Below are 144,179 nucleotides of genomic sequence, written 5' to 3'. Positions count from 1 at the left end.
CTGTGGGGGAAACCGGAGCACCCCAAGGAAACCCACGCAAATGCAGGGAGAACATGCAAACTCCACACAGAAACGTCTACTGACCCAGCCGAGGCTCGAACCAGCGACCTTTTGCTGTGAGGTGACAGCACTACCTACTGCTCCACTGCGTCGCCGGCCTTAACTACTATATACTTGAATTTTAAATAAATACAATGTACTTACTATGTTTATAGTGTATTGAAGAACACTTCTGGTGCTCTTGAGGCGGGACATGGGTAGACAGTTTTGGTGTCATTATAGGTGCATGTAAGGGATGGTCAAAAGTGTAATTAAAAAATTACAGAAATTAATTACAATATATAATTACATGCATCTATTTAATCAATCATAAGAACAATGTAAAAACATATATTTACACAATACGTACATTGTAACAAATGATTAATTTCAGTGCAAATGCACTTAATATATTTTATTTTTTGAATTAAAAATTAACAAAGTGTTTTAAATCGTTCTCTAATTCTAATCTCCATGTAGCACCTAGTTAGAGATTAATATGCAGGTTAAAGTAAGACATGCAAATATTTTGAAGGGGATGAAACTTTGATACTCAACAGCAGCAAACGTGAAATTACAGTCAGGGTTATTTTCAGCTTATAGCAAAAATGCTACACAAAGTGAGCCCTGTAAATGTTTCTAAAGCAAGTAAAATATGGAAGTCCCCTGTTATTAGAGTGTGGGAGGATGGAGCTGAAACAAATGAGAGTTTGTCGGAAACTGGGGAGGCATTTTTTTAGCTTGTAACCCAGTAATCATTTTGGGAAGGGTGGGAACCGCTCTAAATCTCTGCCTGTGAGGAAACATTCCCACTCACAGGGAGCATCTGAGGCCTAACAAGCTGGATTACAGACTGACTTGCAGCAAGATCTGGGCTGCGATCTGAATTACAGAGGATTTAAAGCCTCCTGCAACACAGTAATCTCAACACACAGTGAGTAAATGCCACTGAGCATCGAGGAACAAAATGATCTTCTTCATAATCAGACCAACAGCCAATCGTTAGACCTGTCACGATATCTGTTTTTGTTGTGCGATTTATTGCACCAAAATATAATGCAGTAAAAGATATTCTTATTTTAAGACCATTTTATGTCACTCATTAAAAAATGCCAGAATGAAATATAATATCATCACAATACAAGTCCACTCTTCCAAAGAACACTTAATATTTTATTCTTAAGAATAATTATAGTCATTTTAACAATTTAATAATTAGCCATTGGGATCAGAATGTGAAAACGCATATCCTAAATAAACAATAATAAACGTTAACAAAAAAGTGCAAGGTAAAAAGTAACAGAGGATGCGATATCTGCTACCAGATCTATTTTCAGTTGTCAGACACCGACATTAAAATATACTATAATTTATAGTAAATACTATAGTGTTTTATAAACATACTGATACTAACAGTTCAAACAGAGATAAAGATGTAGCACAATCAGCTGAAATGTTTCTAGAATTGGGTTTTCTGTATGGGCGATATATATTGCATCACCAAAAATGATTGAGGTCATGTCTATGTGTTGTGTGATAAGTCGATATATTGATTGTTGTGGCAGGCTTAGCAATCGTCAGACCTTCTATAGGTTAACAACAACTAAACTAAACTATCTGAACTGTACTGTAGTGACTATAAAGGCTCATTTGATAAAATAATTGATTTTAAAATGTATTACAGTTAAAAAATCTGGCGACAGCAAGATTTTTTAATACGTTTTTTAAAGAAGTCTCTTCGATTTATTTGTTTCATTGAAAATACAGCTAATTTAAAACATATGCTATGTGTGTTAAATGTGTGCATTAATGTTTGTGTTATATTCTTTTTTCTATTGTGTATGTTATTAGTTTAATATTTGTTGAATCATTCGAAAATACTTTTAGGTTTACTTTTAATAAATATGGCATAAAATGTGTCATAAAATGTAGTCTTAACCCTTTCCGGTGTAAAAATAAAAATTGCATGCAAAATCAAATAAGTGTTGATTAATTTTTATTTTTTTAGGTTAATTTTTTTTGGCTAAATTTTGTTCCAATATCAACACATTTGATGATAAACTATTGACAAAAGACCAACCAAGAGAGTTACAATGAGAAAAATATCTCACACATGCATACACACACGTATTTATCTTGATAGACCTGAAGCTAGAACCATAAATTATGGAAATATAAACATTATAAGTAATAATTGTTCGTAGTAAGGCTGTGCGATTAATCAAAATCTAATTGCAATCGCGATTTGAAACATTGCGATTAGCTAATCGCAAGAGGCTGCGATATGAAATATATATTATTAACCTTCCCCCACCCACAGCAAATGCGTGACTGCTGTCTGTGTGTGACAGTCTTACTAGCCAATTGAGTGAGCACACTTTCATTCTGCCCAATCAGAATTGTGCAACTGAACTATGCAGAACGCCCACAATGAAACAGGAAAGTGTGAACGAGTGGGATGATGGCATCTGCTGCTTTAATAAGCATTAATAGACAAATTCATATAGAAGAAAGTCACAAACACTGAACAAAAGCAGGTCATATGTAAGAGCTGTCGCAGAAATGTTGCCACGGCACGAGGAAATACAACAACCAGCACCTAAAAAAGCACCACAGGCGGCTATACGAGGAGAGTCTTGCTAAAAAGTCAACATAAAGTATTGCCAGTGACACTCAATCTAGCAGCAAGCTAAGTACAATTTCAGAGTTGTTTGCTAATACAAAATGAAATCTTTTCAGTTCCACTCACCTCCTTTTAGCAGTAAGAAGCTACAATACAGATTACTGAGCTGAAGCTTGACTACAAAGTTAAATCAAATCAAAATCACAATATCTGCTATAAAAAAATAATAAATGGCAATTAGATATTTTCTCCAAATCGCACAGCCCTAGTGTGTAGTTTAGCATAAAATGTTAAAAAGTTTTCCAGACTTGTATTATTTTTTATCATACACAAACAAATAAAAAAGTATAATAATTTGCCTGCTAGATTATATAACTGCTGCTGCCATGATGAAAATAACTACTAAAATGCAACTTGATTTATTCAGTGGCATTTACGAAATAATGTGTCCACACACCACAAACATGAATGTGTGTCAGCTCCTAAAGCACATCACTTCACTTCAATATTGTATGTGGAACTTTCCCTTCCCCCAAAGGCCAAATCCATACACACACAAACACACACACACACATATGCCAAAGCTACAATAGTAGAAAGCAGAGGAGATGGCCTAATGGTCTTTTTTGCCTCTGAAATAATGTGCTTAAGTACTCAGCTAAATGTTTCAGGCAGTGCTACGAGGTTTATAATGCTAGATTCATCCTGAACATTGCTGCCATTCTCTAAGCTGCACGCTTTCAAATAAAGCCTACGTTTAACCGTTCTCAAGGAGATATATTTAGGGTAAATCTTGCTAATTTCACATATGGCTTTTGGGGAGAAAATAAAGCCTTATCTGTCATATGAGAGGAAGATAATGTTGAAAGAATGTTCACAATAAAGCTGGAGAAGGCTGGGCCGAGAGCTGATGCATGTCTTGTGTTTTACTGCTGGAGGTACTGCAGAAACACTCTACACATCTCTTCATGGGAGCCACTGGCCCGAAAGCGAACATCTACCCCGCAGCATCTCTTTCTTTAATAACGGCATAAATTAAACATGCGCCCTCACAGAACATCTTCACCGAGTTTCCACATGAACCACAGCCCTCCATAATAATTCATTAGTGAGCATCGTTTGTGGTGCAAATGCTTCAAATGCATCGCACTGGGTTGCAGAGGATTAAAAAAATTAAATAAATTAAAATAAAATAGAACAAAATAGGTGGTTCATTACACTGTGGCAACATCTGATAAATCAGAGACTAAGCCAAAGGAAAATGAACGAATGAATGAAATAAAATAAAATAGGTGGTTCATTCTGCTGTAGTGACATCTGATAATTCAGAGACTAAGCCAAAGGAAAATGAACAAACGAACAAACAAACGAATGAATGAATGAATGAATGAATGAATGAATGAATGAATGAATAAAATAAAATTAATTAAAATAAAATAAGTGGTTCATTACACTGTGGCAACATCTGATGAATTAGAGACTAAGCCAAAGGAAAATGAACGAATGAATGAATGAATGAAATAAAATAAAATAGGTGGTTCATTCTGCTGTAGTGACATCTGATAATTCAGAGACTAAGCCAAAGGAAAATGAACAAACGAACAAACAAACGAATGAATGAATGAATGAATGAATGAATGAATGAATGAATGAATAAAATAAAATTAATTAAAATAAAATAAGTGGTTCATTACACTGTGGCAACATCTGATGAATTAGAGACTAAGCCAAAGGAAAATGAACGAATGAATGAATGAAATAAAATAAAATAGGTGGTTCATTCTGCTGTGGTGACCTCTGATAAATTTAGAGACTAAGCCAAAGGAAAATGAACAAATGAATGAATGAATGAATGAATGAATGAATGAATGAAATCAAATTAAATTAAATAGGTGGTTCATTCCACTGTGGTGACCTCTGATAAATAAGAGACTAAGCCAAAGGAAAATGAACGAACAAACGAATGAATGAATGAATGAATGAATGAATGAAATAAAATTTAATTAAATAAAACAGGTGGTTCATTCCACTGTGGCGACCTCTGATAAATCAGAGACTAAGCCAAAGAAAAATGAATAAATGAATGAATAAATGAATGAATGAATGAAATTAAATTAAATAGGTGGTTCATTTCGCTGTGGCGACCTCTGATAAATCAGAAACTAAGCCAAAGGAAAAATGAATGAATGAATAAAATAAAATAAAATGAAAGGAGCATTTTTGATGAGTTAAATGTATATTGAACTGTAAAATAAAATAAAATAAAATGATAACCATTTCAGATTAGTTGCATATTAATTAGTACAAATGAAATAAAATAAAAAGACCATTTGGGATGAATTAAGTGCACATTGAAAAATAAATTTAAATAAAAAAAAAATAAATAACAAGCATTTTTGTTGAATTATGTGCATATTAAACAATAAAATAAAATAAAAGACGAGCATTTTTGTTGAATTATGTGCATATTGAACAATAAAATAAAATAAATGACGAGCATTTTTGTTGAATTATGTGCATATTGAACAGTAAAAAAAAATAAATGACGAGCATTTTTGTTGAATTATGTGCATATTGAACAGTAAAAAAAAAGATGAGCATTTTAAATTAATTAAATGCATATTGATTAGTACAATAAAATTAAATAAAATTAAAATACCATTTTAGAATAATTAAGTGCAGAGTGAACAATTAAATTAAAAAAATAAATAAACTGACAAGAGCATTTAAATTAATTAAAGTGCTTATTGAACAGGTAAAAAGTATTAACTTTTAAAAGAGAGGATAAAACACATCTCATATATGCATCTCTTCACATCAAACCAGCACTTTGGTATTTATCTCATTCAATTGTCACAGACTAAATTCATTTAGTCTAAGCCAGTAAAACAATAAAGGAATATGAACAGAAGTGGTAACAAATTTATGAACAAGTTTAGTGCATTGTGACATCATTGAAAAGCATAAACAAAACTATAAAGGTAACAAAAAAGGACAGACTATATTAAATATCGATTCACTTGAAACAAGGATATACATGAATTGTGGCATCCACAAAATTATTATTTATTTAATATATTAAATATTAATCAGGTTTAATGTTTGGTCTCAGAGGGGTACTTTGAAGAAACTGGCTTTTAAGAAAATATATTTAATTTATTTAATATTAATCGATTTTAATGTTTGGTCTCAAAGGGGTGCTTTAAAGAAAATTGGCTTTCAAGAAAGATAGACTGCCTATACAGTAGGAGAAGTGAATAACACATCTTTTATCAATTTATCTTATAATAAACAATGGTATGGGTAATAAGGGTCACAATGGTATCAACAATGATTGGAGAAACAATGTTTTTAAAGCTTCGAATCAACTGAACAAAGTGCTTCAGTAAAATGACTCTCTCAAAACTCCACTTAGTAAACTGTCTGTAAAACAGTGTAAAGGTTACAAACACTCCATAAAGCATACAAAAAAAGGGCTAATGTTTTACTGAAAATATGACATCTAAATATGAAGTGTCTGTATAATGTGAGATTTTAATAATGGGCTGGCCTTGTTAATTAGGTCGATAAGATACTACTACTCTTTCTTACAAATTTATCTGATTCTGGATCCAGTAAAAAACAGAGTTTTGTTCAAATGTTTACCACTGGGGGCGCTATCAGCCAAGTCACACAGTTTTCGATTAACTACATTTAAATGAAGCCTCCAGTTATAGGCATAAGGTGCGTTCGACTTCATTCAGTGCTGCGCAGATCGATCGAAATCTGTCTTTAAGAGGTGCATGCTGGTTAGAAATTTTGTCCAGATTGATGCTGCGCCGACGCCACGTGACTGTCACATGTGGCATCAACGTACCGTGACAGCGCTCCGAGATCAGACGACTGATTCAGCCTGTGCAGCATCTGAAGAGCGACTGCAGGACCTGCGATGAACCGATATTACGCAACTGGCTAGATTCATCGCATGACAACAACCACGTGTGTTTCGGGTTTATTATTGGACAAATTTCGATTTCAAAACCAACAATTAACTCTTCATACCCTCTCTATCTTGTACACATCATGCCTATTAAAAGACAAATATTCTACTGCAGTATCATCAGTAAATCATTTGTTCATAAAGACTAGATTGTTTTGCATTGGTTTATTCGATCTTTTTATACAGAATATTTACTGTATTCAGCTCCATAAATGATATAATTATATATTTTAGTGAATAACCTAAATATTAACTCAAATTAGTCTTATAGACTTGCAGAAATAAAAAAATTATCATCATTGATCATTGACTTGGAGTCAGACTCGAGGGCTAAAAAACCTGATCGAGACATCTCTACAATAAACATTATTTATCAACATTAGATCTAACATTTAACTTACATAACTGAAGAGAAAAAACTAAATAGAACTACAGTAATGCCAACAAAACAACATAAATAGGGAAGTGTCATGCAGGGAATTCTGGGAAAGTCAATTTATGCTTATTCAAAGTATATACTAAGAAAACTTATAGCTAACCTTTTTTTACCATTGAAATCACGGCCAATTTTTTCCGTGTGTCCACAGGCGGGGATACAGAAATGCGGAAGTAAAATCTGTTGCTTTGACAAAAGTCCGCCAGATGATATAATTTATATCAAATAAATAGTTCTCGGTCCAGGAAACACGAAGTAAGAGTAAACGTTGTTCATTTACTCATAGTTTTTCATTTGTTCATAGTACTACCAAGTGTAACACTACAAAGCAGGTTGAAAATTTGTGAAGGTAAACCTTAAGGACTTATCTGTGTATGATATACCATTTTTATATTATGAGTTCTCTTCTTGGACGTCCTGAAGCCAAAACCAGTTAAGATGGATTGGTTGTGTGAAAGAGCTTTATATTGTATACACAAACACTTTCGTTCAGTTCGTTCCAGATCTAAACATAAACAAATGGAAACTGCTGACATTTCCTCAAGCCAAAAGAAACATCTTCAGACATGATCTGCAATCAGTGCAAACGTTTTCGGACCTCACATTGATGTGAACATGAAATCCCACTGACCTGATTTTGCATCCACTGGTGTGAAGACCAGAGTCACTGTGGCTCTGAGGTAAGCAGAACTGGACAGTATGAACATCCATCTCTCAAACGCATCCACAAAACAGATCCTTACTCTACGTCTGACCAAACCGGCTTTAATTCATCTCAAACACACAGAACTGGTGTAGTACGGTACAACAGATGCGCGCTTACAACCAAACAAGCTTTAAATCATCTAGGGGAGCCGGTCCAAGATTAAATAAGCATTTACAAACGTCATAATCCCATCATATCCTCAAAAAACCTAAAAAACAGGCAAATGACAATCTGTGAGGTTGTATGATCTCAGCTGATGGGACAAAGTGAGGAGAAAATAGAAGCGATGAAGAGAAACATGGACAGCGAGTGGTCAACAGTAGGGTCCACTAACTAAATAACACCCAGGTCAGGTTTTTCTGCTGTAAGGGGACGGCCTGACAGTGGATGTGTGTTGTTTTGTCTAACCCTGAGGGGGATTACCTCATGACGCCCAACCCCCCACCCAGCTGTGACAGAGCAATCGAAAACGACACAGTGCTTCATAACACTACCACTGCTGCTGGTACACACAATTAATGCAGTATTTCTAGCAAAGAAAGCACTCAGTTAAAACCTAGAGGTGCACTTTTTTTTTGATAACCAAAAATAAAATTTAATCCATTTATTTTTTGCAGAACTCGCATTGGACGGGTGAAATTGCTAACTGAAATGGATGACATTGAATTGGTTTTTATATAAGGGGCATGTCTAAAATACTATCTATTTTGTTTTAGATTAGAATTACAACTTCAACTTTCCTATAAAGCAGCTCTCCTCTTGTTCCTGTTTTCACTTATGTCTGATCTTGATGGACTGAACAGAAGAAATAAGATGTTTTTACTTCAAAGGCAGATTCTCAAAGCAATGAGTAGAATATTACACAATAACCACAGTCCATTGGTAGTTCAAATTATGTTTCAAGCTAGCACAAAACAAGGCTCTTAGGAAATTAAATTAATATTTTTTTGCCAAGCCGCTAGTTTGAACAACATAAATGAACCACAAATGACCTTTGCTTTGGCCTGATTTTGTTTGAAATCACGTCACATGGTTTGTTGTTCGATTTTAAGTATATTGATAGACTATACCATACTGCCACACTGTTTTTCCAGGTAGTCTCTTGTATTTCAGACCCATCTCCTGCTACACTCAGAAATAAAGGTACGCGAGCTGTCACTGGGGTGTACCTTTTCAAAAGGTACACATTTGTACTTAAAGGGTCCATATTGGTACCTCAAAAGTATATATTAGTACCAAAAAATTTTAAGAGGAACACTTTTTTAACTTTTTAGGTACTAATATGTAACCTTGAGGTATTAATATGGACCTTTTAGGTACAAATTTGTACTTTTTGAAAATGTACCGCCCTAGTGACAGCTCGCGTACCTTTATTTCTGAGAGTGTACCCTCCCATTTTGTTATTTCTTCCGGAAAACTCCTGTAATTTCAAGCATCCACCCCGGTCCTCAGCATTTTTGTGAAATCCCCGGGTCGCCAACATTAGTATAGGATCCGATCGCAGCGGATGCTCGAAACACGCTTCATAGTACAGTTACTAACACCATACCCACAGTACCCAGTTCTTAACAGTGTTATTCAGACACCTCACCCCCAAACCTAACCCCCCCCGGTCTCCTGGACTTTCAGAGACAAATGTTGGCAGGTTTGAACTATACACTCAAATCACGATTAAATATTTATCATACAGTTAATGCAGCATGACAAAGTACGCTCATGTTGTGAATTTAGATACCAGTATTTGTTGATTTTCTTACTAACAGGCTGTACTAACAGGCTGTACCAACAGGCTGTGCCAACAGGCTCACCAAAACCTTACAAATATCTTTGATAGTGTGGTTGCCAATGAATAAGTATGAAAAAAATGTACAAAAGCACGCACATCACTTTAACTGGGTGCTCAGCCAAACAGCAAAAAGTGCTAAATATATATTCAAAAAGGCAACTTCACATACAAAACGTCAACTTTTACACATCCCCATACAGTTGAAAATTCCAAAATTTGAGGCACTATTTCGTGCAAGACTGCTAACGTAATCTATGTGTTGCGGTGCCCGTGTGGTTTATGTTATGTCGGTAACACGAGTAGGCCTTTAAAAAAACTGCATTTCTGAACATCGATGACCTATTCGACATCATAATCCTACAAGTCCTGTTGCGCAGCATTTCTCAGTTATGAGACATTCTGTCTCCACTCTACAATACACAGGGATTGAAGTTGTGAAGTGTCAGGACGGGAGATCATAATAAATTGCTGTTACAACGTGAAGCCTTTTGGATTTTCACTCTAGATACATTGTCTACAAGAGGTTTAAATGAGGAGTTTGATATTCGTCCCTTTCTTTAATAATACTTTAATGTATAATAAGGTGTTTGGGTAAAGGTTTTTTGGCTATATTTTGTTGTATTTATTTGTTATATTCTGTTTTCTTTATTTTGTGATGTAATATTATTTTTTTGTTTTTTCTTGTTGTGAGATAATAGGAGATCATGTGATCCGGAAGTGTACAAAAAGAAGCACCTTACTAGGATGAACACTGTCTGATGAAGAGCCGTGTGCTCGAAATGTTAAGTGCTTTGTGTCAGACTTTTTAAAATTTAATAAATTGGCATTTTTGGAGCTTTGGTGTTGCTGCCTTTTTAAATATATGATTTGCCAATGAATAAATGCAATAATATTTTTGCTTTGTTACCTCTGACAGAAAAAATGACAAATTCTGTAATTTTTGAGAGTCTTTGATGTGGCACGAAAGATCACTGTTGTCACCACTAGTAGTAATTGCATAAAATAAAAATGCATGATCATCAACACAAGAGATGAAAAACTTACTGAAACGTAATCTTGTTTCATGATATCACTTATTCAGCGTTTCAACTGCAGAAAGATGTCAATAAAACAGCTCATAAATACCATAACATTTCATGTACCTCAGAAAAACATATGCTTTATATTAGAATCACTCCATTATTCTTTCAAATCTTCAAACTTGGTTAAAATAAATCTGTAGGGCAAACAAGTAGCTACAGCCACTATTCAAATAATTATATTTGATTAATTGTAGGAGGAATAGACTTATTTCCATAAACAAGCTATTTTAATTGTTTAAATGTTTACGTAACCGTGCTGATATAAAAATCACATTAAAAAAAACTGCATGCTTTGACAGATTGGATTTTGAAAACCTGAATCAGATGACGGACTTCGTGCCAGAATTGACCTAAAGTGAAGAGATAATTTTTTAAATTTGAGATGAATTTTGTCAGACGCATGATGGCTCCACATTTATTAGAAAATGTCACACAAAGGACAGTCAGCCAGGCTGCCACTGACACACATTCAAAGACAAACAAGACGACATGCTAAAAAACTTGGGTCAGCATTTCATCACACAAGCTTGGCTTTCAAAGAACTGACAAAACGGGAGGATTCAGCACTGGAAAGCAGTTCCACTTTAAATGATGACACAAGAGATTTCGCAGTTTAAGGTGATCTTAAAGCTTGACTACTTAATGCTGGTCAGCATCAGTTCTAGTATTTAGGATGTGGAGGATTTATTTATCTGAGATAAAATTGTCATAATGTATTACCTCTGCCTGAACAATATATTGCTTAAGCATCGATACCGCAATGTGTATATCTGCAATCGAAACATCATAGAATTAGTTTATTTATTAAAGATTTTAAGATAAAAACATTATTTTTTAGTATTATTTACACAATGCACTGTAAAAAATTATTTGACAAAAAGTCATGACTGCTAATGTTTTTAAGTAACTTGAACTTACTTTAATAAGTAACCAGGTTTCAACTACATTTTACAAGTTATGCAAGGTTTAAACTTGATATTTTTAGAAATGCTCATTTGATTCAACTAAAAAATTGAAGCAGCAAGAATTTTTTTACAGTGTGATGGATGACCATGCTATTTTACATTTGATTGTTCAATTTCTGTACTTGAAACTGCAGAAAACCATAAAGTTTGTTAACTGTTTATTTAATTTTGCTTAATAATTATAATGTATGCATATGCACTTTATAGAAAAAGACACTAAATTCTTACCAAATAGAGCTGTTCAAATCATCTGGTGAAATTATATACAAATCAGACTATATATCGCAGCAAAACCAAATATTGCAATGTCAAATTTTTCCAGAATTGTGCAGTATTAACCCACAAAAATATAGACAATAAATAGTTGGTCATTATGGAGGGAGACAATCATCAGAACTATTAGTTATTTTAAGCAACTTATTGCAGTTTGAAACAATAAATTATATAATAAATAAAATTAGGGATGCACCAACTTTTTGGCTACCAAAACTCATTTTCAGTTTACGGCCATAACAAAACTCACAACAGCTGCCTAAAATAGAAGTCAAATAAATTCTGTGCTAAAATACTGTACTGTGCAGCATTGCCCAGCAGTGTTCAGCATGCTGGTTTCACTCTCCCTTCAGCCGTCATCACTTTGTTACTCTGCTTTCACACAGGATATGGAAAGCGATGTGCTATGAAACCCATTCATTTCAATAGCTGCACAAGAGCGGTATGTTCAAAGGATCGCACATGCTCACTGAAAAAACAAAGTAGGCTCAAATAACATGTCAACCAGACATTTTTATTTACTTATTCTTGCTTTTACTTGTTCTTGCTGCTTCAGTGCACTTAGCGCTACAAAGTTGTCATGCCAACACTGGTAAAATCAACTCGTTCACTTTCATTTCAATTTTACTGACAATAAAATGTGGTTATATTATTGGCTTGTGTCTTTTAAAATTTGTAATGTATTACTCAAGTTCATTCATTCATTTTCCTTTAGCTTAGTACCTTTTTTATCAGAGGTCGCCACAGCGGAATGAACTGCTAACAATTCCAGCATGTTTTTTTACGCAGCGGATGCCCTTTCAGCTCCAAACCAGTGCTGGGAAAATTATTCAAGTTATTGAGTTCAATTGAAAAAGTCTTACAAAATTACTTCATATTGTTTACTAAAATACTATTATTAGAAAGCATTTACGGTTTTTGTAAGTGCATCAAAAAAATTCCTGTTTTGGGCCACAGTTTTCATTTCGGCGCTTTCCTAAATATATAAAGTATAAAGAAATACATCTGGACAATAACAGACAAAGTAAAGGCAATTCATAAATAGACTTGAAGACAGCCTCTGCTCAAGAAAGAACTCCAAGACTGATACAAAAATGGCTTTTTGCAGTGTCCAACTTGTAAGTTACATACAGTACCAAGTTCCCTTTGCGACCACATCCTCTCCATCATCCCTACTCGACTAAATCAAACATTAAACAGTCTTAAAATGGGCTAAAAAATATCAGGCTTTTATCACAACTGAAAAAGCAGCTTCTATGAGTGACAAAACACTTCACTCCTCAGATAAGCCTTGATATTTCTCTATAGACAGCAGTTTCCTTGGTTATGAGGAAAAGCCAAATGTCCCGCACCCTTCCCCCACCCTCTGGTCATGATAAACCAGGTGCGGGACACTCTGACTAATCCTTATCCTTACAGGAAAATACTGAGAATTACCAGTGTGATAGCAATCAGAAACCAAAATAGGCCTGTATTAAGTTACACTCTTTTTTAAAGAGGCAAATATAGAAAGAAATCAGCCCGAGACAATGAAAGAGAAAGGAGCTGTTTGGTCAGCCTAGTTTCAACAAATCTGTTTAGCCTGGTTACTATATGCGTATGGACTCTAATAACATTAGTTTACCTAAAATACCCACTCACCACTATCAGTGCCATCCAACATGCTGTCTCTGAAGCAAAATAAAGAGCTTTAGGGAAACTGCTGAACACATGTTTGCTTCAGATTCCGTTCAAATTCAAAAGATCCCACTTTTGGGCTCAACCACACAGTTGTCCCTACATGGCACGCAGCTCCAGCTGGTGTCAACTGCCTGGACGTATTCCCAGTTGTGGGACATCATATTTTCATCTCACCAAACTCATAGTATTACTGTATGTCTCCATTAATCTAGGAAATCTTAAAGAGATCTCGTCTACATGCGCATCCACAACATCCATATGTATTACTGTTAAAATGGTGCACCATAAAACAGAATTTCAACCTGAACATAGTCTGCAAAACACAGCTGCAGTACAAAAACTAACAACGCTATAAAACAAGACTCCAAATCCCAACCCAGTGTCCTGGTTTCTTATTTAAACCCATGCCTTTTTTTCTTCTTCTTCTTCTAAAATGCTAAATGACTCAACAGTAAAACATGGAGTGGGTTTGGGACTCCTGCTCTGTAGCAATTGAACCCAAGAATGTTTTTGTAGATTAATAAACTCATTCCACTGAGGGAACAGCTGCTGGGGAAGAAAATCTCAAAGTTAACATAGTTAAAGACCCAGATTGTTTGAATCCATGAAGTAAACACAAGCTTTTTTTACCCCTAAAGCGAACTTGAAGTAACTCAGAATCAGTTAGTAATAATAAAATCCATACAGGACAGATTCTTACCCATAGTCATCAAAGGAATACATATCGCCAAGTTGAAGCTCCGAAGACATCAATGTGAAAGAAAAGTCCTTATACCCAGATGAAACGCAAATATAACGGAAGAGGACGGGGGATAAGACTGACAAAAGTCTGCGCCTATTTTATGCCTCATCCTCTCAGCTAGGTAAAACACAGAGCTTGCTCATTTCTGAGACACGATAATGCTAGAACAGGGAGTGTATGACAGAAAAAGGACGTGAAGGAGAAGAAAACGAGAGGATGAGAGCAGGAGAGAGAGAGAGAGAGAGAGAGAGAGCGAAGCATGTGACAGATATGGACCAGTCACCTTATTCTGCTCACATCCATTCTTATCCACTCAAAGGATTGGAAGGCGGTCTGTGCCTTAAAGGAGTCTCTCTCCACCACAGAAATACAGCCACATGATCTCTACGACACGCACACGCGCTCATTCATGCAGCCGGCTAAAAGAAGCAAAACGGCTGCTGGTATTCCTTTCAAGAAAATGTTTGTTTTGATGAGATTAAAGGGTTAGTTCACCTAAAAATGGAAATTCTGTTATTAATTACTCACTCTCATGTCGTTCCAAGCCCCCCGAGACCTTTGTTCATCTTTGGAATACAAATTAAGATATTTTAGATGAAATTCGAGAGCTCTCACTTCCTTTATAGACAACAATGGTCTATAAAAATAACAAAAAAAATACTCAAAATGGTCCATATGCCTTCAGTAAATCAATCCTAATATTATCAAGCTATGAGAGTACTTTTGTGCACACGTTAAACAAAAATAATGACTATTCAACTGTTTATTTTTTTCTCCTTAGTGTCAGTATAGGGCGCACATTAGCGAGAGCGATGTGCTTTAATCCCACATACTGACAATAAGGGTGCTTTCACACATGTAGATCAATTGTTTTGTTCTGAAACAGGGATTAAAATTGTTACAATGTTTATTTTTGCTCTCTGTGCGGTTTGCTTTAACACAGCAAAGTTTCTAAACAGACCAAAACAGTTCGAACAAGTCACGTGCGAGTAAACACTCCTCACATTGGTCAGAGATTTAGGGTTTATTTTTCAGAGTGCCGCGGGCTCCACTCAGCTGTCATAAATAGTTATTTTAATTTATGATGATAAGTAATAAGACATTATAAGCGAAAAGGTGCACCCACACCCATCATCACGAAATATAAATCCGAGAGGTAAGACTTTCTCATACAGAGTCTTATTTCAGTTGTCAAGTTTGGTAAAAATCTATTGAATCAATCGATATTTAAAAAAAAAAAAAAGCTGACTAGAATTATCCTTATGAAATGACAGATGAAGATTTCGGACCGATTGTTCAGGTGCGGATCTGAGCGTGATTGCTAGATTCACATATGCCAAACAAACAGCGCTAACTGAGCAAACGAGACAAGTTCCGAAACAAATGTCTAGGTGTGAAAGCACCTTAAATTGCTCATATTTAAGTAAACATACTATTTTTGGTTACATTTTGTTTGCTTATGCTTTTAAGATTTTGACTCTGTTAAAGAAAAAACAAACTACAAACTGAAAAAATAGATGCATTACAGCATGTAATCTTGTTGAAACTAATTTTATAAAATTGGTATTGAAAAAAGTATCCAGTATCGAATTTAAAGTACTGGTGTGAAAATAATTTGAACGATACCCACCCTAGTCAAATGTATTTGATTACAAATCATAGACACCATTAAGTTATTTTGAGGTATTTAATAGTCAATAATAAGTCTCTGGAACTATCATTAGTGCAAAAAAAAAAGAAAAGATGTTGCGTCACAGCAAGGGTGTAGTGGACATTTTAAAAGTGGGGGGGACGACTGTATGAGATTATACGTTCATATAATTATTAATCACCCGTTTCTAAATGGTCTGTCTCTAAAAGTGAGGGGCACGGATCCCCCCCGTCTCCCCCGGTTGCTACGCCCCTGCGTCACACCAAACCATAGCGTTCATTTTAAGAAACTGCAGCCAAACGAATGTTAAAGTACGTTTTTGTGGTTTCACAAAAATGTAGGCTGAAGCACGTATTTCCAAAGAGCCTGTGTTGGTTAAAAACTTCTAGTAGGTGCAGTGAATCATTTATTTTTCCAGATAAGCAATAATTTAAAGGCTGATAATGACACTTTCAAGAACCACATTAACACTGTGGCTCAATAAGACACAAAGTGCCACGCTTGTAGTAAAAAATGTGTTTGTGCTGGCAGATGAGCCTATGGGTTCATGGAAAAATGAAAGAATGAATCAAGGCAGCTGGATTTGATACATCTTCAGATCAATTGCGCAAGAGGAAACACTACCAGGAACTACATTTGCTTCAGCTCATAAATATCAAAAAACATCCTCACAAACAACAGCAAACAAATTGAACATAGCTGAAACTAAGAGAACATGAATGTTATTTATAACATTCACATTTACCCGAAAACAGGATATTCTAAATACTGTTAGCAGAAATCAACACAATCCGTACGTCTCTGAGTCTGTACGATTCACCAGACCAACAGATCTTATACCCCGAGTGTATTAAGAGCTCATTTTATACACTCACTGCTTCCTGCAGACATGGGAGTGAATGCTTTACCCTTACCATGATTACGACTAGTACTAAAAATAGCCTACATTGTGAAGTAAAGACTTTTTGCTGAGGGAGTCAAGGGTTGAATAAATCATTCCACTCAACCAGTTCCTCAGTTTCCTGTTGGCAAGAACACAAGCCGGTCCAGCACAATTTAAGACTTCCTTCTAGTGCAGACAGAGGCAGAACAAAGCAAAGGGAAAGCGGACTTAAAGGCATAGTTCATAAAAAAAGTTATTGTTAATTTACTCACCCTCAGGTTATCCAAGATGTAGATTACTTTATTCTTCAGTAGAACATTAAAGAAGATTCCTAAAGATACACTGAGGTCTTATAAAGAAAATTATAAGTCTGTAGCCCATGTAATAGGTGATGTCACATGTTTATGAAGGCAATTTTGTTTAGAGTGTTTTTCTTTTGTTGGACTGTTACAATTATTGAATCACAAATCGTTAATGTTGTACTGAGAAAGACAATCAGCTGGACACGGCCAGGGACTGAAACAGCACATTTTCATTTTGGGGTGTACTATCCCTTTAAGAGAGGATGGCAATAAATGCACTCATATGAAGATAATGACAAACCCATGTAGATCTTCTTGATGTTGCATGCAATTGCCTCTCTATGCAATTACATGGAACTCAAAGTGTATATGAGCCTATTTTTAATGCACAAGTTAGTGAATTGCCTTAATAAGGGACTAAAATGAATTACAGAAATCATATTTGTAATATCATCTGACAATTCATGCGATATTTCTGATTATTTTACTTGAATAAACCATGTTGCTACGTTTACTATTTGTCTAAACATGTAACTGTTTTGATTTCATCAGCCAACCAATTCAATCAATGACCATTCATTCATACCATTCATCAAAACTAAACATCTGTTCCAAAAATACTTTTCATTTACTTTATTTTAGGATTACAAATATACAATAACGTGCACTGTTCAGTGTTACTGTGATTTAATTTTGTAATATTTTTTTTAAAATCACAAAGCATGAATCTGGAAATCTGAACACACCCAGTGAAAATCCACTGCATGGGTGAAATGAGACACGCGCATTAACCGCTCCGGTTGCTTTATGAATTCAATAAAACACTTCACGCTAATTCCCACGGACAGTTCCATTCAAACTTTGTCATGGCCATTGGAGTCTATGCTCAGCATCTCAGTGCACTGAATAACCGTCACACACTTCAAACACTGTCCCTATCTGCTGATGTCAGCAGTACAGAAACCAGGTGAAGAATCTGCACACTCATAACAGCTCGTGCTTTCAGTGGCTGTGTGCCAAAACCTGTAAGTTGACTACCTAGAAAGCATTTCTAAGAATCAATTTCTGGGTGTGTCCAAACGATCGCTGGTGAGTGTTGTTTGTCAGCGAATCAATGCTTTGAACGATTCTTCAACTCACTGAATCTTACTATACTTATAATATCCGCATTAGGATATGAAGGTTATGATCACTTGTAATTTGAATGTGCGAGATTATTTTTATATTTATGCTGCTTTATATTACAAACTGTATAGCCTATTATTTTAATGTATTGTCATAATTCTAAATACATGGTTTATCGAGCAAATAATTAAATATGCGGCTAATGAATCTGAGGTTGTGTACATTCTATATTCTTAATTTTTACAATACACATTTTACACATACAATGACAAACATTGATAATGAAGTTTAAATAATCGTTCGAATTCTAAAAGAAAAGGTAAGTCTACCCACAACAATAACACAAAGTAACAATACAACTGGAATCACTTTAAGATCAATTATTTTAATAGTTGATAAATAATTATATTGACAGCCAATCAGAATCCTTTATTAAAAATGTATAATTTAAAGCAGCAGACTAAAGGCTGATTTAAACTTCTGCGACAAGCGCACGCGTATTGTCCAGCACAGCCTTTGTGCAGTCGTATAGCCCTCTCCATGGCTGATGTCAACGCTAACCTCTCAAAACATTAACTACACGTCGCAATGACGCGTATCGCAAGCTCTGTGATTGGTAGGCTTCAAGCGGTGATGAGCGTGGGCAGTGCTTAGAGCCACGAGCTCGATGGAATGAGTGTTTAACAAGTGTCGAGTCTCATGAAGGAGCTCCAGATGGAAACTTTTGTTTTGTGTTTACCTTATGATTAAAGTTGTTGCATGTCCGCTGGTTCTGAATAAGCAAGTTTTAGCTAATTGTAGCATTCAGAAAAAAACAAAACATCCGCAAAGAAACTCGACACAGAGGAACTTAACAACCAGCTAGCACTTCAGAAGTGTTATTGAAGAGCAACACAAACAGCACGCAGAAGTATAAATGCACAGCTATGCGCAAGGCAGGTGTTGTGGGTCACGCCGATTACTCGACGCAGAAGTATAAATCAGTCTAATAAACAATTTTTCGTTTCTTTGGATGCTAATAATTAAGTTACTGATATTCACTAACATCTTTTTTGGTCTTAATTTATAGATTTGCAACAACGTAAACTGTACTAATAGTTATTTTAGCATTTGTTTAAGTCACAGATTCATAGTTTGCATATAAAAAGCTTCAACATAAAATTCGCTAGTCGCCACCTACTGACATAATGACGAGTGAACAAATCTTTTAGTGAACTGACTCAAAAGATTCTACTCATTGATGAATCAAATCACTGAGAGCTCACCCCAAATGCTGTCAGTGTCTAGGGAGCTCGCAAGGTATGAAACACACCCAGTGTCTGTGAGTGTCAAGTGCCAAGTAACATAATATATAAACATACAAAATAAAACATTTATATGGATTTATACATTTTAGCGTATACATACACATGTACATGCCGTGTCAACAGAATGGGTAGCTTACCTCATTTTCTGATGATATCCGAAATATGTAATAAATAATTGAAAGATGAGAAAAAAAGAGACTCATCAAAGCCTCATAGGCGAGCCGCTCTATGTAAAGCTATCGGCGCATAAATATGTATGATATTGAGCATAAATACAACACGTGTACTATTGCATATAACAATGGTCAGCCTGAATGTTCAATGCTCATCCAGCGATGCACAGCCGGTCTTCAAATCAGAAGCAATGCAGATGTCGGGAAAGATCTACAGCATATCGCCCAGTGTCACCACAGCTGGATAAAACATATCCCATGTTCAGCTCATGGTCGCGCCTACAACATCGATCTGAATTGCGGACTGCAAACGCACACTGGAGTTGCCATTTTCCTCCTCGGCGTTATGACAATGAGAAAGCAGCTTATAGGGATAATGTAAAAACAGACAGGCAGAACAGCGACCACTTGTGGCTAAAGTGCCGCACTGCAGCTTCCACCGGGCCCTGCCTTTCTCCTCGTCGGGTTACTGTTATTCCTCCTCTTCCTGTTATTCGGGCTCATTTGGTGATGTGGTATAAGCTGGTGTAAACAAATTACCTACGTTCGGTGATAAATGATGTTTATGAATACGTGTGCTGCTCGTCAGGGCATCACTGTGAGAAGCGAGAAGGGTTTATGACAAACAGATGTAGAATGTGTTTTGCCAAATGTCTTCAACGCACTCTGTTATGCTTGGATGGTTGTTTTGTGATTTTTCTGACTGTTGGATAGATTTGTTTTTTTCACAGAACATTTTTATTTTCCTCTGACATTTAATTATATCAGTGACGAGGTTGGAAATTTAAAAGTGGACCATAGTGAAATAGTGTGAACCGTTGGCCTGTTAAACTAAAGCACATTTTACAATACATAGTACGCAAATACAGTACGCAAATACAGGATCAGATTTAGACTGAAATTGAAATGGTCAAAATAAATCTAAAAGACATGTACACTACTTAAAAGTCTTGTCGCCTATCGAAGTTTTAGGAACAACAAAATAACTTGACTTCTAGTTGATCATTTGGTATCAGAAGTGGCTTATATGAAAGGCAAAGGCCTCCAGATTATGCTTTTTTAACAAAATAAAAGATGATCATGCCCTGAATTTTGATTATTTAATTAGGACAGTACGCTCTGACTTTGCTTAGACAAAAGTCTTGTCACTTAACAGAAATAATGTCCAGTATTGAATATAAAGTAATGGTGCAGTGAAAAAAAAAATATTGTGTATGACTCCCATGAGCTTGGAGGACTGCATCCACACATCTCTGCATGTAACATTAATAAAGTCATCTGCAATTGCAAAGAAAGCGTTCTTGCAGAGTTCATCAAGATTCTTTGGATTTATCTTCAATGCCTCCTCCATCTTACCCCAGACATGCTCAATAATGTTCAGATCTGGTGACTGAGCTGGCCAATCCTGGAGCACCTTGACCTTCTTTGCTTTCAGGAACTTTGATGTGGACAGTGTAGTATGAGAAGGAGCACTTTCCTGCTGAAGAATTTGCCCTCTTCTGTGGTTTGTAATGTAATGGGCAGCACAAATGTCTTGATAACTTAGGCTGTTGATGTTATTATCCACTCTGCAGATCTCTTGCATGCCCCATACTGAATGTAACCCCAAACCATGATTTTTCCTTCATGTGGGTACAGGCGGGTTCCAATAGCTCTTCTGCTGTATTTGTGATGATTGGGATGCTGTTCAACACATGATTCATCTGAAAAACAAACTTCTGCCAATTTTCCAATTGATCAACTAGAAGGCAAATTATTATTTGTTGCTCCTACAACTGGGATCGATGACAAGACTTTTGTCAGGTAGTGTATGGCTTAGTTGAAAATAAAACTAGTTACAATACCAAACAATAAGTAAAATTTGAAGCAATCATTTTACAGTGTAGGCTACAGTGCACAAATCAGACGCACATGTGGGTTTTGGGCTGTGTTTTGGTTTGCAGATTCACCATTAGTCAACCATAGTAGATCACATACATTTATTTAGTGCAGATGTTCTAGATTTAAACAAACTCAAAACAACACAGCATGATGCAAAGATCTTGCAATAATCAATATATGGTACATTGCTAAAGCTACCCAGGTTCAGATCAAGCAATTATTTGAAAACGTTTGGTAGTTTAACTAATATAAAGGTGAGTATAGTATAAGGATGATGAGAAAATACCATTCAGGGACTATTTCACAGCCAGAGCATGCTTGAATTGGATTGGTCATCCAGATTGACTATGGCAAGCAATTTTAACGTTGATCTACAAAATATGTTATTTATTTTTATCTTACTACTACTTGTTTTTGAAATACTATTATTCTATGGTCAATTGAAATTCTGATTGTCTGGGAGGTGTGCAGTAAAATCATTTAATGCAGACAATTCCAATCAGTTTTCCATAGTAACTCAAGTGATAATTGCCAGAGCCATTGATCTTGAGAACACAGGGGAGTCAATGGAGATTAACCAATCTGCAAATATGCTCACAAATATTTGTGAAGAGGTAACTAGCACATGTCATGAAGTAGATCAAAGCGTGAATTAGGAGATCTAACATGTCACAACTGATGGCAATTCTGTCAAATATTGGGCTGTAAAGAGCAAACTTAGTTTAAATTGTCTATACTGTAACTTGGCAAATAACCATGGAATAAACAGGATAATCAACAACTAGCCGTGTGATAAAGAATTTTAAATGCCCTTCATTGAGGCACTCCATTTTGCGTCAAGTGGTTTCTTTGCTTTTATAACTCACGATAATGTACTTCATATGTACCTGAGTTACATATGTACCTAACAAGAACCGCTTGTTAAGCGTGACGTCACATGAAGTGGCTTCCGGGTCCAAGTGCTGTATCAACTGTATGGGGAGACTGTATGGTAATAATAAACGTTTACATAGTGATGTAAGACTTCCGAAAATCACGATCACAATATATACCCATGCCAAATATCCGATAGCCAGAAAGTTATAAATTTTTTATAAATTGTTCAAATATTGTTGTCTGTGATGCAGCAAGTGCAGAGACTGCTGTGTACACCATGATTTTATTTTTTAAAAATCACTTTAATGTGTTATATTACTAAAAAGTGGTCATAAATTAATATTTTCCTAATTCGAATGAGTAGCAACTTGGACCCAGAAACAGTATTCCACACGTCACAACTGAACAAACGGATAAGTATAGTATCTTATAACAAGTACTATTATCTATTTAATGTTTTCTAGGGGTGTAATGGTACATTTATTTGACCCGAACCGTCATGGTACAAGGGTCAAGGTTCTGTTTACACACTCCTACCAACTGCAACAACCGAGGAGTTATTTACATAAATGCATCTTTCACTACAAAAAAAAAATTTCTTACTTAAATGGCACCTATGGTAAAAAAATCTACTTTTCAAGCTGTTTGGACAGACGTGTGTAGGTATGTTGTATAGACCGTCATATTTGGGTGATATAAGCACACCCAGTGCTTTTTTTTCAATTTAACAACATAAAAAAACGGTGGACCAATTGGAGCGGTTTTCAGATCAACCGCAACTTTACGTGGGAGTGCGGTCCCCCCGCCCACCAATATTGATTGACAGGCGCGTCATCATATCCTCAGTTTGTTGATTCACGTCCGCCATTTTCAGCGTGAGTCTAAGCGATATCACTAAAGGAACACCTTTGCTCTATTTTTAGATGCAAGGCTCATTGGGCTCAACACAAGATCAATATTCTCCAGATTATCGCTCTAATCGGAATTATTGGTTGTATCTTTAGGTAAGTTTGCAAACATGTGGACTTCTCATTGAGTCTACCTTATACTTCAGCCATTTGCATTTCTCGCGATCACAGAAGCTTCCTGTGATCTTAACTAGGGTCTGCTACACCTGACGCTGTGCCATGCATTTTAGAATTCTAAACATAGGTTTCTATCAGGGTACACACAACAGCGCGACGATTCGGGACACTTGAGGTTTCTGCCGCGCCACAGAGAGTGTCTGGTGTGCCGTGTCGTGGCTTCGAGCGACACATCCCGTGCCTCAGTCAAAGTTAATTCCAGTGTGCGTGGTTATTAGTCTCGGTGTACAAGCTCGGTACTTGTTGGCTCGGTACGGTTTCAGTTGGCTGTAAAACTATACAAAGACACAAATGATTTTGTACTCTCTGCTTGGTCTGTGTCCGAGTCGTATATGTACGACTGATTGCTGATCCTCTCACTCCTGCTCCTTCTCGCAGTCTGCCTGTCAGACTCTGTTGCAAACGCAGAGCGGGTGAGCTCATGGCTCCGCCCCCTTGTTACGTTGGGCAGGAAGCCGAAAGTAATTTTCATGTGAAGCAACACACCCATAAATCAGCGAACTGTAGACACGCCCCAACATGACACTTTTTAACACATTATAATAAAAAAATCTGAATTGTGTTTTGAACTGAACCTAAACTGGCACACTCAGAAGAACCATAATATTAATATTAAATCATAAAAAAGTGGTAAACTAAGTGCCCTTTAAATCTTTTTGTCTTGTTTCTAGCCCAAATATCTAAAAATTCTTAAATCAAGAAGTTTCTAGACAAGCAAAACATATTGTCTTGTTTTAAAAAAATAATATACCAAAATTAAGTGAGTTTTTCCTTAAAACAAGCTAAATAATCTGCCAACGGGGTGAGCAAAATAATCTTATGTCAAAAGGAAAAGCAAGATTATCATTGCCAGATTAGTTGCCAGTGTAGATGTTCAGTCTGTGAGTCCCTTCTCTACACACACATAACATTCAACAGTTGTTGTCCGCTGGACCTGCTGTTATGGATTGACACAGTGCTAACATTTTTACTAAGAGAGATTTCAGTTTTGAAGCTTACTGAATCTTAAAATTAATACACACTTATTGTTTTCCTGTTGTTATTTTTCATTATAGCGTTTATTTTACACTTTTGCATCACAAGATGCTCTTCAGTTCTGTAGCTGATTGTGACTAAACACTTCAGCCAGTTCAAAATAACAGAAAATGCCAGCACTGGGGATTTGTTATTATTCCTGCTGTACTGTACCCGTATCAATTGTGACCCCAAAATTTTAGTGTACCGTTATATTTACCCCTAATATTTACTAATGGGAAGATAAAGTCTACTTGTATCTGTACACTGGTTTATAGTATTATACAGTGCATCTGGAAAGTGTTCATAGCGCTTCACTTTTTCCATTTTTTATGTTACAGCCTTATTTTATTCATTTATTTCCTCAAATTTCTACACTCAATATCCCATCATTACAATGTGAAAAAAAAAAAGAAATTGTGGCAAATTTATTAAAAATAAAAAAACCTGAAAAAGTACATAAACATTCACAGCCTTTGCTTAATATTTTGTTAATGCACCTTTGGCAGCAATTACAGCCTCAAGTCTTTTTTAATATGATGCCACAAGCTTGGCAGTCTGGAAGATGAACCTTCGCCCCAGTCTGAGGTCAAGAGCACTCTGAAGCAGGTTTTCATTCAGGATGTCTCTGTACATTGCTGCATTCATCTTTCCCTCTATCATGACTAGTCTTCCAGTTCCTGCTGCTGAAAAACATCCCCACAGCATGATGCTCCCACCATCATGCTTCACTTTAGGGATGGTATTAGCCTGGTGATGAGCGCTGCCTGCTTTTCTCCAAACTTAACACCTGGCATTCATTCCAAAGAGTTCAATTTGTCTCACCAGACCAGAGAATTTTGTTTCTTATGGTTTGAGAGTCCTTCAGATGCCTTTTGGCAAATTCCAGGTGGGCTGCTATGTTACCTTTACTAAGGAGTGGCTTCCATCTGGCCACTCTACCAAACAGGCTTGATTAGTGGATTCCTGGACAGATGGTTGTCCTTCTGTAAGGTTCTCCTCTCTCCACAGAAGAACGCTGGGGCTGACAAAGTGACCATCAGGTTATTGATCACCTCCCTGATTAAGGCACTTCTCCCCCGATCACTCAGCTTAGAAGGCTGGCCAGCTCTAGGAAGAGTCCTGGTGGTTCCAAACATATGTGCTCCTTGGAACTTTCAGAGCAGCAGAACTTTTTCTGTAACTTTCCCCAGCCTTGTGCCTGGAAACAATACTGTTTCTGAGGTCTACAGACAATTCCTTTGTCTTGATGCTTGGTTTGTGCTTTGACATGCACTGTCAACCCTGGGACATTATATAGACAGGTGTGTGCCTTTTCAAATCAACTGATATCAACATATAAACATGCCCAATCAACTGAATTTACCACAGGTGAATTCTAACTAAGCTGCTGAAATATCTCAAGAATGATCAGTGGAAACACCTGAGCTCAATTTAGAGCTTCACAGCAAATACTTATGTACATGTGATTTTTCAGTTTTTTTATTTTTAATCAATTTGCAAACATTTAAAAAAAAAATTTTCACATTGTCATTATGGGGTATTGTGTGTAGAATTTTGATGAAAATAAATGAATTTAATCAATTTTGGAATAAGGCTGTAGCATAAAAAATGTGGAAAAAGTGAAGCGCTATGAATACTTTCCAGATGCACTGTACCTGTATATCGTAAATTGTATCTAAGTGTGCTAACCAGTATTCTTTATACATTAAATGTCTAAATAATTTGCCAAAGATTGACAGAATCAGTGCTACTATTGACCTTTTGTAGCTTCACCACTGATTCATCTACTGTGGTTTTGTAATAGGCCTCAAATTCTGCTGGTGCTTCCATTATCTTTCACACTTTCGATCCAACAATCCAGTCAAAAACAAGCCCATATTTCACAGAAGAACTAAACAAAGTTTTCTTTATTTTGCCACATATCTGACAGCGAATATGGAATAATAAAATTAGGTTAGACAGTGACAAACTCGTGCATGCTTAATTTTATTAATACTACAGTCATTTGGCGGTAACTGTCCGATCCTGTTTCTCAAGCAGAGGTTATGAAAATGGAGCTCAACCCTAATGTAAATGTGCACTACATTATGATGTTCAAGTTAAGCTAGCTGATGCAAACAACAGAGTGAGGATTAAACTAAACCAGTGATCAATGGTTGTAGTGATTTAGCAGGTAAAAGGCCTTAATCATTTTGACTCTCTTCAGTCACTTTTCATTCTTGATGGCTAATTAAGTATTTTTTTTCTATTAATATAAATAGAGAAAACAATAAAATGTATTAAACAATTAAATGAAAATTCTGTCATCATTTACTCTCCCTTTCCTTCATTCTTCTAAACACAAAAGAAGAACTTCCGAAGAAAGCTGAAAACCGGTAAACATTGACTTACAGGTTTGTAATGATTGCAGGTTTTTACCTTTTATCAAAATATCTTGTTTTGTGTCCAACAGAAGAAAGAAACTTATAAAGGCTTATAACAACTTGAGGGTGAGTAAATAGTGAGTATATTTCATTTTTGGGTGAACTACCCCTTTAAAACACGGGAAGGTAAGCTGCAGTACCGTCATTTACCAGCCGGTGGCAGCAAAAGCTAAAACAATAATCAGATATGGGAGACAGATTTCAGTATAAAACAATGGTTAACGTGCAATTGATTAAAACACAGGTCTTTTCATACTGTTATTACGATGTTACAGTGTTAGGATTGGTCAGTGCTTTGATCATATACTGAACTTGGATAAATCGTTCCTAATATGTTCCTCCATGTGCTTTGGCATCACATTTGTCCATTAGAGCGGTTATTTTAGTTGGTTATTTAAAGCAAAAGAGATGGGTTTCCATCCTAATCCATCGCTTTAACAGCCTAGGGAGTGGGCGAGACAGTCAAAACAGAGTCACTTCAAAAATATCGGTGTCCTGAGATAACAATTAAAGGCGAATAAAACTGAGACTCCACTTTAGTCTGTAGTCAATGGCGCTGCTTTTGCTTTACCAAGCCACTTGTTCCCAGAAAATCAAGAAAGCTCAATGTGGCGGTGGTAATTTTACACCACACGCCATTGCATTATACTCATGTCCTTTCCTCCGGTGGAGACTAAGTGGCTGTCGTCAAACAGGAAGTTAACATTGGTGACGTGGCTGCTGTGTCCACCGTAGATGTGACTAGGAGCCTGCAGAGGTACATAGAGAGAAATAGGACCATATTTTATCATTATTTGGCACCCGGATGAATCATATCTATTTGGTGTCTAAGATCTAGAAGTGTTTCGTACCCTGGACTGAGAGCAGGGGTATGAAAAGAGGTGAACTTTGCCAAAGTCGTCTCCAGTCACCAGCAGTCTCTTTGCATATGAACTGCACACAGCATTGATGTCGGTACCGTCTGAGCCGTCTGGCCACAGTCCTGAGGAATAAAACAAACACTTTATATATTTATGACTGTACATTTACATCTTTATATACAGTAAAAGGCTATTTGTGTAGTTACAGACATGCTGATATATATTTAAAGTTAAATGTTAAATTAAATTAGTTTATTATTATTATTAGGGGCCAAGCAGCAAAGGTTTGAAAATCTGTTGTTTTGAACTCTCCATAAATCGTTAGCCCAATTTCTACCAAGTTTGGCTCAGACCATGCTGCCAAAAAGTTATATAAATTTCCAGTTGCTCTATAGCTTGTTGCCGTGCTTCTTTATGATGTGGCCGCTGGGCCTCTTGGCCCCGAAAATTGCTGCTTGCAGCTATATTTATTATTATTTTTCTTCACTTTCATCAATTGGTGTTTTTTCCTTGCCACTGTCACCAATGGCTTGCTTGGTTGGGACTTGTGGAACTGCACATGGAAGAAACTACTCTTCAGTGTTTGGACTTTCAGCAGTGAAATTTAAACCACACTAAATTGAACTAAACTGAACTTCAACTCTGAAAACTGGACTGACAGTTTCAATTTACTAGAACTTCAATGTTAAGCTGCTTTGACACAATCTACATTGGTAAAGCACTATAAAAATAAAGACGAATTGAATTATTATTATTTCACACCACTAACATTAAGCTTACCAAAAACATGGAAGCCCAGAGTACAGGTGAAAGTGGCCCATTCAATATCCCGGGTGGTTTCCACACTCACAACTTGCTTACACACAGAGGGAATCCCTGAAAGATAACAGTGAAGCATTAGTTGAATTTATAATGTGAATTAATGAACTGGATTTAATAGGGAGGCCAGTTTTAGCGAAAATATAAAATAAAAAATCATCAATTTAAAGGCATAAATCACCTAAAATGTATATTTACTCATTATTTATCCTCTCCTCAATTAGTTCCAAACCTTTATGAGTTTCAATAATCTGTAGAAGATATACTGAAGAAAGCTGAAACCCTGTAACCATTGAATTCCATAGTAGCTATGGAAGTAATACTATGGATGGATAGTAATACTATGGATGTCAATAGTTACAGTTTTCCAACATTTTTTATAATATCTCAAAATAAGAGAAGAAAGAAGCTTTGAAACAAGTGAAGAGTGAGTTAATTATTTTTCAATGATTTTTCTTTTTTTTTTGGGTGAACTATGCCTTTAGTTCAGATCTTGGAAAAATGGCATATATGAAGATGCCTTATTTTATAACGTCTAATTTATATATATTTTGGAGTTTTTATTTCTGTGGTTTGACTGAACTATTGTCAATAATGAATAACACCTAGAAAAGATGTTAAAAACATTGTATCAGTCCTTACAGTACAGGATCTCATAGTCCCCTGAGTTGGATACCAAGTACTGAGAATCCACAGACCAATCCAGATGGGTGATGAAACTTGAATGACCCTGTGAGCAAAAACAGACAGTGCAAACAAAAACACTTTAATTTCAGAAGGCAGATACATGTTTAGATGCGAACAGAGAAATTTATTAATGTTAGTTTTTTTTAATCGTTTTTACATATGATTTATCATAAAGCTAAATAGATTATAACATAAAAAAAGAAAAACAAGGGAAAAAAGTTATTAACAAAATTAAAACAAGCTTAAAAAAACCTTAAAAAAAGAAAAACAAGCTAAAAAATAAAATGTAATTTAAAAGATTACGTTATTGAATAATATGTGGCTCAATGAAGAAAATGTATTTTCAAGCATCATAAAAGTGTAATAAAGCTCTGAATGTATCGTCATACAAAATAATGAATAGTTTTTATGCTTTTTTCTGATGACTTTAATGGTTGTAATTTATACCTTGATGTACAAAAGATTTTTGTAAATCATACATTTCTACCATGATTTACAGGCATACAATATTTACAGCAAGAATAAAACATTCAAGTAGACACTACCATGTACTATATATAAAATAATTGAAAACTTAATGCATCTTTGTCCAACATAATAGCAAAATAAGGCTTTTTGATGTGTGACAATCTATTACAGACACTGCTTATACAATAGCCATATTTTGCTTTTAAACACATACTTACTGAGCACTTTCCAACTCTGCTGTATTTCTTGCCATTTTCTGCCACAGCATAAATGTAGATGTAGTTGTCGTGAGACCCTATTGCGAGGAAATTACCATCTGGAACGAATAACCAGGGTTTTTTTTCCAACTTAATCAATTTCAGAGACTTAAATGAGTGCAAGTTTTTGGCTAACATCCTAATGTTTTCCCAGCAAGCAGAAAAAAGGGAGAAAATCTCTAACCTGGAGAAAAGCGCATCACGGACAGCTGTTCATTCCCATCTGTGTGAACTGTGACGAGATCCTTCGATTCGGTATCGAGCACCAGCCACCTGCACAGAATCATAATGAGTGAAAGCACAATTTCACTATTTTCTATCTTAATGATAGTCATAGCATCACCATCAGTAGCACCACTGAGGACAGGGGTTGGGGGGAGTGGGGTTAGAGTTACAACCACAACTAGTTTTCGTTCGAGCCGGCCAGTGGTGCACCTGTCTACCGTTTCTCCAATTTCATAAATTTTTCGTTCTGTTCCGTTCTCCAATTTTTATATGAAAAGTGTTATGATGATCTGAATTATGTTTAAGAATTTTAGGCAATTTTGGCCATGCCCATTATATTTAAATGTAAATACCCAAATTCAAAAGTTCAATAAAAAGTTTCTAATTTTTGATCTAGGCAGTCCAAAGGTTTGTACAGGTTTGATGAGGTCAAAAAGCTTAATTAATGGATTGCAATTCTCTAGTAGGCACTCAAAACTGATGGGTAGATTACGTCCATGTTATTCGAGATAATGGACTTGTAGATATAGCTGCGACACTTTATACCAAATTTTCAAGTTTAAATATTATATATTATAACAGCTCAGTCTGGTTCTCGAATCTGATTGGCTGATAGCCGTGCAATATTCCCATAACAACAGCACTCCTACAGCATCCTCACCCTTGTGAATTACTCCGCCCACATGGTGACAGCAGATCAATAAACTCACTACAGTCTGACAAATATTGCAGCTGTTGGACAGCATAATGTACTTTTGAGGCTTTTTCAGGTGAGAATGTAGTTGTTTTGATTGTTTTGAATAAACTATACAGTTTATTTATGAGAATAGTGCCTATTTTAAATATTTATAATTTCAGAGATACAGCGCATCGGCGGACATCAGCCTGTCATACTGAGCAGAGCAAAGACGTCCATCCACAAGATGACAGAGGCCGCATAATAAGCCCTTAGAGGAGAAAAGCTCAGCGTAATTTCTAACTTCAGCTGATCAAATCATTATTAAACTGGTAATTGAGATTTTAGGTCGATCTCTCTTTTGTGTGTTGCAGTGCTGTATTTATACCATATAATTGTAGTGTATTGAGTGTGAGATGGGACTCGCATATCAGGAATGTATGTATTCTGTGTTGGCCACTTTTTGTATAACCCTGAGTTGCTTTTTGGTTGGCCATCTGTTTGTTTCTAAAGAGTGTGTGTATATATATATATATATATATATATATATATATATATATATATATATATATATATATATATATATATATAATGAAAATGCTCCTTGTCAAGACTGTAATTTATAGTTTCAGTTTTAACATAATATAGCATTGCATGGTAGTGATCATTTACACTCAATGGGCCTGTGCATATATTGCCTGCGTATGTACATGCTGCCTATTGGATGCGCAATGGCCATGGGGAATAATTCATTTCCAAAAGTCTACCCTGAAACGTAACACTGGCATTCACAAAATAAAGCAGGGTCTTTATTATGTTCAAAATGCTCTGATTCCATGGGTCGAAGATGCCGAAGTACTGTGGAAAGTTAAGTTTTAAATTTAACTTTTAAAAACAAAAATGCACTAGTGTAAATGGCACCGTATACTGTAGCAACTGTAGTAGCTCCACTAAAATAAGAAGTTTTGGGAATATAAAGTTACTTTACAAAAAATAAGTTGACTTCCGGTTATGGCGAGGTGCTGAGAGGTCGAAACTTTTTAGCTCTGCTGCTAATCTGCGATCAATCCTACATTACCAATCAGAATTGTATCTAAAGTCAAGCAACACAAATATAAAAGTATAGGGAAAGAAAAATGTCACGCAAAGGTACTAGAAAAGACAAGAAAAAGACCAGAAACGAAGATGAATATTCCGAGGGTGAAGAAACTAACGACGGCATGGCAGCTGGTGAGGGCCCTGACGAAGATGATGACGAAGCAGTAACTTCGGATGGTAATAATGAAGATATCATGAAAGCTATAATGTCCTTGAAAAACGGACTTTACAAAAAAATTGATGGAGTCCAAGCAACAATTACGACGATAAGCAAGGAGATAAAGGAATGCACAGGGCGGATAGCACAAGCGGAGCAACGCATCTCGGATGCCGAAGATAACGTCAACGGGCTGTTATCCAGAGTGAACACGCTTGAAAATACTGTTAAAACGCTTTCAAACAAAGTGGAAGATTTAGAATGCAGAAGTCGACGGAACAACATAAGACTTGTAGGACTACCGGAGAAAGCGGAGGGCCAGGATACGGTAACATTTTTGGAGAAGTGGATACCGGAGGCTCTAGGATTGGATTCGCGGGAATCTCTGGTAATTGAGCGCGCTCATAGAATTGGCACTTTGACAAATATCCACTCGCGAACGACACGCCCGAGGACACTAATTATGAAGTTCCTGAACTTCAGAGACAAGGAGCGAGTGCTAAGGGCTGCCAGAGTTAAAGTGAAAGTTCTTTTCAATAACGAACTAGTCCGTTTTCACCCAGATCTCTCCGCCGGCATACATAAGATGCAGCGCGACTATGATGACGTGCGAAAAAGGTTGCGAGACAAGGGAATTCATAAGCACAGAATTATTTTTCCAGCACGGCTCCTGCTGACACACGGAGAAAGATCCTACACCTTCCAAACTCCGGCTGAAGTAGACAAATTTATCCAGTCTCTTTGAAGGATCAAGACAACTCTACCAATATACGGAACTAAAATATGACAGCACTACTGGCTAATTCGTTTTATGTCATTTTTTTTTTTCAAACGAGAGAGCGCTACAATTCTTTTTGCATAATGTTCTCTGTTGGCTAACGTTAGTCATATACTTTTTTTCTGACCGCATATGTTTATTCTCGTGATAAAAACACTTAAAATGTACCTGGGGTGGGAAAGGAAAACATGGCCATAATGCACACTCAAATATTGGACCTTTTGACATTCGCAAGGGACGTTCAACCCACAACGAACTTTACAAAAAATAAGTTGAAAATTCTACTTATTTTAATAACTTGATATTCAGACAGAACTGCACTGGATTTGACTAGGCAAAAAAAACTAGCAGTAGCATGCAAAGAGCTACATAAAAGTCTCAAAATGGTAGAAAAAAGTGCATACTAAAAAATTAAATCTTAAACAAAGATAGACACTATGTTTAGAAACTAGTATGCACAAGAAACGGTATAGCAGTTGAGATTATCTGCTTGTATACTTGCATGATCTGTTTTAGAGACGAAAAAAAATCCTTACAATCAAGATCTTCATCTTGAGCCATTATCAGGATTCTTGCAGAAAAAAAAGAAATCTTAGACGGCTGAAGAATGCCTCTGAAATGGTGCTATTGTGTTCCTGTGTGGCATTAGCATAATAATAAGTGTTTGGCTCTTCAATGTAACACTCTATTAGACCCCTATTCCCGAATGGTAATGATGTGTCAGGGACCCTGTTGATGAAAAGAAATGGCTGTCCTCACCTGCCTGTCTGCATTCCTACAGCCACCGTCGCCCCAGAGGGGTGAAAGCCGGCCGACTGAGCCGAGTCCTGAATGTGAGATGAGAAACACATAGATGAGCTCAATCAAACATCCTGTTAACACAAACTGGCTCACATCTCGGCCTGAGGAACAGCAGAGCTCGTTTCATTTTAGCTGCAGTAGTAACATGACCTACAATAACAAAAAACTGATGCGTGAGCTGCCAGAAGACACTATGGCAATGTAAAAGGATGTTCACCTCTAGTGTTTTGGTCCAGATGGGCTGATGGGAGTCTGAGTCCCACAGGTAGACGTGTTTGTCATGGCCACAGGTGAGGAACTGATGCTTCAGAGGATGGATAGTAAGGCCCCATAATTCATCTGTGTGGCCCTGGCAATCAAACACAAGTGAAGACGCAAATTAATTTTGTTTGATGAGAACATTGAAGAGAACAAACCTTGCTTCCCACAGTTTAATTTGACATTTGCTAAAGATTTATTTTTAAAGTTATTATTTACTCAATTCATAGTCAAAGTCAGCTTTATTGTCGATTTAATCACATGTACAGCACATACAGATAATCATAATTTTGTTTCTATGAGACACTAGGTGGTTAACAAATGATATTAATACAAAAAGTAGAATTATAAAAAGAAATTACAATGAATACAATTACACATATAATACAAACTAAAAATATAAGGAAAAAATTAAATTAGTAAACAATACAATTACACTTAAGGGGGACATTGCAAGGAGCACATGGCACAATTATTTAATAATTGAAATATTATCGATTTAAGAACTTCTAAATCAGGGGTGCCCAAACTTTTTCCTATAAAGGGCCAAAAACCAAACTTAATTGAGGACTGTGGGTCGAATTTATACCAAATCGTATTACATTAAATTTGCCAAGGTGAATTTCCTCATTTATTCTGAAATATTAAAAAAAAACTTTTATAAGGAACTCATTACTGGAAAAACATAAACAATTCCATTTATAACACAATGGAGTTTAATGCTGAATACACTAGTCGAGCTGCACCTGCCTTTACCTTAATATGCTCGTAGATGTCAGATGTAGTGTACTGTACGTCAAGTGATAGTTTTTACATTTTAAAAGTCTGATTCATTTACAACATTTAATTGAAACATTTAATTTCAGTTGCCTATTTTGTAGCTCAGCAATAAAACTAAGAAACAAAAAGTTACGTTAAATTCCAAATTCTAATTGGCGATTTCTGTCAAAATCAGTCGCCCCAACCACCAACATTCTCCCTCTCTTTTCAGATGGGATGGCGGGCCAAATCAAAGGTTACTGTGGGCCGACTTTAAGCATCTCTTCTCTTAATTAAATATTAAACATTTAAATTGATTATTATTATTGTGCGAATAACTGCTAAAGTTTTAGCTAAATGTAAAATGGGGGTAAATTAGCATAATAAAAATACAACATATATATATATATATAATCATATATATTTCTTGTCTAACTACTTTAATAAAACAAATCTTAAAACAGTAATTAAAAAAAAAAGAAAAACAAAACAGCAAGTTTAATTTCTAGACTTCATGAAGATTTTCGATTAAACAATGATTAATATAATAAATTATAATAATCAATCAATCAATCATTCATTAATTCATTTTCTTTTCGGCTTAGTCCCTTTATTAATCTGGGGTTGCCACAGCATAATGAACCGCCAATTTATCCAGCATATGTTTACTCATCACTTGGAAACATCCATACACACTCATTCACAAACATACACTACGGCCAATTTAGCTTACCCAATCTATCTGTACCACATGTTTTTGGACTGTGGGGGAAACTGGAGCACCCAGAGGAAATCTGAGAACTTGCAAACTCCACACAGAAATGCCAATGGACCCAGTCGAGGCTCGAACCAGCGATATTCTTGCTATAAGGCGAACGTTCTACCCACTGCGCCACCATGATGCCCCTTTTAACAATCAATGAAAGGTATTATTTTAATCCATGCTATTCTTTTAAAATTATCATTGTGATAAATAATCATAACTATAACTGATAAACAATTACATACAATTTTTATTCATTTTAATAATATTTTTTTCCCAGTACTGGGTTGCAGCTGGAAAGGCATCTGCTGTCTAAAACATATGCTGGATAGGTTGGCGGTTCATTCAGCTGTGGCGACCCCAGATTAATAAAGAGACTACACCAAAAAGAAAATGAATTAATTAATAAATAATAATTTTATCATCATTATAATCTATCATAGTATTTATTTCTTTTGACATGTTTATCTTACAATAACATAAGAATCATACAATCTACATTTGTCATAAAGCAGCAACTGTCACCGTTTCCTTATGTCTCTCTTTACAATCATATGTTAGTGCCATTTTTTCATAAATGTTTTGTTTATAAAAAAAGTTTGATGAGTAATAGACGTCAGCAAAATTTTCATCCAAAGGTAAAAAATAGGAGAATGAGAATAATAATTATGCAATATCCAATTTCAAACAGTAAAATGATAATTATGCCATATTGTAATAATAATAAAAATAAAAAAAATATATATAATACTAATTATATGCTGTATATTGAGCTGCATGGTGGCGCAGTGGGTAGCACGATTACCTCACTGCAAGAAGGCCTCTTGTTCGAGCCTGGCTGGGTCAGTTGGCATTTCTGTGTGGAGTTTGCATGTTCTCCCCGTGTTGGTGTGGGTTTCCTCTGGGTGCTCCGGTTACCCCCACAAGTCCCAAAACATGTGGTATGGGTGAATTGGGTAAGCTAAATTGTCCATAGTGTATGAGTGTGTATGGATGTTTCCCTGTGATGGGTTGCAGCTGGAAGGGCATCCATTGCGTAAAACATATGCTGGATAACTTGGCGGTTCATTCCGCTGTGGCAATGCCAGATTAATAAAGGGACTAAGCCGAAAAGAAAATGTATGAATGCTGTATATTATATATCTTTTAAAAGACCCCTTGGAATATTAGTGATCTTACCTGGGTAATGGGAATAAACTCTCCATCCAGACTGCTTTGTAGGACATAGTTTTTGGTGGTGCCAATAAGAACCGTTTCTCCCCGTCCCTCAGCCACAGTGCGAACAGGGCCATATAACTCTGGCACCTCATAATAACACACAAATTTGAGGTTAATTATGACCGCCTGCTTGACTATAGTATACAAATAAAACAAATCCTTACCTCCACCGTTTGAATCTTCTGAAATTTTTCATCCCATGATATGAGTTTACGATCCTTCCCACCCGAGACCAGCGTCCCGTTTCTCAACATGCAAAGTGCAAAAACGCTGGCTTCATGTGCTCCCTGAATGGCCAAGCTAATACGGTTAGACCCTGTTAAGCATGAGCACAAAGCCTGCATTACATAAACCCACTGAACCAGTCTAGCAATCAAACGTGTTCACAGTCTACATGAAAAGGGTTGTATTGATTTGTGTTAAAGGGTATCTATTTTACCCTTTTTTCAAGACTTAAGATAAGTCTTTTGTAACTCCAGAATGTGTCTGTAAAGTTTCAGCTCAAAACAGCCATCAGATTATATATTATAGCTTTCAGAATATTGGAATTTGCTGCTCTGAACACAATGTAGCTGTTTTTGTTGCCTGTGCCTTTAATGCTAGTTCTCCCCGCCCACCGTTCCCATATGCCTGTCAGAGTGTGCCTCAATCTCCACCTCGGCTGTGTCAGATAAACAGCACAGTGACAGACATGAAGGAAGCAGATCTCATGTAACGTTTGTGAGAAATACTACAGTAAGAACTTTCCCAATGATTATTTGATGTATTTGTTGCAGAGTTAATGAGTCGATGAGAACGAGCAGTCACACACAAAGGAGTTACAAAGTTCACGCGCACGCACACACACACACACACACACACACACACACGCACACACACACACACACACACACACACACACACACACACACACACACACACACAGCACATGTGTTTAACTTTGCACTGTTTTTGCATGGCAAATGTGACAGGATACATGTTAATATCCACTGCTGTATGGATATCCGTTATGTTAATGTACAAAATAAACCAGATTTAACATCCACAAATTGGGATTGTAGCGTCTTCTTTTACAATTGTTCTGACATGTGGCTGTGGTGATAAAGTAAAGCTAAAGTAGATTGCTGTAATTCATTAACATGCAGCACTGTTTTAAAAACATTTTAAACTTGTAGAACTGATTCTTGATCACATTTGATGATGATTGATGATCACAGAGAGCTGAACAGATCTTTTAATCCCTAATGTCTTGTTGATATGATTATACACATTACTATGGAGACATGTCAATACATGTCTGTCAATCAATTCAGTGGGCGGGGAAGCCGCACTCCTATGTCACGTTGCGGTGGGCCTCAAAATGGGAGGGATTTGGATGCTATTTTAACGTCAGGAAATTTAAAAAAGAGACTAATTGGGCCCTTTCATACTGTACACCTGGTGCAATAAGGCGTAAGATGTGTTTCTATGACGTGTTGCTATTTTCAGACACTAATTTTCCCGTTTTCCACTATGTTGTTTAAATAGCAAATCCAACCCACTCATGGGTGTTTCGGTCTAGATAAGAGGCGTGTTAAGGCGCATTGTTGGCGCGTTGCTATTTTGAGGATCTAAAATAGACTTTGCAATAGACCAGCTGAAAGCAGGTCTAAAGTCCAGCGCAGAGCGCGTTAGTCATGCGCCTCTCTTACACATTGCTTAATACACACAGGTTGTACAACAATACACAAATATCTTTACAAATGAAAAAGAATTACAGGATTAAATTATTACAAAAATTATTATTTTCTACATAAGTATAAACACCACTGCCTCTATGCCTTCATCTTGGGGGGCTTTTTCAGTTTATTCATGACAATTTGCTTTTGTATAAAGTTATTATTAGTAGTAGTATTATTTATTTTATGTATTTTTATTTTTGTTTTGTTAAAACAAGTTTAGATTGGTCCACCTGTCAGGTTTTAGACTATATGGGGCACAGCATGTATATTTGGATATAACTTATTCATTTGCTGGAAATTAGAACTGAATTTAGAAATAGTTTTGAAACAAATCTTTGCGCTTAAACAAAATTAATTATGTAGGCTAATGGATGTCTGTGTGTACAACACGTTTCCTTATCCACGAAAGAGAGTGAAATTAAAGAATGAAGAGGCTCATTCCCGCACTGCAGATACTCTGTTTAACTGTTTTCTCGCTAGTGAAGCGCTCAGTTTTTCCACTTACAAAGTCCAACATGTAAATAGCAAATGCACAATGAAGAGACGCAACTGACTCCTAAAGGGAATGGGAGATGAGGCTCTGATTGGTTTATTCTCAAAACACACCTATAACTCAATAAGAGAATAAGCTCAACCCTGTTAGACCATGCACTATGGCGCAAAGTGTATTTTTCCGTCCTTAAAATAGCAAAGGTGGATTTGGACACGCCCTTAATGCTTTTGCGCCCTGCACTTTGCGCTTAGATCATTAAAATAGAGCCCATTGTCTTTATATCACTCCAATATGACTGTAGACACACTATACCTACACACACTTCTGTCAAAACAGCTTATAAAAGATGATTTTCATCATAGGTACCCTTTAAAATAGAACATAATTTCTCATTTATGATCACTAAATAAAAGGCAGCAGGTTCACCCTTAAAAAACACAGCTGTATAACACCCATTCAAATGATTTCAGTGTTCAATTGAGGTAGACATCTACAAATCATTAATATCAATCAATAAATAACTCTATAACAAGAACAAATGTTTTATTCATTTACCTTTGCCCCACACAAGTATATTTCCACTCGAGTCTCCAGTTATGGCGTCGCCATTTTCTGAAAAAGTCACACACAATACAAACTTGGGCTTCTCTTGTTTCTGCAAGAAACATAAATATAACTTTATTTTTAAAGCAGAAATGCAACAGATGTATCAAATAAAATACAGAGCTAATACAAGCATTTTACATAGTCTACAACTACACAGTCCCAGTGAACTGTTTAGACACACATGGCTGAATTAGACCCAGAGTTTATACAGGAATCAGACAGTAAAATTCACTGCCTTTTAAGACCTTTTTTAAGACTCTTTCCACATATTTTAAGACCTTATAACCACGTTTCAATCACAAAAACTGGCAAGATTTTAACCTACAGTATATTTACTAAATATTAATGTAAGAATTTAATCCAAAACTAAAACATTATTCATATACTAAATAAAAATCTATTAAATGTAGCTAATTCATCAGGTTGGTGCTTATAGAAATGCAGAAATAATGGTGTTGCCTCAGTTACTGCAGTAAACAAAGCAGCATGATGTCAAATCTAGTAGGATTTCATTGATTTCATTAACTACACAGCATCCTTGATATCCAGTATTCATTGCATAATCAACTTTGATATAACATTTAATACCTTGCAAAATAGCATTTAAGACTTTGATCAACTTTTAATCATTTTTAAGACCCCGCGGAGACACCCTGCAGACCTTAAAGGGACAGTTCACTCAAAAATGAAAATGCACTAATAATGTAATACTTCCACTTGCCTGTTTTTGTTCATAAAAACAGAAAACAGTAAGACTAAAGAAAGAGCAAATGTGTCTAAACATTTTACTGCTGGCGTTCATGATGCACATGTTTTTCCGAGTAAAGCCAAAAAATGAAATCTGATTATATAAAAATGGTCTTGTGGCTTATGGGAGATTACCTCAAAAAGACCCTGCTTTTTCACAAGAGACCCCTTTTCTAATGACCAGAAGCACAGATGTGATTTCCCACATGTTACAATTATATTAGCATCTGTTGGGTGGAAATCAGCAGCAAACACTGACTCGTTGGAACACTGAGAGGGGAGAGAAAAAAAGACATAGATGTGCAAATCAGGTTATTTCTGCACTCCCCGTGCTCACCCAAAATACACAAGCATAGACAATGCTAATAAATCTATGCTGAATACTGAAGCTCTTACCTTGACTTCAGCGAGTCTGTCTTCCCTCTGCCAGTCCCACACAGAGAGCATGTGGTCATTGGAGTCATCCACAACACACAACCAGCTTCCACCGTTCTGAAAGTAATAAAAGCTCATTTTAACAGATACAGTTGAGGTCAGAATTATTAGACCCCTGTATGTTTTTTCCCCCATTTCTGATTTTTCAACACATTTCAAAACATAATAGTTTTAATAACTTATTTCCAATAACTGATTTCTTTTATCTTTGCCATGATGACAATACATAATATTTTACTAGATATTTTTTAGGATACTAGTATACAGCTTAAAGTGACATTTAAAGGATTAACTAGGTTAATTGGGCAGGTTAGGGTAATTGTATAAGGATGGTTTGTTCTGTAGACTATCAAAAAAATATTGCTTTAGAATATTGCATTTTTATTAAATGTAATAAAAATATTTTATTATAGCTAAATTAAAACAAATAAGACTTTCTCCAGAAGAAAAAAACATTATCAGACATACTGTGAAAAATTCCTTGCTCTGTTAATCATCATTTGGGAAATATTTGAAAAATGTTGACTTCCAACTGTATATTTAAACTGAGCAGGCTACAGAAAATACCACCCTGGAATAGCATAGTATAGCCCTTGGTAAGTATACTTTGGTCTTTAAGCGTACGCTATACAGAAGGTCATCAGGGACGAAAGTCTTTAAATTACATTCTTTGAATTAAATTGTGTCACATGTCAAAACATCAATGCAATTCAATACATCTTTATTTCTGTAGCACTTTTACAATGTAGATTATGTCAAAGCAGCTTCACATAAAAGATTATAGTGCCCAGACAACAATAGCAAGGCAAGAAATTTGTTTGTACCTCAAGGCAGTAAAAATGTCTGTGTATTTACTACTAATGAGACAACTGATTTCCTTTTGACAAATAAATGCTGGCAGGAGAGCTGGGACTGACTGACAATGCATTTTACGCCTGGTAACAAAAATATCTATCATGCCTATGACCTTAAAGTTCCTTTATTATGTTTAATCAAAGGTATATCTTGCCTATCCATGTACTGTAGTTATTTGTGAATTTAAAGGCTGTGCAAAGTTTTGTTGCTGTTGTTGATGTTTTTTACTTTTTTTCTTTTGTTATAGCACCACTAATAAACTCAGACTGAGAAGCAGCAGCTTCTGGAACATGATGTAAAGCTCAAATCTAATTGAACAACCAATTTCTCTGTGGGGCGACATGGAAAATAATTGACAGACTGTTTGGAAAAAAATATGCCTTGTCATACTGATTTATAGCAAGAGTTAAACTGTGTGTCGACCTGATCAAATTGCATTAATTTTGACTTTTGGGTAGGCATGGAATGATAGCCGGTTTTTATGGTTTTACTGCGGTTTGCAAAAGTCACGGTTTTAAAACCAATAAAATTTTCTGTTTTACCACTTCAAGGTATATATGCAAGCTGTTGTTGTTTTGTTGTCAAAGACTATTTAATTTTATTTGTTTAGGGCAACAGTAGCAAAGGAACATCCACATCAAGAGCTACTGGTCAGCCCATGATTACAACAATCACTTACCCTACAACATCCTATAGACCAACTATAGACCTGAACCATGCAGTGGCTTACTTTATGTCCACAGAAAAGAAAGATATCCAAAGATACCTCTTTAAGTTTTAAAGAAATGTAGGGTTTTTTAACTAATGAAAATAGCAGAAGTCAATGATTTATTTTAATTATTTAGTCTGACATGTTTACTGCTCCAAAATATTATAAATGTTTCTTAAAATAGAATATATTGTTTTCATTGGGAAAAAGACGTTTAAAAAGAACATATTGTAGAGCAGTAATCACAATACTTTGATATTTTTATCCAAGGTTAACGTACTGTCAGAATCTTATACCGGCCCATGCCTACATTTGAGTCTAATCATCTTCCCTAGGTGTTTTTACACACATATTAGTGTATGAGTATATTGTATGCTTGGCTAGTAAGATCAGGCTGCTCAACTAAGGCTTACACATACGCATTGATTTTCTTTGCACTAAACAGGTTTTCCACAAGATGGCAACACTGAACTAAGACGGCAGAAATAGAACATCAAACTACAGAAGATGGTAAAAACAACAGACATGTTGAGAAGTACACACAACTGGATTAACAGGAATCAACAGCACTACTTTAAATTAGTTTAAAGACATTTTATCACTCATACTGTATGTTTGTAGAGGTAAACTGGGCAAAGATGAATAATTTTCAGAACGCATATGCTATCTAAACATGCTATACTTCAAAGCTACACTGATGAAAAGCTGATGATTCAAAGCTAAATCAAATTACATTGAAATGGAGGACGTTGTAAACAGTTCTTGGAAAAATCTAGCAAAATATATTCATTCATTCATTTCCGGCTTAGTCCCTTTATTAATCTGGGGTAGCCACAGCAGAATGAATCGCCAACTTATACAGCAAATGTTTTACTCAGCGGATGCCCTTCCAGCCGCAACCCATTACTGGGAAACATCTATACACTCTCACATTTTAGCATACCCAATTCACCTGTACCACATGTCTTTGGACTTGTGGAAGAATCCGGAGGAAACCCATGCAAACTCCACACAGAAATGCCAACTGACCTAGCTGAGGCTCGAACCAGTGACCTTCTTGCTGTGAGGCGAACGTGCTACCCACTGCGCCACCATGACAAAACTTAGTTATTATTTTCCATTAAAAGATATCATTTTTTATTATGAAAACAAATCCATCAAAAGTTTTGACTATATTGTTAGTCTCTTTATTTTATTGGCAAAATTTTACATACACAAACAAAAATTAACAAAATTCATCTCCCACATTAACAGTTTTTTTGTATCGAGTTTGATTTCTTTATTTCTACTGTGAAATTGTTAAATAGCAAAAAAATCTGAGATATTTATCAATTATTATTAGTTTTTTTAGATTCACCTCTTAAATCTTAAAATCATTGGATGTAAAAATGTGTACACTATGCTTTGTGTATTAAATTTTTTTTTCATTCGGTTATTTTTTACCATTGTTATATTAGTTTTTTATGTTCACCTTTTATATTGTGTTGTATGTATGTTCCTGATGGTTTGTGAAATAAAAAAAAGATTCAAAGCTGATGATTTTGCTGCGGCACATAATAATGTTTATTTGCTAACATAACAGAAAGTCTCTGACTCTTACCGATTTTGAGAAGGAGAGACAGACCAGACCTCGATCAAAGAAACCGCTTCCGAGGATGTGCAAAGTGTTCAAACTCACAGAGTCCCACACGCGCACATGAGGAGCCAACTGCTGCCAGACAAAAATCACACCGATTACACTTGATCATTTGTTACGACAGACTCTTGAGGCACATGCGACAACATTCACATTTATTTTGGCTGGATGAAGCTTATTATATTAGCAATGAGCTATTTTGGTTATAAATATGTGAGCTGAAACATCAGTCTTACTTTTCCATCTGAGGATGTGCCAGCCACTTGTCCTGTTGCTATGGTGATTTTATCAGGATGGACAGCGAGGCTGCGGGGAGGAGAGAAGAGGTGACGGATGTAGAAGCGATGACACAGCAGACAGGGCACATCACACATTTATACATCACAACACAATGACTCAGAGCTTCATGTGCTACGGTGCTGATCATAAAAACACTGGGAACATTTTTATTACTAGACATTTGTTTCTGTTTGTGTTTTCAAGGCCTTTGAATTACAGTGAACATTGCAGTGACATGCATGAATAACAAACCGTATAATAATAGAGATTATTGTGTGATGTTTGGGTCTTTTCTTTCAGCCTGAGATTGGAGGTGAAGTGGAAAAGTGTTCACTTTGTCTTATTTAATTTGTATCATGTTATACTGAATTGAGTCTTTGAGGCCCAGAAGTCACAGATGACATATATGCTATATTTGATGGTTTGTGGTCCACATTTTTCTAAAAGAAGCCTCTTATGCTTACCAAGTATTCTAAATCTTAGATAAGTATTTTTAAAAATTATTTTCACTTTAAAATGCATGATGTACTGTACACTAATCAGCACTTAAAGTGGAACATAATCTATCATCAAAGTTATACTAAAACTATTGAGCAACACCCATTATTGTCTTAGGACAATTTTCGAAAACGTTTTTGATCCGCTTCAAACATTGACTACTGTATATATGACTAGATGTACATGTATGTGTACATGTATGTCCATACACTACCTGACAAAAGTCTCACCTATCCAACTTTTAGGACCAGCAAATAATAACTTGATTCTAGTTCATTTGGTATCAGAAGTAGCTTTAATGAAAGGCAAAGGTTTAGATTTGGTTTGAATCTTTGCCTAAAGATTATTTAGGCAAAGATTACACTTATTTCACCTAATTAAATACGATCATCCCTTGATTTTTAATTATTTAATTAGGACAGCAAGGTCTGACTTTCCTTAAACAAAAGTCTTGTCACTTAACAGAAATAATGTACAGTATAGAATGAAGGACTGCATCCATACATCTCTGCAATGACTCAAATAACTTATTAATGAAGTCATCTGGAATGGCAAAGTAAGCGTTCTTGCAGGACTCCCAGAGTTCATCAAGACTCTTTGGATTCACCTTCAATGCCTCCTCCATCGTACCCCAGACATGCTCAATAATGTTCATATCTGGTGACTGAACTGGCCAATCCTGGAGCACCTTGACCTTTTTTTCTTTCAGGAACTTTGATGTGAACGCTGAAGTATGAGAAGGAGTGCTATCCTGCTGAAGAATTTGTCCTCTCTGGTTTGTAATGTAATGGGCAGCACAAATGTCTTGATACTTCAGGGTGTTATATTGCAAGACTTTTGACAGGTAGTGTAGATATCTGTTTTTTTATTATTTGTATTAACTTTGTTCAAAATATTTTAAATGATTGGTTTTACTTTTTCTGTATATTGTATTTATGTATTTTATGCTATAATAATCTTAGTATTGTTAAGCATCTTAAAAAACAAACAGAGCATCTACTTGAAAATATGAATATTTTGTTGTAACACTATAAATGCAATTACATTCTTTTTAGATCAATTTAATGTATATATCCCGAATGTAACAATAATTGCAGTGAACAAATTTGGTTACTTGTCATTTTATGACGTCCTTATTACAGTGTTACAACATTATATTTAAGTACTGACTAATAATAATTAGCTATGTGTACTATTGTCTCTACAGTACATGGTTAAAATGAGTGTGAGGTTTAGAGTTAGTTTGGTATATGTAATTATGCATAATTTACAGCTATTACTATAATAAAAACATGGAACACATAAATTGATCGTAAAAAACTTTTGAATGATTGTAAAATAATATTTTCCATGACTGAATGTTGAAATTTGTGATGAAAAGGATTTACGAACAGGTAGTCATAAATATGAACCTGAAATTTCAATGATAAATACAACGTAACAAATCTGATTACATTTTATGTGTAATGCATGATTATTAACTAATTCTAAGCTTGTAAAACAGCCTCGAGGTCTCTCATCCATACCAAAGAGACAAAACAGACTCAAGGATGGCTGTGGAATGAAAAATAACCTTCAGAGACATGACTAATGATAAATATACTGTAGAATTGCACATCAAAGCAGAAAATTAAACAACATTGCTCAAAAATTCTTTATTCAGCACAGACTTGAAAAATACGCCGCTGCATATCTGAATAATAATTTAAGCAGCTGCATCTTCTTTAGATATGGCAGCTTTGATGAAGAGATACTGAATGTAATTTACCGGCCTGATGTGTGAGATCATAGTATGCTGTGCATTTAAATGAATGATAATGTCAAACAGACCGAAATGTAAGTCTTACCACTTGATATCATCAGTGTGACCAGTGTAGTGTCTTTGCAGTTGCTCATCCACATTATACAGCACCACCACAGATGCGATGAAGTAAACCGTTTCCCCCGTCGGGAGCAAGTACAGGTTGGATCGACAGTCACGGCCCCGGTAACCATAACTGGGTCATAGTCAAGATCGATAATTACTACAGATGAGCTTAATAACCTCAAATATAAAGGCATATGTCTCAATCTGCTGTGTGGATCCCTAGGTTGTGAATCAGTATATCGTCACCTTAGAATTATAAGGTTCTATCTGCGTTCTGACTGATTTTGAGATATTGAGCTTCAAAGTTTTTGCTTTCCATATAGCAAACAATACGCGTGTAACAGTTCTCTTTCATAAATTAACATGACACAGACCCTTAAGGTTCTCTAAATGTAAATTATCAAAGTTCTCTTACATTTGCAAGTTGGAGTAAAAAACCACAGTAAATGCAGATAGAACCTTCTAATTCTGAAAAGTCATTTTCCGCTTGGAATTATAAAGTTCTATCTAATAGCAAAACTGTTAATCTGCTACAAGAACAGGTACAAGAACACTGGTTAGAAATTAGATGTAGCTAATGGAACTCTCCACTTTTTTTTTTTTTTTAATTGGCTCATTTTACAACTCTCCTAGAGGTAAACAGGTGAGTTTTACTATATTTGAATGGTAAAAGTGCTGGCGGGAGAACATTTAACTTATCTTAGCATAAATTATTGAATCAGATTAGACCATTACCATCTTGCTAAACAAATGTCAAAAAAAGATATTCGATAATTTTATTATTTAAAGCTTGAGCTTGAGAATGAAAAGTTGCTATTTTCTTGGCCGATATGCCAAGGAACTATACTCTATACCAGTGGTTCCCAAAATGGGGGTCGCGGGACAATGACGGGGTTGTTCGGTGATTTCCAAAAGTCAAATACATTTTATTAAACTATTAGAATTACCATATTTTATCCATAACCCACAGAAGATAAAAATAGTTTTTAACAGTTACATAAAAAAACAACCACATGCGAATAAAAAGCCATCAGCCTTTACATTTTGTTTGCAACATAGGCTCATTCTGAATTAGCCCTATATACATTTCTGGAGATCGTAAATTATGTAACCAGAATTATGTATGGCTGCATTTCATTTTTTAAATGAACCCTACAGAGTGGTATGACGCCGTTCCTTTTAGCGCTTACCAGCTGACCGCGTACCTCCGTATGGACGGCTGTTACCAGTTAGTCCAGTTAGCTCACTATGTACGTTGGTGGACTTGAAATGCAGAGTGGAGTTGACTACGACGACGGGTTTCGAGTCTGGTGAAGAACGGTTTTAGAAAGTGGGTAAGACAAAAGCCCAAAAATAAAATAAACAAAAAAATAACAGGGTGAGAATGTGGTAAAAATGAGACGCAGGCTTTTGTTTTTCTGAATTGCTTTTTAGATTCGACGTTTGGGTTTAGGGAAGTGGGTGGACATGTCAATCTGTGCTTTTTAAATTTCTATTGGTTGGGTTTAGGGAAGGGGAGGGTGGGTCAGTCGATCGGTCAGTCAGTCAGTCAAACAATCAGTCACCAGTGGCCTCTGGTGGATTTACAAGAGAACAGCAGGCGCACATGGCACTCGCGAAAGAAAATTGAGATCTCAGAGTGACCGCTCGTGGATTTGCGAAAACAAAAACTGCAAAAAAAATCCCGGGACGTATTTGACGGACTCCAGAAATATATATAGAGGTATGTTTTCAGAATGAGCCTGGGTTGTTTTTTTTTCATAGGATTGCTACCCCTGGTGTGTTTACGTTAGATTAACGACACAACAATAGCCTCAGCTGCAGCAGGTTATTTTATAGCACCAGGTTAAACTTTCTAACACATTAATGGCAATCAAATACATTAAAAATAAATACAGGCCACGACTAAATATTGAGGATGATCTCCGAGTGGTGGTCTCCAATATTAAACCAACAATAGACCTGTGCTGAAAACATTGTGCCCATCAGTCTCATTAGGTGAGGTTAATATTAAATTAAACAAATTAATAAATGACTATTGCAGTAGGTGCAATGATTTTATGCAGAATTGGTGGTGCAAGTGTAGGGCTTGGTGCTGGGGACTTTTTCAGGTGCTTTGTAATATTATTGCACCTGCTGCAGCCATAGTATGGCAGCAAAGTTCCTTGATTATAACACTAGAATGAGAGTATATTTCCTATGCATATTGACTTGTAGTGTGACCATGACTGAAATGTATTGCTGGTTGCTATCTGATTTTATTCTCAATCATGCAGCTTCTCATATCATAGGACGTAATCCTTACTTTAGGGAGGGAATGTTCCAATATACTAGAAAGAGTCTGTAATTGTGACTAATGAGGCGATTGAGATGCACCGTGTGAAAAAGATAAAGTTCTCTGGAACATTTGTGGAGAAGTACCAGCTGACCACTTAATATTTTACATTTGGTAGGCTCTGGGTATAATAAATGTCTTAATTTTGCCGTACAAAGTCCTTTCCAGGGAACGATCCAAATGCATTGTGGGTAAGAGCTGCAGAAAATATCCCACTCTGACAGACTGCAGTGCTCAGCAGATCCAGAGAGAAAACACTGGGTATATGATTAAACATCTTATAGTAACCTAGAAAGTGAATACAAAAGTATAACACAGCCAACAACACCACATTGCACAATAATCTCGCAACATAAAACTGACCTACAAACCATATCCATCATTTAGCCCTGGCATTTTAACCAGCTCATTTTCTGGGCAATAATAAATCAATGGGTAATTTAATTTTACAGCTATGAGCGTTCAATAGCAGAATCAATCTATTTTTCTTTTTTTTTTTCTTCGCATGCAGCAGAATTAAAGGATACACCCAGTCAAGCTTCAGTTTTTTAGGAGGCAAGTCAGCTTTAGTTTCCAGGCAATAAGTGTCCACCAGGTCTTTGGGCATGTACATGGTGATGGGTCGTCCCTTCAAATACATTTTGACATACCCTTCATCTAGAAAAAGCAACATAGATTTTCAGAAGAAGAAGAAAACGCATGGGTCACTGAAGGATCCCTGTCACATCTGTTGTGGCTTTTATTACCAGACTTCGACCGAGACAGTTGAAGGCTCAGCGACTTGAAAGAATGTAATACTTTTGTTCAGCAAGGATGCAAAAAATGTATCAAATATGACAGTAAAGACATTTTTAAAAGATTTCTTTTTCAAATAAACACCAACTTCCTATTTATCATAAAAAATGAATGACAGTTTTTATTATAATATTAAGCAGCAGTGTTTTCAACAATGTTAATAGGAACTGTGTTTCAGGTTTTCAAGGATTGTGTGACTGCAGACGGGAGCTATAATGTTGAAGAATCAGCTTTGCGTAATACTTTCATAAACTGCAATCTAAAACAATTGTTTTTTCCTTCCAAATGTATGAATATTTTACTATTTTCTTTTCACAATACAGTTTGTACTGTATATCCGATCAAATCTTTACAAATCATAAACAAAAACCTGTAATACTTTATGTAACATTTATCACTATTAACTAGTGGCTTATTACCTGCCTAATATTACTATACTGACTGTTTATTATTAGGAAGAAAGTGCATATTCTGCATGATATTATTCTAATTCTCTAATCTTACCATACCTGTCAACCCTCCTGTTTTTCCTGGGATTCTCCCGTACTTTACAATCCTATCCCGCTTTTATCCCGTAAAGATATTTTCCCGTATTTCTCCTGTATTTTCAATCTTTCTATAAAGGGTGACAATAAACATTAAAGAGGCGATGCTAACTTTATGCAACCCATACCGCCAAACCACCAGGGGACGCTGCTTACTCTTAAATGTGAATCTGTTCTGTGCTTTCATCTTATTTATGCATGAAAACATTTTGAAATAAAATATAGGATTTCCCTTCCTTTCCATTACAGGTGCCATTGGCCCTCCTATGCAATCGTTAAAACAGTGAGTTCATGTAGTGGTGCGTGACTGTCAAACACGCTCCATAGTGCTCAATAAACACTGATTTTGTACACTCGATTTGAAGCAGAGCAAAAGTGATTTTGGGTGTGTGTTTGAACAGACATATACACATAATAATAATACTAATAATACTACTACTACTACTACTACTACTACTAATAATAATAATAATAACAACAACAGCAGCAACAACATCTAAACATGTCGATCTTGGGTTTTCTTTTAAACACAGTTATTTTTGTCTTAAACGAGCAAAAAAGTTAGGAAAACAATTGAATGGTTTCATTATAGATGTGTGCACTTTTAAAGTGACTCTTTACCTCTCAAACGAAAACTCTAAATGAGAGATTCATTTGTTGCTCTTTCAACAGGTTAAACTGTTTGTTTCTAATGTAGGCTATACTATCTATCTCTTTCTATCGTAAGTAATAATAATGATAAAACACATTACTGACCATTTCAACTTTTTATTTACAATGAAACAGCTCCAGATGAACATACATTTTGGGAATTTTTATTATTTTATTGTTTTGGAGTGGGAGGGGGGTGTCGGGGGGTATCCCTTATTTTCACATTCCAAGGTTGACAGGTATGAATCTTATCCAATACCTAAATCCAACTACCACTATGAATAAGCAACAATCAGGAGCTTATTAAGCTAAAAGTATAAGGTAATGGTTTAATAATGAAAATTGTACTAATAAATGAAGTGATCAAAAATACTTTGACCCCAAATGTTTGAATGATGAAATGTTTGAATGAAAATGTTAATCCAGAACAAAATAAAAGTGTATGCCAAAAGAAATATTAGGAGGAACTGCAACATTAGTGTTTCAAACAATATAGTGCATTTCATCTTCAGCAAATAATTAAATAGATCAGGGAATCTGGAAAGGAAATGTTTTAATAGATTTTATTACATACAGTATTCGAGATGTGTTCAATGTAAGTAAAGACAAACAGTGCAAAATCAAATGCAGAAGCATGTGAATGCAACAAGTTCATCAGTTGATGAATTAGTAATAAACACAAAACAAAAATCACAGACAAGCATGCATGCAAACACAATGGAAAAGACAAAAATACAGATGATAACGCACACTTGAAGGTAAACGAAGCTATTTAGAAGCAAAAAGATGAACACGCAGCTCAACAAACATGACCTAAATCAAAGCAAAGTGACACACAATCAAAACAAAAGGAATGAAACAGAACCCAAAACTCCTTATAAACACCAGGTCTAATATTACAGCTGTTGGGACTAGTAACAGATCTGAAAGTACTGGCTGGGAGATTTGACTGGGCTCCTGTAAGTGGCCATTTCTAAGGGCGAGTGGACAGGCTGAGATGTGCACTTCCTCAGAGGAAGACTAAACGGAGGGATCTTTCGGTATCCGAGTCGGGCCGCTCTGTCAGACAGAATCTTGGCCTCTGATGGAGTGTTGGTGGACTGCGAGGGCACGGCTGATGATGATTTGGGGAGTTCAGCGGATCCGGTCCTTTTGGACGGCCGGTGCAAGTAGATCTGCACAGTTACTGGGTGAAGTGGTCAAATTGGACAGGGCAGGAGCAGGACAGGGTGGAGAGGTGAAATGAAGTATAATCATGATCAGACATGGTCTAAAATTGTTCGATTTTTATCATAATAACAAGACGACAAGGCTTCCACAAGACTAAAAAAGACCTTTTCACACCAAAGACAGCCTTCTAAAGGTGTAGTTCATCTAATAATAAAAACAGTGGTCCATTGGAATTAAAAATAAATAAATCAATATAATTTTGTTAAATAAATTGACTGCTCATGCTGGAGCATAATCTTATAAAAACAGAACGTTATTGTTTTGTTGATGTAACTACAGTATTCATTTCTGATATAGCTATTGATCTTGGTGTAAACAGGCCTCAAAAATCACAATGCAACCATTTTTCATAATCAGCATTTCATCATTATTCAGTAATCTACTGTATTTACCCTTGTAAAGCCCTGGTTAACCTTTTGTTCATAGGTTACCAATAAAATAAACAAAAACATCTGTGGTGTCATGAACACAATGTAACCAAAGAAAGTTGTTAAACGATATATAATTACAGTGGAAGTTAAAAGCTTAAAATACAAACGATTTTGGTCATAAGTAAATATGGGTTTCACAAACAGGGTTTCGCTTAAACTAGGACTAGTCCTTTGCTAAATTGGGTCAGGGGTTCCCAAACTTTTCAGCTTGCGACCCTCAAAATAACAATTCCAGTGACTTGCGACCCCCACTATCCTCGGAGGTGGCTAAAAACATTCAAACGTTGCACACAATGGCACTCACACCAGTAGAAACTAAACAAGTGAGCTTATTGACAACACAAAAAAGTGCAAGAATCAAACAACCATACACTTTTTACAATCATTATTAATTTCTTTAATTTAATATTAACCTCATTTAATGAAAATGATGCGCAATGTTTACAGCACAAGACTATTCTTGGTTTAATTTTGGAGACAATCTTTGGAGACTTGGAGATCGTCCACTATGTTCAGTCGTTGCCTTAATTTTTAATGTACGTGAGTGTCGTTAAGGTGTAAAAGTTTAACATTGAGCCGTTAAATCAATCTGTTGCAACTAACACTATAGCTGTGTCATTAATCTAGCATAATAACCCCAGGGGTCGCAATCCAATGGAAAAAGAATGGAAAGGCTGATGGCTTTTTATTTGCATGTTGTTTTTTATGTAACTCATTCATTCATTTTCTTTTCGGCTTAGTCCCTTTATTAATCTGGGGTCGCCACACCGGAATGAACCGCCAAATTATCCAGCATGTTTTTACGCAGGGGATGCCCTTCCAGCCACAACCCATCTCTGGGAAACAACCATACACACTCATTCACACTCATACACTATGGGCAATTTAGCCTACCCAAATTCACCTGTACCGCATGTCTTTGGACTGTGGGGGAAACCGGAGCACCCAGAGGAAACCCACGCGAACGCAGGGAGAACATGCAAACTCCACACAGAAACACCAACTGACCCAGCTGAGGCTTGAACCAGCAATCTTCTTGCTGTGACGCGACCTACTGCGCCACTGCGTTGCTTTTTATGTAACTTTTAAATACTATTTTTGTTTTCTTAATGGTTTATTTTTGGTATATTCTTTATGGTTATGGATAAAATTTGGTAATTCTAATAGTTTAATAACATGACTGGTGTGTATCTTGAAACTATTTCATGACGCTGACACATTTTTACGTCAATGCGAATTATTTTACTCATACATGCTATTACGAACTAGGCTTAAGCCCTCTTATGTAACAATTTTCAGGCATTTTTATTTTCTTTAACACTTTATTTTTTTCGTATTTTGAGCAAAAAAATTGGGATGTTTTGCTTTAGAAAGAATTTTCACTTCTGAAGTGTTTGCTTGAATTAGTTCAAGTGATTAAATGAAAAGCCAAGACATGATTTCATGCCAAATCTATCTATAAGCTGAAAAATAAATATCTTAATTTAAATCCCTAAGACAAAAATGCTGATTATGAAAATGATTTTTGCAGTGCCGATAACAATGGGTAGAGAAGGCACGTGGGAAACTACAAAAGGAAAACCAAACTCTAGAAACAAACTGAAAAATGTATTTTTAGTTTTGCCTTCATACATTTGTAGTATTTTGTGTCTTCGGTATCAAAAATGCAAATTCATCATTCACCGACTGTTGCATCAACAATGAAGACTATTTTGTGTTTGACCTGTGTGACATTTAACTTGTGATTTATGATAAACACCAACGTCCAATTTCAGAGAAAAACCAGAAAAGCTTGTTGATGCAGGATCAAAAATGCCCTTTGTGGACTAAAGAAGAAAAAAGTTTGTGTGAAGCAAAAGGCAGCGATAAACTACTGTAGTAAAAGACATTCACTGTGCTGCTGTGTGTCTGCAGGAGAGCGTCATGTCCCTGTGGTGAATGTGAAAAACAAGAGCCACGAGCAGTGAGCAAAACACCCAGAGCTGTCACAGGAAAACAGCACCACTGCAAACAACCACAGCTCCGTGTCACACACACACACAGTGCGTTTACTGGGAAGGGTGGTAGATCTGGAGGAAGGCTTTGAGCATCTATCACACACACACATTTGTCTGATCAACCCTCATGCAAGACCGCTCTGTGGACTCTGTGGAGTTTATTATTGATTGTTTTTATTATTATTGTACCATCTGGAGTCACTGGAAGATCAGTGTAAACTGTAGAGGCACGTTATTTCATTTGTTTCAAAGTAGAAGCAGACAAATGTAAAGGAAAAGTCTGTTAAAGACCAACTGAAATCAAAGATTTGTGCTAAACAAAAAACTTCATTTATGATAAAACCACTCATAAAGGTATTTTTTTGGAAACTGAGAATTATACAAGATCTGAAAGCTGAATAACTAATCTTTCCACTGATTTATTAGAATAAAACAATATTTGCTGAGATACAATTATTTAAACATCTGAAATCTGAGGGTCCAAAAAATTTCTACATTAAGAAAACTGCATTTAAGGTTGTGTTTTAAGTCCTTAGAAATGCACATTACTGATAAAAACATCTGTTTTTATATATTTATAGCAGAAAATGTACATAATATATTCATAAAACATGATCTTTACCTAATGATTTTGTCAAAAATATAATAAAAAATAAATAATAATTTTTAGGTTTATTGGAGACCCCCGTAGTATGAAGACCCGGAAGGAACGTGGTGAGGGAAAATGGATGGAAGAGAAAAAAATGGGTGGGAGAAAAAAAATGATGAAAAAGTGATAGGAAAAAATATATTTTTAAGAACATTTCCTGTTCACTTCATGCATGTCAACCCTCCCGTTTTTGCCGGGATTCTATTTTACCATTCTATCCCGCTATCATCCTATTATTAAGTATTTTCCCACATTTCTCATATATTTTTAATCTTAAAAGAACGCTAAAATTAATATAAAAATGTCTTCATTCACTTTCTTTCCATTAAAATAGTGCGTCGATCATTGCCCTGCAACCTCTGAATCAGCGAATGCATGTGTAAGCGCTGACTGACGGACTCGCTCTGTATGATAAACCAACATAATCTCACGGCAATTCGTAACTTTTTGATTTAGTGGCTAATTCGTATGAATTCGTACGGTCTAATTTGTACGATTTAGTACGATTTGCTCTTCCCCCAATGACAGTTGGGTTAAGGGGTGGGGTTAGGTGCCACGCCTCCTTTTTAAAATCTACAATGTCATACGAATGAACTCGTACGAATTCGTACGAATTAGCCACTAAACTGACAAAACGTAAAATGCCTTTTAAAGTGACACCTCTGTTATTAAACAAGTAAAGAACAGCAAATAAATCTCTCGTTTGATTTTGTTTGATAACAGAGGTGTCACTTTAAGATTGCACAGATCTATGATGAAAGCATTCCATTACTTTAGTAACTGTTTGTGCTCATTTCATAGAAAATTTGTTATGTTTAAAATAAAACGTAAGGATGGACATGTTTACATTTTATTAAGTGTATTTGTCTGTTTAAACACACACCCAAATCCCAAAGTGTCCTGCTCTTTCCCTCCTACAGAAGCTGATCTGGGATCAGTTTATCATACGGAGCGAGTCCGTCAGTCAGCGCTTATACAATCATTCGCTGATTCAGAGGATGCATATGATTGCATATGATATCTATATGATGCATATGATCGACGCACTATTTTAATGGAAAGAAAATGAATGAAGACATTTTTATGTTAATTTCAGCGTTCTTTTAAGATTAAAAATATATGAGAAATGTGGGAAAATACATAGTCTAATGATAGTATGATAGCTGGATAGAATGGTAAAATACGGGAGAATCCCGGCAAAAATGGGAGGGTTGACATGTATGAAGTGAACAGGAAGTGTTTGTGGAAAAACTGTTTTGAGAGGGAATGCAAAAACTTTTAAAAATATTTATTTTCCTATATTTTCTTCCTCCTATTTTTTTTTTCTACCACCCATTTTTTTCCCTACCATCACGTCCCTTCCGGGTCTCCGTACTACAGTGACAAACAAAATCTAAGTCTAAAACCAAGTTTTCATTTAATGACTAAAAAGCATTAATAGTAATAACATTGTTATTATTATTGTTTTCAAAATAATTTCAAATAAATAAATAATACAATTAAATAATGATAATAATAAACTGTGCTTTTTTCACAATTGTTAATGCACAAACACAGCTGTACACTTCTTATCCAACACTAAATTTGGCTTGTAATAAAAAGGTAAATATATCTGATATTTTAGGCAGTTTACTGACAGTGAGCCACAGTCTTGAGTCTGCAAAGGTCTCATCAATGAGATCTCATCTTAAACCACAAATATATATGAAAATATAGGTCTAATAGGTGATTTCATGAGGTCTTTAAATAGAAATAGCTCAAAAAAGTCAGTATATCTGTCAGTTAAATACTGATTCTTTGCTCTGCCAGCTGTATTCAGATTAGTATGCAGATATGTTATTATTGTCAATATATAATTATTTTATTTAATTAATTTAAAGTCCACAGAGTAGCTCACGCAAGTGTCAGTTGACAAACAGAGCCTACCTTTGCAGTGTGTCACACGTCGCATCCCTTCATGAACGTACAGAGACAGAGACAGTGATGTAAGATGACAGAAGACGACTGAAGGAAAAGCAACTCTGCTCATAAGATCACGGATTGACAGATCTGAGTAATTACTCTACAAACTCCACCAGGAGACCCGTTCTGATTCAGCAGCAACCCTCTGCTGCTGCTTGGTTCATTTCCTATCCTACTATATACAATTTTAACACGTGGAACTGCTGTATTTAAGGCTGAGACACTATAAAAACTTTTCTTGCAGCTGTCAATTTTGAGATTGCAGGCTTTTTATCTTTTCATAAAGTGGCTCTTCATGAAGATTATAATTACAGTTCATGCTTTTTAAGGCTCTTCTCAGAATTTGTTTTTTTTTTCCTGCACTGAACAATAAATCTAAATTTTAAAGCACACCAAACATCATAGTAGTCATATTTAATTTATATCCTGATGGTTTTTGCAGAGGGATATGTTTGCAAAATGTGAAAATGTATTTTTGTCTGGTACAGTATTTTTCTGTATTATAGACTGATGAAAAGAGATTCCCAATACAAGGCATTTTGAACCTGACTTCATCCAAAATTAAAATTTTTGCACAAGAAATGTGTGTTAATGATAGCAAATTTAATTTAATAATGACCTATTTGCATATTTCAATAGTCAATTTTAGAAAACATTGCAAACAATGCAAAAAAGTAATAAAAAAATTGGGGAGGTATGGTAATAAACAGTTATTTTCCCCTTTTTCTCCTGCAGTGTCTTGCCTTCATTAATTAGAGTTTTTAGAATGGTTAAATAGAGTAACTGGGTCAAATGTACAGTAAGGAACATGCAGATGTTGCCTTCAGGCAGAAGAGCTTGTTTTATTCTGCACAGACCAAACACTCTGCTTGTACACCAACACCAGATCAAATCCGTTCTGACAAACTCAATAACTCAATTCCTTTCTATTCTTTTCCAAAAATAAAGCTTGAAAAGCCCCTGACCAAAACTGATGTATAATAGATGAACTCAATGACAGTAAAAGCTTGTTGGAGGAATATTGTACTCTCTAGAAATACTCTCTCAGTGTGATTTCTTGGCCTAATAACAGTATGTATGTTACAAAAAAAGGTTAAATATTATATTATATTATATTATATTATATTATATTATATTATATTATATTATATTATATTATATTATATTATATTATATTATATGTTATATATCTAGCTCAGTTAACAAATTAACATTTTTAAAACTGCAAAAACATTAAATGCATATGAGTTTTTACATATTATTTAATATTGTAGGGCTGCGTAATATTGGAAAAATCTGACATAGCAAAATTTTGTTTTGCCGCAATATATATTGCAATATGAATATAATTTCACCAGAGGACTTGAATAGCTCTTTTTGGAAATATTTCATTAATTTAGATCAACAAGGATGACCAAGTCTCTTTCTTTACAGTGCACCTGCATAAATTATAATCATTTACAAGCAAAAATAAATAAATAAACAGTGCTTTTATGTATACTAACTGTATTTAATAATAACAATAATAATAATAATAATAATAATAATAATAATAATAATAATAATAATAATACTTTTTTTAAAGGTGCCTTTCTGGCAACTCAAGGACACCGTACAATAAAAATGTACAGAAATTGAAAAATCTAAATGTAAAATAATATGGTCTTCATTGTATAAATAATCTAGAAAACAATCATATTTAATAATATCTTTACGTTTTAGTCTAATAATTAATCTAATCCTGCGATGTGACTATTGCAGATACACACATTGTGATATCAATGTTCAAAAAATGATATATTGTTCAGTCCTATTATATTGCATTCATTATACTATATTAGCAATTAATAATAGTAATATTCATAACCGAAACAATAATAATACAATTAGGTAAATTTATACAAACACAAAAATGAGAAGAAAAAACTTTTTGGTGTTAATGATGGGATGATGAGTCACAAATAAACAGCGATAGGTGAAATAAACTGTAACAGCAAATCCACATTTCACGACAATGACCTATGAGCCGCGACTGGAAAGCACACAGGCTGAAATCTGCTTTTTTGAAATTTGTTATGCCTCAATTCATCATTATCCCATGGTAACATCTGTCCACCTACTAATTGAGCTCATTTCTTCTAAACAAAAGAACTTCTGGGCGGTCAGCCATTTATTTTAAGCACATCCTCTTGGCAAGAGTCTGTACTTTCTGAAACATCCAATGACTATAAAGCCATTGCTTCATTTGTGGCTCATCCAGTCTTGGTTCAGAGACACACAAACTCTATTAGAAGTGAAAAGGACACCAGACTCTTACCTGCACTGAAAACAGGCTCTCTCTGCTTGCTGTAGGATGATAGAAAGGAAACACATTACAATGAGGTTAAGCCAGAAAAGAAAGTTATAAATTAATTGTTTTTAAAATGTAGTTGATTTTATTGTCATACTTTTCTGTGGTTTTCTTGCCGCTGGAATTGCTCCCAGTGGACCCGGCGCGTGTGCGGTTGTTTTTGGAGTCCACACCACTGTCTTTCCTGTTGTTTGGACCGACATGCTCTGATGAACTTGTTCTCTTCACAGTGCTGTGGATGTTAAAATAAAATCTATTAGTCACATTTGTGAGGGATTTTGTTGGTTCTGTGCTGACCTAGTTTAGTTTGACCTAGGCTGAATCCAAAATCAAATTAATTAAAAACCACAATTTCTTTTTACAATATATAACTTAAATACACTACCGGTCAAAGGTTTGGGGTCAGTTTTATTTAATGTTTTATAAGAAAATTATTCTGTTCATCAAACCAGCATTTACTAAATGTAAAAACATGGTTAAATTGTTAAATATTTATTAGAATTTTAAATAACTGCTTTCGAATCGGTGGCGCAGTAGGCAGTGCTGTTGCCTCACAGCAAAAAGGTCGCTGGTTCGAGCCTCGGCTGGGTCAGTTGGCGTTTCTGTGTGGAGTTTGTATGTTTCCTTCGGGTGCTCCAGTTTCCCCCACAAGTCTAAAAACATGTGGTACAAGTGAATTTGGTAAGCTAAAATTGTCCGTAGTGTGTGTGTGTGAATGAGTGTGAAGGGCATCCGCCACGTAAAAACGTGCTGGATAAGTTGGTGGTTCATTCCTCTATTGCAACCCCGAATTAATAAAGGGACTAAGCCAAAAAGAAAATGAATGAATGATGATGATATTAATAATAATAATAATAATAATAATAATAATAATAATAATAATAATAATAATAATAATAATAATAATAATAATAATAATAATAAATATTAGAGAGATTTATTAATATTAGAGAAGAATCATGTGACTCTGAAGACTGGAGTAATGAAGTTGAAAGTTCATCCATAAAATCACTGGAATAAATGATTAAATTAAATGATAAACTACTTTTGAACAGTTATTTTATAGTGCAATAACACTTCACAACAATTTCTACAGCATTTTTGATTAAATAAATGCAGCCTTGGTGAGCAGGATAAGCTTATTTAAAAAAAAAATTTTAAGTACTGAGCCCAAACTTTTGACCGGTAGTGTATGTGTCCTAGAACATAAGGGTCCATTTTTGGAACCACATGAAAGCTGAAAAAAATAAGCATTTCATTGATGTGATGGGTTTGTTAGGATAAGACCATATTTGGCTGAGATACAACTATTTGAAAATCAGGAATTAAGGGAATAAAAAATCTACATTTTGAGAAAATGACTTTAAGCAATGTATGTTACTAATCAAAAGTGGAATATTGATATATTTATAGAAGGAAATTTACAAAATGCCTTCATGGAAGATGACCTCTGCGTAATATTTAAATGATTTTTGGATTTATTATGAATCTGAGTAATATGAATGTTATCTGGACATACTATATGTACCACGTTGTTGTACTTTTGCCTACTCTTTGAATTCAGACCAGCAATAGTGGGTAGTTTTTCTCCAGCAATATAGTGGGAAAGTATGCGATTTCAGATGAAGTCCTTATTTTCTTTTTAATCTCAGTTTTCCCACCATTTGTTCGTTATAGGTTTTCGAATGTGTCGACCTGTTTTCATCTGTTGATTCCTTATTCTTTGTGTATAAAAATGCACTAAGCCTTGTGATAAAATTTGTTTTAACAAGTTGAACACATGAACATATGAATGAATCCTTGTAGTAATTATGAGTGAGGAAAAAGGGATTTTCTTTAAGCCCAAGTCATGGGCCTATCGGTGAGAAACATGTCAGAAGTATCTGTTTTGAATGCATGGAAAAAATTATTATATATGATAGAATATATGATAATTCATTCAAAGACCATTTCTTATTACTATCAATGTTCATTAATGCTACTTTATATTTGAGAGGAAACTGCAATACTTTTTAACTTGTATTATTTTATGAATACATGTTTTGGTTATAAATAATTTTAATGTTCACATAATAATTCACATAACTACTGAATAATATTAATAATTACCTGTACTTACTATATGGCTAAAGTTAGAACGTGGGTAAGGTTTAGGATAAGTTGCATGTAGACAAATGCATAATTAAATGCTAATACTATAGTAAGTACATGGAACAAGTGACACAATCGCTTAAAATATAGTGTTACCCATGTTTTAAACAATCCATTTCATTGTAAAATTCTTCATTTTCAAGTTTAATAACTTCTTAGTTAAATAGTATTCATTTATTTTAAACCAAAAAAAAAAAAAAGTTAAAACTTGTTTCTTTGATTTTTAAAAGACTTAAACTTTTATAAACACACTATAAAACATATTAGACATTTCAATAAAAATGGCTTCCATAATTCATGCATTAGACTGCGATATTGTCCCTGTTTGTAGACATAAATCATCTTTTACAAAGCCTAATTTCCCTACAATAGCATGTACTTCAAACAGGAAGACTAAATGTCAACATTTAGACAGAAAAAAAGGAAATGGCACTGCAGAGATAATGTTGGCAACATCCCAGCTGATTAAATCAGACACCGGACCAACCTTCCCCAAAGATACACAGCAAACACACACTAGACCAACAAACATTACATTTGTTGGAAGAAATGCATTTCATTCGTTGCGCTTGTTCCTCCGTGACACGTTCAGGCCCTGATCTGCTGTGTCTTTGTGCATCAGACAGGGCTGAATTGAGACTGGGTGCCCTTTAAAAGTTGTCAACAAAAGAAAAGAGCCCATCAGCAGTCCACTGGTTGCCAGGCTCAAGTCTAATCCAGACTGCGAGGCTAAAGTTCATCTGGCCCAGCCATTGGCGGATGGTGTTGTTATCCCGTGTTAAAAAGCCTGCAGGATCTCCATGCTTTTGTGAATAATGGCACTTCAGGCATGAAAGCAAGCGGGTATAGAGTTAGTCTATGGACAGCACAGGGCTCTCGCTTCAAGGCATGATGGGAAAAGAAGCTTTACAGGCTGTAATGAAAGAATGCCTGAAGAGGAGCTTAAAAAATAAAAAATAGTTCACAAAAATCAAAGCAAGCTTATCTCCCCGTGCAGTGGTGCTTCCTGTGGGATCCCAAAACAGCTCTGAATGAGGGTTTGAAAACAGAGCCTTAAGCATTTTAATATCAAGTGTATCATTAGACCACAGCACTTTTGAGGAGATTGCAGATGCTTTAGGGTAAAAAAAACGCTCACCTGTAGGGTAGCTTTAGAAGAAATCTGGGCAGATGGGAAAGACTAGAACATGCAACAGACATAGGAGGTTTCACCGGATGACATACACACACAAACAAAGACACATTGGGGAAAGCAGCTGGGTTGGCGTCTCATAATCATAAACTTATCTGGCTCATTCATTTATTCTTCAGCATGATGTGTTCACTTATTAAACTAAAAAAACATTTGAGAGTGACTGTGTTTGTTTCTGTTTTTATGGTTACAGAAGAGAACAGAAACATTGCAGAAGCATTTTTAAGGAATACTGGAGTTCACAAATATAATAATAGCAATTAATAATAGGATTTGTTTTCTTGAGCATGATGGTGAAAAGTTTAAAACACAAAGGGTCCGATCATACACCCGCTGCAATAAGGAGCAAGACGTGTTTGGCATGATTTGTTGCTATTTTCAGACTAGCGCTAAATTTTTTCAGACTAACCCTAAATGTCATGTTTTACACTACGTTGTTTAAATAGCAAATCCATTTCTGCCACTTTGTGGACTCATGGGTGTTCCGGTCTAAAAAGGCAGTGCTGTTAAGGCGCATTGTTGGCGCGTTGCTATTTTGATTAACTGAAATAGACTGCATCATTAATCAACTAAAAGCTTGTCTAAAGTCCAGCGTGTTAGTTATGCATCTATGCAGGTCCAAAGCTTACACATTGCTTAATACACACAGGATGTACAGCAATACACAAATATCTTCACACATGAAAAAAATTAAAGGATTAAAATGTTACAAAAATTATTAATTTCTACATAAATATAAAAACCACTACCTCCATGCCTTCTTCACCGCGAGAGGCTTTATTCAGTTTATTCAATTTGCATTTGTATAATGTTATTATTTTTAGCAGTATTATTTATTATATGCATATTTATATTCGTTTTAATAAAAACAAGTTTAGATTTGTCCACCTGTTGGATTTTGGAGACGTTTGCATCACCATATGGGGCATAAGAATAGGACGTGTGTTTGGATTTAACTCAGTTGTTTGATGACACTTCGTTATTATTGTTCATTTATTAGTTTGCTGGAAATTAGAACTGAATTTAGAAATAGTTTTGAAACAAATTTATGCGCTTAACAAAGAAATTAAATGTCTTCAGTGGAGTGCGTACAACACAGTTTCCTTATCCACAAAAGTAAAGGAGTAAGTAGTAAAAGTAAACTAAAGAGAAAGCAAAGAGGCCAAATGGAGGGGCTTATTCTTTATCCTCGCACTGCAGATGGTCTGTTTAACTGTTTTCTTGCTACTGAAGTGTTCAGTTTTTCCACTTACAAAGTCCACCATGTAAATGGCAAATGCGCCATGGTGCGACGCAACTGACTATTAAAGGGAATGGGACATTATACTCTTATTGACTTGATGCACAATTATGCTCAAAACACACCCATAACCGGGGCACAGAGTGTATTTTTTCATCTTTAAAATAGCTAAATTAAATTCAGACACACCCTTAATGCTTTTGCACCATGCGCTTTAGACATCGTGCCAAGATTGTTAGAGCCCAATGACTGTAAAAAGGCATTTCTTTTTCGTTGTGTATTCCTATGTTTTCAAACATTTATTTTCACCAATATATACTCAAGAAAAAAAATCCTATTATTAACTGCTATTATTTTTCTTGTAGATGCCATCATAAGTTTTTTCCCAGTATTCTTATTAAGGATCCCAGTATCCTTGTTAAGCATAAAAATGTTTTATGTATTAAACCAATCAAAATCCTACCATTCTTAAACCTTTGAAAAGAGAATAAAGCAGGAATTTCCCCCCCCCCCCCAAAAAAAAAGGAATCTCGTTAGTATTAAACTGCAATTACAAGAAATTGCGAGACGTGAAATCACATTTAAAAAGATGAAACTCCAATGGCTTGTTCTTTGCCACCTACAACCAAGTCACACTACATTGCGTCCTGTAACACATTTGACTCACTTGAGGATCTGTAAATGGTTGGTTTTCTTTGTTTGCTTATCATAAACCGATAAAAAAAACCATGAGCTGACCTTCAAAAGACAAAACCTTGCCCTGTTATCATCTGTATTTGAATGCACTTGAGGAATCTCACTATTGTGCTGAAGGTGATCCAGCACTATACAGCCAAACAATACAGACTATTTCATTTCAACTCTGAAGAGAAAATACTACGAACTATTCAGCCTCTCCTAAAACAAAACTAATGAACTTATGTTTCATAGCCTCCAAGTGAATCAAAGTCTGAAGTAAAAAAAAAGATTTTTCAGTTTCTGTGGAACCTGCCAACTCTATTCTGCAGACTAGCTTAGAGTGTCTGCAAATAGCATCAAGTTGTCCAGACTGTTAATCTGGATTGAAATCTGGACTTCAGTCATACAGTATTCCAGCTCTTAGTTTCTTACCTTCTGGTTGCTGGTGAGTTGTTGTCCTTCTTGCAGTTGGAGGGTGATGGCAGTGTGCCACCCTTCTTAGGCAGGACAGTACCGTTGTTGACCGTGGGTCTCAGGGGCAGGGCAGCGATCATCGGTCTTGCTGAAAGATGATAAGACACATGGAAAGAATTACACACAGCACTGCACTTCTTAAAAAATTCTTAATAGTCAACTTGAGATTCTCAAAGACCCCATGAAATTATAATTTTCAATTGAGTTGATGTTTTTTTTTATTGAAATGGGAGATTTAGATCCTAGGTCACACAGAAAGATGTTTTAAAGACTTGTTTTGTTTTGTTTTAAATAGACAGTTTCCTCTGAGGGATGTAGATTTTCAAACTGAGTCCTCCAAAGTCCACACAGGCCAAACAGAGCGTTTTGAAATGAGGCAGTCTAGCCTACAGAGGACAGATCTCTGTAGATAGGCAGTAATAAAATTAGTAATGTCTTTTTCTCAAAGTGGATTTAAAACCTATATTAAGCGATTGAAGGCAAAACAAGGTTTACAAAATCTGGAAATATATTTCATTTGATCCATGCATGTACACACAAAAACGTAAACGTCTATTAAATCCCTTTTCAGTAAGACATTTCATACTCTTGCTTTTTTACATGATGTGTTTAGATATCAAAGTTAAACAAAACCTAATTCATACATTGAAAACTGCAATGGGGAATTTTCTTTTAAAAACATCCTGCTGTTATTAGCACGCAATGAATCTTGGCACATTCGAGATTGCGAAGGATGCACCAGTTGTATCATTGATGGGAAACAAAGGTATTTTTTAATGAGATAGTCATCGATGTTGCAGCATCCTTCAAATGCATCCTTCGGAGGATGCAGCCTCCAAAATGAGACACAGCTATAGTCATAAATGATCATTTGATGCTACTTAGTTGAATATGAAATAGGGGGAGGGACTCATTCTAGATCACATCTGATTGGACAAAAATCTTTGTAGTGCAGAACGAGTCATCTTGGTCTATTTTACAAAATATAATATATCCTTGATGGCTGACACAGTGGCTCAGTGGTTAGCGCTGTTGCCTCACAGCAAGAAGGTCACTGGTTCGAGTCCCAGCGGGGCCAGTTGGTGTTTCTGTTTCTGTTCTGTTCTCCCCATGTTGCCGTGAGTTTCCTCTGGGTGCTCCGGTTTCCCCCACAGTCCACAGACATGCGCTATAGGTGAATTGAATAAACTAAATTGGCCATAGTGTATGTGTGTTTCCCAGTACTGGGTTGCAGCTGAAAGGGCATCCGCTGTGTAAAACATATGCTGGATAAGTTGGCGGTTCATTCCGCTGTGGTGACCTCTGATAAATAAAGGGACTGAATATATCTTTGAGTATAATAGCATAAATGACCTCAGTCATAAGTTAAGACATATCGACTTATCTTTTTATTGTTTTATATACACTACCATTCGAACATTTAGGGCCAGTAAGATTTTCAATGCATACTCAAGAAACATTGCTTATTATTATTACCAATGCTGAAAACAGTTTGCTGCTTAATATATTTAGGAAAACCATGATACATGCTGTATCAGGATTAATGTAAGTAAGTAATGTGTATTTATATAGCGCATTTATTGTGTATGGCCATACACCCAAATCGCTTCACAATCATGAGAGGGGGTTTCTCTATACCACCACCAGTGTGCAGCATCTACTTGGATAATGTGACGGTAGCCACAGGACAACGGTGGCAGTGTGCTTACCACACACTAGCAATAGATGAAGCGGAGAGACAGTGATAGAGCCAGTTCAGTGGATGGGGATGATTGGGAGGCCATGATCGGTAAGTCCTGATTGGGGGAATTTGGCTAGGACACCGGGGGTTACACCTCTACTCTTTACGAGAAGTGTCATGGGATTTTTGATGACCACAGAGAGTCAAGACTTCGGTTTAACACCTCATTAAAAATGCACTTAGTCATATCTGACCTATTTAACTAGTATTTGCTGAATAAAGCTATTAAATCTACCAGCAAGATCTTACTACGCCCAAACCTATGCATGGAAGTGTATATATTAAATATTTAACAGACCGCATGGTAAACATTTCCAGATGTCAAATTCAATCTATAGAGAAAGATCCGGAATAAACCAATGACCACAGAATTCCAGAGTATGTTTCTCCTGCTTTCATTTAAATGCATTTGTGGTTTACAAAAGTCTTGGGATAGTGAATATCCCTTTGTTCAACTCACACCTGCAGTCTAACTGCTGATGGAAAAGATTTTGGAAGGCCTTTATTAACATTACCCTACGAGTCTGCATTATTAAAAATTCATCACAGCAGGGTTTCTCGAATGCGTGATAAATGTCTAGGCAGCGGCACAGAGATAGAGCAGAAAAAATAAATGAAAGAATGAGGCAAAAGCACCAGTGAGAAATAGAGGAGGATTTTTTTTGTTTCAAAGAGATCAGCCAGCATGGAGCGGCAAGGATTAAGCAGAAGCAAAGCATGACTCATCTTGCACACACTTCAAACGGGCAGAGGAACTGATAAAGTGAGTCGAAGTACTGCGAAAATGGGTGCTTCTTTAACAGTTTAATGGTGGAGCTTCGGACCCTGGGTTGACATTTGGAAGCACAACTTTGTGCATTGCGGCTAATTAGCAAAGCAGAAAATCTTTCAAATCTCATACATGGTAAAGAAATGTGACTAATTACACACCCTTTCCTACAGTTCAAAGGATTATGTGGATTAAGGAAAGCTTTGTTAAACAACCACAAAAAAAATCAATACACTTAAGGAAACGAGCCTTTTTTCATCTCAAAAATGAAGCACATTCTAGGTTCACTTCTGATGGATTTTACAATAAGGATGCAGTAGATTTGTCAGTTAGCATTACGTAATTAGGGATGTTTAAGCAGCATGTTTACAGTGTTAATCTCACTAAACTCTCTAAACACATGTCAGGGCTTTATGTCACACATGCTGGAGGGACATCAGGAATGCACAACATATCAACCATCACAATGTATCAGCTAATATGTATGTTTTTATTGGTTGCAATAATTTCCACTCTTTTCCTAAGGCAAGTTTAAGAGCTATTGATAGATAAAGAGCTATCGCTTTATCAATTATGTATTTGTTGAGACTCAACTTTATAATCCCGTTTAGAGAAACTAGAATTACAGCAAAGTGGCATAACAGTACAGTACCTTAAATGTGCAGTACGTGGGGGTCCAAACCAAAAGTGTATTTTTTATTTTGTATTTTTTTAAACTTCCCAAGTTCTGCTGATTGACGCATGTGCCGAATTTTTCTTGCCAATCTTGAGCCAATTGTAACTGTTTGTTTTGGTTCAATTTGAAATTTCCACAACCCTGGCAGAGCTCGGGGGATCAGAGTGAGCGCTCTGGCCCCACCCTGATCCAACCAGAAGAGTAAATGTGACTGCACAACAATGAATGATAGTGATTCAAAAATATATAATTTATTGGGTCGAATCTCGTTATATCTTTGACGTCAGTTGCGGGCTGGAGGGAGGAGGAGGGGTGCCGCAAATGGCCTGCAGGCCAGCAGTTTAAGACCCCTGCCTGACTTTCTATTGATCACAAATTAGATATTTCAAAGCAATGTTTAAACCAAACAGTGTCATTTTATTTCCCAATGACTTTTGTTTATACAACAGAAATGAATGAAAATTAAAATATCTTGTTAGCACAATTTTGTACCAACATATCTTTTTTTACATTCCACAGAAGAAAGGCATACAAGTTAGAAACATGAAGGTGAGTAAATATTTATACAGTCATTTTTTTTTTTGATGAGCTGTCCCTCAAAATAATTGTATATCAAAAGTTTTTTAAATGAAAAAGCTTTTGATATTATACATTTACTGTTAAATCATAAAGGTTATGAGTCAAAACACAAAAATCCTTCAACTTCATCCTTCAAAGGTTAAATGCAATAATGAATGAATTCATTTCAGTACATTTGAAACACATCTGGTAGGAGCTAAATTGAGCATCCCTAATGAAAGTCAGTAGATTAAGCATTAAGCGCCTTTGTTACATAATTTATTCAATGATCTTGATCTTTTAAGTAACAAATGGAGTCACTCAAATACTTGCTTTGTATAACAGCATGTGAATAAATATCAGACTGAAAATTACCACATCTGATTTGCATATTAATGACTACACAGTGTATCAGCATGCTTATCTTAGAAACAATAAACAAATAAAATATCTGATTAACATTTAGGATGATACACACTTATTATGGACTAGCAATACAACGCTGTAAAAAATATAATCAGCAACTCATGCAAACATTTAAACTGATTTATTTATATGCAGTTGAAGGCAAAATAATAAGCCCTCCTGTGAAATTTGTATTACAAATATTTTCCAAGAGATGTTTAACAGAGCAAGGAAATTTTCACAGTATTTTCTATGATATTTTTTATTTCTTTTAGTTTGGCTGGAGGTTTTAAAATAAAACAGAAATTGTAAACTATATATTATTAGCTCCCTTCAGAAATTATGTTTCCTCGATTGGCTACAGAACAAACCCGACTTGCCTAATTAACTTAACTTACCTAGTTAATTACCAAATTAGCCCAGTTTGCCTTTAAATTCCACTTTAAGCTGAACACTAGTATATTGCAAAATAACTAAAAATTATTATGCACTGTAATTATGGCAAAGGCAAAATAAATTACTTACTGGAAATTAGTTATTAAAACTATTATGTTTAAAAATGTGTAAAAAAAACATTAAACAGCACTTGAAATATTGTTTTACAAATAATTATATAATATTGACTTCAACTGCATATATTATATAAATATATTTATTTAAATTTTAGTGGAAATTACTTGTAAAGTTACTGCAACTTAAAAAAATGTCAGTGGAGCTAGAAATTGGATATTAGTGCATCTTTAAGTGAAAATCCAGTCCTTAGTGTTCATGCGTTTCTGACGCAGTCAAAACAAACTTCCAGTGGCATGATTGAATGGTGCTCTCTGTATTAGAAAGTAACTCCTGACAAGTGAGACACACACCCCAGCGCATACCTGACTTCCCAACACTGCTGTCAGAGGAGGGAGATCGTCTCCTCACTGCTGCTTCTGAACACACTCACAGTATGAGAGAACAGGGAATAAGGGGATAGGAAAGCAAGAAGATATATGGAACAAACAGCAATAGGGGTAAATACTAAGGCTGCAGCATGGATGGGATGGATATGAAAACAAGAAATGGCACAATTCTCACTAGAGAACTGTCTTTATGTGATGAAAACACTTAAGATTTTCTAGCAAAGCTGTTGAGAAAGAATGGCAAGCTGATATATACTCAGCAGCAACTTTATTAGGCAGATCTGTTCAACTGCTTGTAAAGGCAAATATTGAACCAGCCATTTAATGGCAGCTACTTAGTACATTTAGGCATGTAGATGTAGTCAAGAAGATCAAACCAAGCATTAGAATAGGGGTAGAAAAGTGCCTTAAGTGACTTTGCACTTGGTATAGTTATTGGTTCCAGATGAGCTGATCCGAATATTTCAGAAGCTGCTCATTGGCTGGGATTTTCCCACAGCCATTTCATCTCTATTTTATTGGCACACTTCGTGGCGCTTACCACCGACTAAGCATAATTTATGCCACAGCCTTACTGAGTAATGTTACTCACTATGTCCATCTCTTTATGACCACATTGTATTGTGATGGCTATTTCCAGCTGGATAATGTGCCATGTGACAAAACTGAATTCAACTTCAAAACTAGTTTCTCAAACAAAAAAGTGAGTTCACTATACTCAAACTACAACAGACACGTGTGCCATGAAGAAATAAAGGTGTCATAGAATGCACTGACACATTATGTTTAAAATGTTCTCTGATATTTACATAGAAGATGTGTGGCTTGGGAAAAAAAAAGAAAACTCCCAAAACGGTTTCACAAGCCCATATACAACCCTATGAATTGACCCTAGAATGAAAAGCTCTGTTTTTCCTGTTATTTAGAAGGTCATGAATATTAATGAGCTCAGCTCTCATGCTCCTACAAGAGCTATCTTCAGCTTCAGTTATCAAAATAATTGAACAAGCTGAGTAGATGCCTTGTCAAATGACAATTGTTTCAACTGAAGTGGAAGAGAGGTTCACGTTAGGGGCGAGTGGGCTATCTGTACACAATTGCTACTGAGTAATGTGTTGTGGTTAAAATATAAAAGCTAAATTATAATTAAATGACAGAGAGAGATGTATTTAGTGTTGCATTTTGTGTGTTCAATGTGTATGAAAACACATGCAGGAATTAATATCTTGTAAACAGGTGAGTTTTATGAAGTTTACTGTTGTCCTTCCACACTAGAAAAATCCAAGTAAGAGCTGAGTGATATGAGACAATGCATAAACGTGTATTAAATGCTTATTCAACAGTTTAGATGTGTCTGTTGCCTCATTGCAAGCGTACACAGAAACATTCACCCAATATACAAGTTAAACGATACCGTTAAACAGACCACATGCTTCTTCTGGGTGGTGCTTAGTAAATTTTCAGTCCATCTTTCCCAAATTTCACATTTTGATGAGCTGTGAACAGATCAGATGCTCTTGCGTTGACTTAAAGGTGCAGTATGTAAGTTTGACACCAATTGATTCAATATTAAATGCCCTTTTACATAAAATTTATTGCCATATATTGAAAGCAGTAGCCGATAGTTCACCTCAGATCTTGAAAATAAAATAAACCTTTTGAAATTGAACTTTATAACTAAGAAATAATGCAAACCAACACATATGAGTGATTCAGCATGTACATTTAATAATGTTTAAGAGGTTTAATATGTATTATAATATGGATTATAAACCTTGCCTTCTTGTGAGTGAGTGCATATTATGTGCTTCTGAATGGTTTTTAATTTATGTCGTGTTTCATCTGTTGCAAACAGCCAAATTGCTTATCACTGCAAATCTCCTCACCAAGCATGTTGGTAGGACACAGGGTTACAATGTAACCTGCTCACCTAATGTTTACGTTCGTAATATTTATATTATTTGCTAATTAATAACCTCATGTGGAACTCTGAATCTGAGTCTAATTTTGGAGTCTGCTTCTGTCCACCGGAGGTCACATTTGGTCACGGACGCATGCTTTCAGAGCCTTTCTGAATGAATGAATGAAACACGCGGTTTTCCATCAAGGCATCCCGGAATGCTGAAATTTTAATGGCTAAACTGGCATTGGGCAGGTTAAAATTAACAAAACAAAGACAGTGTTCTGGCACGGAAAACCCATTTTCAAAGCAGAATATCTGACTTCAGCATTGTTTTTCAGATAAACAAGAATGTTCACTTGGCATGTTTCTTAAATATCTGCAATCATATTATGGTAATTTATTGCTTTAGAAGAGTCAAAAACTTACATACAGCACCTTCAACCCAGAGCTAATTCCTGTCCCGTTTTCAAAATAAGAGTCCCGCCTTCATAAGAACTATAATAAGCTTTGTTAGTAAAAAAGGGGACATTAGGAAGCCAAAAGAGGGTCTAACTCAGTACTAGGAATATCCCCATAAAGTTGCTGGTGAGTGTAAATAAACAGTGCAGTCTGGAACCAGGATCTTCTCTTTTATGAAGACATGAATGGTACCTTTGGTTGGTCCTTTCCTGTTGAGCATGGCCTGCTGCTCCTCTGAGATGTTCAGTCTCCTCACCACATCAGCCAGCGCTGACTTTAGCAGCTGAATCTCGTCCTCCTGCATCTGAACCCGTTGCTCCAGAGAGGCGATCCTGTCCGTCACCTCCATACTACTCGCTGCCGAGGCACTGTCATCTAGAACACACATACAAAAACATTTAAACATGAGGAACAGCAATGCTAAGATTGCTCTGGAAAGATTTTAACAGAACAGCTATATCTACCAAATATAACCGGATTAGTAATTATCACTGACTACGTTTACATGGACATCAGCAATTTAATTATTTGCCTTAATCTGAATAAGACAATAATATGATTAAGGTGTTTACATGAGTGGCTTTTTGAATGTTCCTTTCATGGTCCGGTTTTACATGTTATAGCACATAATTTAATTAACGTCATTGCGTCACCACGCTATCCCCATTTCCTCCATAGTTTCATGTCCTTTCAGGTGTTTCATTTTTAATTTGTCGACTTTAACTGCAGTTCGGCAGTTTCACTTTTATTCAGGAGCATTTCATGCATGCCTCCTGTGACAGATATTGAATGCGAGTATGAACTGCTGGAAGAGAGAAGAGAGAAAAACCACCGCATTTTGCGATGCAGGTGTCTGTGGTCCTTCACTGACTCGGTAAGTGCAGAGAATAGTGTCAAACAGCCATGTGTATATAGACTATCCTGTCACAAAATGCTGCTAATATCCTACACGAGCAAAAATCCTTACATGTCTGTACTGCACTTCAATAATGTGACTAAAATCGGCATACTCCACATGTCTGTTAAGTTCGATTATGACCTTAATCACATTAAATTAATCAAAAATAGCTGTTTACATGGTCGACTCTTTATCAGAGTATTCTCTTAATCGTATTAAAATCAGATTACTGGTGTCCAAGTAAACATACTGTTAAAATAGTCATGTTTCTTTGAGGCCATATGCTAAAATGGCTAAGAGAGCTCAAACTACCTGCAAGTTAAGAAAACACATATGTAGAAAACACTAACGATTTAAAAAAAAACATTTTTATTAATTTGACAACACTTGCACACAACACTCTCATAATACATACCAATTGTGTTGACACTGAGAGGTGGGGTTTTTTTTTTACTTAACACCCTGTTCATACAGTATTCATACAGTCTAAATCAGAATTATTAACCCCCTTAAATTTTTTTTTTCTTTTTTAAATATTTCCCAAATGATGTTTAACAGAGCAAGGAAATTTTCACAGTATGTCTGATAATATTTTTTCTTTTGGAGAAAGTCTTATTTCTTTATTTCAGCTATAATAAATGCAGTTTTTAATTTTTAAAAGACCCTTTAAGGTCAGAATTATTAGCCTCTTTAAGCTATATTTATTTTCAACTGTCTACAGAACAAACCATCGTTATACAATAACTTGCCTAATTACCCTAACCTGCCCTTAACCTAATTAACCCAGTTAAGCCTTTTAAGGTCACTCTAATCTGTATAGAAGTGTCCTGAAAAATATCTAGTCAAATATTATTTACTGTCATCATGGCAAAGGTAAAATAAATCAGTTATTAGAAATGAGTTATCAAAACTATTATGTTTAGAAATGTGTTAAAAAAAATCTGCTCTCTGTAAAAAAAAACCAAAAAAAAAAACAAGGGGGCTAATAATTCAGGGGGGCTAATAATTCTGACTTCAACTGTATAAAGAAGCAACAGTACAATCAAATGTTCTGTGCAGCATAAATATTTTCTCAAATGGCACCAGGTGGATTGAAATCTGTATTAATAAAAGTCAACTAAAATCTAAATACTAAAAATGTCAACCAAATATATCCCTGACATCACACACCCCACATTGTTAATAATAATACAGTTCATTCCAGTTGATGTCTACTCGAGGTGACCGTCAATTTGAAGCTAAAAGCCTCATCCTGGAGGACCAGCGGGGTGCTTTTTGAAAAGTCAGGCGAGGGATGGCCTAACATGTCCCTCTTGATCACATATAAACATGCTGATGGTTTATAAAGCCCGCTTGCCTAACAGCTGCTGACCCAGAGAAACACTGTTACTATCTGTCTTTCACTCACACACACAAAAGGGCAATTAACTGTTTGCTAGGTGATTAGACTGCTTTGTAAAATAGGTGGCATGAAACATTTATGAAAGCCAGTGCTTTTAACCCTTCCCTGCAGATAGCATCTTCATTAATTATATACTGAAAGGAAGCAGCTGGTAATTAAAGCAATAAAAAAAGGAGTTAAAACATGGTGCTGTGTCTCGAATAAGATTTATGACAGACGTTAAATTATCCGAATGTGTCATTAAAGATTTGGTTTAAATCACACAACATCTGTTGGAATCTTATGTATTACATTATTTTTAATGTTGTTTAGGTCAGGTTGTTATAATAGAATATGTGTTAACAGTAAGATTCATTTAATTAATATTAGTTAAATCATTGGTATGCTTGATTTATAGTTAACAAACATTAATAAACAATGAACAACATCTGTCATTTTATTTTAAGGTATAATTCTTACAATTAACAAACCATTAACTAAAAGTTTTAGCTCAATAAACTACTAATTTGCTACTTTTTAGTAATTGGGTTTAGGTATTAGTTCAGGATTAATGATAAAGATTAAGACCACACTTTTGTATTAATAAACAACTTCGAATAACCTTAATAACAGGTAGGTAATAAAGCCAGTAGATATTAATGTGAATAGGTATTTAAACTAAATGGTCACAATATCATATTTATAAATTAAGATCGAGTGTGTTTACATGGACACCAATAATCCGATTTTAATATGATTAAGACAATACTCTGATTAAGAGTCTACCATGTAAACAGTGATTTTTGATTAATTTAATCCGACTAAAGTAATAATCGAACTAAACAAAAATCCAATCAAGACATGTGGAGTATGGCGATTTTAGTCGCATTATTGAAGTGCAGTACAGACATGTAAACACTTTAATCAAACTATTACCATCATTCAGGACTTTTCGACGCAATTTGCGACAGGATATTCCATACACACACGGCTGTTTGACACTATTCTCCGCACCTACGGAGTCAGTAAAGGACCACAGACACATACACAGCGAAATGTGGAGGTTTTTTCCCATTTGGCGTGTGGTATCAAATTAAACAACACTCTTCTACCAGTCCCTAATTTGTACGCACATCCAATACATCAGTTTGTCACAGGGGCATGAATGAAATGTCCTTGTATGAAAGTGAAACTAAACTGCAGATAAAGCCGAACATTTTTTAATGAAACACCTGAAATTACATGAAATTTTGGAGAAAACGTAGATAGCCTGGTGGCACAATGATGTTACTGGATCTATGTGCTTTAACATGTAAAACGGGATTGTGAAAGGACCATTCAAAAAGACTCGTAAACATGTCCATGTAAACTTAGTCATTAATTTAACTAGGTAATGTATTAGGTATTAGGAAAATAATAAAGAAAAGCAACATTTTGTAGCATCAATACACTTTAACAACAGTGTAAAAAATACTGGGTTCCACATAATTCATTCATGTTCTTCCAATGTAAATAACTAAATAAGTTAACTTAATTATTTTTACAAATTTATGTTGATTGAACAAAGTTCAACAAAGTTGTCCCCAAAAAACACAAGAATTTTGTTGTTTCAGCTATATTTAAATAAGTAGTTTGAACAAGCAACAAACATATTTTTGAGTGAAATTGAACCAAGTGTTACCAGCATTTTATTGATGATTTACACACACACAAAAATGTTCATGCACAAAAAATGTTATGAATTAAGTATAATTCTGTGACACAAACAAAGAATCAAAGATTAATAGCACTGTGCAAATGCAGTGCTCAATGCAGTAACTAAAAACCTTTAAACTAAAGTGTTAGAAGTTATTTAAGTGATTATTTTATTACCAGTTTATTGTTAATATATTATGCACAAACATTAATTGAACAATGAATGAAAGCAATATGTTTATAATGTAACGTTTTTTCTTTCTTTTCTATTTCCTAATTGCATTTATGCAAATGCTACTAGCATTTGCTTAATAAACTATCACTAAAAAGTCCCACTTATGAATAGGCATGGGTCGATATAACATTCTAATGGTATGATAACCTTGGATAAAAATATCTCGTTTTCACAGTTACTGCTCTAAAATATGTTCTGTTTAAATGTCTGGGTAAATACCAAAAACTTTTCCCCCCTTTAAACACAATATATTTTATTTTGAGAAAACTTTTAAATATTTTGGAGCAGAAAACATGTCAGGCTAAATAATTCAAATCAATCATTGACTTCTGCTGTCTTCATTCGTTTCTAAAACGCAGATTTCTTTACACTTTAAAACGGCATCTTTAAATATCTTTTCTGCTGGAGATACTGTTGTCCTAAAAAACATCAATAAAAAATCTTACATATACCATAGGAGAAAATTTGGGCGGTTTTAAAACCTTGACTTTTCCAAATCGCGGTATTATTTGAAAATGGTTATTGTGCAATGAGTTATGAATTCCTATTTACTAACATCATTTAAAACATGAATTCATATAGCAGTGTCCACGCAGTGGTGCAGTAGGTTGTGCTGTCACCTCACAGCAAGAAGGTTGCTGGTTCGAGCCTCGGCTGGGTCAGTTGGCGTTTCTGTGTGGAGTTTGCATGTTCTCTCTGCGTTCGCGTGGGTTTCCTCCGGGTGCTCCAGTTTCCCCCACAGTCAAAATACATGCGGTACAGGTGAATTGGATTGGCTATATTGTTCGTAGTGTATGAGTGTGAATGAGTGTGTATGGATGTTTCCCAGAGATGGGTTGCAGCTGGAAGGGCATCCGCTGCGTAAAACATGTGCTTAATAAGTTGGCGGTTCATTCTGCTGTGGCAACCCCGGATTAATAAAGGGACTAAGCCAAAAAGAAAATGAATGAATGAATGAATTCATATAGCAAGCGTGACCTGAATTACAAAAAAGCCATCTTTTAGTTATATCAGCTTGAATAATTGGCAGATGGGAAGCTCCAGGCAAAATACAAAAATGGATAGTTTTGAAACTGAAATTTAGATAAGTACTTTCCACCGCAAACATTCAATCGCTCAATGTTTCCTTACCCCAGCAGAGCTGTATAATTATACACACACAGACACACACACATATACACACATCAACTCAGCGCATTTAATGGCCTCCAGCCATTCCACTTAAAATTCAGTTGCTCTCGCTGCAAAAACGATCATAGTCATTAATGTTCAACGGTGATTAATCGCCTCCTGAAGATAAGCCTCTTTATGCAACACTATTTCACCCTGTCAGGATATTCAGATAACCAGTAGGATTTTTACTCACCTGTACAAATAGGCAAATCTTACACATCTTGGAGCATTAATAAAAACCCATCCGAAAGTCCTAACATTCAGAAGGTTTCTCTGGATGAGTTTAGTTATTTATTACTAAGCTTTCCTGCAGTTTGAGTTCATTATGTACAAAGGAGCATACAATGTGAACACACACACACACACACACACACACACACACACACACATCATGCGCAAGACAAAACCTAATAAAAAATGACTACTAATAATTAGAGCCTGCAAATCATGCTGTTTGCATAGAAATTGCTTCTTTGATGGATGAAATTAATCATTGATTGAAGTGTTCCCGTGGATTCATCTTTTCAAAAGCTCCATAGGGAGATCATTCAGTCTCTTCTCCGAACGCAAAGCCCGTTTTCAATCGTTTGGAAGCCACTGGTGGCATAATGCTAATAACCCACACAATAAATGACTGTCACATTTGCTCAATGGCCTGAAAGTGCTTCCTGTTCATTTGACAAATGCACAAAACAGCACTCAACAAAATTACACCTGAATCTTGTGTAAACACACACTTAAGCGCATATTTAATTATATTCCTTCTACTCTAGTGCTCTCCATTGAGCTTCTGAGCTACGCATGAGTGCAGGTAGAGAGCGTGCGCTTTGACCACATTAAACAGCATTAGAGGGAATCTATCAGTGAAGCGTGAATGGACACAAATTGCAATTCTTGCTGCTGTTCATTCTGTAAAAAACAGCAGGATTGGCAGGCGTCCATATCTCCTAATGTGTTTCAGAAATCACAAGATGAAGAACTGCTCAGACAGATGATGCACTTCCCTCGCCATTGTCTCTCTATCTCTGTCTTTCTCCCACGTCCCCTGAATTCAATCTCGCTGTGTTTCATTGTGATTGGATTGGAGTGGATTGGACATCGGCCCATCTCTCAGTTCATGTTCTGCTGGAAATTACTGCGCTCGTTAGATAATGTAGCACTAATCTCAGATAGATCTCCTTCTAACTACTGTTAGCTAACACCAAACAGCTCATCTATCACTTTTATCTGGTCAACATCCCACCAAAAAGAGTGTTTAAAACATAATGGAATTTTTGACACGTTAACAGTGCACAAAAAATACAATAGAACTGTTCAATATATTGCCAAGAGCCAGTGTTATTTGTTTTGTTTTGCATGTATATTTCTTTTTGTAAACTGTGCCTAACTTAGCTATTTTTTAGGTGACTCTATAGCTGTTGATTGACATTTTATGAATCACCAAGGACCACAGTTTTAGTCAAAATCTTCTTGTACTGAAGAAAAATGTCACATCGTAGTTAAGAGTAAACTCATTTAAAGGTATAGAGTAAATTAACAGCACATTTTCATTTATAGGTGAATTATTTTGGCAAGGCGACAACTTTTCTGGCCACAGCTCACTATGAATCAGTCATAATTTTACAAATGATGTGCAAATAACACTTTACAAACTGGAAAACTTTACAAAAAACGATGTGCTTATTCCAATCCAAGTCTCAAAAAAAGCACAATTTCTAAATAAAAAATAAATACACAACCTAAATCTAGAAGAATTACAAACACATTTAAAATGTAGCTGCAATACATAGTCAAAATAATGCCAATGAAGAAGCATTGAATCATTTTTTAATATAGCATAAAACTCATTACAAAACCAAAAGGCATGCTAAGTAAAAAAACATAAATAAATTCTGAAGCGAATTTTACAAAAAGAAATTTGTAATTTGGTCTACTTCAAAATGTCATGTTTAATTTTATGTTTTTTTTTGCCATTTTTTATTTTCATTTGCAAAATTTACTAGCAACTGTTTAGTGTTTTTTCTACCACATTTAAAAACATATATTAAAAGATCCACCTTAACCAAGAATAATATCCAGTAGGATTGTCTTCAGTCATATCTTTCTGATTAATGAGTTGATTCAGCACATTAAAATCCAGCCTGAAATGTCAGAGATGGCAAATGAGTGTCAGAGCCTTAAAAGAAATTATTGTATCGTAAGAAATGTTTTACTACTGACCAAATGAAAGGTGTTCATTTTGATAGTGACTTTTTCACTGAAGTAACAGACATGGAACTTTTTTGTCTGAGAAATTAGCCATAAAATAATATTACCAGTCACGCATTGATTATTTTAGACAAATTCTAAACTCAGACTGCACTGCAATCATTTCAGTGGTAAAAAAAAAATCAAGAAATTTATTTAATACCAAAAAACACAGATTAAAAAAATGAACCCACTTAAATTAATCAAATAACTAAAATTTGCTAAAATTCCTAAAAATATAGTGCAGTCAGCTTAGCAACATGTTAACAGCGAACATAAACTGACTGAATGACTGATAAAGTCAGACAAATTTACAAATATTTAATTTCCAATACTTCAAAATGTCATGTTTAATTTTGTTATTTGCCATTTTTTGTTATCATTTGCAAAATTTACTAGCAACTGTTTAGTGTTTTTTCTACCACATTTAAAAATATATATATTAAAAGATCCACCTTAATCAATAATAATATCCAGTAGGATTGTTTTCAGTCATATCTTTCTGATTAATGAGTTGATCCAGCTCAATAAAATCAGCCTGAAATGTCAGAGATGGAAAAAGTGTGTCAGAGCCTTAAAAGAAATGATTGTATAGTAAGAAATGCACTGTAAAAAACACAGGGTTCCACACAATCCATTCATGTTGTCCAACACAAATCGATTAATTGAAATTAAACTTAAGTGGATCGAAGATAAAACAATTAAGTTGTCCCAAAAAAATCTCAATGATTGTGTTGTTTCAGTTGATTTTAAATTAGTAGTTTGAACAAGAAGCAAAAATATTTTTGAGCGTGATTTAATCAGTGATTTACTGTACAGCCTAAAGTCTATTTCTTTTGCATACACATTTCTAGGAGCAGTTTAGTCCCATTTGGAAGTCCATTAAGACAGTGCTGTTAATTTAATAGCACTGAATGTTTTTCTCAACCCTTTTAAAAAAGACAGCCACAACTGATCTCACACAGACAGACATGGCCACCAAAAGACAGATTGTGCTATTACTGCACATCAAATGAGCTGGAAACTGGACCAATTCCCGACCTACTGCCCTGACACGCAGCCTTTGTTTTAAATCCACTGCAAAGACCTGAAATAAAGGTTTGAAAGACCTGAAATGTAAATCCATGCTTCAATAGAGTGCAAACTAAGCTGCAAGCTACATATGTAAATCTGTTACCAAACAATGAGTTAACATAATATATTTCTAATTAAAAAATAAAATACAAAAAAACACAAACAAATGGAAAATAATTCACAAGCTATAAAGCATAACTGTTATTTATCAGACTTTTGTACTGTGTGTGCACATATATACACACAATAGACACACAGATAATAACACTTTACAACCTGAAAAACTTTTTAAAAAAATATGTGTTTATCATTTCAATTAAAGTAAAAATAATTTCTATTTCAATCAAATCTCTATATAAAAAATAAATACAACCTAAATCTAGAAGAATTACAAATACATTTAAAATGTAGCTGCAATACGCATTCAAAATAATACAAATAAAGCAGCTTGAATCATTTAATAATATAGCATAAAACTGTCATTAAAAAGACAGAAGGGCAGGGTAAAAAGTGTTGGTGGATTATCAAAGCAAAGCAAACTCTCTTTAATGTCTCCCTCAAAGCGATGTGGCTGATTAATAATGCATCTCTGGTCTCTCTCTGTGTCTGAAACCACTAGCTGACTCACTCAAACCCTGTGTCTGCCTATAAATGAGTCGCAACAGAAGCAGGGTGCAAAGATTTGTAAGGATTATCATTACGCTGACACTGAATCTGATCATGTTTCTCCACTTTGTAGGCTTGTCTATCCATAAAATGAAGACAAATCCAGATGTATCACATATCATGTTTAATGCAGAATATTGCAATGTAAATTTCTAAAGGTGTGGTCAAATTTACACTTCTTCAGCAATTTTATTGCTGACAAAATAGTCATTACAATATTAGCAATCCACAAAAATAGTAATTTCCACAAGTAAATGTTGCACAGTCGTCACATGCATTTATTAACTCTACTGACCACGTGAAAGGTGCTCATTTTGATAGTGACTTTTTCTTTTTTTGGTCCCACTTTATATTAAGTGGAATTAACTAATGTACTTACACCTAAATTAATCATTTGTTACAATGTACTTAATGTGTATATACCTGTTTTACAAACTTATGATTGATTAAATACATGCATGTAATTACATCTGTAATTAATGTTTGTAACTACATCTTTAATTACACTGTTGACCATCCCTTACACTGTAACCCACCCTTAAACCTACTCATAGCACCAAACCTGTCATGTATCTCACCTCATAAGCACCACAAGTGTTCTGCAATCCATTACGAAAACAGTAAGTACATTGTATTTATTTTTTTAATGCAAGTACTTAGTAGTTATGGCTACTTAACATAACGTGCAGGGGCCCTTTTTTAAGTAACAGAGATGAGACTTTTTTTGTCTGTGAAATTAGACATAAATTAACATTACCAGTCACTTGATGCACTGCTTATTTTAGACAAATTCATAGCAATGATTGCGATGATAAAACAAAATTGAAGAGAAGAAATGTGGATTATAAAATGTTTTTAATACCAAAAAATACAGATTCAAAAAATGAACCCACTGAAGTTAATCAAATTACTAAAACTTGCAAAAAATTCCTAAGAATTTAGTGCTGTCAGCTTCGGAAGAACGTGAACAGCAAACATAAACTGACTGTATGACAAAAAAAAGATAAATTCAGACAAATATACAAATAAAAAATTTCAAATCCTTTTGTAACAGGAATTACTTTCCTCCGGCATTCATTCACATCTGCAAACAACTACACTCTCAACTAAAAAAATCCTCAAAAGTGTTGCCCAACGGCAGCAATGTTTGTCAAACTGTAGAGTGTCCTCTACTTGTTGCTGTATGTGGGCGGAGTAATACACAAGAGTGAAGGGTGAGGAAGCAGTACGAGTGCTGTGACTGGCAGAATATTGCATGGCTATCAGCCAATCAGATTCGAGAACCAGACAGAACTGTTGTATAAACCAATAAAATGTATTTTACAACTGATTATTTTATTGCTGTACCTCAATACTGTTAGACTCTGTAATAAACACTCCCAATCAAGGAATTCTTCCCAAACAGAATTGTTCATCTTAAATCATCTCAGGTAATTATATTCAAATCACTATATAAATATATACATATATATATATATATATATATATATATATATATATATATATATACATATAGCTGAAATACAAAAAAATCACAATGTCAGTTGTTGTCAATATCGTGCAGACATACAACATAAATTACTATCATAAATATAATCTAAATATATAATCTAATCTAAAAATAAATACATCTATATATGTAAATATTAGTAAATTAAAATATGATTAAATAAAGCTAACTGAAAATGTATGTAAATCTACATTAGCTATACTGTAGTTCCGTTTGCATGTTCCAAAATACAGTCTATTTTGCGAATAAGCTAACGTGTAAACAAAACGCATCTGCTCTCAGTGCGCATCAAAGTGAATCCTCCCAGTGCTTTTCACAAACAATCCTCATCAAGAAGTGGCCTTTGAGATCGGCGTCTTACATAAAGAGTTCACGCTGAGAGGCACAGAGAGGCCTAACAGAGAAAGTGAGTAAAAGGTTTGTGTGTGCTTTAAGAGGATTACAACCGCCTGCTTTCCCAACCCCTTTGTTTTTGCAACCTGAGGTCACAGATCCAAGGTCAGTTCATTGAGGTCCCATCTGGAAACTCTGTCTCGAGGTGTCAGTGATTCTGAGATGAGATGATGACTGAACTCTTACATAACAAAGCGAGAGAACTGTCTGCTGTCAAGGCATTTCCCAGATAGCAGGTACATAATGAGGAAAAAAGATGGCCTTCAGTAAATAGGACTTAGAAGGTAAAAATAGACTCAGGAGATCATGATCGTGACCTCTGGTGTAGAAAGAATATAGGAGAAAGAGAAAGCAGGGAAGAGCCAAAATGTCCCCATGAGAGAGACACAGTTTCAATCCATCTAACATCAGCAAAATCTGTCTTCAGGTCAAGCTGTAATCAAGCTAACAAAGCCGACACATATTCTCTTTTTAAATCCCTCATCAGAGTTTCATAATTGAGACTTCCTATGTACTAGTTAACATAAGTTGAGAATAGTTAACGTCAGTTGCATTTATTACTTTACTATTGAGGATGGGCAATATCTTATAGTTTACAATATGCTTGTAAAAATTCTGCCCACGATTAACAAAAAAAAAAAAGATCATTTTAAATAACAATGAAACGAACAATTGGCCTGTGAAAATTAAAGTAGCGTATGAGAAAAACAGTTTTGCATTTGTGAGCCTGTTTGCAGTGGATTGGGGACCATTTTTAACCATTTTAGCACCAGAGAACTCTTATTTCATATACTTATAGGTTGAATTTCTTCATATGGATTTTTTTCATCCGCTGTTATTTATTATTTATTGCAAATCATGTCTCCTGCTCCTGCATTTTTGGAAGACTCCTGACATAGAGCTACAAGACAGGTTTCAGGGGTACAAGACAAAATATTTTTAATAGTCAGAGCCATTTTGATTTTCTGAGTCATTTGAGTATCTACCAATACCGAAACCCGATTCGATACTTATATACTGTAATGCATAAAAAAGAATAAAGAATAAACATAAAAAACATTTAAAAACTGTTCTTTATTTTTTATTTAATTCACCTTATTTTACCATTCAATAACTGTGTTAACAAACAGAGCAATTCTAAAACGTTTCTCTCACTGTCCAAAGAGCTGCAGGGAGCACTGAAATACTGGGTTGCAACTGCAGTCATAGAGGGAAACTGATTAGCATGTTCTTCCAGTACTGAAGTGGGTCCCTTTTTTTCTTGCAATCCCAAGTTTACATATCTCAGAGCTTGCTATGACAATGTTGTCGTCATCAACTTTATAATACCTCAACACAGCAGACATACTTGTGCTTTTTGCTTCAAGCTGCTTCTGTGTTCTACTTTGATGGCATTTAACCAATAGCGCCTCTGCAACAAAGTGATGTCACACGTTGCCGCACACGTTGCTGTTTTTGTGTGAAGTCAAGAAAGAGGTCTAACTCTGTGCCACCGCATAAATATAGATGTGTTAAAAAATTATGACAATATATACATATATATTCAAGTCCTAATCTTGAGGTAACGTCTGATTCGATCGAGTCTGAAACCGCGTGATCAGGCCCAATTTCCGATCACGTGATCGGATCTGGACAGTGCACTGACATATAGCACCAAGGTGCTCACGGTGACCTGAGTTCAATTTCCGGCTTGAGGTTCTTTGCCGAACCTTCCCCTCTCTCTACTCTCCATGATTTCCTGTCAATTCTCAAAGTAAAAAAATAATGAATAAAAAAATTAATATATTTTTAGTAAGTTGTTCATGTCACAGTGTTAGGTCACAGATATCAATCAAGTGCACATTCAAAGTAATAATTATTTCTGTGATAAATAAGGTTTCACGCATGTTTTTGAATTAATTTCAACCGGATTTCAAAACTAGTCAATCTTACACTAATTCAATCTTCCAGTGAAATGACAACCCTCTTTCTGCTGACAAATGTCAGACTAAGTGTGCTTTCACACCTAGACTTTTGTTTCGGAACCTGGCACGTTTCCCCTAGTTAGCGCGGTTCGTTTGGCATATGTGTATGAAGCAATCACGCTCGGATTCGCGCCAAAACAATCAGTCTAAGATCGCTTAAATAAGGTGGTCTTGGCTCGATTGAAACAAACTCTGGAGTGGATCGATTGTAGTGAGAAAGCAAAACGATCCAAGCCTGGCTATATCACAGTGTATATTATGCATATGTAATAGGCATATATATGGCTATATGAAGAGAGAATTATGAGTAGGGTGGGATGTCATTACTACCGGTAAATGTGCATTTCACGTCAAATACGAAAGTGAAAGCATGCTGAACTATTAACAAGAGCTGTTTGTCCGTTATGAAAACTGACCGAACTGCAGTCTTAGTTTATTGTTTGTTTCTCTCTATAATGTAAAGCCTATAATGCATATTTCTAGCCAAGGGAGAGTCTTACCTATGATTTATACTTGGTGACAATGTCTGTGGATGTCACCATTTAAAATTAAAGAGCAGCTTTTCGCTTATAATGTCTTGTTGCTCATCTCATAAATTTAAAATAAGGACGCTTGACAGCTGAGTGGGACTCTGGAAAACAAACTGTGAAACTCTGACCAATGTGAGGAGAGTTTACTCGCACGTTACTCCAATGAACAGAGTCAAGCCTTACCAAACTATTTTTCCTTCTTAATTTTTTTTTTTTAAATGCAGAAAGACTCTTGAATGTGTCATACGAGAATGACTCCTTAACAAACACCCCTACTGAGTGTATGTAGAATATTATAAGAAGAAAGGTCTTGCTAAATGGCTTAATGGGATGTTAATGGACATCTTTCACCGTCTCTCTCATGCAATGATTTCTAAAAAAAGCTTACAGAAGCTGTTAGCACCCTGACAGCACCTTGCCAGCATGTGCAAGACAGCCAGCAGAAGCTATATGAGTGTTTATGTGTGTGTTCATTAATCACAGCAGCCTCCATCCCCACAGAGAGACTCCAGACAGGACTGAGTCTGTGACAAGTGATGCAGAGATGCCCACAGTGTTGTTCCCTGTTAATCTCCTTCAGGCAGCCAGGGAGGCAGAGAAAACAACGTTGTGTGAACCACAGAGGCAGTGTGTTTTCACCCCCGCTGCCACACTGCTCACTGGCTCCAAACTAAAGGAGCGGGGGGGTATTTTAGAGACGATGTGGCTCGAGCACCAAGCTTCGCTGTTGAGATGCAGAAAGTGGTCGGGCTAAGAGAGGATTAAAGGGATATTGAGCCAATCCTGATCAGCGGTTATCCTTGTGCTCCGGGAGAAAGTGTACAGGCTTAACACGCTCAGATGTATGGGTGTCTATAAAACAATTGAAAACAGAGCACGTGTGTTGTTTTGGGCGCAAAACAGCCAAGTGTTGGTGGCCTACAAATGAGTTGCTAGCCAGAGATGTAAATTCCGCATGAACTGGAATCTGCGATTCTGTTTTTTTTTTTTGTATTGTGACGCAGTTACTAGAAAAATGAAATGTTAAATAAGAAAACTGTGGGCGTGGCTTGTTTTTTCGACCATGAGCTGAATGGATGTAATAAAGCAGGCATTTCACTCAGAAAGACTGGGAAATGGGTTTTAGAAGAGCCAGGCCCAATACCTAAGACATATCAGGGACGAGGGCTGCAAATTAGCTTTATGCTATATGCCCTATGTACGCAACATCGGTTATCTTTGTATAACAATGTCAAATGTATTGTCCCTGTAAAATAAACAAGCAAATAAAAAATAAAAATACATCATCTGAAAATATAACTGAAAGCAAACAGGAAGTGCATTTTCAGATTTTAATTTAAGATTATAAGGTTAAACATTGTATTTCGTAGGCCCCAATTACACTAATATGTTTTAGTTTTAAAACGGCGTTAAAACGATCGGAAAAACGATCCGCGTCCACACTGCTGTTTCACCCAATGTTTCTGACAAGAACTCCATCCACACTATACCGCTGAAAATGCACATCATGTGACCACACACACTCTGGCATGTGCTGAAGCGTATGAGCTCCAGGCAGTCAATGGGTGCTTTGAGCACACCTCCCCAGGGTGAGAGCAGCGCAGGTCGGACAGTTAATCAAGGATCTTCCGCTAGATTTCATCTCACTTTAGTTGTCAAACATGATATTTAATTCATCTTGTCTCTATGGTCCTTTGAATCTGTTACTAGTTCACAGTAAATGTGTTTTGGCTGAGTGCAAAGATAAGTTAATATATTGATTTATGTAACCGTGTACACTGATTCTGCACATTTGACTGATTGCTTGCCTTTATTTCCTATATTGAATAAACTTATTGTACGTTATACTTTTATAATGGCCATTACTGATTATTAAAACTGCTATTCAGCAAAGGAGACAGGGTATGTTTTATATTTTTCGAAGAAAATGAAAGGAGGCAGTTATGTTACAGGGTCTGTTTCATTATAAGTATGCCTGCAGTGATGATGATGGTCATATAAATATGTAGCTATACGACGCCTCAACATTTTTAGGGTCTGTTAAGTTAATGTAAAAAATGAAAATAGGCAGTTCCTTATATCATGTTTTCACTTTATTGTTAAGAAAGTGAAACAACGTATGGTGATGCGAATGACATTATACAGTACACTGTTTTTACCCGACGTGTCTTCGGGAGTTTGTTTTCCATATCAAACTTGTGAAGTCTGAACTTAAGGAAAGGGTGCAAGGCTGAACTTTGTGCACTTAATATTGAGGAAAAAGCCCCAATCAGATAGGCCTCTGTCTGCAGCCACGCCAAAGTTTTCAGATGTCTCCATTTTCCCCCATCCACACTGAAACGGCCTCTTCAGCGTTTTCAAATAAATCCATTTTCAGGGCTCGAAAACTTTGGGGTAGTGTAAATGGAAGGCGTAACCGTAGCAAAACTTACATGTATCAGTGTAAACAGGGCCTTAATAACTTGAACAGATTTTGTTCGCCACAAAAACTAGCAATGTGAGCTAACAAAATCAATATGGTTAGTTTTGATGTCATTTGTACTTTAAAGTGATGGCTCAGTTAAACATTCTAAAGGCCCGTTCACATAAACGTGGTAACAATAAATATTAAACGTATTTCTGTCAACATTCACAAACGATAAAAACCTGTTTATTTTTTGCTTATGCTTTTTGTTCGGCATTACCACTTGTAACCAGCAGATGTCCACAGTGTAATACTAGCGCATCTGACCAGTGAATCTTTTTTTAAAATGTATTAATTTAATCAAATTAAATTTAACAATCATAGTCAGTGTAGTGGAATAAAAATAAAAATTTTCCCCAGCGTTTTAAAAAGAGGGAACACACAGACTCTAAAGCCTAAATCCTACCCCTTACCCCTACCTATACCTTCACCAAACTAGCTAAAGAAAATTGGGACACCCCTACCCCTTCACATGAACGTACAAAACGAGGGGTAGGAGTGTCCCAGCTCTCTTTAGCTTGAAGGTGTAGGGCTAAGGGGAAGGGCTAGATACCCCTTAGAACAGAGATTTTTCAGGACCACACTTGAAACCAAAGGGTAAGAGAATTTCCCAGAATACAACAGCCACAACGACAGCATAGCTGCACCCGGCTGTAAGGAGGTCCACAAATTAGTATTGTTTTGTCATTATTACAAACATTTTACAACAAACAAGCATGTTTTAATATGTTTATCATCAATATTTATATAGATGAATATGGCCATTGTGTAAATGCACAGTACAGTTACGATCTTGTTGCCACATTAGATCGTTATGATAACATAATATATGCCTTCAGTTATTTCCTTGAAGATAAATACCAAAAAATAACGCAACTGGAGTAACTACAGCAGTCGCGGTAGTCTGATCTCATATGAAGTAAGAGACCGCGATGACATATGATGACGTGTGCAGGTGCTCTAGTGCTGTCCCATTTCTCAGGGGTAAATTTTGAAGCCCTACCCCTTCACATTCTGTTTCAAGGGCCAACGGAAAGCATTAGGAGTAGAAAAATTAAATTGGGATTGGGCCTAAAAGTAGAACTGGAAACCTGAGGTACATTTTTCCCGTGAAATTAAAATAAAAAATGTTAGATGTTAGTTTCAGTCTGTTAGTTTTAAGGATATCTATAAGCTAGTGTGCTCTAAAACTGACAAAATTCACATTTAGAAAATATAAAACTGATATAAACTTATATATAAGGCTTGCAGTTTGTCACCTCCACCTAAATGAATCAACAATTTTTTCACATCACCTTATACTGCAGCTTCTCATCAAATCTTGACCAATCAAATGCTCTCTAGTATCTGACATGCCCCGGCCACTTCAAAACGCTACTCATTTGCTTTTCATTTGATGTGCTTGATCTCAACCTCTCTCACTGGCAGAGCTGTGATAAATACGAAATGCTATTGGCTGCTTTTTTAAAAGGGGAGGAGCTATTCTATGTCCCACTCTCTCTTCATTTTTCAGTTGAGATTTTGCCAAACATCGAATAAAACATGCACATTTCAGAGCACTTCACAGGACCTTTAAACTTAATTTTGCTAACTTAGCTTGCATGATTTCCATGTATTTTTAGCATTCATTCTCAACCAGCTGATATCTAGACAGTAATTATCTTTAAAAGATGGCTTATCAATTAGTGCTTCTCCACAAATGTCAAATTAACCCGCATGCTCCTAAAACTCAATTTAACTGACTAATCAATGAAAAAAGCCTATCGCTCAGTCACAGATGATCTCAAACACAGTGAAATAAAACACAACAACAACAACAACAGCAACAACAACACTCTTCTGTCAGCCAAGGCATCTGTTCACCCTCAAGATCATATGCGCAGGCCACAAAACACATTAACCCATTCTTCTTCAAACGGGTTGAGAAAACAAATCATGATGTAATTGGAGACGGAGTTATCATGAAAATCTCTGAGGGAAACTGGCTTTAGAAACATTTACATGGCATTTTCTGTTCATCTTTCTTCTTGAAGATACATAAGTGTTTTTGTGTTTAATTGCAGAGCTGCTTTGTTTACAAAGCCCAGGAAATGATGCATTTATCAGTCATCAGCGTCTTAAATTCTTCTAAAGTTTTTAATATTTAGATTTTTTTTAACCGTATGAACATTTATATCTATTTATGTATTTATTGCATCATCTTGCAATAGGCATGGGCTGATATAAGATTCTGACGGTATGATGACCATGGATAAATGGATAAACGATTTGATGGTATTGTGATTATTGCTCTAAAATATATTATTTTTAAATGTCTGGGTAAAAAACAATACATTTTTCCCCCCTTCGAACGCAATATGTTTTATTTTGAGAAACATTTAAAATATTTTGGAGCAGTAAACATGTCAGGCTAAATAATTAAAATGAATCTTTGACTTCTGCTGTTTTCATTTGTTTCAAAAACACTGATTTCTTTACAGTTTAAACTGCATTTTTCTATCTTTCCTGCTGGAGATACTGTTGTCCTAAAAACAAAACAAAAATAAAATAAAAATAAAAATAAATAAAATATTAAATAAATAAAAAATCCTACACATACCTTAGGAACGGTATTAAAGTAAACTTTGGCGATTTTAAAACCTTGACTTTTCCAAACCGCAATATCCTTGAAAATGGTTATCGTCCCATGCTTACTTTGCATCATATACCAAAAAACAAATTACCGCTTATGCAAGAGGTTTCTAACACCGTGTCTATGGGAGGACAGTAAATTTGTCGTTGTTCTCTCTTCTGGCTGCCGTTATCAGTCTCCTTTTTTTCCTTTTATCTAAAAGTCTTGGTAACACCATCGTGGAGTTTTTCTTTATTATTTCAGCAAATAAGATTGTAAAAAATTATCTGTTGTACTCTTCCATTCACTGCACTCTAAAGGGAGTCGCACACCAGATGCGCACACCAGATTTGAATCAGGGTACGCACACTGGCGCCGCAAGTCAGTTGGAAGTATCGCACATCAAACGCGCACATTTGCATGTTACTTAAAATGAAACTATTCAGGTGAAGCTCTGTGGCACGACAGAAATATGAACAGAGTCCTAAGTCATAGCTGGGCACCACAGACAGTCGCCAGCTTGCGGCACTGGTGTACATAGCCTAATTGAAATCTATGTTTAGAATTGTAAAATGCATGGCGCTGTGAGGCGCATCGCCAAGTGGCGCATCTGATGTGAGACCGCCTTGCGACTCAGGACACGGTTCATATTTCTTCCGCACCACAGAACGCCATCTAAATGGTTTTATTTTAAAAAACATGCGAATGTGCGTGTTTGGTGTACTCCGTGACCAAGAAACCCAGAAGTGTAAAGGGTCCATCTGTATTTGGATCCTTATTAAAATGCAGTGCTTGCCTCTAATTTAAAATCAAATGAGGACATGCAAAGTACATTGTATATATGAAGATATTTATTTGTCTGTGCAACTTACTTTTTTGATTATCTTTCGATTTTCAATTTAGTTTTGTTATATTTGCATTGTACAAAGAAAAGTGCAGCAATAGCCTAATGAAAAACACCTTTTCATGTACAGTATAATGTCTTCAGTCTCATTTTGTTTAATTGTGAGAAAATTGAATCATGAAATTAACACTGATTCAAATTGAATCACATTTTCAGTAATTAATCCATCCCTACTGAATGCTGTATTTTTAAAGAGGAGAAACAATTAGACTCAGCATTGCTATTACAGACTCTAGCTGTAGCTCAAGAGTCAGATTAGCTTTATTTTAATGACTCTGGGACAGCTGAGATAAAATCAAAACACTATTAGCTATATTTTAAAAAGGCGGGGGGAGGGGTGACTAAATATCCACCACTCTGTCTCCATATTTTAGTTGTCATTACATGTTTTACATGCTCTTGCTTTTCAATGCATAGGCTAAATACATATCAAATTATGTCAAAAAAAGCAAATGTTGCTTATATCTAAAGTAAAAGTCAAACCTTTGAGGAAGAAACTTCTAAAAGTGACAGTATCAATAAAATACAAAGTCTTAGGTAAAAGTAACTTGAGGAAGAAACTTCTAAAAGTGAAAGCATTGAGAGTATCGAGTATCGTATCGAAGTTTGAAATTCCAGTATAGTGACAACACAACAGCACACAGAACTCTCCAAACTACAACAACAACACACATATCTGTCTCCATGCCTCAATCTGTCTCCGTACAACCTGAGACAGACAGTCACCACAGAGATGAGAAGACAAAACCGACCTGGAAAAGGCACGCTGGAGTAGAGCAGTAAACGCTGGTTGTGCTGATTCATGCTCTCCTGAGAAATGGCACAAACGACGGGGAGCAAAACGAAGAGAGACGACTGAGGATTTTGGAGGAGTCGCAGAGGCTCTGACTCACAGAGCAGGAGAAAAGTAGGACAGCATTAACTCATGGCTGGCTCCGCTTTCCCGCTTCTGACACAATGCTCTTTTCAGTGAGAGAGTGAAAGCCTGGCCTTTCTTCTGCTGCTGAACTCAGGGCATTGTGTGAGCACATATAACAAACGGCCCAGAAGAGCAGGAGGGTGGGCGGTTTAAATAAACTCAAGTGTTGTTCTTGGGCTGGGTTTGCGGATGCTGTGCGGTAATGACACTGGATGTTACATGCGGAAAATCATATGTCAAACCCCTTGCGCTGCACAGCTGAGCTGATGGAGAAGAGAAAGCGTGTCAGTGCAGCTATTGTTCACTGAAACCAAAAAAGATTCGGTAACACTTTATTTTGATGGTCCATTTGAGTATTAGTAGACTGTCTGCCTGTTTAATATCTGTTGATACTGCTCCATCAACAGACATTTAACTGACTATAAGAAACTTAGTAGGTACATATCAGCTTACACTCACCCTAACCCCAACCCCAACCTTACAGTCTACTTATAATCTAATGAGAATTAGTTGGCAAGAGATGCAATGTAACTTCAACAAACGAACCATCAAAATAAAGTGTGACCAAAAATTCATTCGAAATTTTAGGTTTAAAAAAAAAAAAAACTACCAAAAAAACAAACAAAGATAAGAAATGTTGCAACTAACTCAATTTAAGCAATTTTTTAAAGTGCTAAATAACTAACAATGTATAATAATTTAACTCTAATAATGAGCAATCTATATTTTCAATAATATTTAAGCTATGCTAATGCTGGTTAATAAAAGTTCATGTTAGTTCACATCAGTTGTGATTAAGTAACAGTTTAGTTTCAATTTCTTGTTTGATTCAGTTTTAAATGGCAAACTATCAGTTTGAATTTTAACATTGCATTTCAGTAAGTATGTTGTGTTATTGTCATTTACAGCTTTTTTTAAAATTACATTTAAAAAAATTCAATGAACTGATAAAGCTTTTTATCTTAAAATGTATGACATATATGTTAAATGTTTAACATCAAGTCTAGACGTTTTGTTCAGTAGGTCATGTTAACTAATGTAGTTCACTAATGTTAACAAATAAATAAAAATGCTCATTGATGCAGAAACTAGGATAGATTTGCAATGTGTTATGTGTCATTGTTTTTTTTTTCCATTATTACATCATCATCATCATTATTATTATTATTATTGATATCCCTTTTGCCATCATCACAGAATACTACATTTATCATCACCAACTTTAGTATTATTATTGATTTTTTTTCTTTTTTTATTGTGATTAGCATTATTATGACTATTGGAAAGCTAAATACTTGATTATATCAATAATATTCTGACTTTATTGCTGTTTATATACATTAGTATGAACCCCTGTCACAACCCTTGTGTTTTGACGCATTGAACGGTCATCATAATCTTAAATCCTTGACATTTTTTAATTTTTTGATTTTTTAAATAACGTATGAAAATTTATGTATATTTACAATTGAAGTCAGAATTATTAGCCCCCCAGTGAATTTTTTTTTCTTTTTTAAATATTTACCCAATAAAAATGAATATTTATGAAGAAAAAGTATAAGCAAATATTCTAATTATTAAGCCTAACTACAATGAAATATTCAAATATAAAAAAGTAACGTAAATGCGAAACATTACTAATTTTGAAAAGATTATAATTATTAATAATATTTTTAAAAACCCTGATATGTGCTTATCAGATATTATCAGAGTCCTGCATCCTTATATAATCTATTCAGAAAAAAAGCACAGGCTCTCTGTGATTTCCCAGTGGTGTACAATTTCCATCTGATAATGGACGCTCTAACAACAAATACTGAAAAATTCAAGTATATAATCTCAGAAAGCCTTTTGAGTTACCTCTGGTCCGCACCACACACTGTACTATATATGAAAGACATGCACCATGTTTTGCCATAGAAAAGCATTAGCATATTTTGCAGCAAAATTTGAATAATCCTGTGTGCTTGACACCCCCACAAAGACCTCTTTGTTTTGAAAGCCCTTGAGAGAATGAATGAGGGGAATATTCCAAAAAATCCTCCATAATGTACAAATATAGCACAATGGTAAGGCTTCTGCGGGATGAGTGCTTCTATCTATCCATTTTATTTTTTCAATTCAGTGAAAGTCAAAGGGGGTCAAAATAATATCAGATGCCACTAACATTCATTAGCCTACATGAACACACACATTTCTCAAATAAAAAAGTTTTATTTTATTATATTTTATTATTTGTTTTAAGGATGACAAATGTCAGGTTTGGAACAACATGAATGTATATAAATGACAAAATGTACATTTCTGTGTGAAGAAATGCTTTAAAATTGATTTTTAGTATTGATGTTTTAAATATTTACATTCTAAAATTCTATAAAATAAATTAATATACTGTAGACAGCCATTTTTAATTCCAGCAATATTCACAAAACATTAAATAATTATTTTTAAAAACCATACTGAGCCTGATATTTTGTTCCCCTTCAGATGGGGAACTCCAATGCTATGTGGAAACTTCCACTATGGGGATTTCGTCAGAAACCAATCATCTGAAAGAGTATAAAAATGGGCCAATGAAATGCCAATGAGTTGGCAGCGTCAGCGTGCACAGCTGGCGTCAATGACAATCAGTCATGCTATAAAGACGCAGCCAGTGCCATGCTCGACATCCTTTTCTAGCTGAAGAGACTTTCACGCTCAACAGCTAAGCTAAGTTGTGGCGAAGGAACATAGCATTTCCGTTCCCCCCCTCGGGGAACGAAGGGTTACTTTAGTAACCGTAGCATTTAACTATATATTATGTTATTTTCTATATAATTAAATATTTGCTTTAATAAAGTCAAAAACCCCTTTGGTAAGTCACATAAAAGTATGATTTCAGCAATTATAGTGGCAGGTTCCTGCCACTGAATGCAACATAAAAAGTAATAATTCTAAAAAAGTTTCAAATAAACAGAGACACTTTGTGACTGTATGAAAAAGTACATTAAAAGTACATTTAAAGAATCACAAGATAAAAAGTCACAATTAAGATAAATAAAGCTGGCACCATTTATTTTTTTACTAATCCGACTTCAACTGGCTTCATCAGGAAATAATTTATAATAATAATATTTCTCATTTACTTAATATTTAATCTCCCTTCACATCCTTTTAAAAAAATTCTATATTAAAATAAATTTGAATACTAAAAACTGCATTTCAAATAAATGCTGTTCTTTTAAGCTTTCTATTATTCCAAGAATGTGGCAACAAAAAGTGGCAACAGTTTCCACAAAATGCACAGATAATGTTTTTAACACTGATAATAACAGAGAAAAATCACACCAAATCAGCACAATTTTAAATGATCAAATTAAAATGTGACTTCATGATTACATGATTAAATTACATTTTAAAACAGAAAATACTTCTTTAATTTGTAATAAAATTTCCCTCTATCTAGTGTCATTTTATTAGAAGTTTTTATTTATTTATTATTATTATTATTATTATTAATTAATTTGTTAAATTTTTTCCATCTGTATGCAGTTATTCTCTGATGTTATGCACTTACAGTATGTATCTAATACTTCATCTGGTATTTATGTGTTTACATATTTACTTGTTTTGTTAATTGAGTTAATGAATGAGGGGTTAGATGATGGGATTAACATGTATTACTGTTTACCTCTCTCAATATTTAACTTGTTTTGTCATACAAAAGACCAGTACAAAGACTGAAAATAAAACAAGAACTTTCACTCTATTAGCATGTTCACTATATTGTTGAATCAAATGCATCTTTGGGGGTCCATCTTTCAAAAACCTCAAATACATTGACTGACCTTAAACATCTGATGCCAAGCATTTATAAAAGAAACAAACATGCAAGAGAAAGAGAAAGTGAGCGAGCAGCACTAATGGCTGTCTCTAACAGAAGGCCAGAGCAGATGATGGTGTCAGAATTGTTATCAGCAGTGTAATGGCAGATAAAGAGCCAGAGCAAGTCCATCAGGGCTCTGCCACATAACAAACAACAGTGATGTCAATACATTTACTAGAAGACCACTTTTAGCCCTGCAATTTTTTTATGAGAGCACAGCTTGAAGAATAACAGCACAAAAGCCATAAGGAAATCGATGGCTAGTTTTGAAGTAATCGGCAGTGCTAGAAGAGTTATTTTCTGAGTATCAATATTTATCTTCCAATGCAAGTGACAGCAAGTGTCATTTCAATGAGAAAATGACAAATAAATGATTTCTTCCATCTGTGACTCTGATGAATCCCATTTGGATTTCCTCCATTTATTTAATTCCTACCATGGTTGTTGAGAGCTTATGTTTAGAGTAGGGATGGCATCGATTAATCAACAATTGATAAATATGGCATTAACTAAATTTACCAACTATTAAACAACTAGATTAAACATAGATGTCATTGTACTAAAACAATGCTAGACTGCTTTAAAGGGATAGTTCACCCGAAAATGACATTTCTGCCATCATTTACTCACCCTTCACTTGTTCAAACCTATTTGAGTTTCTTTCTTCTGTTGAACACAAAAGAAGACATTTTGAAAGATTTTCTCATTAAAATATCCAAAAACTATAGAACAATGTCATATTTTTGGCTGAATTATGTACACTACATTAATCCCAAATGCTCTAAAGACAATTTTTACTAGTGACACGTACCGTATCCTGTGTCATCATGCTAATGATGTCATACACATTCGATTTCTGGTTTGGTTATATAGAAATCAAGAAAACACTAAAAGACACTTTAATATGTTGTGTGTTTTATTCGATTGCACAAAGCAGCATTATAACAGAACTGTATAATGTATTTAGTAGAATACAACATCGCTGCTTCTTCTGCAACTGATCATTGAAATAGAAGCTTCGACTGTGGCATAATAAAAGCTCCACTGCTTTCGCACCACATTGTGCTAATTTCTCATCAACTTCTTTAGTGCTCTTACTTTTTTTTCTTCAACAGCGTTCAGTCTTAAGGTTATACTCAATTAATCCAAAATTTTCATCTGTAATTTTTGCCCAATAAAAATAAATTCGACCAGACGTTGCGTCAGTCGTACTAACACGCTCCCTCCGAAACTTTCGTCCATCATAAAAAATTAGAACCAAGTTCAATCCGAAATAGCACTTTAAGAGGTGTTTTGACAGTTCAGAGCCACCGTACAAGTGGAAGGCAAAATACAAAATGAAGTCACTTTAGCCACACACAGATAACTTTATGACAAACACAGTGCATAATATAAGACAGAATGTAGTGGACAGTTGAGAATCCCATGCTGGATTCAGTGACTGGAGCACCTCTGCCCTGCTGCTGTTTGGTGTGTGTCTATACATTTTTGACATACTGCCCTTAGACATTATAATAAAAAGCTAGACGCCTAGTTCACTTCAGTCCGTTGCTCCAATATGTCAATGCATATAAGCAATTTATCAAAATTCTACTAATTTCCTGAAATAAACTTGCATTTGGGATTAATACAGTGCAGCTCTTTGATAAAGAGGAGGACTCTCCTTCCTCTCCATGCACATAATATTCCTCTTTCTTTTTCTACTTTGGAGAAAAGAGGAGAACAAAGTATCACTGCTTGAATTGACCGAAGTGTTCTGCATTTTATGTATGCGTTTACGTGACAAATTTTTCAGATATGAATATAAAAAAAACGCATATTAAATTTCAGACAGATTGCAAAGACCTTTACTCTAGAGCTGCACGATTAATCGAAAAAAGATCACGATCTCGATTCCACTCTGCACACGATCTTAATTCTGCTTTTCTATGATTCAGCCAATTCAAGGTCAGGAGAGAAGCGTAAAGGTGGACACACAAGTCTTAACAGCAGCATGGACAGCAATGCGCAACATGGACGCCTCCAAATGGCGTTAAAAGTGTCACATACTGTATTTATAAGGTATAATTCACCCAAAATTGTCATTTCTGCCTTAATGTAATAATGTAGCCGTGGCTGTGAAATGACACATGAGCTGACGGACTTTTTGTTTACTACCGAAATAAAGTTACTACCGCTAAAAAAGTTGTAAATAACGTTTACACAGAGCGATCGTTTGGGAATCGCGCTGGAAGTATGATTTGCATGTGTGTTTTTTTATTCCAAAGTGACGGCAGCGTTTTATAGTTATGATTATAACAAGCACTTGATATGTTTGTTCTTTCATAGCGAACACAAAATGTTGTGCATGAAAAAAAATGTTTACTTGGTCAGTATAACTACTCTAGCCAATATAATGTTTAATATAATGCAAGAGGGAATCTGATAATGACAAATGTTTCATTTTACCAGTCAAAAAAAGGTCTAATAATGTTGTAAATGACAAATGACAAGCATTAGTCTCAAACATAATAATTCAACTTTATAAATATGAATAATTGTATTCTGATGTCATTACTTTACTCTGTGAATTAACAAACAGGACAAATTTAAAGTCTATAGATTTAAAGTCTATACAAAACTTAGCATTTTAACCAACAGTAAACCTACACATAGGCCTAATATTATAATTGTTGTTTTACCATATGTTTGAGAAATAACAATAATAATAGCCTACTCATATTAACCTTTATTTTACATCTAAAAAATCGTAAGAAAATCGTGATCTTTATTTCAAGCAAAAAAAAACAAACCGTTATTCTTATTTTAGCCAGAATCTTGCAGATCTACTTTACTCTGCTTAATACTACCATGATAATAAGTTTTGAATACTTTAGCTCAGTGGTTGTTAACCACAGAGCCGCGAACCAATACCGGTCTACAGATCATTTGGTACCAGGCCGCACAAGAAATCATTAATTATTTCTGTTTATTATCTGAGTCTGAACGATCTTTTATTTAAACAAATGTGTTACTTTGAAAAATGACCGTATTCTCTCGCTTACATCTTGGTCACTTGAGCGCACAAATTTAACCCACAAGCAGCAAAATGAGTAAGAAACACGTCTTCGGAAAATTGCTTTGCTAAGGGGAAAAGGCCCAGTGAAGGAGCCACGAACTGCCAAGGAATGGATCAAGTGACAGGCAACCCATTTGTCAAAAAAATCAGGTGAATCCACCATGTCTGTGCAAGAAGATCAACTTCTGAAGAACGCAAATGACGGTGGCCTTTTAGGGGCCATTCGCATATCGCATCTTCTCTAGAGTTTGCGCAAGTTCGTTATTTCAAATGGAGGTGCGCGGCCTGCGCTCACAAGCGGTGTGATGCCTTCCAGATGCACACAACTGAATGAATGCTGGGAGTGCACGCGAGTCACATGACAAGAACTGATCAGCTTTAATTTGAACGGAATATACACAGAACACCCAAACACTGCAGTGCTTTGTAATTTTCTCCATAAATAAAACTTGTATCACAGTGACAGCAATGTTTTGTCAGTTTGTCATCCTCTGAGAAAACTGTTAATGGTCGCCTAGCAACCTACAAAACATACCCCCCCACCCTCTGGTGCATGGTAAAATTGTCAAGCGTTGACTGCTCCGTGGTAATAAAACGGTTGGGGACCACTGCTTTAGCTCATCCATGAACATGATTTCTGCAGGAGACTCATAGGATGTAATAAAGACCATAATTCTATGCTCAATCAAACTACGCCTTTGTTTGTTATTAATATGTGCCCTCTAGTGGTCAAAATTACATACTTCGCCTTTAAATGTTTCAACCTTCTACTAACCTTTTATTTACAGTAAAAGCATGTTCCTTACTGTGAGCATGCTCAAGTTTTGAGTGTCATTTAGCCATACGGGTAACAATAAGAGACTAAAGTTATGGCATTATTAAACTAAACAATGAATCTTTTTTTACATGCAAATTGATATCCCTTGTTTATAGGCATTTGTTGTTCCTCCTCGCCTTGAGTTTTTTTTTGTTTGGCTGGTAACGTGAGCAGGACTTTAATCCTAATCCTGCTGCACATGCCTCCATCAGTGGCTCATAGGATAGCCAGTAAGAAGAGAGCGTCGACTGCCAAGAACACTTCTCTGGCAGCGGCCGCTGAATGACACAACAACAGTCAGGAAAACACTGGCACGCCTGCAAGAGTTTTAGATGCCAGAACACCAGATATCCTGCTACTCAATTTGCCAGATCTACTCATCATCACCAGAGTTTAAATGAGGGAGGACATGAGGTCACATTCCCTCCAGAATCCTTTAGAAAATAAACAAGGTGATGGTCACGTTTTTGGCTGAATGAAAGCACTCATTTAAAGGGTAGTGTTGAAAGGAAACTTTGATCAAAGCTGAAGATTGTGTCCTCCTTAGTTCACCCTGTATGACTCACAAAAGGAGATATCAATGTAATGTTGTTGATTGTCAATAGGGCTTCACAATATTGGAAAAATCTGATTTTACGATATTTTATTTTCCTGCGATAAATATTGCGATCTGAATACAGTTTAAATAGCACTGTTTGATGGTTTTCTGGAAAGTTTAACAGTTTTCGGATGCAGAAATTAAATTATCACAATGCACAAAAATGCTTTTCTTTCTTTGATTATTCTCATTTCTAATCCAAATATCAAAAAGATTTTAGATCAAGTAAAATATTGGGTCACACTTTATTTCCATGGTCCGTTTGTTGAATTCAAGTTACATTGCATCTACATGCCAACTAATTCTCATAAGATTATAAGTAGACTGTTAGATTGCAGTTAGGGTTAGTGTAAGTTGACGTGCTTGCTAAGTTTCTTATAGTCAGTTAAATGTCAGTTGAATGAGCAGCATCAACCGATATTAAACAGACAGTCTACTGATACTCAAATGGACCATCAAAATAAAGTGTTACCAAATATTGTCAGAAGAAGTCAAAATTAAGAGTTAAAACAAGCTAAATTATCTACCAGTGGAGTAAGTAAAACTGTCTTGTTTTTTACTTTGAAATGTAGATATTTGGACTAGAAACAAGACAAAAATTATTATTTTTTTGTTGTTGTTGTTGCATAAATCTTATAAATTCCATATAAACAAAGTAATTGAATACAATTCTGTAGCTTCTGGTCAGCTATAATTCAGACTCACCATTGCATATCCTGCGATGTGACTATTGAGAACACACACTTTGAGATATTGATGCTGAAACGATATATTGTGCAGTCCTAATTGTCAATGCAATGAAAGATAGATCTATTACGTTATATCAGTGTCACACTCTTGGGACTGATTTTATTGAAACTGCATGAGCATGTGCATATTACTGTTATCAAAACACTGCAGCATACTTTGTAATCCATCAAGTCAAGCAAGTAATCCAGTCAAAAGATTATGAAAATAAAATGACACTAAGTGAAATCTTTGAGTAATATTTATTTAGCTGAAAATAAACGTAATATTTTCCTAAATTGACGATTGTTGAGTTATTCCACATGAAAAGTACAATAGTTATTGATAAAAAATGTATATATAGTCTTTTTGAACAATACTATGGTAAAGTACATTTTTAAATCTGTTGAGGTGATTTACCCCATAATACTATAATCCCAATACAACAATAGGGTATATTACAATACACCACAGTTTACTGTCATTAAAAACTATAGTACATTACAGTATTTATTACAGTTTATCAGTTCAGCACAGTTAATACAACAGTATAATGCACCCCGGATCACCCATTGTCCTCTGTGTTTCAGCTGCTGCCATCAGGATGTCGTTTTAAAGTTTCTAATTGCAGGACAAACAGAATTAGAAATTCTTTTATAATAGTGGCCATTAGGTCATTAAATGAGTCCTGTAGGGAAGGAGATGCACCTTAAAAATGATGTATTGTCTGTTTTGTGGTAGTATTTTGGTAATGTGTAACTTCGCCTGTGTTATGGCACCATGCTGCAATTTTAGTTTCACTAAACAGGATAATAAAGTTAAGTCTGAGTCTAATGTAGTATTCATAACCAAAAAAAGTTAATAATATTATAATTTAAATTAATACTATAATTTATTCAGAATAACACACTTTACTATATTTTGGTTTAAAAATATTGCAGTATTTACTATAAATTACTATATTTTTCCATCTGGGATCATTTGTTATAATTTGTTATATTCAAAGGAATTTTAAATGCTTTAATGCTATAGTAATTCTCAGATTGATTGTATTGACTTTATACAAATTAAAATATATGCAAAACATGACCATTTCTTAAAATGCGAGAACAAATCACACACGTTTTAAATGCATTCTGAAGGTATAAAGCAGGGGTGCCCAAACCTTTTCTTATGAAGGGCCAAAAACCAAACTTGACTGAGGCTAGCGGGCCAAAGGTGAATAGTTTCCATGGGTCATTTTCGAATTTATTTAATATATAACAACATTTAATATTTAAAAATGACTAGAAAACGTTGCTTTATATTAACTAACACAGCATTGTTTTTTACATTTAATAATGAACTTATTACAGTAAAAACAAAAACAATCTCATTTATAACGCAATTACACTAGTTTTCGCCTTGATGTGCTTGCCGATGTCTTCTGTAGTCTACTATCCATCAAGTGACAGTATTTACATTTTTAAAAACTGAATCCTTTACAACATTTAATTAAAACATTTAATTTCAGTTGGCTTTTTTTGTAGCTCAGCAATAAAACAAACAAAAAAGGTTATGTCAAATTAGAAATGAGGCATTCATTCATTGAGGCAGGCATTCGCTCCAACCCTCTCCATCATTCTCACTCTCAGATGGGATGGTGGTCCAAATCAAAGGTTACAATAGGCCAACATTGGCCCGTGGGCCCTACTTTCGGCATCTCTGGTATAAAGACACAAAGTGATTATTGAAATAATTGTTTTCATTTACCACTCAAAGGATTTTCTTAAGAAACCAATGAGCAGTAAAGTCTGAGGTTAGGAGCTCATCTAAGAATCTAATACTATAATATCTGCCTAGGCAATTGCTTTGCTGACCCAGTATCCTTACATTAGTGTGCTTGGCTGATCAGGAGCTCGTGAAGCGTTTAAGAACAAATGACTTCACAGCAGATTCTGAGATCCAGGGCTGACACTGTAGTGTCGGATGAGCTCAGATTTAAAGCACACCCTCATTCAACTACCCACAATCCTGTGCTCCAATACAGGCCAAACTAACAGTCACTCGCTGGGCCAAAAACACAGTCAGTGCTGTCGAAAAGCAGAGCGTGTTTCTTTTCATTTTTAAAACAACTTGTGAAACATGACATTTAACTGATGAATGAGGCGTATGCTGAACGCGAAACACTCTAATGTCTGCCAAGAAGTTGAGAGAGAAGATTGTATAATCCCAACTACACAATCGTAGCATAACTTGAGTGTAAACACAACCCAGTAACCTACCATGATCTCATTAGCCACATGGTAAATCCTCAAACACATGACCACACAAATTAATGTCCCTCTAATACTGGATTTTTAAGTTGGAGTTTGAGGTTTACAGGAGATTATGGAGTAAACACACTACTGTGTAATGCAATAGTCTTAAAATGGTTACAATACTGTCTAAACAAATACAATTACATACTTATTATTTTAAAATATGGTTAAAATAAAATTAATATATCAATATTATATAATTAAATATTATCATTCATATTATAATTTGATATTTAATGTCATGAATAATAATAATAATAAAATAATAACAATTATTATTATTATTATTATTATTGTGGCATATTAAAAAGCTAAAATCAATTATTTTTGCTCAAATCAATCATCAAGCTGAAGTGTATTTGGAAACCAAAGTCAACAATAAAATGTACAGTGTGACAAATTCATATTACTTTTAAGATACATTATTAGTAGTCTAATCGGTAACACTTTATAATAACTACACACTATGAATAATTTATTAAGCATTAGCATATAGTGAATTCATTATTTGTTAAGCATTAACTCTATATTAATAAACGTTAGTAAGCAGTTTATAACTTCAGATCTCTATTCTTGACTTATCAGCACATTTATAATATGCTTAATAATTGTACGTTCATAATTTGTAACTGATTGATTTTTCTTTATTAAATTAAGTCTTGCATTATTTACAAACCAGTTGTATTTAAGAGTAGTTGATGGTTTTTTAGATCATTCAGAATAAGTTAGTAAATGATTAATAACCTATTGAAATCAACATTTATACATCTTATTATTCAGGCATTTATTAATGGTTGACTGACCCTTCGCTAAGCCCCGCCCTCCTTAGTTACTGTTGCTACGCCTGTCAAGCTTTCGTGCCTGGCACATGAATTACAATATGTACGCGCCAGTGTCAGACATTGCCCGGGATATAATTAGTCATTTTTGGCAAACAGGTGAAATAGGTAAAACAGGTAAAATGTAAAATTACTGTAATGTTTTAACATTGCTGAATAACAGAGTGTCAAAATACAACTTAAAATTGGATAAAACAATAACAAACTAATAATTTAACAATATAATATGATCCAACATTTCATTGTTATTTAACGATGTTTAAACTGCACAGTAATCTTATTTTAGATAAGAGTGCAAAGATTTATTTTACATTTGATACAGTTTCATTTGTGTTTCTTCAAATGAATAGAAGTGAATAAAGTCGTTTATTTTCTTCTTTTTTTTTTCCTGTTTAGAATATAACAGAACCTTTAACTGTAATTTATTGGGGATTTACAAAGCTTAAATCCTCATTAAGTCCTCAAGCATTTATTAACATACAAAGCTTAGCTTATACCTGAATAATAAGAATCATAAATGTTAATATGAATAGTTTATTAATCATTTACTTATGCATTCTGAATGATCTTCAAAAACCACCAACTATGCTTAAATAACTAGTTTGTAAATAATGCGATACTTAATTTTGTAATGGATAATGAATCATTAACAAAGTTTAAAAGAACAATCATTAAGCACATTAAACATGTGCTTATAAGTCAAGAATAGAGCATTTGTAGCTTCAGTTTTAAACTGATTACTAACGTTTATTAATGTAGAGTTAATGCTTAACAAATAATGAATTCAATATTTGCTCATGCTTAATAAACAGTTCATAGTGTGTAATTATAAAGTATTACCGTATAATCCAATCCAATATATTGTTATATTATTATTATTATTATTATTATCATCATCAAACTAATTAGGGTTGGGCAATTTATCGTTTTAACAGCGATATTGTAATGTGCACATTAACAATAGTCACACAACTGGAAGGACTTTATATGTACCAGGAGCCACAGTTCAGAACATCAAAGATTTTAGGATTCACTGAAGAGTTTATTTAGCCATTATGAAATAAAAGTTATTATTTGCATGTAGGGTATTTAGGTCAGTGACTGTGTAAGCATCCAGGTCCGAGAGGTTAATGTTTTCAAGCACAAGCAATTGTACTGTTTGTGATTTTAACAAAGATGTATTTATTAAATTATTTATACAATAAAGACTATACAGTGTTATTTTACATTGGACGATTAAATTTCTGTACCTGAATACAATGATGTAAAATATTTCACTTCTATCTATCCAATAATAATCAATAATAATCCCCATAATCTTCCAGAATAATCCCAGTTCGTGCAATTTACAAACTGTATTCCATTTACCTGTTTCCATTAGAGCTATCTGGTGAAATTGTATTCATATAGCGATATAAATCGCAGCAAAACAAAATATCACAATATAATTTTTTTCCAATATCATGCAGCCCTAATACTAATATTTAATTGTTGTTTTGTTTTTTCTTTGTCTGTTATTATTACTGGAAAATATTAAATATTTACTATCAAAATATTACAAAATTTTTCTTTAATTAAATTGAGTAACAGATGACAACAAAGCTAATTTAAATGATAATGTACATTAACAATTGTGCGTACTGCATCTATCGACCAAACTAATATTGTACAAATAATATACAACAAACTGAATTATGAGAGAATAATAATCTCTGATTCCATGAAATGATACTGGACTTATTTTTCCAATCATTTAAATAGTTTGGCATCAACATTCATGCATAAACGCATGTAACAGCACAGCATCACATTGTCCATAAGATTAGAGAGAACTTTCTTTAGTGCTGTGCTGATGTCATATGAGGTCTTTTATGCAGGAGATTAATGGTGTTTGACAGAACAGTGACACGCACTTCTATTCATCCTGGAAACAAGGAAATCCCTTACTAACCAGCACATCTCTTCTCCTCTTCTCCTCTTTTATCACAGGCCTCGAAGCACCAGCCAGCCATCATACACATGACTACAGATTACAATCAGCGTGGCAGAACAACCAAAACACCCACAACAGAACAACAGCTCATCAAATCACAATCGACATCCTCATTCTTTAACCTTAAGACTCGGGTTTCATTTTCAGTGCAGTCTGATGTAAGAATGAGTACGAGATTTTCAACTTGAACAAATGTGTAGGTCGCAAAATAACAACAAACAAACAACTTTAGTGATAGGAACAAGTAGGAAATATGCTTTAAACACAAAACAAAACATTTTTATTGGCATTGATGGTTCCACGAGGAACCTTCAACATCTGTGGAACGTTTCAATTTTTAAATAAAAGGTTCTTTAACCCTTTAACTACCCCAAAATGTTTGGATTACATTTCTTAACTCCTTCTGTCACTAGTTAACACATCCAATGCATTATTTTCAACACATGTCATAATTTCTAAAATATTAACCTTTACCAAATGGTAAATATGTCCGTTTATGGTAAAAGTACCGGACTTGATACATATACTATAAAAAAATCTGAAAATATGAAGTGTAAGACCGATTTATTCAAAAACATATTCTAAAATAAAACATTTTTGAATACTAAAATCAACTTTTTTTAGGTGTGCCATAAAATATTTTAGATTCAGAACATGTTTTCTTGTTTGTTTTTTACAATAAAACCAAAATTAAGTGTAGAGTTTGTTTTGTTTTTTTTGTAAACCAACTCTGTGTGAGCAAACCATTACTAATTCAAATGGTTATTCTTTAAATTACTTTAACAGTCATTATTTAAAACAGTCAAATTGTGGTTAAGCGTTTGATAGAGTTGCAGTCAAAGGGTTAAGGCAAGGCACACTGTAGATCAACAGGATGATTTTTTTTTACTAATTTTGACCATTATTAATTTTTTTGCATTACAACTTTTCTATAATGTTTAAATATATAAATATGACATTATTTCTTTATATATTGCTATATTTCTGATCTATAAGATCATTTAGATTTTTATTAATATCTGAACATTGAATGATGTTCAAAATTCTTGTTTATTTGTTTTCATATTAGACTCAAAGGTTTTTACATGGGGGATTTGGGGAATCTCTTTATCACTTTTTATTAACCACAAAAAAACCCCAACTAAAAACACAGTATCTGAGAATAAAATGGTTTATGCAAATTAAGTATGAACATATCCCTCTGTAAAAAAATACAATAAAATAGTTTTTTAATGTTGAAAAAATTATTCAGGTCATTAAAATGTGGTTCTTTGAAGAAGTTTTTCTTTATTTTTTCCAAAAAAAATTTTTTATTGAACTGCTGCAAAAACCATTTGTTGACCCTTTATTTTTGAGTATACACTGTATATAATGCCGGGTTCCACAAAATTACTTCATGTTGTAATAATGATAAAGTTATAAAGTTAACTTTATTGTTTTCACAAATTTAAGTGGACTGAACATAAAACAACCAAGTTGTCCCCAAAAAACTCAACTCATTTTAAATAAGTAGTTTGAACAAGCAGCAAAATTAATTTTTTTATGTATATAAAAGTTTCAAGTGCCTAAAACTCTGATAAATCAATAAAACATAACATTTTTGTAGAAACACCATGCTTTAGAAGCACTAGGTTTGGGTCGGTATAAGATTCTGACAGTATGATAACCTTGCATAAAAATATCATGGCTTCACAGTATTGTGATTACACCTCTAAAATATATTCTTTTTTAATGTCTGGGTAAAAAATAAAAACTTTTCTCCTTTGAATCCACAACATATTTTATTTTGAGACTTTTTAAATATTTTGGAGCAGTAAACATGTGCTAAATAATTCTAATAAATCATTGACTTCTGCTGTCTTAGTTTCAAAAACACTGATTTCTTTCAACTGGTCAGTTTTAAAAAACCAAACCGGCGATATACCTTGAAAACAGTTACCACCCCATACCTAGGAACCACATCACCTAGAAGCTTGTCACTCCATGGCAGCCCAGAGGAACAAACAACTTTGTCCCAAACTAGACTGAAGGAGGACACAGAGGGTAAATGAGTTCCTCAACTGAACTTGAGAAGATAAAGCTCACAAGACGGACAAGAAAACGAGTGATGAGTTTACCATTGCAGAACTGCAGCAGCGAGGAGGTGTCATAGAGACTGCTGTAGCTGGAGAAGCCGTCCTCCATTCTCGTCCTCCTCCTTTCTTCCCTCTCCGATAACTCCCTGTTACTTTCGCTGGCTGGCCACAGCGGCTCTCTGTCCATTCAACATCCAGTCTTCTTGTGGGGTCAGACTGCCAGTGTCAGCCACCATGACAACCATTCACCCAACGCCAACTCAAACAGTACTCAAAAAAAAGAAAGAAAAGAGAGGAAGAATATAAAATTGCAGGTCTTCTTGTGCTTTCCCTTCCCTGGCTTTCCTGTGTGAGAAGAATCAGCCAGGGCTTGAGCTCTGCGAGGAGTGTGTGTGAGAGCTGAGAGTGACTGACTGTTTGTGTAATGTCCAGGACACTCCGCTCAGCTTAAGTCTGACAGTGGTGAACGCACCAATCAGAGGATGGGAGGTGGAGCCTCTCTCAAAACATAAACCCTCCCCCTCCAGCTGACTGAGACACTGCTCTGATGCTGGATAGGAAACAGAAAGTGAGCCAGACAGAAGGTGGTTGCTGCATTAAAGTTGTAATAAATATAAGCTGGTGTGAATTGATATTTACAGTTTGTAAATAGGTATTATTTATACAATGCTTGTTTTGTAAATTTGGGAGTACAGATTTAGAAGGGTAGCTGTAGTTAAATCATGGAGTAAAGAGGATTAAGGATAAATGGGTGGGGATCAATCTAAGCTTTCACGTTTCATGGACGCTGACCTGTAAAACACATTTCAAGCTGTTCTGTTATAGAAAATTATATTATAAGGACTGTCTTTATATCTAAACAGACTATTGTTTACAAATAAAAAAATGAAATGACCCACATTGCAGTTTGTAAGTTTGGGATAAGTAAGATTTTCGTAACTCTTTTAAATAAAATCAGTCATACCCAGTAATGCATATATATATATATATATATATATATATATATATATATATATATATATATATATATATATATATATATATATATATTACTGGGACTAAATATTACTAAATTTAATATTACTAAATTTAAATAAACAAAATGATTCACTTTACCAATGCTGGGTTGTATTGACCCAACACTGGGTCAAATATGGACAAACATATTTTTAAAATCAAATTTAAATAAAAAATTTTTTGACTGACTAAAAATTTTTTTTTTTTGACTAAAAAACTGTTGAGTTTGTCCATATTTGACTATAGGTGTACTCACACTAGGCTATCTGAACCATGTCCAGGCATGTTTGACCCCCATTTCCCAATTCGTTTGACAAGTGTGCGTGCTCCAAATCGGGCCCATGCGCGGTTCAGTTGGCCAGGTTCGAAGAGGTGTGCCAGTGCACAGTTCGGTTGGGCTTTAGCACGGTACACTTGTAGTGTGAGTGCAAAGCGCACATGACCTCAAAACAGAAGACGTGGCGTCACATTTAAGGGACTGTTTCATATAGATTTATTAATCATTTTTACTTTTAAATAAATGCAAACTGTGATGGTTTATTGACAATAGAACCCCAACCGCCCCCAACAATGCCACCCACCCACCTACCCCATAATCACGCCTGGACATGTTTCAAGACAACAAGTGTTGGACTAAAACAAAACAACCAAGCATTTTTACCATGATAACTAAAGGGAACAGAACAAAAACAGTAAGGTGCTATAAGTAGGTTTTGTCTTGCTACACCACAAATAGGCATGGGCCGTTATAAGATTCTGATGGTACGATAACCTTGGATAAAAATATCATGGTTTAGCGGTTTGACGGTATTGTGATTACTGCTCTAAAATATATTCTTTTTAAATGTCTGGGTAAAAAACAACAACTTTTTCCCCTTTAAACACAATATATATTTTATTTTAAGAAACATTTAAAATATTTTGGAGCATTAACATGTCAGGCTAAATAATTAAAATAAATAATTGACCTCTGTTGTCTTCATTAGACTGATTACAAAACACTGATTTCTTTACTATTTTTTGGAGATCTTTTCAGCTGGAGATACTGTTGTCCCAAAGAACTTAAAACAAAAGATAAAAAAAAATCTTATATATACCATAGGAACAGTATAGCAGAAAATTTTGGCGGTTTATCTTGAAAACGGTTATCGTCTTATGCCTAATCACAAATAGTCACTGCTACACTGTTATTGCAAAAAAAAAAAACCTTTCAGCAACACTAAAGAAATAAAGAAGGCTTCTCTCATGAGGAGGAAGGTTTTTGGGGAATTTTCCACATATGAGAAACAATACATGACCTCACACTTTCCAGCCTTTATTCCATATTCCAAACAAGCTTGTAGCGTAAAATCAGACCTCAGCACTGACTCTTCAACCCTTATCAGCCGTCAGACAGACAAAGCTGTCTGGAAGACCATCAAAGAGACACCAAGGTTGGCAGACATAGAATGAGAGAGACTTCTGACTGAGGGTCGTCGCAGGGGAAAACCTTTTTAAATTATTCAGGAGGCACATGCATACAGTGGAATATGCATAAAGATGACAGCGTGGCCTATATTTACACATCTCCAAAAAGTAACAGTCTAAAAGTAAAAAACGGGACAGAAAAGCCGCAACAGCCTCTTTAAAGATTATTCTCCCCATCCCCCAATCCAAAATAACAGCAAGTGGAGGAGAGCTGTGTGTTCAATTGGATTTCTGGGGTGTCTGTGTTCAATTTGGCCATGGCTTTAGCTCAAACGCCGGAAAAATTAAACGATCAGAGGAGGATGATGGGATGATTTTCATGTCCTGCTGGTGTTTCTCTTGTCCAGAAGCCAGCAGTGTTTTTTAAATCTGGCATCAGAGAGCCTTTAATGTTTATTCCTGTGCCATAACAGCGCTGACACAAACAATTCTGTCTGTCTTGCTGAAGATCAAATCAAGGATTAGCCACATCCAGTTTTTTCCTGCTTTTTTCATGTGATGTAGTTTCTTCCTCTGAATGTATTAGTATAAAGAAGTCTTGATGACGGTTAATTATTATTTTTTGTTTGGTTGGCAATTTTGAATGGTATTGCACAAGTAATAAATACACTGTAAAACCCAACAGTCAACTTTATCAAATAAAATGAGTGTAGTTAACTCAAAATTGACTGAAAGTTAATTCAACTCATTTAAAAAGTTTTGAACTCAGTGTTGAAGGTAATAAGTTCATTAAATACCTCATTGCTTCAACTTAAATGGAGTAAGTTCACAGTACTCATACAGTATAGATGAATTTTTAACTCAAATGGTTTGTAGTAATGTAGTTTAAGTTGCCTTAATATATTGGGTTTTACAGTACTCAGCTGGTTTGAGTTCTCTTCATTTATTGAGTTTTACTGTACTTAAATTGCTTCATTTACTCAAATGGATTAAGTTCACAGTACTTACTAGGATTAGTTTTTGAAATGGTTTGAGTTACCTTAACTTTTTGGGTTTTACAGTGCAGTGTTTATATTATAATCAAATTACATAGACGCAATTATGAGCATGTTTATGAAGACTTTCCGGCTTCATTTTTATTTTTCAATTAAAAATATAAAATAAAGTTAACAATTTACTAATGACTAACATTTATTGTGTTGGTTTGGGCAGTATATAAGATTTTTTTTTATTTTTATTAATTTTATTTAAATGAAGCAGCTTTATTTAATTTATTGAAAACTAATTAAATTCTATCATTAGATTTTTTATCAGCTGATCTGACTTTATTTCGTCTTATTTCATTTTATTTTCAAATCAAATTAAATCAAATCAAATTCAATTCAAATCAAATTAAATCAAAGTCACATGCTCATGAAATATGGTGGCCAAGCAAAACTGGCATACATTTTTCTCTCAAATTTTGGTATTGTGTTTAACATTTATCATTTTAGGGTTAATAACATGATTAGTACCATGGATGTACCTTTAACCGTTTTTTTGTTTATTTTTGCCATTGGCTCCTTGCATGTTAATGAAGGCCCAGGGCAAACAGAGGCAGATTTGGTCCAGTGGTGGAGCTGTGAGATTACAGAACCCTGGAGAGACAGATACAGTGTAGGGGGAAGGGGAACGGGCAGGAGAAACACTTCATCATCCCTTTGAAAGTCTGGCATCCCTCGGGTGGAGCGGAGCAGTGCTACACCCTCCCATTGTTCTTCAATTATACAGGTTTTACCTCATTCACATTATAAATATACATGAACATGCATAAGTGCCCTATAAAGACATAATAAAGCGTATTCACACCTACTATTTTTTATTCTAGATTTTATTTAGTTTTGATTGTTTTATGATACTTTATTTTAATGTTATAATATTCTATTTTGTTTTGTTTTATTTCATTTATTCATTTATTTTTATTTCGGTTAAGTCCTTTTATTAATCTGGGGTCACCACAGTGGAATAAACCGCCAACTTATCCAGCATATGTTTTACGCTTACGCAGCCCTTCCAGCCGCAACCCATCACTGGGTAACACCCACTCACTCATTCACACACATACACTATGGACAATTTTAGCTTGCCCAATTCACCTATAGCGCATGACTTTGGAAACGCACGCCAAAACAGGGAGAACATGCAAACTTCACACAGAAAGGCCAACTTATGGAGTCAATCTAGGGCCATTTATACTTGCAAAAAAAAAGAAAGTTTTGCAAACAAAAAATAAAGTATTAAGCAAAAAATAAATTAATAAATGCAAATCTCCAAAAATCCCAAAGCAAAAACTTATTTTTTTTTTTGAGAAATAAACATTAATTTTGCTTACAAAAATAAAATACTGCAAAGGGAAAATTAAGTTAAGAAATAAAAATGAAATCTGAAAGCAAAAAAAACTGCAAATAAAAATCAAGCAGAGCAAAGCAAACAACGTATATATATATATATATATATATATATATATATATATATATATATATATATATTTGCTATTTAAAATATTTGGCTTTTAATCTTTATTGTGCTTTGTTGCTATCATACTATTATTCTTCTTATTACTTTTATTGTTATTTAACAGTTTTAAAATGTGTGCTATGGTTTTGTTCAGCACTTTGGTCAGTGCCAAACTAAAGTTAAATGTGCTTTATAAAGTAACTCTACTTACTAAAAAAAACTATATTTGCATCATTTTTATAGCATTGCCTTTTAAAAAACATTCAGTCAATTGCAATGCTCATTTTGATTTGCTTTTTAGTCAACCGTGAGTTTGTAATGTTGTCGTCACTTTGTACTTCACGTTTCTTTCTTTTTTTATTCAGTTGGACCTACTGGGCTGTAAGATCACCTCCGTGATACTGGGTGTCTCCAGGTGATGACGTCACTTAAATGGTGTCATGCCTGGGTTCACTACAGGATCGCAGGATTATCAAATCACGTAGATTTATTGATGACACATGTATGAACACAGGAAGAACATGGGGTGAAAACAGACATCAACTGAGAGATCACGAAGAGAATACCGGACAATGACTCCATGAAACACAGGATTATAAATACACAGATGATGAACTGATTACATACAGGGGTGAGACACAGGTGGACGTGATGAACATAATGACATGGCGGGAACTAGAACAAAGGAGCACATAGGGATGGTCACATGACGAAAACAAACACACAAGGAACAGGTTGTGACAGTACCCCCCCTTTAAAAGGCACGCCCTTGCGCCTAAACAAAATGAAGGGTAGGAGGTGGTCAGGAAAGAGTCTGTGAGGGAGGAACTGCGAGATGATTTGGAGGGCTCGGAAAGGAGGAGGTGGCCAGGGAGGTGTCACAGGAGAGAGGAGCCAGGAGGTGAGTTGGCGGGCGTGAAAGGAGGAAGTGGCCAGGGAGGAGTCACAAGAGGGAGGAGCCAGGAAGGGAGATGAAGCAGGAGTAGAAGGACCCAGGACACAGCCAGGAGGATGGCCCAGGGTGGAGTCGACGGAGGGAGGAACCATGGAAAAGGAGTGGACGCCGATTCCAGGGGGCCGAGGGTAGGAGACGCCGCAGCTGGAGGTGGAGCCCAAGGAGGAGACGGAGAGCTGAGGGCGAAGGTGACGCAGAGCTCCCGGAGGGCCGAGGTAGAGCGGACGGCTCACCCGACCGAAGCCACGGCAGGAGCCGGTGGAGCCAGAGCAACAGAGGACCGAGGTATAGCGTGAGGGAAGGAGGATCTCAACAGAGCTGGCAGGATGGAGGGATGAGGCGAAGCCGGAGGAGCAGAATAAAGAGGTGGAGGCAGGGTGACGATTGACCAAGGCGGAGCCGGGGGGATGAGGCAGCCTGGTGGAGCCGATGGGCTGACGGTCCACAGAGGAGATGAGGGAGGAGAGAGCCAACATGGAGCCGTTGGGTCGGAGGGCCGAGGCGGAGTCCGTAGCTAAGAGGGTGGAGGAGATGACGTCGGGCGACCACCTCTGGCTGGTGAAACAGGTAGGCAGGCCCTCAGGGCTACCTCCACATGTGAGGCTGGAGGGTGAGCTGGGGGACTGGCTAACTGTAGCCGCACTGGAGAAGGCAGAATGGTTGTGGGTGTTGACGTCATCGAAGGTGAAGAGGACGGGTTGGATGGGGTACAGCAGGAGGGGTGTGACTTCACTCCAGAAGTCGATGAGCAGCAAGTCAGGGTCCAGGGCCAGCTCACCCTCTGCTGTGGGTAGGTGGGTGGGACTCTCGCTCGGTTCCTCAATGTCCACCAGGACTCCCATATCTAGTGTTGTTGCCGGTTCACACACCTGTTCAGATGGCTGGTTGAGCTCCTCCTACTCGTTGGTGTTCCGCTCTGTCGCTCTTGATGGCAATGGCTCACACACTGCATGTGGCTCTCTGTCTGCAGTGGGCTCAGGCGTACGCTCCCTCCAGTTGGTAGTTAGGCTGGTCGCTGGGTCTGGAGTGGCACTGATGTCAAACAATGATCGGTTCCTCGCCAGTGTCCACTTTACATAAGCGGCGAGATTGCCCCGAGGACCATCTTTGCACGACCGTGCTCTGCAAAGCGGTTTTCAAATCGGAGTTGTTGAACCCGCAGAGCACGTCATCTGACCAGCTGGATCATTCCGCTAGGAATAGGAAGTTGTCCGTATGGTCCTCGAGGCTGTTTTCCCCCTGCTTCAACATTAGGATCAGGAACTCGGGGGTGTAAATAGAATTCATGGGAAGGCAAGGGGAAGGGAAAGAAAACACTGGGGGCAAAAAGAATATAGAAATAAAACGAGTGGAAAACCTTTTTCTTGGGGTCCGGTATTATATTTTGCCTGGGTTCACTACAGGAAGGCACAGGATCGCAGGATTATCAAAACACGTAAATTTATTGATAACACTTACATGGATGAACACAGGAAGAACATGGGGTGAAAACAGACATCAACTGAGAGATCACAAAGAGAATACCAGACAATGACTCAATGAAACACAGGACTATAAATACACAGATGATGAACTGATTACATACAGGGGTGAGACACAGGTGGACGTGATGAACATAATAACATGGCGGGAACTAGATCAAAGGAGCACATAGGGATGGTCACATGACGAAAACAAACACACAAGAAACATGTTGTGACAAATGGAGGCAGGTCCAGGCCTGCCGAAAACACCCAAGTTCCATTGACTCCGCCCCCTTGTCAAATCGAGGCTACAAAATGAAACGCACAGAAACGTGAAGTGCAAAGTGAAAACAGCATCACAAACTTAAGGTTGAATATATGCAAATATTTTATTATTTTTTTTTTTGTTTTTGCTCTGCTTGATTTTTTATTTGCTGTTCTTTTTTCGTTAGCAAAATTAATGTTTATTTCTCAAAAATAAATTTTTGCTTAGCGATTTTTGGGATTTGCATTTATTTATTTATTCTTTGCTTAATACATTATTTTTTGTTTGCAAAACTTTCTTTTATCTTGCAAGTATATATGGCCCTAGATTGACTCCATACCAACTGACCCAGCCGAGGCTTGAACCAGTGACCCTCTTGCTGTGAGATGACAGGACAACCCACTGTGCCAGTGAACCGCCTTTGTTTTATTTGTTAGACATATTTTTATATATTATATATATATATTTATATATATATTTATTCAGTTGTTTTTTGTAACATTATATATTATTTTTTACTTTTGTTTAATTTAATTTCTTTTTTCACTTGCTTTATTAAGCAAAATTATTATTATTTTATTATTGGTTTTATTTAGTTTTTATTGTACTAGTATGTTAAGGTTTAAATCAAGTTATGTTAGTCTACTTTATTTAGTTTTGTATGTTTTGTTTTATTTTTAATTTCTTTAATTTTCAATAGTATTTTATGATTTATTTTATGTTTTATTATTAGGCTCATTGTGAATATGTAGCCCAGTAAACATTTTTTGGAGATTGCGAATTATGTAGCCAGAGGTACGTATGGCTGCATTTTGTCTTTAAAATGAATGCTACGCAGTGGTATGACGCCGCTGACAGCTTCTGCTCCATTTAGCGCTACCAGCTGACCACTTACGTCCACGTGGACGGCTTTTCATCTGTTACCAGTTTGTCCAGTGGCTCGCTGTGTACGTCGATGGACTTGAGATGCAGAGAGGAGCGTGACAACAGGGTTTGAGTCTGGCAAAGAACGGTTCCAGAAAGCAGGTAACACAAAAACATAAGACAAAAAATTAAATAAACAAGTAAATAATAGTAAGATCTGAAAACGTGGTAAAAATTAGGCGAACACGAAGGCTTTTCTTTTTCTGAATTTCTTCTGAAAACACTGTTGAAAACACTAATGGTCGGGTTTAGGGAAGGGAGTGGGAGGATCGGTCGGTCAGTTGGTCAGTCAGTAGACAGCGGCCTCTGGTGGATTTACGTGAGAACAGCAGGTGCAAATGGCACTTGCGAGAGAAATTTGAGATCTGAAAAACTGTACACAGGATTACCAAAAACAAAAAGTGCAAAAAAAGTACCTCTCGGGACGTATTTTGCTCTCTCCAGAAATGTATACAAGGGTATATATCCATAATGAGTTGGTATTTTAGGGATGCTGAGATTCAAACCATAACTGGTAATACTTTAAAATTAAGTTGTATTAGTTAACATTTGTTAATGCACTAGGAAACATGAATTACCAACAAACAACACATGTATTTGGTGTAAACATATTAAAGTGTTGGTTTCTGTATTAGTTAACATGAACTAATAATGAACAACGAGTTCATTCTGCATTACTTAATATTTGCTAATGTTAACTTAGAAAACTAAGTGTAATGTAATGGGTTAAAACTCACACATTACTATATTGGCAAGTTTAAATTAAAAAAGATTTTGTATTTCTGTACAAATGTGATGTTCATTTTTAGGTCAGAGTAGCTAATCCATGATTAACAAATTGGTGCACGGCACGTGTAAGTAAACATTAACTAATTAAGCTGTTAAGTCAACATTAACAAACATTATGTAATGCTTAACAGATGTGTTATTCGCCATTAATTCATGTTAACTAATGCATTAATTAACGTTAACTAATACAACCTTATTGTAAAAAGTGTTGCCCAATAATTTACCCATTAACTTACAAATGTGAAACTACAGTTCGTGGCCTTACAAATCAACAAACGCATAAACCAGCTTTCTTTGACATTTCTTTGAGGCCTTTGATGTAACAGTACAGTAACAGTGCACAATAATATGCCTACTGTACATGAAAATGGCCTTAATGCTTATAATCAGCTGACATTTTCCTCCTCCAGTAGTACAACAGCATTAAAAAGCAAGTCATAAGCAGTGTCAGGAGGTTGTGCTGTTAATTTCAGGGTAACAGAGACCATCCATTGCCCGAGGTCCAAACTAAAATAGCAGCTGCATATTTCCCTGCTCCAATGTCTGTTCATATTTTAGTCAAATTTGTATGAATCACATATTCAACAAGCGTGTTACAACATCTTACATGTGCAAGCAAAATTATATAACAACTAATTATTATACTCACTGTCAATGAATAATGTGAAGAGATGACATATAGTAATTCCTACAGACACTGAAAACATTGTACAGGTCAATTAAAAAAAAACAAACCTGAAATTAAATAAATAAAAACAAAACCCTGAGCGGTGCAACTTTTGGATATGGGATAATCTCAAATAATTTATTATTACTTAGTCACCAACTGAAAACAGCATCTGCCCTACAGCACTCACACAGCCAAAACATAAAAGCAGCAAAAACACGCTTTATCTAGTCAATAAATATCACATAAAAGCCTTTCATTGTCATCTTACCACCTGTTTTAATGGCTAAGGTTTTGCCACAATGCTAAGGAAATTTTAATATTTTGTTAGCATGTTTAACATACTGTTGTTTTTAACACGTTTTGTATGTTGCTAGCATGTTTCTGACATGAAAGATCATGGTAAAAAAATATTGAGCATAGCTAGCATGTTTTAGCATGATGTAACACACTGCTAACATGTTTTAGTACAATCATAACATGTTTGTAGCAAGATTTTATCATGCTCCTGGCATGTTTTAGAAAATTGCTAGGATGTTTCCTATACTTGCCGCAACTAAAATGACACACTTTTCAATTCCCAACCACCAGCATGCTAGCACGCATTAATAACATGCTACTAATGCTAATGCTAGCAGGAATCTAACATGATTCACACACTTCTACTCTTTTAAAACACTGCTTTGCTAACATGTTTTAACATGACTTTCCATATGATTAGCTGTTTGATTTAGCACATTTTAGAATGTTATTTGCATAATTTGTCACCCTGGCTAACATGTTTTACACACTGCAAACATATACCACACTGCAGCATGTTTTTAACATTGTTTACCACACAACTAGCATGATTTAGCACAGTGGTAGCTGATTTTAACATAGCTCAGCACTGTGTCTCAAGCTTAACGACATTTCATTGCATGTTTCTAGCATGCTTTATCACACAATTAGCATGGCTGAACATTCAGCTAAAGTTTTACCACATTTGTTTAAATGTTTCTAACATGATTTTTCCACACTGAACTGAAAATTAGGCTTTGCCATCAAATAAATATGGAACATTTAAAAATTATATGTAAAAAGTGAACAGTTATTTTAAACTGTTTACAAATAGCTGGTACATAACTGTTTACATAATATTTTATAATTTTAATATTTTACTGCATTTTATCAATCAAACACAAATTTGGTGATCATTCAGAACTATAAAAAGAAAAAAAACTGTGCTGACACCCACATTTTGACAAGCAATTATTATGTTATGTTGTAACAATGAAGCACCACAATGAATATTCATAATTTTTCAGTGGTTTCTCAAGTACATGATTCTCTATCCCACAATTATTCTTTCCCCTAAACAGGGATCATCTGCTTTTGGAATTGAAAAAGCACTCAAATTCCTCTGGGCACATGTACAGAATTAGCTGAAAATCCAGATACAAAATTAGAGAACAGCACATAGACAATGTGTTCAATAAGTGCTCTAAAGATCATCGGTTCACATCAGCATGAGTCAAACAATGCTGGACGAGCCACGCCACAGTGACATCATTTAAATGACATCATACACAACTATGATTAATTTGTCTGGTGAAACAGTACCAGATGAGTGGAAATAAAAAGTTCAGCAGAATTAGCAAAAAGGAAAGTTTCGGGCCAAGTGAAATCAGCTTCTAGGCACCATTACAAAAAGAGCTTAATGGTTTTATCTTTTTACAGTAATACTTTTTAAAAAAGTATTTCTAAAGTAAAATACTTTAGAAAGTCAGATCAATACAATGAGCCGATAGATAATTTAATTCACTGTTTGGTTTAAACAAAAAAAAGAACTGAAATACATTAAAGCCTTCCTGTGGTGAAACATTATAATGCAGTTTTCATCAGTCAACACTGCTCGACTTTCTCCTTAAAACTACAGTATACCATTTGAAATTGCTATTATTTCTGTGATGATGGATGTAACAACAGGAGTACGATCCAAATGCAATTTAATAGTGTTGTCAGGCAGACACAGTTAAGTACAGGTGCAGACGGTAGCATACACATTCAAAGCGTAGTCTGTGTAACAGGCGAATAGGTCGAGGCACTCGGCAAAACAAACATAAACAGTATAAACAAACAAGGGTCAAAACACAGTAAGCCAAGGGAGGGCAGGGAAGGGAAGGAAAAACACTTCGTAATGCACACTTCAGTAACAACACTCAGAACAAATGTGTTTGAGTGGAGTGTATATAGTCCAATTAATCAGTCCTGAACAGCATCAATTGTGTGTGTGAAATAAAGAGCTAACCTGAAACTGGTGTGTGACTGCAGGGCATGATGGGCAATGTAGTTCGGTTGAATGAAAAGAAGTGTTCTCCAGTGATTTGCGAGGGCTACATCATGACAGTTTCCTACTTTTTATGTAATTTACATATTTATTGCATATTCATCCTCATTTTGACATTTGCAATTAATTAAATGACAAATATTTAAATGACTGCAAGTGTAATCCCTGTGCATCAATAATTATCCAATATATACAGCATTTTTAATTAGACGATAACCCAAATAATGCACATAATCACTCAGTTATACTCAAGGATCACGAACTATGAGAAAATGTTAATGACAAATAAATGTAACACTAATCAGTGTATAATTTTACAGTGCATGCATCTATGTTTTTTTTAGAAAGAGGCTATATTGCATTATCAAGATAACTATTACAGTTTGACTAATAGTAAATTTAGATTTCTATAAAGATAAGCTTTCCCCTTATGTGTGATTTGCTGGACAGGACAATATTTGGTCAAGATATATGACTATTTGAAAATCTGGATTCTAAGGGTGCATAAAAATCGAAATATTGACAAAAATCTCCTTTTAAATTGTCCTAAGTTCTTACTTAGCAATGCATATTATCAAACCAAATTTAAGCTTATAAATATTTATAGACGATATCCTGGTGGAACATGATCTTTAATTGATATTCTAATTAGGGCTGGGCGATATGGCAAAAATGCAATCTCGATAATTATTTTCCATATTGAACAATAATGATATATATATTGATATCAGTTGTTAATGCTTCCAGATTTAAAAGAGTACCCCAACAATGACTGAAGCCACAAGAATTAGAAGATCTATTAAATAGCATAACATATTTTCCGCTGATAAATTTTTGCTGGCCAAAATTTGGTACATCTCTCATATCAACACACTTTGTGTGTCTGTTTCTGAGTGAATCATCTAAACCTATGTTTTATAGATCCATTCATAAATACAATCACATACTTTGTTTTTAAATGTATAAACCATTTTAAATGAATCGTTTAAAAACCTCACATATTAAGACAGAACCTGTTGCCACCCACTGGTGGTTTTAGCTTCATATTTATTTATCCTTAATAGCCCTAAACCAGCCAAGGTACCAGCACAAAAACACACTTAGCCAATTATCACCAATTATCATCATCATCATTCAAAAAAATATTAAGATGATATTTTTGTCAATTTCACCCACATCAAATCAATTCTAAAAAAGACCATTGTGGTATATTAACTATCACAAATATTCACAACAAACAAACACAAGGCCAGTTATCCCAAATTCAACACCCCAAATTTTTCCATCTACTTCTGGTCGGTCTGGACTCGTTCCACAGCTGGTGAGGGTGTGGACGGGGCATCCAGCCATGCAGACTCCCCCGAGGCGTTACTCTCCTCAAATCCCGGACCACCACCTGCTCCAGACCCTGCCTCCACAGCCCCTGTTTTCCTGGATGAGGGACCAACAGGCAGGCAAATGGAAAGAGGCAGTAAAGAACGAGACAGAAGACCGTGACTGCGCACCCCCTACTGCTCCCATTCACATGATGGTGATGATGTCATTAAAGCTTACATCAGCACTCATAAATTCACTCCAGCATCCTGTTGGCATGGCTATAATGCACACAAGCTGCAATCCACAGATATGAGTCTTCATGATGAATCATGGAGGCCAAACAGAATCAACTAGTGGTTAGCACTGTTGCCTCAAACAAGAAGGTCGTTGGTTCGAGTCCCGGCTGGGTCAGCTGGCATTTCTGTATGGAATTTATTCTCCCCGTGTTTGCGTGGGTTTCCTCCAGGTGCTCCGGCTTCCCCCACAGTCCAAAGACATGAGTTATAGGTGAATTGAATAAACTAAATTGCGCATAGTATATGTGTGTGAATGTGTACGGATGTTTTCCAGTACTGGGTTACAGCTGGAAGGGCATCCACTGTGTAAAACATATGCTGGATAAGTTAGTGATTCATTCCACTGTGGCGACCCCAGATTAATAAAGGGACTAAGCCGAAAAGAAAATGAATGAATGAATGAACATGATTGTTGATAATAGTAATAATGGGAGAAAAAACATCTTATAGTTATTACCATACTTTCACAGTTGATTGATTACTTTGACTACTTAAAATTGTTATTTTTATTCTTTTATGCCAAATATTATTAGGGTTTTAAGTAAAAAAATTATGTTTCATGAAGATATTTTGTATTATATATATATTAATATATATAGACTATATATATAATATGTATATAGTCAAATATATATATATATATATAAATATATATATATATATATATATATATATATATATATATATATATATATATATATATATATATATATATATATATATATATATATATATATATATATAGTATATATATCAAAATTCATAAGTAGTGAACAGATAATAAGTTAATTTGGACAACTTTAAATGTGATTTTGTCAGTATTATGATTGTTATGAACCCTAAGATTCCAAATTTTCATATAGTTGTATCTTGGCCAAATATTGTCCTATCCTAACTAAGTATGCATCAGTAGAAAGCATATTTAACCAACTAGATTGGATAGGTCTTGTAGTCCAGGGTCACATATTTGTATCCTTATCTTAACATTTTTACAGAGTTTATTTCAGGAATTTCATTTATATCACTCCATAATTCCAAAAAGTGAAAAAGTAAAGAGTGACGTGGCCTGCCCGAGTATAGCTTTGACCCATACTCTGAATTTGTACTCTGCATTAGCATTAAACCCATCCAAGTGCACACACACACACATGAGTGAATGCGCACATTCAACACACACCCAGAGCAGGATCTCTCACCTCAGTCATGGTAATAAAGGTGTTTTTTTTTTTACTTCTGCCACTTAAAATCCCTAACAGTACCATTCTAACCTGCAAATTTAGGATACAAGTCCAACTCGCTAACCATTAGGGCCATATGAAAAAGCTAAATGTGCTAAATAAAATACTATAATCAAACAAATTACTCAACGTGGTAATATAATTTTTTCTTTCCATTAGACAAAATTTTTTATTAAAAAACACAAAATCTCAAAATTGAAAGGTGTATAAAAAACACTGCCTCGCTTAAAAGTCAATATATGTCAGTTGCATGACACGTGTGATTTAAATGTTCATTCCTCTGTTATGATTATATAAGAGTTTGTTCTCCTGCTTGCACTGCTCCATATCTTGTGAAGCAGGGAAAACATTAATCATATCTGACGTGGCTGCTGAACACACGGAGCCCCCTTCCATCCCCTCCCCCAGGTTACTATATTAGGAAGAACATAAAAGATGCTCTTTAAAGACCTATATAACAATGCAGGCCTCTTTCTGAACACCGGTAGGCCTATACATTCTTGTATATCATCAGGGTTTCTGATGGTTACACCAAGGTAAAATTAAGACTTTTTAAGACTATACATGCCGGGCTAAATGCTAAAGATTTTTTTCGAATATCCCAGTTGGAAAAGATTTTCACTTGCCCTATCAAAAAATTATTATCATTTTATATGTTTAATAATACAATAATAATAATAATTTAATAATAAAAAATATAGGTCAGGTCAGTATCCTCACTGGTAAATTTTAAACAAATGTTACTGTGGGAAATGTAATTAAACCATTATTGTAAATAGAAATTATCTTAGTTTAAAATTGTTTAATAGAAATTAAATGTTTTAAATAAAAAGTTATAAATAAAAAGTTTTATTAGAATGGATTATTGGTGATTGTATGGGTGTTGGCCAGATTGGGTAGCTATATGTGAACAAAGGAAAATTAAGATCTGTTTAAAAGATTTAAGACCAACAACACAATATTTCAGTAGATTTAATAATTTTTAAGGCCAAAATTTAGTTTCTAATTTAGTTTTTTAAGACCCTGCGAACACCCTGATCACATTATTTATGATATTGCCTCAATATAAGCTTTTATTAATAGAATATGGTTAATATCAGGTTACAGGTCATTAATAACTGCTGCATGTAAAAGTAAAACTTATGCAGTTTTATCTTCAGGATATATTTCTACCTGCTTTGGTCATTAAAAATGACCTTCATCGCTTCTAAGCCAATACAGTAAAGTCATCCTCAGGATATCATAATAAAGAATATCTTATTGAGCAGGTATTTTGATCCGAACAAGGACTGTATACACCCACAAAATAGCACAATATAACTAAATTCAATTAATAAAATATAATAATATTAATTTTAAATGTCTAACTTATTTAATAATTCAGTAAATAAAAATAAGATTAAATACATTTATTTTTGGCAACATCATGACATTAATGAATACTTTTTGTAAAGCACATTCAGATCAATCATACTTGCTGAACATTACATTTAACTTTAGTATGCAGTTACAATTGTTTTTTACAGATTAAATAAATAATCACACAAATAAAATTCCAAAAAGCAATTCAATAAATAAAAAAATAATACCAATTTATCAGGCATTTTTAGTTATTTTAGAAAGAGGCAACAGTCTATTCCTATTAATTGGTGTATCTAGACTTTGTCACAATATCTAGAACGTGCAGTTATGTGACATCAGCGATCCAACCAATTAGAGACCAGAGGAAAACAAAGGGTTCATAAATCACATTTCTCTAAAAGGATCCTAATTAGATCTAACAAAAGCATGAGTGTTTTTCCTCCACAGTGGGACCATAATGCTTGCTTTTACTCGGACATTACAGTACCAGTCTCAGATAGCCAGGATTACTCTGGTCGATCAATATACTATCTTGAATAACTCTCTAGTGTGCATCAATACTAAGAGACTGAAATCGCATTACGGATGAAGATGCTTCTCCTCACACCAGATGAGTGAAGTCAGTCATTATATAAAAATACACACATGCAAGATATATATTAAAAAAACATCCTGCAATTCCAATCTAATGCATCAAAGACAACCGTACATTATACAAAAAATACACACTTGCAATATAAAAAACATCCTGCAATTCCAATCTAATTTATCAAAGATATATGCCATGTAACATAATCATACGGATGTGTTTTCAGCACAAGATTCTCAACGTCTAAAATAACTTTAGCATTTTCTGAATGCAGGGTGAGGCAGTAAAATAATTAGATTAAACCTCCCTAAATATACATAAAGAAAGTTGCTGGATGTTTAATAATCCTTCACTTTTGTCAGATCCCAAAACGGAATATTTAAAAATGACAGTGTCCTATTCAAGGCCTGTCATGCCATTCAAGACTACAATAATATAAATAGTACAATAGTACAGAGTACAATAATCTATAACCATGTCATGCATTAGCATGCCACACTGTTAAACTAAACCCAACTTAAATGTCATCATTATTATCCCACATCCAGTAATTCTCCTTTGTTGTGAATTATCTGCCCTTTCAGCAGATGGGCGTATAAACTATTGCTGTTTTGAATGGTTCTGGCGACATCTAGTGGTTTAGTTATAGCATGTATAAGTAAGCAACTTATAGTCCATTATTAGAGAAATGCGCAAGCTGTTGTTAGTTAACAAATAATCAATGTTTTCTCGCCCATGTTTGCTTTTGTGTTTGTAGACTTGAAATAAATGAGCATAAATAATAACGACTGTCGCTCGTTAGTTGTATGTCTACTAACGAAAACTAACAGTGCCAGCATAGATAATTCAGTAATTTTCGAAACAACATCAATACGTTCTAGTCATTGTGGTTTTGATGGCATTCTCTGGTGAAATTACATTCAACGTTAAGTGCTATAAACAAAAATGAAGGACTCCGTGGTTATGCTGCTCAAGGCTAATATCTAGCATTTCTCCAAAATAAATACAGCATCGTCGATACGCGACAAAATTGCTCATCTATCGTACTTAATCCAAGGAAATATAAAAATACCGCTTACCTTGATTGATTTTTTGCATATTCACGGATATCGTGTCATCTTCAATCTTGTCTTTTCGGTAAGCAAACAACTTTGGCAACACAAAGTTTGTGGTAAAAATGGCGTCAAAAATAAGGGACAGGCCCCTTTAAAAAAATAAATAAGTACATTTTAATATAAATAAAAATTTTCACACATACATATTTTATACATTTCCCTTCTTTTGGTGTAATTATAGTTTTATTTTGCACAATGAAACTTGTTGACAAGTGTAAAACTAGGCTACTTGAACAACATTAAATAGACAAAACAAAATAATCATGACTTGCAAAATTCAACAGTCTAAGGAAAAGAAAATAAATTAAAAAGTAATTTAGTTTGCACCCAAATGTTTTCATTAAGTTTTATCCTATTTAAATATAGTCGACTTTGCTTTTGATTTTGAAATTACACTTTTGAAATTAATTTTGAAATTACACAGTATTAAATGCTATATTAAATGGTCATTTATGCAGTGTAAAAAAATTATTCAAATTGGATGATGATTCAGTGGATTTATTTATATTTTAAGGTAGTTGTAAAAAATATTTGAGCTGAATTTGAACGAACAATTTAAGTTGAACATTACTACATTTCATTTGCTTGTTTAAATTTAGCCCAGATAAATTTGCAACAATTTAGTAGAAATCATTTTTTTCAGTGTGCCCTTCACAGTACATTTGCAGCACTTTACGATTTAGTCCTTAGAAAACAAACAGCCTTCTTCACAGAGGCCCAATAATTACACAAAATGGGTTCATTAAACTCTGAGCTTCATTAAACAAAGAAGTTCTTCACAATTATGAAAAGGATTTCAAAGTGCATCCCAATTAATCAGTTCTGTAAACAGCTCAAGGTTCTGTTTATGTGTCTCATGACTGGATATTACTGCACAACTTCTCTCTGGAGATTCAATAACAAAACTTAAGCACAGGCTACTTTAAATTGAAGATATATTAACTTATTTACAAACCATGGCATAAATGGGAAAACACTAATGTGGGCTGCACAAATGATCAAAGACTAACAATCACCGATTAATCTTCTTTTAACAATACTAATATAGCTGAACAAATTAACTGATGTTGAACACTGTTAACAACTTCCTGTTGAATCTACAGTAACTTACTGGCAGCACTAATCAATTACAGCAAAAATACTGTATTTACATTTACAGCAGCATTGATCTTGCTGTACTGTACATGTATTGACAGTATTGTATATATTTACTGTAAAATTCAGTAATTTTCACAATGCAACTTTACTGTCCCACAGTAAAAATACAGTTCCCATTACAGTTAAATACTATGTAATTTTAAAAAATAGTTTACAGCGTACAGACACTAGCTTAACCTATGTTTTGCGAAGAGTATGATTTTATAAGATAATGCACTGATTTCATTCCCATAATAAACCTTCAAAAGATTAAATATTCAGCATAGCATATTCATACCTGGAGGCAAAACAGAAGCACACTAATTTGCCATTTAGCACCAATATGCTTTTTAAATATGAGTTTGCCATATCAAATCACAAAATACAGGCATTTACTACAGATTGCAGGGTTATATTAGCTAGTGCAGTGCTTTTTTTTTATATTTATTTATTTATTTATTTATTTATTTATTTATTTATTTATATTATTTATCAGGATCCCCATTAGCCACTACCAAGGTTGTGGCTATTCTTTCTAGGGTCCATCAAACACAAAACAAAATTACATTAATACATAACAACAAAGACCAATAAAAAACATTAAAATACAAAATTCATGCGTAACATCCAGAAAAACAATCCACTTAATATTAATATGCTATTAAATATTAATATGCCAATAAATATTTTTAAAGGATTTTTTAAACCTTGTTTTACTTGTTACAAAGCATGTAATATCTGATGGTAAATCATTCCATGTTTTCATTCCTCTACACATTACAGTACATTGCTTTGCATTAGTTTTTTAAACTAAAACCAAAAAATGTTCTTTTTATGCATGCCTGGTGTTAAAATTATGACTAGCATTACTATACAAAAGTTGACAGTACAATATACTTGGAACTCTTGACACAGAAATATTTCTTATGAAACACAGCAGAGAAACAATCACGCTATCCTTTACCAGTAACCAACCTAAAGTTTTATGCATTTTCATATATAATTCTTTCATATACAACTCTTTCATATACAACTCTTCTATTGCAGTGTAAAATGAGTCGTGCTGCACTATTCAGGACTAACTGCAATTTAAGTCTTTACTTGATGCACTCGACCATACCACTGGACAGTAATCTAAATAAGAAAGAACAATTGCCTGAACAATTAGAGAGATACAATACTGTGGTAAAAATTGTACACATCTCTTAATAATTGATAAACCTCTTCCCATAACTATTACCATTTTATCGATCTGTTTTGACCACTTTAACCTTATCAAGAAGAACTCCAAGAAGCCTATTTCCTCGACTTGTTCAATAGGCACACTCATTACAGACTAATTTAACTGTGGTTTAGATTTTAATTAAAATTGACTAATTGCTTCACTCTTCAAAAAAGGTTCCAGAATGCAGTTTTTGCAGCGGTGCCATAAAACATCATGAATCCTCAAAAAATAACATTTGTTGAAATGATCTTAATGGAACCTCTTTTCTTGTTTGTGTAAAGAACATTAAAAAAACTACATACTGTAGAACAATTTGTACAATGAAAAAGATACTGTTCTGTTTAGACCATATCGTCTAGAAGCCTTCTATGCTAAAATAGGATTTGTGTTTTTTATTATAATTTGATTTACTTTTTACAAGTGTATAACTGTGAAAACCACCTCATTACTGATTTTCTTGAGTCCCACTATCAAATACACAGACTTTCAACAGGTAAATTACGTTTTTCTTAAAATATAACTTCTTTTCCCACTGATTATGATGTCTTTTTCTACACAACATAAAAATACAGTTGAGGATCTCTAAGCTGAGTAGCTGAACAGAGAAAAATAAATGATGAATATCATTATTACTATTTATTTACTGATTACTAAAAGTTCCATAACTGTGTTTTCACAGCAATGCGTAATTCAGGATTCTCTAAGAACCTTTCAGGAAAATGTTATTATAATTCATTCATTTTAGGCTAAATTCATTCGCCTTTTATTCATTGAGGGTCACCACAGCGGAATGAACTGCCAACTTATCCAGTTCATGTTTTATGCAGCAGATGCCCTTCCAGCCACACTCAGCACTGGGAAACAACCATACACACTCATTCACACACATACACCACGGACATTTTACGGGAAGATCATGCAAACTCCACACAAAAACGCCAACTGGCCCAGCCGGGGCTCGAACCAGCAACCTTCTTGTTGTGAGGTGACAGTGCTAACCACTGAGCCACCGTCCCACCTTAAACTGTTATTAATATTCTTTTAAAAAACACCTTTGTTATTATTTAATTTAGTTACACAGGGTCAATGTAAACAAATGTAGATCCTTGACAGAATGTTAAAAAGTCACACCTAAAAACATAAACAAAGCACACTTAAACTTTACTTTCTTTTTGTCCACAAATGGAAATTTATCTTTGGCTTGACCACACAACCACATCAGCGTTCACATTACACATATCCCAGAAAAACAACACAACACAATATATTCAGTGTCATCACATAAATCACAATAAAAACTCAATTAAAACCCTATACGTACTTAAAACACAGTATTTAAATATTTTTCTTTACTTGAGGTTGCCTAAAACGTCTTTTTGATAACAAGAGCTGAAATTTTATATTTAAAGTATGGGAACATCATCATGTGCATAATAGCACAAAATACCAGCCTGATCTCACGAGAAAACGTAAGTATTTTACGTTTTGTCAGTTTAGTGGCTAATTCGTACGAATTCGTACGAGTTCATTCGTACGAAATTATACGATTTTAAAAAGGAGGCGTGGCACCTAACCCCACCTCTAAACCCAACCGTCATTGGGGGATGAGCAAATCGTGCGAAAATGTACGAATTATCTGTAATATACCCAATGAAACTGCTGATCATATTTTTTGGAATTGCCCTCATACACAATGCTTTTGGATTGAACTTTCCTTGGTCATTCATCGAAAAATATAACCGGGATTCTTGTTATCTTTTAAGGATATCTTATTGGGTTTTTTCAATACTCCTGATGATAAAAGCAAGGAATATTTCATTATTAATCTCCTTTTAATCCTTGCTAAATTCCATATACTCCGCTGTAAATTATCTCAACGTATACCTTGTTTTATTGTTTTTGAAAAGGAAATTCAACAGTACATTAGAACTATTGCTTCCTCTAAAAATCTTAAAGCTATTAGAACTGTTAACTTATTTTCCTTTTTAAATTTTCTTAACACATAATTTTATATTATTTTTTATTTATTTTTTGTTGTTTTTTTTCTCTTGCATGTGCCTATTTGATGCTTTACTTCTCTGTAAAACTCATGTACACTCTTTGTAACAAATTTGTATGATGTTGTTATTGTTACCCTGACTTTAATAAAAAAAAATTTAAAAAGGACCAATCACAGGGCTGTTGAAGCCGCTCTCTGATTGGCTGTACGAAAAAAAAAAAAAAAAAAAAGAAAATGTACGAATTAGATCATACGAATTCATACGAATTAGCCACTAAATCAAAAAGTTACGAATTGCCGTGAGATTGTGTTGAAAATACACTATTGTATATATCTATATAAATATATAAAGTGAAGTAAAAAAAAAAACATGGAGATAAAAGTGGAAAAAGAGAAAAAAAAAACATGGCGACAGGACAACAAAGCCAAGAACAAACAGTACAAGTAGGTCTACTGCCAGGAATACAGTACTACTGTTGACACTGCTGATTTGTCAATAACCAATTTTAACCTGAAACTGAAAAGAATGAAAAGTCCTCTAATTGTTTTAGGGATGGAGTCCCATTCCCTAGCAGCTTCACTGAAGACAAACTGAATGAAGTTTTCTGTAAAGTCAACTTTAAAAATATAAAAACAACGATTTGTGTGACAGGGTCTATAGATTTCAATGTTGAGCAGTAGAAACAACTGATAAACAATCCTTGCACGCCAGGAGGGAGAAATCTATTTATATCTGATTGTTTTACAGAGAGCCAGCCAGTGATCAGACTTTACTCTCTATGTGAAGGAAATGATCCCTTCTTATGTTTGCATGTTATAAATGAACTGCCATGAAGACGCCAATGACATCACAGCAGTGTTATAAATAACTGTGTTCAGCTATGATGCATGATCCAGATAAATCATAACACACTTCACAACAGAGCTGAAGCACATGAGTAAAATGACAGGCTCTGGTCAGTCTGAGAGCAGCCTTATATGGCCAAAACCTTTACACTCTCATCAAGCAGAATACCAGAACATATTTGCAGGATGAGCTGTCTGCGTGGAGCCAGGCCAAAAGCAGAATAAACCCCAATTTCCCTGAAACTGGATACTCACCCATCGGAAGCCCCTCGCAGTCTGACATTGTGGAAAATCTCTCTGGGAAAATCTGTGAGGATGAAACAAGCGGCTCTTTGAGATTGCGGACACCATCAGACTCCTCTCGGCTTCTGTCCTGCTGAGAACCATGGGATGCAAAGAATGCATATCGAGCACTCGTGGCCCGGGCCTCTATTGGAGGATAAATATGTTTACACCCTCCCTCCTGCCTCTGGAGGAGATCCATTTAATCTGAGTGGCCTGTGTTACACTCAGACTCCATTGCTGGATATAAATGCTCCACTCTGGCTATTTTGAAGCAGATGAACCCGTCCAACTCTGCTTTTACCAGTGGATGTCAATGCGTGAGAGACATTTGTGACAGTACGTTTCATACAATGACTGCGTTGTATCAGTGTCACATGTGCATTCAAGTTCAAACATTATACTTTTTAAAAAAATACTGGGTTGTTTCAAAGGTTGTTTTTTAAAAATGATTATTTCATTGTTAAAAAAACCAAGGTAGTCTTAAATCACAGTTATTTGATATTTTATAGTTTGATCATATACTAAAAAATGACTTTTTGGTGTAGTAAAATCTAATAAATTTACCCTCATAATTTTTAAATAATAATTGTTGAAGGGCGACACGGTGGCTCAGTGGTTAGCACTGTCGCTTCACAGCAAGAAGGTTGCTGATTTGAGCCCTGGCTGGGTCAGTTGGAATTTATGTGTGGAGTTTGCATGTTCTACCCGTGTTGGCTTGGGTTTCTTCCAGGTACTCTGGTTTCCCCCACAATCCAAAAGACATGCGATATAGGTGAATTAGGTTAGCTAAATTGGCCGTAGTGAATGTGAGAGTGTATGGGAGTTCCCAGTACTGGGTTGCTGCTGGAAGGGCAACCGCTGTTTAAAACGTATGCTGGATAAGTTGGTGGTTCATTCTGCTGTGGCAACCCCTGATGAATAAAGGGACTAAACTGAAGGAAAATAGATGAAAATGAATTCATTGTCAAAGATAACTACAATTTTTAAAGTAAATATTTAATATTTACACATTTACTTGATGTAATAAATTAAATGAGTGGAAGAGGGAAATATTAATATTAATTTACTTGTAATATTTTAATATTTTCTAATCGTTGCAAACCAAGTAAAATTAAGTACATTTTAATAATGGATATGTCATAATAGATGTGCAGTTCCCAGCAAGCTTTGCATTGGATTGAATTAAGAGAAGAATATTTGGAAAATAAAACCGATCCTAAATTTGAGAGAAAGAGTTGTTAGAGTTTAATTTTCATTAGTTTGAAGATTAGAGGAGTTTTGAGTAAGCTTTTTTTAGTTTTGAGGTTACCACCTTACTGATAAGTAGCACTCATGCTTTTGGTCTTAGCATTTTTACTATTAGCATAGATATTTGATGCTTCACTCAGGAAGCCATAGCTGTGTTGACACTCCCTCTGAGATCAGTACGCATTTATAAAGTCAATTCGCTCTTGGGTTTAATTGGCTTAAAATAAAGTATAACACATTCTAAGTCATTGCAATTGTGTGTTTTAAACTAAGTTACACTAAATGCACAAATTTGTAATGAATAGGATTTATTTAAATGGATAAAAGCAATGTTGCTATTTTAAAGGCCTTTTTCTACAGTTTTATTCATATCAACAGTATATTCTGAAGGTCTTTTACTGAGGGATGTGTTCAACATACTTGATTATATCTAACTTATTTTCTCCAAAATTCAGATTTTTTTTCCTGTTCACTATTTTTTCATGAAATATAGAGTGATGAAAAGAGATTACCTCTTAAATCTCAACTGTAAAAACATTCAACTCTGATGCACTGTTAAAGCCAAACAATTAAGGTAACTCAAACCGTTTGTGGAAACCGATTGCAACAAACCATTTAAGTTCAAAAACTAATCCTAATGAGTACTGTAAACTTAATCCATTTGTGTAAACGAAGCAATTTGAGCACAGTAAAACCCAATAAATGAAGAGAACTCAAACCAGCTGAGTACTGTTAAACCCAATAAGTTAAGGCAACTCAAACCGTTTGAGGAAACCAAATGCTACAAATCATTTGAGTTAAGAAAACTGTAAGTACTGTGAACTCACTCCTTTTAAGTTGAAGTAATGAGGTATTTAATTAACTCATTACCCTCGACCCTGAAATTGACAAAAGCAATGTTGCTTCTGCTAAAACAAGAACTTGACATTGCTTGATTCATTTAAATAAATATAAACTCACAATTAAAGTTAATCAAATAATTTATACTTAATTTAGGAGCATTAGGTTAAACATTAAGTACATTTAACATGAAATTGACAAGATAACTGTAACTGACATAGATAAAAAAATACTTAAAATTTGTGCAAATTGTCACGAGGATTTTTAAAGTAAATCTTAAATGTTATTTTTTCAGTGTAATTTGATTATAGTTTGAAAGGATCAAAATTCATGATCATCATTGTTATTGTTAGTTTACTTTTTTTAGTTACATATACTTTATATCAAATTTAATGTTATTTGATATGTTTTGTATTTTAGAACAAAATTCACAATATTGTAATATTACATTGTGTATTACTGCATTTACATTGTGGTCACACCACTGTTAAAAAGAAATAATAATAATTAAAAAATAATAATAACAACAACAACAACAGCAGCAGCAGCATTCAAATAATATTAATGCTTTGTAGTCATACTATTTTATATAAATGTATATAAGCATATAGTTTATATTTTTATATACACTAACAACAATAATTATTATTAGTATTATTTAAAAAAATTGCTTTTATAATATTTATATTAATAAATATCTTTGTATATGTTATTTATTTTGTTTTTATTCATTTAAATGTAGAAAATGTAAAACTTAAACGAACTTATTTTGTTAATTATTACTGTAAAATATTATTGTTTGCAAAGTACAGTAAAACCAATACAAATAATGTCACCACACTCATACAAGGGTTGATTTGGTACAGTTTGTAAACAGACCGGCAGGTGGCGCTTTAGTTACAAAGTTACAGCCTCGTCTATTGCTCAATTTGGTTGTATTTTTAATTCTTTAATATTTGTGATGTATATTTAACTTATTGTTAACATATTAAAGGGGGCTAACTTGATGGGGGTGGTTGAGGGGGTTGACTAGCTACTGGTTAGCATCATAGCGTCATACACTGTAAAAAAAATTAGCATGCTATTCAAGTAGGCCTACTGCAGCGCTTAAGAAACCAACTTTCCACAAACATTTGTAACACAATGCTCATATTATTTGATTTTCTTACTTTGAAAGTGCCTGTTTACAGAAAAAAAAAAATAAGATCTTCCCTTGTACCTCTTTAAAACTGCTAAAGACCCTCAAAAAGCCCACAGCCTTTAGTTTAAAATAGCTGAATCGACAAACATAATACAAATTCAACTTCACGATTAGGGATCTTTTAATAGATGTTTTGACTTTTGCCTCTAACTCATGATCATTCACTTGTATTTTGTCTATTAGAGAGTTGTTCACTGTAGGTTACAGTAAACGATGGCAGTGTTTGACTTGTGTGTTTGCTTTGGGGGAGTTTCTTTGAAAACACTGAAGGTCAATCTCAGGTCTCCTTTAACACCTCTGCAGGTCTTGTTCAGAGCAGCCATATTATTGCTTCTGTGCTCTTTCAGCATTGTTCAGTCTGCAGTTACCTATAGTAAGGTCATTGACGTGGCTCTGAATCGCTTGTGTTTGGCTCGGCTCTCAGCTGGGCTTCTGTAGACCCTTTGAGGCCTCCAAATGCTTGAATCCTTGTTTCCAGAAGAGCACAGGGGGGCTCAAACTCGCTCTTTCCAAACCAAACTTCACCCCCATGTCATAAGCTCAACCCCCACAGCGGAGTTTGGATCAGTCCTGCTTGTTTTCTCAGAGTAATCACTGAAAATTACTTTTACTACCCTAATGTACTGCCGAAACACACAAAATTGGCGCCCATTATTACAAATTGATCGTAAAAAGTCTGAGAGTCACGCTAAATAGTGTTTAAAGAGGCCCTGTACACATGACAGAATTTACAAGACTGAAGATTGTGTCTTTATGTATTAAGTGCAACGTAAAAAGAAGATAGATTTTACACCTCAGCCAAGACCTAAGGCAAAACACTGCAGACAAAAGGCTATTTTTTTTAAATGGATGAGTTGATTTTGAGATTTTCTGCTTTTTGGGGGGGAATTTTTTTTCAGTCTAATGGAAATAAACAATCTAAAATGTACTTTTAAATGCTTTTATTGTCAGACTTTACCAGTTTGTGTCTGCAGTATGTATTTTAAAGGCCTTTTTCTACAGTTTTATTCATATCAACAGTATATTCTGAAGGTCTTTTACTAAGGGATGTGTTCAACATACTTGATTATATCTAACTTATTTTCTCCAAAATTCAGATTTTTTTTCCTGTTCACTATTTTTTCATGAAATATAGAGTGATGAAAAGAGATTGCCTCTTAAATCTCATCTGTAAAAACATTTAACTCTGATGCACTGTTAAACCCAAACAATTAAGGTAACTCAAACCGTTTGTGGAAACCGATTGCAGCAAACCATTTAAGTTTAAAAACTAATGCTAATGAGTACTGTATACCTAATCCTTTTGTGTAAACGAAGCAATTTGAGCAAAGTAAAACTTAATAAATGGAGAGAACTCAAACCAGCTGAGTACTGTTAAACCCAATAAGTTAAGGCAACTCAAACCGTTTGAGGAAACTAATTGCTACAAATCATTTGAGTTAAAAAACTAATCTATGTAAGTACTGTGAACTTACTCCATTTAAGTTGAAGTAATGAGGTATTTAATTAACTCATTACCCCCAACACTGAATTCAAAACTCTTTTCAAATAAGTAGAATTAACTTTCAGTCAATTTTGAGTTAACTACACTCATTTCATTTGCTAAAGTTGACTGTTGGGTTTTACATTGTGTGTAATAATAATAATAATTAATAAATAAACAAAAACTGAATACGTAATATTTAATTTATTAAGTATGAACTAAGGATGAACAATCTTGTCCAGCACTAATACATTTTATTTATCATTGTTTAACATCTACTAATGAGATTTAACATGAACAACTTTATTTTAATTAACTAACATTAACAAAGATGAATAAACACCATAATAAATAATATTCGTTGTTTGGTTATGTTAGTAAATTTTATCTTGCTAATGGAGAATTATTTCAATGTATTGTTGAATCTTGAACTCGGCTTCAAGCAATGGTTAGATTTTGTACCACAAATATATGCTAATTAGCACAAATTTAATTAAATAATACTTTGTTTGCATATTTACTTTTCAAACAACTTCTAATACAAATAATGTTTGCCATTTTAATGCAATTAACCAGCTGGGGGAGCATGAATGATTAATATTAGCTCACCTGCAGGGTCTAGCTTTAAACTTGTTCAGCCTGAAGTTCCCAAACAGGACTGACAGAGAGACGGTTTTGTGACTCATTAGTCCATTTGGCTGTGATTTACATTTAATTAATATTCCTGAGATGAATGTACTGTCCCTGTTGTGATGATACTGACTAATGAAGTGTTAATGGGGCAGATTTAACAGTCTCCATGACTGACTCTCCTTAACTGTTTTATGGATATTGGGGTAATCTGCTAATTACAGTAGAGACTCACCACATTGTGTCGGCGGCTGAACGTTTTTATGCAGACTGTGGTAAAAAGACTGTTGAATAAACAAGCTGTAATTTCTGAACTGCAGTTAATGTAAAGTACATCACTGACAGATGAAAATCAGCAACAGTATGAAAATGTATAGAACGGGAACATCTGGAGTAACTTGATATGAAAAAAAGGCCAGTTTTGCTTTTGATTCTGTACAATTTTATTCTGCTTTATTCAAACATTTTAACTAAAATGATCCAATGTGTTGTGGATGCTTTAAATGAAAGAAACATTCAACTTTATTGAAATAAGTTATTCTTTATAATGTAATGGCTGCTTCTATTATTTTGGTATGCTTAAAACTTAATTGATCCTTTTAAACAAAATAATAAAATATATAATAGATTATTTTAGTTAAATCTTTAAATATCTTGATTAAAATATTTAAATGAATCTTTATTTTGTCAAATAGATACACATTTGCTTACTTATCTTTAGCTTTGTTTATAAATTCTTTTGAACACTTTGATTTTGGGGTAAAAAAAATCAGGAAATAAAATGTTTATTTATATTGTCATGGCTGACACTAAACTTTTTGATTCAGTTAAAAACTTTTAAATTATTCTCTTTTCATGACTGAAATATGTGATTTGGTTAAAACCTAATTAATCCTGATTGAAATGTATTGCTGAAATATAAAAAAGCACATGTTAAGTAATATATATTAAAAATATTAAAAAATATGATAAGTGCTGTTGCCTCACAGCAAGATGGTCGCTGGTTCGAGCCTCGGCTGGGTCAGTTGGCGTTTCTGTGTAGAGTTTGCATGTTCTCCCTGCATTCGCGTGGGTTTCCTCCAAGTGCTCCGGTTTTCCCCACAGTCCAAAGACATGCGGTACAGGTGAACTGGGTAGGCTAAATTTTCCGTAGTGTATGTGTGTGAATGAGTGTGTATGGATGTTTCCCAGAGATGGGTTGCAGCTGGAAGGGCATCCGCTGTGTAAAACATGTGCTGGATAAGCTGGCGGTTCATTCCGCTGTGGTGACCCCGGATTATTAAAGGGACTAAGCCAAAAAGAAAATGAATGAATGATGAAAATATGATAATTGCTACCAAACTAATTGATGTGGTTAAAATATATTAAAATTTTGTAGAAAAAATCCACCAAGGCTGCCAAAACACTGTTTTAGTTTGTTAAAATGTTTATAAACACTTATTAAAATTCTTATTATTCTTTCATTTCTGTTACTGGATGAAAGTTACATCATAGCTGTCAGTTTTTCCCAAATATACACAATGAACTAGAATGTAACACTATCACTACTAATAATAATGCTGAAATTACCGCCTTGATTGGACTTGTGGAGCTGCTCAATGATGGATTTGCTCTTGACACAGTTTCAATCTACTAGAACTTCTATGTTAAGCTGCTTTGACAAAATCTACATTGTAAAAGCACTATATAAATAAACATGAATTAAATTAAATTAAATTGAAATGACTCATTTTGTACAATACACTTATTTGTGCACACACAACGAATACACTTGGCATTCCTGTGAATTTACGTGAGCAAAATATTTATTCAAACCATGACCTCCTTATTGTTTCACAATTCTAAATATAAGTAAATACAGTCCAAACATCACAATGGGAAGAACAAAGAACACAACTCAAAGAACATGAGCTATGATTTGCACCAAAAGGTTGTTGAGCTTCACAAAATTCACAAATATGCTAAAATGCTATTTCAGGCAAATAAGTAAGTAATTACAGTCAACTGAAAGGGTTACAGATCAGTCCGGAAGAGTACAAGTTTCTATTTAGCCAGAAACAATGCTTAGAGGCCAAAAAAATCTCCATAAATCACAGCTGGAGACTTAACAAACTCATTTTTATTTGGTTGTCGTTAATACTTTAAGCAAAAAAAGGAAAAAACTAAACAATAAATCCATTTTCTCACAGCCATCTTTCCTCTTATTATTAATGGAGAGAACTGTACTTTTATGTGGAACCACAACTTGAAATGATTTATCGCAGCAAAAATCTCTGCTGAGTCAGAGACATGAGGTAAGCATGTCGAGAAACAGATCAGAAAGCCCTCAGAAACAAAAGGCTTCCAGGCTTTGATTTCTCCAGCAGCTGCTAGCATATATCCAGAGCTATCTGTCTGCGTCTCCAGGCCAGCCCAAATGATTTACAGAAGCTCCATGTCAGTCCACTATTGTCGAAAGCTGACCTGTGCACCCTCTATGATGGATGACCCTCACTGTGGAGCGACTTCAAGGCATTTGAGGAGGAGGAGAAAGCGTTTACTTTAAACACAAAGCATGTGAAGCTCTGCATGTGGGAGTACAAGCTGATATCTCAAGAAATGCCGTCTTTCTGAATGTGAAACGCATAAACAAAAAGAGTGAGGGATTACCTGAAAGGTGCGGCAGGTGAATGGTTTCATGATAATGTGAATTTTAGATTTTTTTTAATCCAAGAAAAGATCAAAACACATAATGGTGACACGTTAACCAGTCCCGAAAACATTTTTTACAAAAACTTAAAGGGAGAATTCTCCCAAAAAATGAAAACCCTGTCATCATTTACTCTCCCTTCACTTCGGTTGAACAGAAAACGGTATTGACTTCCATAGTATTTGTTTTTTCTTCTATCGAAAGTCAGTAGTTACTGGTTTTTAACATTCTTCAAATTATCTTCTTTTGTGTTTAAAGAAAAAAGAAACTCAAGTGGTTTGGAATCACGCAGTAAATAGCGAGAAATTTTTGGGTCACCTATCCTTTTAAATATCATGCTGAAACACGCATTGTTTAATTATGTACACCTGTGTACTGTTTGGTTTCTTATTTAGCCATATATTTAAGCCCCCGGTTTGAATAATTCACATGTTTGAATGTAAAAAGGTTGCTATCTGATTTCTGTAGTTACTCAATTGGTTAATTGTGTTTACCTGTGTCTTGTTTAGTGGTTTATGTAGCCTTCATTTTGGTAGTTCTTAGCTTATCCTGTATTGTCTTTACATGTATAAAGCTATTATGTTAATTTTTGTTAGACTGACTCTTACATTAATTCTGAATGTTTTAAAAATAATGTCTGCTGCAGCTGAGATTTGCTCATTGTTTTCTGCCTGCTCAATGACAATAATGAAGTAGCATTTTAAACTATATCAAATAGCACACCACAAGTAAAATTCAAATAAACTGCTTTACATATGCTTTATATTCTACTCGTCAACATATCAATTGATGTTGATTAAAAGGATTAAAAATATATACATTTCATAAAAATCACTTAAAGACACAGCATGTAATTTTCTCTGCTAGAAGGCCTGTGTTTACAACAAACAAAACTGTAGATTGATGACACCATGAGTGTGGAACCTTGGGAGTTGTGGTCTTCATTACACTGTACATGACTCCTGCAGAAATCATGTTCATTGATGTTCAAGTGTTGAACACTTTTTATCATGGTAGTATGAAAGCTGTCGAAGTTAAAATGAGAGCGCTGAAATAATTCCTCATGAAAGATAAGTATGACGAGGCACGAATTCAGCAGCCAAGCTTTCCTTTTTCCACAGACGGTCAACTGTGTCCAGTTCTTCTGCTCATGGTCATGTGCAGAAGAAGCAGCGCTGTTTTATCATACTAAATACATTTTAGGGTTTTGTTATAATGCTGATTTGTGCAGTCAAATAAAACACAACATAATAAAGCATCTTTGGTGTTTCCTTGCTATCTATAGAAACCAAACCAGAAATAAATCGAGGTCACATGACCTCATTAGTGTCACGGTCAGCAGCGATCTAGCAGCACACCACGTTTAACGAACTACAACTCCCAGCATGCACCACGCACACACCAGTTCCTGATTCTCACTGATTACACACACACAGCTGGTAACTCATCATGGACTGATTTCCTGGACTATTTATACACCACACTTACACACACAGTCTTGTTTACCTGTAGTATTACAAAGTATTTTCCTTGTTTTGTTTGTTCCATGCTGTGTTTCCAGACCCTCGCTTTGTTTATTGATTTTTGCTGTTAGACGCCTGGACTAATCTCTTCGCCTGTGACTCGACTACTCTTTTGGGTTGCCCTGTATGTACACGTTTGCTACTGTGATTGACCTTTGCCTGTCTGAAGATTCTAAATAAAAACAGTGCATTTGGATGCTCAACTCTGTTGCCAGTATCGTATGTGACATTTAACATGGCAACACTAGATGTCATTAGTTAAAATCACATTTCTTTGGATTTGAACATTCAGGAAATTAAAAACATTCTGGAAAATGTGTGTACATATAAGTCAGCAAAATATGTAACACTGTTAGTGATTTTTGGCTATTTTTAACAAAAAAATCATACATATTATGCATTTAAGGAAAAACAACCATAAAAGTCTCTTGGGTCTTTTGCCTTTTTATTTTATTTTCATTTAATATGATATGATCTGCAAGTTGTTTTCACAAATGTACTAATATTTGAATTGCACTAATGCATGTTCAATAAAATGAAGTGAATAAAACTAAGTTAAACCCTTTTAATCATTATCTATTATATTGATTTTCAAATGTAAATGTTTTTAGAGAATGCTTTTGACAGTTCGGTTGACAGGAATTAAACTTGAATGACTTTTACCTAGACAAAAAATAACTGCCTGTAGGCAAAATCAAGATGGTTTTAAAAGCACACTCTAGAAAACCAGGATGGCTGAAGCTTATCCTGTATTAGCTGAGTCAATCTACACACACAAGTGGAAGAAGAGAACTGAATCCTGAAGTTCCTCACGGCTTTACAAACACAAATGCAACATATTCTAAACCACAAGTTCTGGCTTGCTTTTGGGCTCCATATCATTTCCAGATGGAGGTCATGAATAAGAGTGATAGAAATAAGTTGAGTGAAACAGGAAACTAAAGAAACAAAAAATGGCAGGGAAAAAGCAGGGAGCAATAACAATCCACTTCAACGCCACACAAATGCACGGCTGTCAGGAACACAAGGCCTCTGTATGAAACACTGGAATAAGGATGACAGGAATCGCTATGTATCCAAAAAACAAACAGCAGAAATGTACGTTTCCCAACTTA

General features: G+C 35.0%; 2 protein-coding genes across 13 annotated transcripts in view; both read right to left on the bottom strand.

The window, feature by feature from the left end:
* Nucleotides 1-20,116, bottom strand: part of evla (Enah/Vasp-like a) — a 69,179-nt gene extending 49,063 nt beyond the window's left edge. For 4 of the 5 annotated variants that reach the window (XM_056476503.1, XM_056476504.1, XM_056476509.1 and 1 more), the window contains exon 1: nt 14,270-14,507. In XM_056476503.1, coding sequence (XP_056332478.1) covers nt 14,270-14,319 — 50 coding nt within the window. In that variant the 5' untranslated portion in view covers nt 14,320-14,507. Of the gene's footprint in view, nt 1-14,269; nt 14,508-19,716 lie in introns of those variants that run through there. The other variant, XM_056476507.1, reaches the window with a different exon arrangement.
* A 6,373-nt stretch (nt 20,117-26,489) lies between these two features.
* eml1 (EMAP like 1) lies at nt 26,490-133,547 on the bottom strand. Of its 8 annotated transcripts, none has more exons than XM_056476776.1 (24): nt 133,421-133,547; nt 72,987-73,169; nt 70,409-70,462; nt 65,343-65,472; nt 59,747-59,881; nt 59,617-59,645; nt 57,264-57,290; nt 49,567-49,696; nt 46,685-46,834; nt 44,297-44,366; nt 44,025-44,135; nt 40,822-40,917; nt 40,561-40,695; nt 39,628-39,727; nt 37,023-37,174; nt 36,820-36,945; nt 34,078-34,209; nt 33,819-33,886; nt 30,310-30,398; nt 30,087-30,184; nt 29,356-29,443; nt 28,675-28,770; nt 27,886-28,016; nt 26,490-27,783 (listed from the first exon to the last, which is right to left on the bottom strand). In XM_056476776.1, exons 1-24 carry the CDS (start codon nt 133,446-133,448, stop codon nt 27,658-27,660), a joined length of 2,484 nt encoding a protein of 827 aa, XP_056332751.1. In that variant the 5' UTR covers nt 133,449-133,547; the 3' UTR covers nt 26,490-27,657. The 8 variants fall into 8 exon arrangements, with proteins under 8 accessions (XP_056332751.1, XP_056332752.1, XP_056332744.1 ...); XM_056476777.1 differs by lacking the exon at nt 133,421-133,547 and adding an exon at nt 127,923-127,983; XM_056476769.1 differs by lacking the exon at nt 133,421-133,547 and adding an exon at nt 109,772-110,137.
* Nucleotides 133,548-144,179: the final 10,632 nt, after the last annotated feature.

The sequence above is a fragment of the Danio aesculapii genome, chromosome 17, assembly GCF_903798145.1.
Source record: "Danio aesculapii chromosome 17, fDanAes4.1, whole genome shotgun sequence".
Taxonomy (NCBI): Eukaryota; Metazoa; Chordata; class Actinopteri; order Cypriniformes; family Danionidae; genus Danio; species Danio aesculapii.
Note: the sequence above shows the minus strand (reverse complement) of the source record. Positions and strands in the feature narration are given on the sequence as shown.

Excerpts from the sequence above, each read along its gene's own strand:
- eml1 (XM_056476769.1), bottom strand. The coding sequence starts at position 109,916 with ATGGACAGAGAGCCGCTGTGGCCAGCCAGCGAAAGTAACAGGGAGTTA. Across the intron at positions 57,291-59,616 it reads AGAGCCTGTTTTCAGTGCAG|GGATGCGACGTGTGACACAC; the intron begins GTAAGAGTCTGG and ends ACGTTCATGAAG. Across the intron at positions 49,697-57,263 it reads ACGTGTGACACACTGCAAAG|ATGAAGGGTATGTCAAAATG; the intron begins GTAGGCTCTGTT and ends TGCTTTTTCTAG.